The 130,041-nt window shown below is 41.2% G+C and overlaps 1 protein-coding gene across 1 annotated transcript; it reads left to right on the top strand.

The window, feature by feature from the left end:
* Window positions 1-11,264: 11,264 nt before the first annotated feature.
* On the top strand, window positions 11,265-90,888 carry GFRA2 (GDNF family receptor alpha 2; the record flags this gene model as incomplete). The annotated part of the gene is made up of 6 exons (XM_056813654.1): window positions 11,265-11,644; window positions 70,724-70,833; window positions 71,647-71,787; window positions 72,721-72,893; window positions 87,721-87,774; window positions 89,290-90,888. Coding segments are annotated over 6 exons (981 nt in total), but the record flags the coding sequence as incomplete, so codon positions are not given.
* Between the last annotated feature and the right edge of the window lie 39,153 nt (window positions 90,889-130,041).

The raw sequence follows: 130,041 nt of genomic DNA, 5'->3' as shown, positions 1-130,041 counted from the left end.
GTGTCTCTCCACAGCCCCACTTTCCCTGCTGCCAGGGATTCTTTGTAGAGGAGTTGAATCCATTCTTCAGATGTTCGGGGTCTAAATAAGTGAGGACCTGGAGAAATAGAGAAGGAGTAATAACTGTGAAGGAGAGAATGGGAGGGCGAGTCTGGCTAGATCAGGAAAGGGATGTGTTTTACTTTTCTCCCAGTGATCCCCATTTTGGCATATGAGAAAGCTTCTTGCACTTCATTTGGCCACCCAGGCTCTGAAACACCTTCCCCTTCAGTGTGTGTGTGTGTGTGTGTGTGTGTGTGTGTGTGTGTGTGTGTGTGTGAAAGAGGGGCAAAGATCTGGCCATCTAGCCAATGTATAGGAGTTCCCTTTGCCTTAGTGAGGCATTAAGGCCCTAGCAGGGAGAGCCAGTGAGAGCAGAAATGAGATACAGGACAAGGGGGAGATGATGGAGAGACCAAGGACGACCTATGGGATTCATCACCGCCAGAAGCTAGCTCTTCCCTCTCTTTTGGGATGCGGCTGGTAGAGGCTGCCCGTCTGCAGGCGCAGCTGGGGCTGGGGAGAAGCCACCTCAGGGCAGCTGTTTTGCTAGGATTCTCTTTGTTTTCAGCAACCTTGCTCAGCATAGTCACCTGACTGTGGGGGCCCCAGAGATGTTCAGATCATAGAATGTTGGAACTTAGACAGCCTCCCTTCCAGTGATCTAGTATGCCGCCCCCCCACCCCATTTTACCGGTGGCCAACAGATAGATTATTGTAGGGGATGGATTTTTAGAAATAATTTTTATTGATATGTCTTTGGGTTTTACAATGCCTCAGTTTCTTCCAATATCCCTTCTCTTTTCCCCCTTCCAGAGAGCCGTCCCATATAGCAAAGAATATTGGATGGCGTTCTTTGTAAGCTTGTGTGTCCGTACATACACGTATGTTTTTAATATGTGCATATTTGTATGCATGGAGGTCTCTGCAGGTTTCTACCAGGGACCAATGCCATTTCTGAGGGCGTGAACAGCTTGTTGTTTTGCCCAGAGAAGGAGGGCTGGCCTCTGGACTGGGGATTGTCTCAGTCTGCTTTTGCCTTGGATGGATGCTAAGGAGCTCGTGTTCTGTTATTTAGGGGCAATTAGTCAGGACGGGTCTAAGGAAGAGGCCAGCTGGATTCCTGTAACGTGAGGGCAGGGCTTTCTGCACACGCTCTCTTTACACACAGCTCTCTCACTGGTCTGAATTTTCATTATTAGAAATAGAGTCCTTTGGGTTTTGAAAGCTTTTTGGTTTTTTAAGAACACGCAGGTGAAACCACAAGATAGGATACTTTAAACCACTGCAGATTGACTGAAGGTGAGTATTCTTTTTTTAAACCTTTACTGTCTGTCTTGGTATTGGTTCCAAGGCAGAAGAGCAGGAAGGGCTAGGCAATTGGGGTTAAATGATCTGCCCAGGATCATACAGCTAGAAATTATCAGAGTCCAGATTTGAACCCAGGATCTCCTGACTCCAGGTCCAGTTCTCTATCCACTGAGCAAGGGTTAGTATTAATTTTTTAAAACCATTTCCTTCCGTCTTAGAATCAATACTAAATATTGGTTCCAAGGCAGAAGAGCAGAAAGGGCTAGACTATGGGGATTTAGTGACTTGTCCAGGGTCACACAGCTGGGAAGTGTCTATGGCCACATTTGAACCTAGGACGTCCCATCTCTAGGTCTACCTCTTAATCCCCTGAGCCACCCAGCTGCCCCCCGCAAGGGTATTCTTAAGGGAACAAGAGGAGGTTATAGGATGGGGACAATAGTTAAGGGGAGGAGGTGTCAAAGGCAAATTCTGCTCTAAGGATCATAGATTTAGCTAGAAAGATAAATAAAAGGGGTAGATGAGTACTAAACTTAGAGATGGGAATTCCTGGGTTCAAATCTGGCTTCATACACATCCTAGCTGAGTGACCTTAGGTAAGCCGCTTATCCCTCATTGCCTAGCTTTTACTACTCATCAGCCTTGGAACCAATATTTAGTATTGATTGTAAGATGGAAAATAAGGGTTTAAAAAACAAAAATAGATAGGTGGAGCATTGGATAGAGCCCTTGGCCTGGAGTTAAATCTGGCCTCAGACACATACTAGTTGCATCACCCTGGGCAAGTCACTTAACCACCATTGCTTAGCCCTAACTGCTCTTCTGTCTTGGAACCAATATTTAGTATTGATTGTAAGATGGAAGGTAGGGGCTTAGCAAAAATAAAAAATAAACCATTTATTAAGTACTTACAGTGTGTCAGACATTGTGTTGGAGATACTAATATAAGCAGGTGACAGTCCTTGTCCTCAAGGACTTATATTCTTTTTTTAAAATTTTATTTGGCCAATTTCAAACATTATTCCTTGGTTATGAGACTCATATTCTATTCCTTCCTCCGCCCGCCCCCCCCCCCCCCCCCGGCCCTTCCTGTAGCCGTCGAGCAATTCCACTGGGTATTACATGTAAGGATTTATATTCTAAGGGACGAAGACAGCTATAAAGGTGTGAGAGGTAGAGGGAGACTACCCACATCTGGGTGGTGGTAGTGTTAGAGCAAGCCCAAACTGGCACTGGTAGAGCTGGTTGTTAAATTTTTCATCATGAGCATTTATGCCTGGCAAATGCTGCAAGTCCAGGCTTATTTTGTTGATTGTATAGACTTAAGAAAAGTGATGGAAAAAAACAAATCAAAACAAAGTGATGGAGAAAATATTAATCCTGCATGGTAAGCCCCAAAGTGTTTATTTATGGGTACATTTCCCCCCATTGGACGTCAGATTGTTAAATATTACCAGCACCCCGCTGTCTGCTTCCCAGAAAGAGATGGGAAAATTCACCTTTTAGAGCTAGGGTGGGAGGGGGGATGTCCAAGTTTTGGATGGGGTGAGGATGGTCAGAGCAGATCCATGCCACGAAGCCAGAAGGGACTTTGGAGATTATCTAGTCCAACCCCCTAATTTTATAGAGGAAGAAATTGAGGCACAGCCCGGTTCGGTGACTTGTCCTTGGTCACGTGGGGAGTAAGTGACTAAACCAGGACTTTAATGTAGACTCTCTGATACCAAATCTGGGCCACACAAACATTGATAACAATGCAAGGAAGACAGGAAGTGCCCTTCAGGCAGATGAGTGCATTTGGAGCCTGGCCTGGTGCTCAGGGGACTGTCTGGGGAAACTGAGGAACGGAGGGGAAAGACCTATTTGGGAAGCTCGGGAAAGGGCAGGATTCAAGAGATCGTGGATCTCTTCTTTTTTGGCACATCTAACTGACTGAGGCGCTCACTGATGGAGGACTCCAGAGGAAATTGCTGGTCCCTAACTCCAACTCCTGAGAGTCCCAGCACCTTTTTTATTTTTTCCTTTCCGAAGCTTCTCCCAGGGACACCCAGGAGGTCAGAGAGTCCCTATTGTTGACCTTAGGGAAGAGTAGCCCATGGTAGGAACCTGTCGGGGTCTTGGACTCTGGTCTTTCTGTGCAAGTCTCATCCCCCCTCCCCCAAATCCATCCCCCAGTCCGTTATCAAGAGGATCTCTTTAAAGTGTAATTCTGACCACATCACTTCTCCTTCCCTTGGACACAACAGATGCCACTGGCTCCCTAGGACCTCCAGGTCCCCATAGAAAATCTTCTGGCATTTAAAGCCCTTCACAGTCCAGCCCCTTCCTACCTCTCCAATCTCCTTACCTTTTTACTGCCCATGGATTCTGCCCCCCAACTCCCCTGACCTACTTTCTATCTCCAGACTCTGGGTCTTTTCACTAGCCGTCTCCCACATCTCTCCTTTTTTATTCTGGTTTCCTGGCTTCCTTCAAGACTCAGCTCAAATCCTGCCTTCTCCAGGCAGCCACCCAGGTCCTCCTTGTTGCTAGTTCTTTCCCTCTAAGATCGTGACCCCTTTATACTGGAAATATTTTGTCTGTAAGTAGTTATTTGCATGTTGTGCGTCCCATATTAGAATGAGAGGGTTTTTTATCTTTCTTTTTAAAAAAATATTTATTTATTTATTTTTAAAGATTTTTCCAGGTTTCCATGATTCATTTTTTCCCTCCCCACCAGAATGGAAGTTTTTTTTTTCATTTTTTCCTTTTTTTTCATCATTTGAATAGGGAGTTTCTTGAAGGAAGGAATCAGGCTTTTGCCTTTCTTTTTATAGCCAGTACTTAGCTCAGTGCCTGGTAGGTACATATGTGTTTAATAAATGCCTGTGGACTGAGAAAAGGGCAGCTGCTGGGAGTGTGACGGGGTTGGGCAGTTTGCTTGGGGTGGAATGGGAATGAATATCCTGTGCGTCTAATAAAGGCCTCGTGGACCCCCAGAAAAGATGAAAGCATTATTTCCAGTAAGCAGACCAGGAGAGAAGAAAGGAGGAGTGTGTTTGCAAGGAGGAAGAGGGAAGGTTAGAAGCATTGAGATAAGATTTGTCTCGGAGGCCTCTCTCCAGGCCTTCTCACTTCTCCACACCTGCCTTTCATCAGTGGAGCAGGGCAAGAGAGGGTGATGAATCAGTCCTGTATCCCCAGAGGCGAGGAGGATTAATTTGTTAATGTTTTGGGAAGTGCCAAATGTTGTTAAAGCGAGTCTTTCATCTAGGCTTGCCTTGGGAGGCTGAGGCTCCCCTTTCCCTCCCTCCTCATCAGCCTTTAGTGCAGGCCTGGGAGGCTTTGCCTGAGAAGGACCAAGGATGGGAGGCTGCCTTTCTGGTTTCTGTTGACTTGGGGCAATGGATTCGAGAGTTCTCCCTTCGGTCTTGTTCTGGGTGGCCCTCCAGGAATTTCCTTTCTCAGCACCCTTCTTCTCTTCCATCATCATCTGCCTCGAGGGAGACTTCCACTTTCTTAAGTCTAGATAATCAGCAACACAAGAAATTAAGCCTTAATTTGTGGCTTTTCCTGATTTCCAAGGTGTGAATGCTCACATTGAAAATTTAAGTTGGCTTTCCCCAGCCTGTGTGAGTTGGCTTTAGTAAGGAGATTGGCAACTGATAATAGGCATGGTTTAGGGACAGAGCCAGGACAAAGTTGGGGATTTATCTCCGATACCGTCCTGCCTTTCTTACTGAGCACCTCGTTTCCTTCCTCCAGTCTCTGTACCCCCAGACCTCTATTCCTTTCTTGCTTTCGGATAATGGTTGCCTAATCTCTGTTTAGGGACCAACTAGCAAGTATAGTGTTAGTTTTATCATAGAGGGACTCCTCCCAGAAGTATTTCCTTTTTGAAAGAGAATCCTCCAGCCCAGACCCAAATAAGTGAAATTCTAATGAGGGGAGGGGAAATGAATAGGCATTTATCTAGCACTTTACAAATATTATCTCATTTGATCCTTCTAACAATGGTGGCAGGTAGGTGCTATTATTATTATAGTTGAGGAAACTGAGGCACATGAAGTGAATCTTAACTGGTAGAATGAAAGGTAGTGAGATGTTAGAAAGGAGAATGTGCAGCCCTAAAAAGATATTGGCTCACATTTTTTATTTTGTTGAAAGGAATTTGAGGGGGGGCAGAGCCTGGGGAAGGATTCTTCTGCAGGTATGCTTCCTCGCCTCTTTCTTTGCTCAGCTGGGTCTTTCTCCTGGAGTGAGGTGAGTGAGGGCAGCTCGCTATTCTCCTTACTCTGTTTCTTGTTTTAGTGGGAAGAATTTCCCTTTGGAGCTTCTGGAGTCAAATCTTGACTCTTCCATTAACTGATTGTGTGATCTTGGGCCAATCCTTTCTTACAGGAGACAGTGAGGAGTGTGAGACTGTTACAGCCTTGTTGGAATTCCACTTGGAACAATTGCCAACTAAGTGACCTTGGGCAAATCCTCTTACTCCGTCAGCCTGGGTGCAGTTATCTCGAAGTTTCCTTCTAGCTCTACATTTATGACCCTTTGATTGTTTAGTCTGTTTCCTCGACTTGAAAAGGAGGGAGTTGGATTAGAACTCTAAGATCTGTTCCAATTTCCAATCAATAATCCTATGAATTTGGGTTTGACTGTTTGGCTGTTACAAGTCAATTCTTTGTATTTTTTTTTAACCCCATACCTTCTGTCTTACTATCAATTCTTTTTTTTTTAAACCCTTACCTTCCATCTTGGAATCAATACTGTGTATTGGTTCCAAGGCAGAAGAGTGGTAAGGACTAGGGAATGGGGGTCAAGTGACTTTCCCAGGGTCACTCAGCTGGGAAGTATCTGAGGCCACATTTGAACCCAGGACCTCCTGTCTCTAGGCCTGGCTCTCAATCCACTGAGCTACCCAGCTGCCCCCCTTACTATCAATTCTAAGATAGAAAAGCAGCAAGGGCTAGGCAATTGGGGTTAAGTGATTGCAGATCTAGAAAGTGTTTGAGGTCAGACTTGAACCCAGGTCCTCCCAATTCCAAGCATGACTCTATAGCCACAGTTTCTTTTCCTGGTTCTGTTTCCTCATGTATTAAAGGAGGCAGTACCACAAAGCTCCAAACTCTCTGATCCCTGGCTTTGAAATCCATGAATGGATGCCACTTTGGAGAGGCTACCCGCCCTTGTTTTAATAGCAAGGTTCTTGCTTAGAGAAGGGGCCTGGAGGAAAGGCAGTTCTGATAAGCTCTGAAGTGGGTCTCTTGTCTTACATCAATCAATCAATCCACATTTGTTAAATACCATCTCTGTGCCAGGCATGCATTTCCTGGCATAGGAGGGACCCCAGTCCCTTGCCCTCCTGCTCACCATCTTGCAAGAGGGAGGAGGCTGTTTTCCTGGGAACGAGGCAATTGCCTATTTCTGCTGCTTCATTTCCTGCCTTTTTATTTTTTCGTTGTTTGTTTGTTTCTAGGAAATTTACCAAGTTTTGGCCCAGGGGTTTACATTTTTTCCCCCCATAGCAAATGCTTTCTCTATTCAAGCTCCAAATGGAAGCAACTGAGGCTATAATTACACGGGCATTAGCACAGGAACATGCTGAGAGGAGAGGGAACAGAGCACCTGGGAAACCTAAAAGCAGCCACAGGCCTAAATTAGCTACCGTTCCCATTTGCAATTGTCTCTCCCCAAGCCCCACTTCTTCAGTCTGTCTTCTTCTCCTCAGCTCTGGGCCATTGCCTCCTCCTTGCCCAGAAGCCACCCTGATAGCCGTGTGGGGTTTGAGAGAGAAACCTGGCTGCTCTTTGACAGGTCCCCCTGCCATGGCGAGTTCCCTCTGAGTTGTCCCTGCCTTGGCCCATCTCCTCCCTCCCCTCCCCACTCTGGGCTGGTTATGGAGGCTTGGCAAGGCGTCGGGTACCTTGGGAGCTGGGGGAATGAATGCACTGCCTCTATTCCTATCATAGCGTCAATGGCATCTCTGATTTCCTTTCTGCAGCATCCTTTCCTAGAGCTAAAAAGAAAGGGATTCGAGCAGCTGCTCTCTTTCTACCTACTGGGGGTTGTTGTGGGGACAAGCAGACCCCCTGCCTCTCATTGCCCCCCTCCCCCTGGCTCTAAATGTTTAGGACATGCCACACTTTGGTGCTGGATTATAATCTACTCTGTATGGCTTCTGTGTGATAGGATAGAAGCACCTTGTCAGACAGGATAGCTCTATCCTTTGGATTTGAACCCTCAGAGCCTAGCACAGTCCTTGGCATGAATGGAGCTCAGGAAGACCTGAATTCAAATCTAGCCTCAGACACTTAATAACTGGATGACCCTGGGTAAATCACTTAGCCTCTGTTTGCCTCAGTTTCCTCAATTGTAGAATGAGGATAATAATAGTATTTACCTTTTAGGGTTACGAGGATGGAGTGAGAGAAATATTTGTAAAAAGCACTTAACATAGTTCCTGGTACATAGTAGGTATTTAATAAATGTTTTTTCTCTTCATCTTCCTTTTTCTGGTAGGCACTTAATAAATACTTGTCTATTGACTGGTCTTGTCTCCTCATATATACTGTAAGTCCTAAATCCTTATTAACAAAGCAAGTCTCCAGGATAACCACAAGGGATTCATGAAAAAAATACTATCCATAGCCAAAGAAGGAACCATTGGAGTCTGGGTGCAGATCAAAGCCTGCCATCTTTCATTTTATTTTCTTCATGAATTTTTTTCTCATATGTGTGATAGTGTCTTCTGCCATGGCATGAGGAATATGGAAATATGTATTGCATGAAAGCACGGGTGCAACCTATATCAGACTCTTCATCTCCTTGGGAAGGGGAAGGAGTGAGAAAAATCTGAATTTGAAAATGTCAAAAAACAATTGTCCAAAATGGTTTCAATATGTAACTGAAAAAATAAATTAAAGAATACAAATATTTATGTGCATATGTATACATACATAATAAGTTCTTAGAGAGATAGGAATTGGTCTTTTCATCCCCACAGACTAGCATTTTGGACTTACAATTTCATTTCTTTTATTTTGTTTTTGTCTGGGTACTTACCTGGGGAACTTCTCTTTTGGAATGAAGGTCTGTCAGTCTACAGGCAGTTACTAAGTGCTTACTTGCTAGGTGCTAGACATACAAAGAACACAAATAGTCCTTGCCCTCATGGAGCTTACATTTGATGAAGAGATATACAAACTGGATCCAAGATCTGCAACCTGTCTGTGACTTATAATTTTAAAGAACTGCTTTAGGGGTACTGAGTTCCAATCGATATTTGTCAGACACTGGAACTTCAACTGGGCATCTTCTTGACTCTTAAGAGGCCACGGTGACTGACTGAGGAGATAGAAGGCTGGGTACACAGGGCTCACTGATTCCATACGTGATCAACTGCTTGGTCAGATTCTTGGTTATTCATGCTAATTGGAAGAGGGGGGAGAGGGAGCACCCTGGAAAATCCCCCATTATTCTCCAAGGCTCAACTTGTCATTGGCTCCAAAGACTCAGAGAAAATCTCCATCAAAGGGTCATGTATTTAGCTCTGGAAGAGACTTGAGAGATCATAGGTCAGAGGGTCAGGGCTAGGAGGGATGTTAGGGGGAGCCTCGTCCAGCCACGGCATTTTGCAAATGAAGATATTAAGGACCCATAGCAGGGAAGTAACTTGTCCAGAGTCACACAGGTAGTTAATTAGTCAGTCAGTAAAAAAGCAGTAACTAGCAGAGCTATGGATTTTAGCCCTGTTCCTTTAAATCACATTCTACATACACTAAACAGATCTAAGTCATTATCTAGCAACTACTTGAACATAAGCTAATTGCCAGTGGAGAAGAAAGAGATGGCAGTCCAGAGGTACCATCTAGTTCAATACTTTTACTGAACAGATGAGGAAACTGAGGCCCAGAGAATTTATGTAACTTGCCTAAGATCACATAGGTGATATTCCTGAAGCACATTTTGGACTTGCTTTTCCTGCTCAGAAATCTTAATGTCTCCCTATTGCATCTGGGATCAAATAGAAATGCTAGGTTTTGAAGCTCCCAAGTACTCTTCCAGCCTTATTCTACATCACTCTTCTTAATGAACTCTTTGGTTCATTCAAATTGGTCCACCTACTGTCCCCTTCTCTTTGCACAGTCTGGTCTCCATGCTTGAAATGTGCTCCCTTTTTGCTAATTAGGGCTTCTTACCTATTAGAATCTCAGGTTTCCTTAAAAAAAATGGCTCAAATACCATCATTAATCTTTTTTGGATATCTTCCAGGTGCCAATATTTCCCCCAGGCCCCCAATAACTATTTATTTTGTAAATAGTCATTTGTTTACATGCTGTTCACCATGTTGGAGGGCAAATTCCTTAGTTGCTGGGAGTTTGATTTTTGTCTTTGTATTCGCAATCTTTGGTGTAATGCTGGTGTTTGTGATACATCCTCCATGGGCTCAGTTGGTGAACTACCAAACTAACAAAGGATGGTGCAGTAGTAACAATTTGTCCAATGACATTTCAGTTCCTTCTCTTGCTCTGGCTTTCAGCCCAGGTTTGGGTGATGCCCCTGCTCCAAGCTTGGCAGTGGGCTATAGTGGAAAGGATGTAGAATTTGAAGTCAGTGGGCTTGGGATTCAAATCTTGTTTCTGACACTCACTGTGTATATGTTACTCTTTCTAGACTTCAATTGTCTTATCTATAAAATAGGCTTTGGCTCAGTAATTTCTACAATTTTTCCATCTCTGCATTTATGAGCCTATCAATAATAACAATCATGTGCAGAGTGAAATGAGCAGAACTAAGAGAACATTATACACAGAAAGTGAAACACGGTGGAACAATCCAATGTAAAGGACTTTGCTGCTGCACGACAATCAGAGGGACTTAAGAGAAAGAATGTTATCCACATCGAGAGAAAGAACTGTGGGAGTAGAAACACAGAAGAAAAGCAAATGATTCATCATTTGCTTAAATGGATATATGATTTGAGGATTTGGTTTTAAAAGATTGCTCTATTGCAAAAATGAATAATATGGAAATAGAGATTTGTATAACCCAGTGGAAGTGCTTATTGGATCTGGATGTGGGGAGGGTAGAGGGGAAGGAAAGAAAATAAAATAGGTAAACACGGAAAAATATTTTAACAAATCACACATTCTCATGTGGTATCTAACACTGTATCTGGTACAAGTAGGTGCTTAATAAATGTTTGTTATTATAGAATTCCACCCCCCCCCCCATAATAACAATTGTGCTAGAACTGTCTAGTTTGTTGGGATAGCAGCTGAGGTGCTGGACCCAGAGCTCTAAGACCTCAGACTCCCATTTAGCCTCTGATGGTTATTAGTTGTGTGACCTTGGGCCTCAGTTCCCTCGTTTGTAAAAATGATAGAATTAAACTAAATGGCTTCTGAGATCCTTTCCAGCTGTGGGTCTGTGAGTCTTTGATCTTAGCTCACTTCTCTGGCCATCAGTTTCTTCATCTTCTTCATGGGGATAAAGGGGCACTTTTATTGTCTGTTTCATAGAACTGTTGTGAGGATCATATGATGATGCACGTGTAGATCTTTGTAAACTTTAAAATGCTATAATAATAATAATGATAATAATAATTATTATTAATAACAGTAATCAGTAGACCTGGGTTCTAGTCTAAATAATAAGGATTTGGAGATCATCTAGCTAAGGAAACTGAGGCTTGTAGAAGTTAAGTGATTTGTCTAAGATGACACGGGTAAGGAGTTCAAGGCTAGATTCAAACTCAAGCCTTTGACAGCAAATGACAGACTTTCTGGGCTTAGCTTCCTCATCTGTCAAAGGACACATGCATGCTCTCCCAATCACAGATGGTGGTGAGATGTGTGTTTTGAGAGGCACAAAGGGCTCTGCCTCTGTGAGGGCTCATTATTTCTATTTCTGCCTTTGTTCGATGCCCCCAATGACTCAGATCCCCTTCCTCGTCCTCAGGGACAGGGGCAGATCCGGCCATGAGCGTAAAGAGCAACCACTGCCTAGATGCCGCCAAGGCCTGCAACTTGAATGAGAACTGCAAGAGGCTGCGGTCGGCCTATATCTCCACCTGCAACCGGGAGGTCTCGAACTTTGAACGCTGCAACCGACGCAAGTGCCACAAGGCCCTGCGCCAGTTCTTCGACAGGGTGCCCAGCGAGTACACCTACCGCATGCTCTTCTGCTCCTGCCGCGACCAGGCCTGTGCCGAGCGCCGCCGGCAGACCATCCTCCCCATCTGCTCCTACGAGGACAAGGAGAAGCCCAACTGCTTGGAACTGCGGAACATGTGCCGGGCTGACCACCTGTGCCGGTGAGAACTCCCTGGTGTCTGCCACTGCCCAGGGAGGGTCAGGGTGGCTCAGTGGCCCTCATGTTGGGCATGGGGTGTGTGGGTGTGTGTGTGTGACAGAGAGAAAGATAGAGAGGAGAGAGAAGAAAGACAAGGACAGAGACACAGAAGAGAGAAAAGACAGCTACAGATAGAGAAGAAAAAGAAGAGAGACATAAAGAGAGGAGAGTAGAAAGAGTGAAAGAGACAGAGGAGAGAGAGAGAGAGAGAGAGAAGAAGAGAAAAGACAGCTACAGATAGAGAAGAAAAAGAAGAGAGACAGAAAAAGAGGAGAGTAGAAAGAGTGAAAGAGACAGAGGAGAGAGAGAAAGAGGAGAGAGAGAGAAGAAAGACAAGGACAGAGACACAGAAGAGAGAAAAGACAGCTACAGATAGAGAAGAAAAAGAAGAGAGACAGAAAGAGAGGAGAGTAGAAAGAGTGAAAGAGACAGAGGAGAGAGAGAAAGAGGAGAAGAGAAAAGACAGCTACAGAAAGAGAAGAAAAAGAAGAGAGACAGAAAAAGAGGAGAGTAGAAAGAGTGAAAGAGACAGAGGAGAGAGAGAAAGAGGAGAGAGAGAAGAAAGACAAGGACAGAGACACAGAAGAGAGAAAAGACAGCTACAGATAGAGAAGAAAGATAGAGATAGAGAAGAAAAAGAAGAGAGACAGAAAGAGAGGAGAGTAGAAAGAGGGAAAGAGACAGAGGAGAGAGAGAGAGAGAAGAAGAAGAAGAAGAGAAAAGACAGCTACAGATAGAGAAGAAAAAGAAGAGAGACAGAAAGAGAGGAGAGTAGAAAGAGGGAAAGAGAGAGGAGAGAGAAGAAACAGAAGAGAGAGACAGAGAAGGGAGAGAGAAAAGAGAGAATAAAGGGAAGAGAGAAAGTAAAGAAGAGATAGTGGGAGGGAAAGAGACAGAAATCGAGAGAGAACAACAGACATACAGAGAGACAGAGTTGGAGAGAAAGAGACAGAGAGGAGAGAGAAGAGACAAGGATAGAGACAGAGAAAATACAGAGATAGAGAGAAGAGACTGAAAGTGAGAAATAGGAGAAAGAGAGGGGAGAGAAGAAAGAGAGGAGATAAAGAAGGAAGGAGAGAGAGGGGGAGAGAGGAGAAGTGGGAGAGAGGGGAGAGAAACGGACAGACAGAGGAGGAGAGAGATGGATAAAAATAGAGACAAAGAGAGAGGGTCAGACAGAGAAGAGGAGGGGTGTGTGGCTTATAATTATAATGAAGTGGGTGGGCTTGGGGATGGGTTGGTAGAGGCCATTCCACGGAGTATACCCTGAGCTGCCCAGTCATGAGTGCCTGATCCACCCCCTGCTACAATAACACTTGAATCCAATCTGAACAGCCCCAAACGAGGTCCTGAAAGCCTTTTAAATACTTTACGTTATCATGCTCCATGTTCCTTTGTGATGAGATGTGATGATGAGACGTGCATGAGTAGCTCAGATGATAATCCACATTTGTCTAGTTCGTTAAGGTTTCCAAAATGTTTTCCTCATAGCAGCCCTTTGAGGTATGTCAGGGAAATATTCCCCACCCACCATTTTTTTTTCAGATAAACTAAGGCACCAAGAAAGGGTAAGTGACTTGTTTATGGTCACATGACTAATAACATATAGATTCTAAGATGGAAGGTAAGGGTTGAAAAAAAAAAGAATCAGTACAAGTATTGGTTGTATTGGTTCCAAGGCAGAAGAGTGGTAAGAGCTAGGCAATGGGGGTTAAGTGACTTATCCAGCGTCACTCAGCTGGGAAGTGTCTGAGGCCAGATTTGAAAGTGAATCCTCTTGGCTCCAGGCCTGGCTCTTAATCCACTGAGCCACCCAGCCCACTTATATTGATTCTAAGATAGAAAGTAAGAGTTTTTTCTTTTTTTAAAGGAACTGATAGTTTTTTCAGTGTGAGCATTTATACCTTGGAAATTGGCAGCTGTTACAAATGAAAACTTGATTTATTGTTTTGTTGATTGTCTAGACTTAAGAAAGTGATGGAGAAAGTCTTAATAGTGAAAAATTAAACTGAAATGTATGTCATGGGTCCTTTTTTACCCCTGAGAGATAGCTGCTGAATACTTACCAGAACAACACTGTGTAAAGGGGAATAAATAAAGAAATTTAAAACAAAAGCAAATTATGGTAGGTCTTGCATGTCAGATTGAGGAGGTTGGACCTTGTTCTGTAACCAGTCAATGAACATTTATTAAGAGCCTAATCTAGGGGCAGTTGGGGGGCTTGTTGAATAGAGAGACTGGAGGTCCTGGATTCAAATGTGGCCTCAGACACTTCTTAGTTGTGTGACCCTGGGCAAGTCACTTAATCCCCGTTGCTTAGTTATTGCTTTTCTACCTGCATTGATTCTATGACAAGTTAAGGGTTAAAAAAAAAAGAATGGACTCTAAATGAACACTATAATGCAAACTCCAACAACAGGGAAATGGGTTCGAGTCAAGAACACATGTGATAACCAGTGGAATCATGCGTCGGCTATGGGAGAGGGAAAGGCGGGGGGGGGGGGGGAGGAAGGGGAGGGGAGGAAAAGAAAACGATCTTTGTTTCCAGTGAATAATGTATGAAAACGACCAAATAAAATAATATTTTTTAAAAAAAAGAATGATAGTAGATAGTAAAGTGAGTGAAAAGGAAGAGAGATGTATGGTTGAGATGTTTTAGAGGGGTGTTGATAGAATTCCTCTAGATGGATTCTGAACTAGATGAATGGTTTGAACCCCTCACCCTCTACAAAGTAGTAATTAATGGAGGATATAATTATGGAGAGAAGTATCTAGTGGAGTGCTCCAGAACTCTATTTTTGGTTCTGTTCTGTTCAGCGTCCTTATCAATGCCTCATGAGAGCTTGCGGTATGTTCATTAAGTGTGAGGGTCATACAAAGTTGAAATTGATAGCCATTGGGTTGAAATAACAGAAAGGGAATCAAAAAAAGACTTGGATGGGGTAGACCAAAGTACTAAATTGAACACAAATTAATGTAATAAGGAATAAATGTAAAGTCCTATATCTGGGTCAAAAAATTCCCTGCATGAGTGTAGGCAGGGAGTTTTGGTTAGATGGTGTTTCATAGGAAAGAGATGATAAACTCGACATGAGTCAATACTATGAGATGGTAGCTTCAAAAGTATCCATCATCTTAGGTCCAGAGAAATGGGATATTGGGTCCAGAATGAGACGGATTCTTATCTGTTTTCCTTTGCTCTGGTCAGCACATCTGTCTGTTGTGGGTGCCACATTTGACAAGCCAGTGTGTGTGTCAAGATGGTAAAGTGATTTGAAACTATTAAAATGGAGAGTAGTTGAACAAACTGGGGATGTTTAACCTGGGAAAGAAAAGACTTCAGGAAAATATGATTTCTGTATTCAGGTCTTTGAAAGGTTGTCATGTAGAAAATAGATTAAATTTATTCTGTTTGACCCTAGAGGGCAGAGATAGGATTAATAGGGAAATGGGTTTCAGCTCAATGCAGGGAACAACTTTTAGATAATTACAGTGATTCCAAAATGGAATTGGATGACATGCATGATGATGGAGGTTGGGTGGCTCCTTTTAGGAGGCATTATAGATGAGATTAATGATTTCTATCAGGACTTGGTCTAGATAACTTTGGAGGATTCTTCCTAATTTTGTGATTCTGTGAAATGATTTTGTGATTGATTAGATATGGGTGTGTGTGTGTGAAAGAAAAGGCATTGCAATAACTGGAAAATGATGGTTCCATTAAAACAGGTATTTTAACTTTATTTTGGTGACATGGACTCTTTTGGAGGCCTGGCTAACAATAGACCCCTTTTCAGAATATTATTTTTTAATGCAAAAATAAAATACATGAGATTACCAAGGAAACCAGTTATATGGAAATGTGTTTCTCAAAAATATTAAAAAGAGACCTTTGCATGGGACAGCTAGGTAGCATGGTGGATGGAGTGCCAATGGAATAAGGAGGACTTGGGTTCAAATCTTTCCTCAGACACTTCCTAGCTGTGTGACACTGAGCAAGTTGTTTAACAAAATTGTCTAGCTCTTACTGCTTTTCTGCCTTATAGCTAATACATAATGTTGATCCTAATACAGAAGGTAAGGGTTATTAAAAAAACAAACCCCAAACAAAAAAACTCTTTGCATTAATAGAAAATGGTAGAAGAAAGGAGGCAACCATATGGCTCAATGGATAGAGCACTGGGACTAGAGTGGGGGGTTTAAATCCAGCCTCAAACACTTACTATGTGGCCCTGGGCAAGTCATTTATTTGCCTTAATCCACTGGAGAAATCTTTGCCAAGAAAACCCCATGGACACTATGGCCCATGGGGTCATGAAGAATCAGACGTGATTGGACAATATCATGACAAACCAAAGTAAGGAGAAGGAGCTATTTCACTTGTAAAGATGATGAGTTTGATTTTAGACATGCTAAATATAAAGCACAGCCAGAGAAATCCATTAGGTAATAGAAGATATGGGTCTGGAGTTCAGGAGAGATTGGACATAAATATGGAGAACTGGAGATTCATCCACTGGATGAAAAGCAAGATTTCACCCCTTTTCAAGAAAGAGGTAGCCTGGATTAATCAGTCAAACAACAAATGCTTATTTAGAGTTGACAATATGCCAGGCTAGGCACTGGGGATATAAAGAAAAAAAATCAGAAAATCCTCACCCTCAGAGATTTTACAGTGCATTGGAGGGATACAACATATTCACCATGAAAGGAGTCTGGAGAGGCACTAGTAACTAGAGGAATCAGGAAAGGACTCTGGAAGGACACCCTACTTGTACAAAGGTCCAGAGATAGAATGTTGTAAAGGGAATAGCAAGTAGTAGGGTTTGGCTGGAGTGTAGAGGGCTTGAGAGCAGTAATCGCTTTAGAAAGCTTGTTTGGAGCAAGGTTATGAAGGGCTAGAAATGTCTGAGAAGTTTACATTTTATACAAAAGACTTAAAGATGTGACACACCATACCTGTGCTTTAGGAATCATGTTGGCAGCTAACCATATGGTGGATTGGAGAGGGAGGGCCTCATCTAGGGCCATTGTGGGGCCAGTCGAGAGATGGAGACAAATGTGAGAAAGGTTTGGCCATCAGTTAGTATTTATTAAGCACCCACTATGTGCCAGACACTGTGCTAAGCTCTTCAGATAAAAAGAAAGGCAAAAGATAGTCCCATTTCTCAGGAAGCTCACAGTCTAGAGTAAATAACATTTGGCAAGTCATTGACTGTCGAGGGTGTAAAAATGGAGATTTTGAACCCTTGATATCAATTCCCAGAAGTCCTTGGTATTTCCCAGAATTCCCTATAATCTAACTTGAATCTCCACCTGGGCAAGATCACAATTGATATTTAACTGACAGTAACACCTCCTATGTGTGCTTCTCTGCTCTGCCATTGCAATGATGTAGTAAGCTAAGCGCAGGGATTTTGAATGGGCACATGGTTATTATTTTGTAGCCTTGATTTCTAATAATCCTTAATGAACCTCAAAAAATATAATATTTAATTACTAGATACTAATTTAAGTTTTACAAGGGTGAGTAAGAATGAACAGTCCTGGAAGACTCTATTTAAGAAATGGGTGGCTGAAAGAATTATGGTGCCCCTGAAAGAAATAGGGAGGTTACGAGGAGGAATAGATTTAGGGCAAAAGATAATGAGGGTTTTTTTTGGACATGTTGAGTTGGAAATTTCTATGGTCCCTGTAGGTGGAGATGCCAGACAGACAGTTGAGAATTAGGGGCTAGAGCTCAGGAGATGGGTGAGGGTTGGGTGTGTATGTAGATAAGGGAGTGACCATGTGGAGGCTCTCCATTGGAGCTGGTGAGATCAGAAAACACAAAGAAAGAAGAGTAGAGGGAATTATGGTTGTCCTGAGGGGTAGATGTAATAATGTATTCATGATACTGGGGTTCTAGTTGTGGTTTTATTGCTAAGTGATTGTGTGACCTTTGGCAGGTCACTTCCCTCAATTCTTTCATCTGGAAAATGAAGGGGTTCATTTTAATGATCTCTAAGCTCTAATGATCTTCCAGCTTTCATATTCTATGTGCCTATGATTCTATGTTTAGAGAAGGTGTTCAGCCCTGGAGAGGAATCGTTTAAAGAGTCAGAAAAGCTATTGACCAGGGAAAAATAGGAATAAAGCAGAAGGGAATGTTTCAAAAGGCTAAAGGGTGGGGGTACATTAAGGGTCAAGGAAAGCAGAGGACTAAGAGTTGACAGTCAAGTGAAGACACTAAGCCAGAGATATGACGTTTGTTCACAGTAACTTTTAGCTTTTGTGTTCTTTATGAGCTGTTGGATAATGGAGGAGGTGCCACCATTTTTATGGTTTAAACATTTTTCTAAAGTCTCAAGGGATTCTGTCCCATAGAAGAGGAATAGTCTTAAGACCAGGGCATACAGTGGCTATTTAATTTTCTTGCAACAGTGGCCAGATAAGTCCTAGCTCTTAGACAGGGCCATTTACTCCTACCAAGCTATTTGTTATTCATACATGACCACTGAAGTAGCTGGAGAAAGGCGGCGATGGAATTGCCTTCTGGAATCTTGGCTGTCTAGGGATTGGGAAAATCATAATGTTGTAGAGAAGGGTTCTTAATCTGATATTTCTCATATATCTCAAGTCAAGAAGTTTTCTTCTACCCCACAGGGGATATGTGGATAGATTTTAGGGCCTCAGAAAACTTGGATAGTAAAAATTACATCTTTATTTCAATATAATGGATTTTTATTAATTTCTGACTTCTTTTATTTTGTTCAGTTAAAACCCTTATTTTGAGAAGGACCCAAAGACTTATATGATGCAAAAGGAATTCAAGGATTTATTTTATAGTGTATTCATTTAAGATCTTTTTCCTTCTGGAATTTAATTTAGCTGTAGCAAAGTCTAGGATTGAGATGGGGGTAGCAGGTAGGAGATAAAAGACTAATGGCAAATAAAGGCACTATTATGTAATGGGGGGCAACTAGGTGGTGCAGCAGATGGAACATCAGGACTGGAATGAGGAAGATCTAAGTTCAAATCCAGCCTGACACTAGCTATGTGAGCCTGGGCAAGTCACTTATCCCTATTTGCTTTAGTTTCCTCACCTATAAAATGAGCTGGAGAAGGAAATGGCAAACCACTCTACTATTTTTGTTAAGAAAACTCCAAATGGAGTCATAGAAAATCAGACATGATTGAAACAACTGAATATGTAATGGTAATAGCACTGGACTGGGATTTAGGAGATCTGGGTCTCTTCCTGACTCTGTCACTAAATAGTAGTGTGACCATGGAAAAAATAGCTTCTTCTTTAGTGGTCTTGGGTTGCCTTTATTTAAAATGAGTGGGTTGGAATAGATCAACCAATCAGTAAGCATTTATGTATTCTAGATATTGTGTGTAGAGACAACTCTTTACAATAGCTGGTCTTTTTAGGTTTTTATCCCATCTGAAATTTTGTGATTTTATAGTGTTACCATTTAATTTAATCATCCATTCCTGATAAGCTCTCTGCTGTAATTCCTCTGACTTTATTTAAAACCCTTGCCTTCTTAGAATCAATACTGTGTATTGTTTCTAAGGCAGAAGAGTAGTAAGGGTTAGGCAGTGGGAATTAAATGACTTACCCAGGGTCACACAGCTAGGAAATGTTCAAAGTCATATTTGAACCCAGGACTTCTTACCTCCAGTTGTGGCTCTCTATCCACTGGGCCACCTAGCTGCCCCCATTCCTCTGACTTGTTAAGAATAAGATTCACCAAATTTGGCAAGGCAGGAGGTTATATTTGAAGGGCTCTCCCCATGCCCACTTCTTCCAGATGTCCTCACACTTAGGCAGTAGTGTACTGGTAAATGTCTGAAAAAGAACACACTTTGGGGTTAAATCTGCATTATTAACATTTTTGCTATCACTTTCTTAAGTCTAGACAATCATCAAAATAATAAGTCAAGCTCTGATTTATAGTGTTTACCAATTTCATGTGAAAATTTTACCCTAGACTCAGGTTCAAGCTGGCTCTCCCTTTCTCCTCAACTCCACCCTGGTTGGAACTCTCAGAACTGTAAGGAGTCCACTAGACTCCCTCCTTAGGAAGGTCCAGGGTGCACTGGGCAACTATAATCTGGAGCCCTATATATATCTCATTTATAGTTTAGGATGCATCATGAGTCCTAACTGTGAATCTAGAGAACACGATACCTGAGTTTGATTCCCAGGTGGTTCTGCGGAGGTGTGGGCACCCTCCCTTCCCTTTCCAGCTTTGCTCATCACTTAGCCTGATTCCTCCGATTCTCCTATGGAAAACCTTCTTGATTCACAGGATAGAAGTGGAGAACTGTGGTGGTGGGTGGACCTAGAATGAACCTTTCCCCTCCACAGCTGAGGAGCTAAAGCCAGAACGGATGAGCAGCAAAGATGCCTCGTGAGTTCTGGACTCTTTGAAAGTGAAGTTTCCATCCTTGGATATCTTCCTGCCGCAGACCCTGGGCTTTGGCGTCCTGTTACTGACTTTCCTAGGACTACCATTTCCCACCTCCCCTTCGATGCAGGAAGCCCATCTGACCTGCCCATGCGTCATTGATAGCGAGTTCTGGGATGAGGCTCTGCCAGAGCTCACGGGGACTGGCCCCAACTTAGAGCCGGTTCATTGATTCGCTGTGAGGTACACCTTTGGCAGGTCTAATACATCACTGGGGTGATATTTAGCAGACTCTGCCATGCCATCTTATTAAATGTCACTAACGATAAAGTGTCTAAGCCTCTCCTAAGATCAGGGCATCCGAAGAAGCCTCTGATTAAACATTGACAGTTCTGTGTGGGAGCTTGGGGGTGGGAGGGGACGTCTAAGCCCGAAAGCACAGCTCGGGTCCAATCTTCTACATGAAGCCTTTTCTGATCCTCCCCATTTATCAGTATCCTTTCCCTCTGGAAGTTATTTTGTATGGCATTGGATGTACTTGTATTTACTTGTGTATCTACTTATTTGTGGATGCTTTGTATCTCCTTTCCTTCCCCACAACTGCAGTGTTTAGCATAGTACCTTGCGCATAGTGGGTTTTTAATGAATGGTTTTTGAATTAAATGGAATGAATCACCCATCTCTCTACTGAGTTTAAAAAAAAATATTTTATTTTCCCAAGTACTATTTTCAACATACAACAAGGTTCTGAAGTGATAAAATCTCAATTGTCTCCCTCACTCTCTTCCCTTTCCTCCCACCTCCTGAGATGGTAAGCAATTTGTTTTGGATCATACATGTATTATTGTCTTCGTTGAGTTTTCATGCTTACTCACTACAAATGGAGGTTGAGAAGAAAGGATAAGAATATGAGGTGGTTGGTTACCTTTAGTCCTATTAAAAAAAAATCCTTACCTTCTGTCTTAGAATTAGTATTGAATATTGGTTCCAAGACAGAAGAGTGGTAAGGGATAGGCAATGTGGGGGGTGGGGTAAGTGACTTGCTCAGGGTCACATAGCTAGGAAGTATCTGAGGCCAGATTTGAACTCAGGAGCTCCTGTGTCTGGGCCTGGCTTTCAATCTACTGAGCCACCCAGCGGCTCCCAAGCCCTAGCTTGTTTTAAAGTTTGGTTATTCTAATCAAATCTTAGCTGCTCATGTGTCCACATGACCTCAGGGTTCTAGAATCATATTGAGTCAGTGATGAATCCTAGGAAATTCCAAAAGATGCCCTTTTGGGGGAAGGGTTTTCAATTTGGAGCCTTGGAAATCCAGGGAACCCTTTGGATTGAATACCTGGATTGTGACTAGAAATTCCACAGTGGCCTCCTTCAGCCCCTCCAGCTCTGCCAATTTCTAGCTCTATCAGTGTGAGGCCACACTGACTGGGTTACCCTTTTCATTTCATTCAGTGAACAATTATTAAATACTTGCTGTATGTAAGGCACTGTGTTGGGTACTGGGAATACACATTGAAAAATAGTCTTTTCTCTCAAGGAGCTTCTATCGATGTATAATAGTGGGCACTGAGGGACAGTACATTTCCCATTAACAGTACCTCTTTAAGATCCCGTTTAAGCTAGGCTTTTTGAAATAAATGAGTTGTTTTTCTTGTGTGTGGTGGGGTCAATGGCACGAGACTTATGAACAACTCAGTCCTGGTCCAAACATCATTTCCTAGCATGTTATCTTAAAAAAATGCTAGTCACCACAAATAAATATAAATAGGACTCCAGCACGAGTATAGCTTTAGTTCCCTTCCATGGGATGAGGAGGAGGTGGGTAAAGGGATTAGTGTTCCCAGAGATGGAGCCAGGGCTGCTAGGAAACTGGGAGATGCTCTTGGGAATCCTTTGTTTGACTCTCACACTCCTCTGGGCAGTTCCTTGAGGCTGTTTCTTGTCTTCTTATAAAATAGCTTGGCTGTTGTAGATCAGCTTCTAGAAATAAGAAGTCTTGTTGGATACTTTGATGATTAAGTGCTAAATTATATGGTACAGACTCTAAGTGTGTTGGAAAGAAGTTCAGAGAAGAGGGAGATCATTGAGCTGCAGAGTGGTTAAGAGAGGCTTCAGCTGAAGGGGTGAGACTTGAGACAGGCTCTGATGGGTGGATGATTTGGGAACTGAGAGAGAGAGGAAGGCATTTCAAACACATGGACTAACACACATGGAGACGTTGGGGAAAGACTAAGCTTAGATTATTCATGGGGCACTTCCCTGCCTGGAAGAGAAGTATGTACTATCAATGAGATATGAAGTTACATTTATGAATCAGCATGGTATAGAGGAAAGGTCATTGGTCTTGACAGGTCAAGAAGATCTGGGTTCAAATCCCACCTCAGATGCTAATATGCTGTGTGACCCTGGAGAACAAGTTACTTGGATTCCCCATGCCTCTGATTTTTCCTCTGTAAAATGAGGGGGTTGGACTCAGTGGTCTTTAAGATCTTTTCTAGTTCTAACTAAAATTGTGATTCTTGAGACAGAATCTTGGGGCAGAGCCTGGGAGAGAGAAAACCCATGTAGATTTCCCCTCGTCCCTCACTTCCTATTTTTGGAACAGTGGGCTCCCTGAGATGTTCTCATTCTGTCCTCACTTCCCTTCCCCTCACATCCTGCTTTGGACCATCAAAAGCCCCATAGAAAGACCCTGAATATTAGTATTTATATAGTCTTTAGTGGCTGTAAAACACTTTATACATGCAACTCATTTGATCACTGTGACAATCCTATGGGGCAGGTAGTAGAAATGTTCTTATTCCCATTTCACAGATGATGAAATCAAGGCTCAGAGAAGTTGAAGTGATTTGCTCACAGTCACATAGCTAGTGACCAAGCATGGAATAAAATTCCAGATCTTCTTATTCTAAGACTACAACTCTTCCTATTCTCTTTGTTTCTAACTGGAAGTCTCCTGTATCACAGTGTGCCTTGGACTAATTGAAACCATTTGTCCAGGCCTTGGAGCACAACTCACATTCCAGGGTGACAGAGGACAAAGGATATTGAAGCTACATGATCTTTTCAGAGAAGATTCTTATGCCATTGATTCAGGAAACACTAAGAGAGAAGGAAAGGAAATTAGCAAGATGGGGGTGGAGTGGGGAGAAGGCAGAATTTTTGTTGTGGATGGCATGGAAAAGTTAAGGTTTTTTTTTTTTTTTGCCAGGAGGTTGGCTAAACAGCAACAATAAACATCACCAGGCATCTATTCTGTCTTTATATCCTCCTTGAACACACTCGTGCTCCCAAAGTGTGTCTTTCTCCTCATAACCTCTATTTGTGTCCCCAAATCCTGCCAACATTGGGTATATTTGAAGGAAACCACATCCCAGGTTTCCGAGAAGATGTTTTGTTGCTTGTTTTCTTGCAATGCCATTTCAGAAAAATGTCTCCATTGGGCTAATTGTGTCCTCTGTCTGTCTGGTGACTGAAAGGTAAATGCATCTATGGGGGCCTTTGAGGTATAGTTTTAGGAGTGCAGACTCATAGAGTGCCTTGAACTTGGGTTAGTGATTTTCCTTGGGGTCACAGTCTATGAATTCAAGGTGTGGGGTGGGGAGGTTAGCCTAAAAAGGGCCCTGCCTGGGAAGTGGGGATATGAAGACTTAAACAAAGTAGGATTTGCCCTAAAGAAGTTTATATTTTGTTGGAGGAGGAAAAGAACATGTCCCAAGATAAGTAAATAAAAATGTTAGTGCCATTAACAACTGAGGATGGGGCAAGTGAGAAGGGTCAGTTTCTTTGCATATAGCAGGAGCCATTTGAACAGAGCCTTGAAAGGATCTGGGGTTACTAGAGCTAGATGCAAGGAGAGACTGTCTTCTAAGCAGAGGGGGCAGCTTATATAAATATAGGAAGCTATACAGGGAATAGGAATAACACAGCAGCCCATTTGGCCGAACTGGCCAGAGTAAGAATGAAATCAGCCTGGAAAGACAGGCTGGAATCAGATTGTAAAGGACTTTCAAGGCCACAAAGGAGTTTGTGTTGTATCCTAGAGAAATACAGAGACATTGGGGATTCTCAAATAGGTGAATGTTATGGTCTGACTCGGGATTTCCAATGATCAATTTGGCAACTGGCTGGTAGATAGATTAGAGAAGAGAGAGATTTGAAGCGTAGAGTCCAATTGTGAGGCTGTTGCAGTGATTCAGGTGAGAGGTGATAAGGGCCTGAATGAGGATGATTGTGGTATGAATGGAGAGGTTGCCGAGGTAAAATTGACGAGACTTGGCAACTGGTTAGATTTGGAAAGGTGAGGGAGAGATAAGAGTTGAGGATGACTGAAGATAGAAGAAGGGTAGGTTTCAGGGGTGTGAGCAGGGGAAGATAATGAATTCCATTTTGGACATGTTGAGTTTGAGATGCTTGTAGAGAGGATGAAATATTAGATTTGGAACAGAAAGATCTAGGTTTAAATGCTGGCTCACTTATTAGCCATATGATTTGGGGCAACTCTCTTAATCATTCTGTGCCACAGTCTCTTTCTCTCTATAATGGGAATAATAACTTCACAGGGTTGCTGGGAAGAGTAAATAAGACTATATAGCTAAGGCATTTTAAAAATTGTAAAGTCTGCATAAATGTCCTCTTTTTGTTATTGTGTTTACATGAATGTGACATCTATTTGTTGATTAGGGTGGTTCTCTTAAGAGAGAAGAGAAAGAAAGCATTAAAGCATTGATCTTTAGGGGAGAATGTGGCCTTGGAGCTTCCTGTGGAAGGTTAGGGGTAATGATAGAGTCACTAAACGTGTGGAGTCCTCTTTAGCAATTTTCCAAGACCCCAAGGAAAATAAAACCCAAAACACATGAGAGGGATAAGTATTAGGCAATGGTTAAAAATGAATTTAGGAGTCTGATATTATCAGTGAAAGGATTCCAAAGAAGGACCATCAGGTCTGACAGAGAAGACCAGATAGGATATGTGTTCTCCCTTTCTATCCATGGCCATGTGCTAAGGTACAGTCTCTGAAAACCAAGTGGATTTAGGGTATTTAGTTCTCATCCTGTTCATATTTCTGGGTCCCTTTACTCCATTTCCCAAATGTTTTGCTTCTCTTGAGGAGCTGAACTTGAAGATAAAGTCAAGGAATCAAGAGGTAGAGATGAGGAGGGAGAATTCCAGGAGATGGAACATCATGTGGAAGGAATAGCAACAAGGTCAGCATCACTGAATCTCTGAGTATGTGGGCTGAATACAGAGTAGGAAGACTGGAAATGTAGGAAGGGACCAGGTTATAATGGGTCTTGAAAGCCAGAGAAGTTTTTATCTTTGATCCTGAAGACATTAGGGAGCCACTGCAATTTATTGTGACGAGTGTTTAGACAATTTCTTTAGGAAGACTACTTTGACAGGGGAGTAGAGGATAGACTGGAGAGGGGAAAGACTTGAATTAGAAAGACCAACCTATTGCAACATCTCAGGCATAAAGGGCCTGTGTAATGTCAACATTAGAAGAGAGATGTTAGGAAATCAGAAATAACAGAATTTGAAGAATGATTGAAAATAGGGAATGGGAGTACACTGAAGAGTTGAGGATGATACCTAGGGTATCAGCCCAAGTGACCTGGAAGATAGAAGTAGCATTGACAGTAATAGGGAATTTCAGAGGAGAGGAAGGTTTAAGGGAAAGATAATGACTTCAGTGTTGGATATGTTAAGTTTAAGATCTATATGGGTCAGGGGGCAGCTGGGTAGCTCAGTGGATTGAGAGCCAGGCCTAGAGACGGGAGGTCCTGGGTTCAAATTTGGCCTCATACACTTCCCAGCTCTGTGACCCTAGGACCTCCCGTCTATAGGCCTGGCTCTCAATCCACTGAGCTACCAAGCTGCCCCCAAGGTAAGGGTTTTAATAATAATTATAAAAAAGATCTATATGGGTCATCTAGCTCAAGTTGGCCAACAGGCAGTGGAAATGTGAGACAGGAGTGAGATTAGGACTGGGTGAATATATCTGGTAAATATCTGAATAGAGATGATAATTGAATTCATGGGAGCTGATGGGATCCCCAAAAGAAAGAGTATAGAGGGAGAAAAGATGATATCTCTAGGATAGAGCCTTTGGGGATACTCATGGTGGGCATGACTTGGATCAAGTTCCCAAAAGTGAGAAGGAACAGTCAGTCAGGTAGGAGGAGAACCAGGAGAGAGAAGTGTAGAGAGAAGAGTGTTATGGAGAAGAGGGTAATTGGCAGTGTCAGAATTTCCAGAGGTCAAGAAGGATAAGGACTGAGAAAAGGTGATTAGATTTGGCAATCAAGGGGCCACCAGTAATTTTATTAAGAACAACTTCAGTAGAATGAGTGGGTTGGCAGCCAGATTGCAGAGAATTAAGAAGAGAATCAGAGAAAGGAAGTGGAGGCATTTATTTGTAGATTTTTGGCTTTCTCAAGGACATTAGCTTCAAAAGGGAGACAAGATATAGAATCATGTTGGTGAACCTATAGCATGCATGCCAGAGGGGTTTGCTCCCCTCCCCCTCTCCATGCACACCTGAGGACATTTTTCACATGACCTGCCCCTCTGCCCAGCAGTTCAATGGGAGTGCTTCTTCCCTCCCCTGTCTAGGGTAAGGAGGGGGGAAGGGGGCCCACAGGCATCATGAGTGTTGCAGTTTGGGCATTCAGTCTCTGAAAGGTTCTCCATCACTGATACAGGATGATAACTGGTGGGGATGGTTTGATCAAGTGGTGATTATTTTGAGAATGGGGAGACATGAGCATGTTTGTAAGTTGTAGGGAAGCAGCCAGTAGTTTTACAGGGAGAGAATGAAGATTAGTGACAAACTAGAGATGCTAGAGGAGGCAGTTTTCTGGAGAACACAGAAAGGCAAGGGGTCACTTTTTCATTTAGAATGGTTTGCTTTTGTGAGAAGGGCTACCTCTTCACATGAGGCAGGGGTGAAGGAAGAGATTATAGTGGAAGGCTATGAGTGATGAGAGATAAGGAGGAGGGGAGGAGAGAGAGCTCTCAGAAAATGGCCTCAGGTTTTTTTTCAGTGAAATATGAGGCAAGGCTCTCAGCTGAGAGGGTCAGGGTTGTGGGGAAAAGCTAAGGGAGGTTTGAGAAGAGATGAAAAGATTTAGAACAGTTACTATGGTGAGTGGGATTGTGAGTCAATTAGAGAGATGTAAAAAGATTGTCTTGCTACAGTGAGGACCCAGGTGAGATTATGTAACACAAATCTGTAATAGACCCCATTAGCTTAGTTTTGTAATTTTGTTGTAAATTTGTAACAGGAAAGACTTTTTGACATTTGAGCTGAACCTGGAAGGAAGAGAAGGATTCTGACAGATGGCGGTTAACAGGGTGGGCTTTCCATGCATGGGAAACGTGGAACCATGTTACCAAATGACTTGTGTGAATGAAGAGAGGTGGGAGATGGGGAAACAGCTAATGGTCCAGTTTGTCTGAAATGGAAAGTTCATGAAGGGAAGCAGTATGAAATACAGTTGGGAAATCATTAGCTACTTTATGGAGATCCTCAAACACTAGCCCAAGTAGTTTGTATTTTATCCTCTAGAAAATGGGGAGATACTGACGGCTTTTAAGCAGAAGTGATATGGTCTTATTTGTGTTTTAGGGAGATTATTTTGGTGGCTAATGGAGGTTGGCATTGAAGATGAGGAGAGACTGGAAGAGAGAAGGGAGGTTAACCAGCAAGATATAGTTGCCAAACTGACTAGTGATGCTGGTCTGTACTAGGGTGGTGTTTGTATGATTGGAGAAAAGGAGACTTATGTAAGAGATATTATGGAGATAGGATTTAACTTAATTCAACGCGCGCGCGCGCACACACACACACACACACACACACACACACACACACACAGCACCTATCACTGGAAAGACCCTTTGCCAAGTTCTAGGGAAACAAATACAAGAATATTCTTTTTCTTCATGAAACTTTATGACTTGCTCTAATATACACAGAGATAAGAGTACAGAGTAATTTCAGGGAGGTGAATTGGCTGGGTGGATCAGAAAGACTTTCCTTAGGAGTTGAACTGAAGCTTGAAGAAGCAAAGGTGAAGATGATAGTGATGAGTGGGGGCATTCCAGGCAAGGGGGAGAATTTGTTTATACAATGGCATGGGGATATTAGACATCATGTCAACTTCATCATGTCAACTTCAAGTCCAGTTTGGTAGGAATGGAGGATTGCCAAAACTTGACAACCAAATGGATGGGGTGGGGGGGAATGAAGGATGATTTTGAGGCTACAAATTAGAGTGAATGGGATGATAGGGGTTCTCTTAACAGAAATTAGGAAATTTGGAAGAGGGTAGATTTAAGAAGGGATTCTATTTTGAATGTCTTGAATTTGAAATACATAAAGCACATCTCATGTGGAGATTCATTCAGCAGGTAAATGATGCTATACAACTAGAATTTGGGAGAGATTTGGGGCTAGATATATAGATTTATGAGGCATCTACCTATAGATGACAGTTGAACTTATGAGAGTTGATGAGATCTCCAAGAAATTATGTATAAAGAGAGAAGAAAAGAGAGCCCAGGATGGAGCCCTGGAGAACATTAAGGTTAAGGGCAAAAGAGCTGGATGGTGATACAGCAAAAGTGATAGACACATAGGAAGAGACCAGAGGTACAGAAATCAAAGAAAGAGAGGATCAACAGTATTAAAGGGTTTTGAGAAGATAAAAAGTATAAGGACTAAAAAATAGTCATTGGATTTAGCAAAAAAGAAGTCATTAATAACTTTGGAGAGAGCATTTTGGGTCAAATAAGAATCTGAAAAGATTCTTAGAGCAAGGGAGCCCATTTAAAAAGTAGTGGCTCAAGTCAGCTAGGTAACTCATTGGATAGAGAGCCAGACCTAGAGACAGGAAGTCCTGAGTTCAAATTTGGCCTCAGGCACTTCCTAGCTGTGTGACCCTGGGCAAACAACTTAATCCCAGTTGCCTAGCCCTTACTCCTGTGTTCCTGCCTTGGAACTGAGATTTAGTGTAGATTGTATGACAGAAGGTAAGGGTTTTAGAAAAAAGTGGTGGCTCTTGAAGAAATCTTCAGTGTTATAGTATTTAAGGTCTCTTTGCCCTCTACTCCTTGGGAATGGTACTTGACTGCTCTTAACTAATGGAGCTGGTTTGGTGAGCACAGACTTTTCTCACATTCTCAGATGTGGTCCTTATTCCTGATTAGGTTCCTTGCTATCTTTTTGGTGTACTCATCATTCTTTATGGTTTCCCCTGCTCCTTTGTATAACTGACCTGTAGGAGGTTGACAGAAGGGTAGGGGAGAGAATGCCTGCCTAAAATCCTGCCTCTACCCTATCCAGTCTCTTGCTTGATAAATATCTTCTTTAGGAAGAGAACAACCCCCCACTCGCTTTTGGGGCCAATTGTGAATACAAGTTGTAAAGGAAGACGGTAAGGAACTCAAAGGAAGGTGTTCTTTCTATTACTTTGTACTGACACCATAGGAAAAGGATTCCCTGGACCTATGGCTATGCCTTCAGATACCAGCTTGTCATAGAAGTTTGCAGAGAATTCTCAAAGGGCTTCTGAAAAAATCTAGGATTTTGGCTTGGGCCATCAGTTTATAGTGGTCTTGGACCACAAGAAAAAAGATATAAAGGACTCAGGGCAAGACTTTGATGACTTGTAGAATCCTTAACCACAGAGTCTTTTGACTCAACCATTGTTCAAGTGGTCCAAAGGCTATTAGGATATTGTGACCCTTGGAACAGTATAGCTCAGCATATAGGACTCAGTTTCTCTTTTTACCACCTCTCTTCTAGCAAGCTCTCTGAGTTCTTTGGATTATTCTGAGGTTTCTCCCATGGCTAGTAGAGTCTAGCAGTACCTTACAATCAAGAAATGTTGGCACCTGGGGGAACTTGGTCCCCTTGAACCCTAGAAGTCTAGGATCCTGGAGGTGAGCTGGGCTAGGGAGGGGAAGAGGTATGTATCCACTTGGGCTGTTGGTTACAGCTCCTTTTGCCTCTTCTCTATCCACGAGGTATTAGGCAGGCATTCTCTCCCCTACCCTTCCATCGACCTCCTAAAGGTCAGTGGCAGAAAGGAGGGAAAAACAGAAATGATGATGACTGACTTTTTTTTTTCTGTCCAAGCCTGGGGAGGGAGGTTGTTTTGCTTCCTGGATGTCAGCGGAGAATTCTCTGCCAGACAATCATCTCGGTGCTTTCATTGCTTTCTGCTGCTCCTCTAACTGCGCAGGGTCGGCTATTAAATGGTCATCAAACCCCAGCTTCCATCCCATCAATAGTCATAAACTTGGGGAGATAAAAGCCATCAGTTTTCCATTATAGCTGAAAGCAATACTGTAGATAGCTATTTTCTGAATGCTGCAGATAGATGTATTTTAACTAGCGCAGGGCTTCCAGCAGTCCCCAGCTCAGCCAGGGCTTGGCTTTGCCTGGGATAAACCGCCAGGTGGTTAAGAGGGGAGGGACCCATCAAAATGAGCCATCACTTGCTCTCCCCCTTTCCTTCTCCCCAGGGTCTACCAGGATGACATCATAGAATCCTAGAGCTTGAGGGGACCTAAGAGATTATCTAATTTGGTGGTTCCCAATCTATATACTGTGAGCTTCTGGGAGGGGAGAGGGAGGAGGGAGGGAAGTCCCAGAAAGGCTCTTTATCAAATTATATAGTTCTGTAATCAGTGGATACTTATAATAGCTAAACACATATTGCTTTAAGATTTGCCAAGCATTTTACAAATATTTTATTTTATCCTCACAACAGCCTTGGAAGTTAGGTGCTATTATTACTTCCATTTTACAGATAAGACAAAACAGAGACAAAGAGAGATCAAGTGATTTATCCAGAGTGACAAAACTAGTATGTACAGGGGCAAGATTTGAACTTAGGTTCCACATTTAGTGTTCTGTTTACTGTGCTGCCTAGTTTCCTTCAGTAGTACAATTACTGTAATAGGAATTTATGACATTAAGACATTTTATTTTAAAGGAGAAAGAATGGCAAGTAATGATCGAGTTCAACTCTTTCTTTCCATTCTATAAATGAGCAACTGAGACCCAAGGAATAGAAGTGATGTGCCTAAGGTTAGCAGAAGGAGGATGTGTGTGTGTGTGTGTGTGTGTGTGTGTGTGTGTGTGTGTGTGTGTGTGTGTCTACTTTGTAGCCTTGTAATCCAGCATCGCTGGCTTTATGGTAGATAAAGAGAGAGGAAAAGAAATCCTTCTCTTTCCCCTTCCTCTCTCCTTGTCTTTGTCCCACTCCCCTCCCTTTCTCCTCTCTCCCCCTCTCTCCTCCTTTTCTTCTCTTTCTCTATGTCTCTGTCTTTGTCTCTTTATGCATATACACACATATGTATACATATGTTCTTATATAAAGAGTGTAAACTATAAAGCAGTGTATTGAATATACAACTATTCTCCTTTCCAATATTTCTTCATTGCCATCAACTTGGAGGACTTTCCCCCTGGTCTTTGGGGCCTTTTGGAGCCAAACAACCACATCAGTCAATGAATCGATGAACTGAACGAATCGATATACATATGTTTATTGAATACCCAACGCATGGTATCAATGTGTTGGAGACTCAGGGGATACAAGGAAGATCAAGACATTCCCTGCCCTCAGCAACAGAGTCTGGTTAGGGAGACAAGGCAGCCAAACATGAAAAGCTAACAAAATACAAGGAAAGGATAAGCCTCAGGCCTGCTACAGATGGTGAGAGCTGTACTTTAGGTGAGGAAGAGATCCCTGTGAGTTAGGAAACTCAAAGAAGGCTTCTTGGAGGAGGCAAAGTTTGACATGAGCCTTGAAGGATGGCAAATGGTCAGTAATAATGCCGGATGTTTCTATAGTGCTTTAACATTTGCAAAGTACTTGTACCTATCTATCATGTATGTCTCTGTCTTTGTACCTACATATCTGTCTATGTATCTGTCTATGTATCTATGTATCTGTCTATGTATCTATGTATCTATCTATGTATCTATGTATGTATCCATGTATCTATTTATCTATCTACCTACCTACCTACTTACCTGTCTGTCTATCTATCCATCTATCCAACTATCTATCCATCCATCTATCTATCTATCTATCTATCTATCTATCTATCTATCTATCTATCTATCCATCCATCCATCCATCTACTTGTCTATCTATCTATCTATCTATCTATCTATCTATCTATCTATCTATCTATCTATCTGTCTGTCTGTCTGTCTGTCTGTCTGTCTGTCTGTCCATCCATCCATCCATCTATCCAACTATCTATCCAACTATCTATCTATCTATCTATCTATCTATCTATCTATCTATCTATCTATCTATCTATCTATCTTTTTATCTATCTATCCATCTACTTGTCTATCTATCTATCTATCTATCTATCTATCTATCTATCTATCTATCTATCTATCTATCCATCCATCTACTTGTCTGTCTATCCATCCATCCATCTACTTGTCTGTCTATCTATCTATCTATCTATCTATCTATCTATCTATCTATCTATCTATCTATCTATCTATCCATCCATCCATCTACTTGTCTGTCTGTCTATCTATCTATCTATCTATCTATCTATCTATCTATCTATCTATCTATCTGTCTGTCTGTCTGTCTGTCTGTCTGTCTGTCTGTCTGTCTGTCTGTCTATCTATCTATCTATCTATCTTTTTATCTATCTATCTATCTATCTATCTATCTATCTATCTATCTATCTATCCATCTACTTGTCTGTCTGTCTATCTGTCTATCTGTCTATCTATCTATCTATCTATCTATCTATCTATCTATCTATCTATCTATCTATCTATCTGTCCGTCCATCCGACTGTCCGTCCATCCATCTGTCCGTCTGTCCGTCCATCCGTCTATCTATCTATCTATCTATCTATCTATCTATCTATCTATCTATCTATCTATCTATCTATCTGTCCGTCTGTCTGTCTGTCCGTCTGTCTGTCCGTCCGTCCGTCTGTCTGTCCGTCTGTCTGTCTGTCTGTCTGTCTGTCTCTCTGTGGGTAGATATAAAAGCTTTAAAAAAACCCTCTGTCCTAGTGACAACTCTAAGACAGAAGGGTAAGGGCAAGGCAATAGGGTTAAATGACTTGCCCAGGGTCACACATCTGGGAAGTGTCTCAGGTCAAGATTTGAACACAGGTCCTTCAGATTCTAGGCCTGGCACTCTAATGACTGTGCCACCTAGCTGCCTCATATTAGCTAAGGGAGAGTAAGGCAGGTTATCACTGTTCTCATTTTACAGAAAAAGAAACTGAAACCTGAGGAGGTTTTATAACTTTACCATGATCACACAATGAGTCTGTGTGAGAGGTAGATTTTAGATCCTCTGGACTCCTAGACCACCTCTCTTCTGACTATACCACAATTCTCCTCAGGGAGAAAAGGTGCAAAAGACTAGCAAAGACATTCATGGATGTGCTGGAGCATTTTTTTAACTGGTTCTTGAGATCTGATTGTTAAATATTTCAGAACTCCTTGGAGATGGGCAAAGGCTATACATTTGGGCTTGATTTATTGTTCTGTTGATTATTGACTTAAGAAAAGGGATCAAGAAAAAGTTAATAATGCTGATTAAACATAAAACTGTGCCCTGTATATCCCTTCTCCCAGAGCTGATTGGCACCACCTAGGGCATTCCAGATGTGACCTGTGGTGTAGTGAGAGGCAATGGAGAAAGGGTTGAAAAATTTGATAAGTAGGAACTGGTGTGGGAGATTTGCTTCTGCCAGTTGTTGAATCTTGCCTATCCCTTGAATTCTGGCATAGAGGTGATTAGGAAAAGAGCTTTGTCCCTTTCTCTCTTACTGGAGTGTAGATTGCTTAGTAGTTTTAATCAATCTTTAAACGTTTATTAAGTTCCTATGCTGTGAAAATCCCTGGGGATACCAAAAAAAAAAAAGAGGTAAAAGACAGTCCCTGCCCTCAGGGAGCTTATAATTGAATAAATTCTCATTGGGTCCCCAGGAAAATAGTATTCTCCTCTCAACTCTATCCAAGGTCCTGCCTGAAGGGTCAAAGCATCTTGCAGTCCACAGAGCTGGACTTTTCAGCAGCCCAGTCTATTTGTGACTTATTTGAACATGACAAGGCCTCATTTATTATCCCTTATTTAGAGGTGGCTAGTTGGTAGAGGGTTTGAATTGGAGTCTGGAAGACCCGAGTTTGAATCCTGCCTCTCATACTTCCTGGATGGGTAAGTCACCTAACTCCTCTCTGGCTCAGTCTCCTCATCCAAAATTGGGATAATAATAGTGAAGTCAGGATTAAATAAGTTAACCTATATAAAGTGCTTTCCCAACCAAGAAGCACTATATAAATGCCATCATCATTATTGTTGTTAATTCAGTATCATTGGGGAATGAGCTTTTCACTGAAGTAAGTTTTCCAGAAAACTGAAGCTTACCATTTTATGTACTCACGTCAAAAAGCCCCCAACCCAACTGTTTTCAATGAAAATTTTTATAAAACATATTACACACTTCCCTGGCTTCTTAAACAGACAATGCTGAACATAATTTAAGCTTGTCTTGATGACTCAGGTTCATTGTTACACATACCAGGCATTGTACTCATGTTGTAATACAGCCACGTCCTCAAGGGCTATTGAAGTGTGTAGAATTGTTTGTCCTTGTGCTAAATGGCCCTAGACTGCCTTAAAAAAAGTTCTGGTGTCTGCTTTGAATAATATTTTTGTCTCCTCCTTGTTGTCAATTTTTTAAAAATAGTACCATCCCTCCATTTGCAGCTTCTCATCTTTGAGCTGGGAAACCAGATAGTAGACTTGTTAAAACAGTTTATAAAATAAGAGTTAAGAAGCTGTGAATAAGGACCTCAAAGGGATTCTGTTCTCTTGTGAGTAGCACATGAGAGATTTAGTGCCTGGATTTTTTTGACATCTAATTTGGTTGCTTAGATGTCTTTGTTGTTTGCTTTAAAAAAAAAGATAGCACCATATAGGGAGTGTTGTTCAGTTGTTTTTTTTTTTTTTAAATATGCCCAACTCTTTATGACTCCATTTGGGGTTTTCTTGGCAGAGACACTGGTGTGGTTTGCCATTTCCTTTTCCAGCTCTTTTTATAGATGAGGCAAATGAGGCAAACAAGGTTAAATGATTTTCCCAGGGTCACACAGGTGGTGTCAGAGGCCAGATAAGAACTCAGGTCTTCATGATTCTAGAGAGCTGTCAGTCAGTCAGTCAAAATTTATTAAGTGTCTACTATGTGCTGGGCATTGTGCTAAACTCTGGAGGACAAAAAGAGGCAAAGGACAGTCTTTGTCCTCAAGGAGTCGTATATATTGAAGCAAAAGACCAAGGTTCCAGACATATTTCTCCACTTATGTGACCTTGTGGAGGATGCTCCTCTCTTTCCTAGTCTTTGCAAAATGATGGCGATTAGATTAGATGAGGAAAGGTAGTGGAGTGGAGTCAGTCAGTGAGTCAGCCAAAGAGTGCTATTAAGCACTTGCTATATGCTTGTTTATTATTAAATCACTCATTAAGAATAAATTAAATTAATTAACAATAACTTATTATTTTAAGCTCTGGTTATATACAAAAAGAAGGTCCCTGCCCTCGAGGAGCTCACATTCTAATGGGGGAGACAACATACAAATAGTTTTTTAAACACAAGATATAGACAGTAAATGGGAGTTTGGTTGTTGTCCAAATATAATCAGAAGTGCTTGGGAGGCACTGAGAGGTTAAACAATTTGGCCAGGGGCACAGTGGTAGATCTTGAATTCCCTCCACTTGGCCATCTCTCAACTTGTTGATTAAATAATTATAAAATGGACTTTAGATTTGAAGAATGGTTTCCAGTTCTTAAAAAATACTAGAGTAAGGAAAACTAGTGGGGGCATGAAAGGGAAACTACAATTATTGCAAGAAATCTAACTTATTTATCAGTGTAGTCCAGGAGGTATTTTTAAAGTGCAGGAGTTCGAATAAACTCCAGTGGCTCCCTATTACCTCTGGGATCAAATATCATCTCTTGTTTGACATTTAGAACTCTTTACATATTGGTCCCTTCCTATCTTTCCAGTTTTCTTCTTTAAAAAAAAAACCCACCCTTATCTTCTTTCCTAGAATCAATGCTAAATATCAGTTCCAAGGCAGAAGAGAACTGAGGTGATAGGGGTTAAGTGACTTGCCCAGGATCACATAGCTAGGAAGTGTCTGAGGTCAGATTTGAACCCAGGACCTGCTATCTCCACGCTTGGATCTGCTGAGCCACCTAGCTGCCCCTCAGGAGCAGATTCTAATGGGAAAAGACAGTAAACAAAAGGGAAATGGAAAGTGGGGGAAGAAAGGAGGTGGTATTGGAAGAGTGAGGATGAAGAAACTGGAAGGAGTATGGTTTGAAGCGTGTGTGCCTGGGAACATTCTATGTAGAGGAGGGAAGAGTGATAGAAGAGTGAAGCCTCAAAAGAGGGAGTGATTTTCCATGTAATTCTGGCAGATGTAATTAGTTCCTTCTGGGGAGGTTTGTGGTTGGATATTCAATGTGTATGTTTTGATTCACATATGTATATTGAGAATGTGTGAGAGAAGAGAAACAGCAGAGTATAATGGAAATCAGAGCTGGAACTAGGATTTTTGGCATCTGGGGCAGGGTGCAGAAAAAGTGCTTCAGGGCTTAATATTTTTTGGTGGGGAGCAAAGGTTGAGAGCATCCAATCAATCAATCGATAAATATTTATTAAGTGCCTATTATGTGTCAGGCACTGGACTAAGCACCAGGGATAAAAAAATAACAGGCAAAAGACAACCCTTTCCCTCAAGTAGTTCATAATCCAGTGAGGGAAGACAACAAGCAAGCAAATACATACAAAGCAAGCTATATTCAGGATAAATAGGAAATAATCGAGCGAGGGAAGGGACTCACATTTAGAGGGATTAGGAAAGATTTCCAGTAAAAGATGGGATTTTAGTTGGAACTCAAAGGAAGCCAGTGACATTGGTAATTGGAGCGGAGGAGGGAAAATGTTTTAGGTCTGAGGGGCAACCAGAGAAAATGCCCAGAGATGGACGGTCTTGTTCATGGAATAGTCAGGCGGCCCGTGTTACTGGATGCAAGAGTATGTGTTGGGGAGTAAAGTATAAAAAAGCCTGGAAAGGTAGGAGAGCTTGCAATGACAAACAGTATTTTGTCTTGGATCCTGGAAACCATAGGGAGCCACTAGAGTTTATTGATTGGGGTGGGTGTGACATAATCAGACCTGCAATTTAGGAAAATTACTTTAGTGGCTGAACGGAAGATGGATTGAAATGGGGAGAGACTTGAGGCGGGCTGGGACAAAGGGAACTTGGATTTCACCTCGGTGGCTCATTTGGTAGATTTCTATCCAAACCAATGCAACCAGATGGGCAAAGTGCTTTCTCTGGGTAAAGCATTGTTATTCCTTTTTTTTTTTTAAACCTTACCTTCTGTCTTAGAATTGATATTAATTATCATTTCCAAGGCAGAGGAGTGATAAGAACTAGGCAATTGGGGTTAAGTGACTTTCCCAGGGTCACATGGCTAGGAAGTAGACACAAATAGCCAGAATCTTTACTAAGGGACAGCATCTGGAAATAGTAAGTGTTTAATAAATGTTTATTGATTGATTGGAAGGAAGCTGCTGTGAATTTTCTGACCTGAGTCTTCTATCCACCAGGGTGTCTGGGCAGGATTATCAGTAGCTGGAGCCCGTGGATTGGGGCTGGGGTGTCACCATGTTTTCTCCCCCCTCCCCATCCAGCTTGTCTCCAGGGGGAGGGAGGTTTGGCCAGGAAATATCCTGTTGACCTTTGCTCAGATGGCCAAAGGGGAGGTGGAAACCTGAAGTGTTGTTGCCTTTGGACCACTATTTCCCCAACATCTCCAGCCCCATGTTGCTGTTCTCTAAATCCAAACAGCTAGGACCTCCAGGCCTGGAGTCAGGAAGACCTGAGTTCAAATCCAGTCTCAGCTTTATGACTGTGCAAGTCACTTAATCCTGTTTGCCTCAATCTCCTCATTTGTAAAATGAACTGGAGAAGGAAATGGCAAACTGCTTCAATATCTTTGCCAAGAAAATCCCTAAAAGGGATCACAAAGAATTAGATATTACTAAATAATAACACTAACAACAAAAACTCAACTATGCCTGGGGCAAAGCCTTCTTGTTCACTCCAGTTAAATATTTGGTAGAAATGTCAAAGCAACGGGAGTCAGGAGACTTGGGTTCCAATGCTGATGCTACCACTATGTGCCAGGCACTAGGGTTAAAGAAAGACTTCCAGTAAAAGAAGGGATTTTAGTTGGGACTCAAAAGAAGCCAGGGGTGTTGATATTTGAAGTGGAGGAGGGAGAAAGTTCCAGGCATGAGGGACAGCTGAAGAAAATGCCCAGACATAGTGCCTCATTCACAGAACAGTCAGGAGGGCAGTGCCACTGGATGGAAGAGTGTGTTGGGGAGAATGAATTGGGGGAAGCCAGCTCCTCTCTCTGGACCTTGGTTTCCTCATCTTTAAAATGAAGGGGCTGACTTAAATGATCTGTAAGATCTGTTCCTACTCTGGGAGTTCAAGCTTTGATCATTCTAAGTGTAGGAAGGAAACCAACATTTATTAAGCATCTGGTATAATGTATTAATGTGAGTCTTCCAGAATCCAGGCCAATAGCTCTATGCACTTACTGACTAACTGCTTTTACTTGCCCCTGTGTAGGGTTAGGTTCTGTCTTAGAATGCACAAAAGTCACAGGCCGGACAAAGCACATAGAAAGAAAGAAACTAAGTAATGATAACCTAAATGTCTACAGTACTCTAAAGTTTATCAAACATTCCCCTCAGAACAACCTCATGAAGGCTAGTAACTGGGCAAGTAGCTTCTCCTGGGAATCAGTGTGATATGGAGGATCAGAGACCTGGACTTGGAATCAGAAAGACCAGATTTCAAATCCTGTCTAAGCTACTTATTGCTGTGTGATCTTGGACAAATCACTTAACCTCAATTGCCTGAGTACCCTCATCTGTAAAATGCAGTGATCTCTAAGGTTCATTTTAGCTCTAAATCTATGATCCTATTCTAAAATCCCTTCCAGCTATACTCTCTCTCTCTCTCTCTGTCTCTGTCTCTGTCTCTGACTTTCTCTCTCCCCTTCTTCTCCCTCTCTTGTTTTCCTCTTTCTTCTTCTTCTTCTTCCTTCTTCTTCTTCCTTCTTCTTCTTCTTCTTCTTCTTCTTCTTCTTCTTCTTCTTCTTCTTCTTCTTCTTCTTCTTCTTCTTCTTCTTCTTCTTCTTCTTCTTCTTCTTCTTCTTCTTCTTCTTCTTCTTCTTCTTCTTCTTCTTCTTCTTCTTCTTCTTCTTCTTCTTCTTCTTCTTCTTCTTCTTCTTCTTCTTCTTCTTCTTCTTCTTCTTCTTCTTCTTCTTCTTCTTCTTCTTCTTCTTCTTCTTCTTCTTCTTCTTCTTCTTCTTCTTCTTCTTCTTCTTCTTCTTCTTCTTCTTCTTCTTCTTCTTCTTCTTCTTCTTCTTCCATTGAAGACTCAAGCAAGATAGAATCTTAATATTCTAGTGGCCAATGGAAGCTATACTTGTAGCTCTGAACTTGGAATAAGGAAGGTTTAGATGTAAATCCTTCCCCAGACATTCACTTGGCATCCAGCCAAGTCTAGGAACCTCTATTTCCAGGCACATAGCTAAGGGATGAGAATATTAAAAAACAAGGTCCCTGCCTTCAAGGAGCTTGAATTTTAATGAGGAAAACAACATGCAAAAAATAACCATGTACATACTAGCAAACTGGGTGGGTGGGAGAGTAGGACCAGGTGATGTTTCTTACAGAAGATGGGATTTGAACCAGGGAAGTCAGGAGGTGGGAATGAGGAAAGAGAGCATTCTAGGCATGGGGCAAATGCAAATTCCTGTCAGGAGATGGAGTGTCATGTATGAGGAACAGCAAGCAGACAGATAATGATGAATCTATAGAATATGGGGGTAGAAGTGAGTGAGGAGAATATTGTACAAGAAAACTGAAAAGGTAGGAAGGGACTTAGATCTTCTGTGTAGAATTTGGGGGAAATGAGACATGGATTTGAGCTTAAAGCTGAGTGGTGGGGTCAGCTAGGTGGCTCAGTGGATAGAGAACCAGGCTTGGAGGTGAGAGATCCTGGGTTCAAATCTGACCTCAGTCACTTTTACCTACACGACCCTGGGCAGATCACTTAAATCGCCTAGCCTTTACAGCTCTTCTGTCTTGGAATTGATACTTAGTATTTACAAAAAAAAAAATCTGAGTGACTCAGTGGATAGATTACTGGGTCTAGTGTTAGGAAGACCTGAGTTCAAATCCAGCCTCAGATACTTTCTCTCTGGGTAACATTGGGTAAGGCTTGTAACTTCTGATCGGCTGACAGGAGCATCCATTGGAGAAGGAAATGACAAATCACTCTAGTATTTTTGCCAAGAAGACCTCTTAGATAGCCTAGGTTCATGGGGTCATGAAGAGTTGGATACCACCAAATGACTGAACCACAACAAAAACTAGGTGGTCCTATGTGATGACTGGCTGACTGGCTGACTGCACTATGGGCATGCATACAGGAATGAGACATAAGGATCTGTGGGAGTTTCCTACAGATGTGTATGTGTGTGTGTGATAGGGACATCAAGAAGATTCTCTGGTCACAGGCATTTTAGCAGGGAGGAGTATAGGGACTGGCTTGATTAGAGAGGCTACCAGCAATGGGGAAGAGCCTATGTGGAGATTGTACACTTGACAGGTTATAACTTCCTATATATGTGTATGTGTATTTATGTATGCCTACATTTTGTATATATTATATACACATATAATATAAAGTTATATATATATATTACACGTACATATAATATATAACATACACATACATATTATATGCAGATATGCAGGTATGGATTATGTATCTCCTTTTGCAAAATACTAAGCACAGCTAAGGGGCAAGAAAGAAGAAAAAGAAGAAAAGCTGACTTCAGCAGCTGCAGTTTGCTGTATTTTTCATCTTGCATCAGCAAGTTGGGACCACAAATAATCTGGTCTTATATGCTTCACTGATGCTGCCGCTTAAGAATTTCCTATCCTCCAAAAGCAGTATATTCACAGGAGCCAGGGACGAGGGGAAACTTAATTTTTCATCGTCTCCCTGCTCCCCAGCCTAGCTGCCTGGGCTGGAGGAGAAGCCCATTTGACAGGGCCCAGAGTCGGGGTGGAAGAGAGGGGAGAAGGAACAGCATTGGACCAGGAAGGGGTGGGTAATTAATTTCTGAACGGTTTCTGGAATCAGCTAAACATTTCCTTTTAACCAGTTTCCCCAGCCTCACATCCTTTGTTAGTTCAGGAAAAATGTCATTCATAATGGATGCTGCCCTGATAAATTGCTGCTGAGGAGTACAGTGTTCTCATTAGTCTATATAATGAGAGTGGCTCTGAGTGGTGGCAAAGCTGCCTAGATATTTGCCTGGTAGTAAAAAAATGTGCCTATACAGTGTGCTAATAATAGCGAGCTTGTGAGCAGCAGTAACTGGACTCTCTGAGCTCCGGGGCTATGGCTTGGGGACCACTGGGGCTCTGAGCTGCTTCCTTTGGAATCTGTTGAAGGTCCAAAACCCCGAAAAGACCTCCTGGGTTCCCCCTTGTAGGCGGTTGGCAAGCTATTATCTATTCCCTCCTCCTTAGCCTCTGTTTTCTTGCTCCATTCCAGGGGACGATCTTGGCGTCTCTTCTTTGAGAGCTTATCTACTGAGTTAGTCAAACAGGGAGACTTGTGTAAAGAAAAGCTTCCCAGCAGTCAGGTCCAGGATTCTTAACATTTCTTGTGTCATGACCGCCTTTGGCTGTCTGGTGAAGGCCATGGACCCCTTCTAAGAATAATGTTTTTAAATGCATAAAATAAGACACAGAAGATTGCAAAGGAAACAGAGCTTATTCAAATATAGTTTTCAAAATATGTGTATTTTTTTAAACCAAGTTTATGAACCTCAGGATAAGAATTTCTGAATTAAAGACTTCCAGAAGTACAGTTTTATGTCTTAGGTCATGGGTTCTTCTGTTCTTTTCAGTGAAGTTTGGATGACCAATGTCTCAGGGACTTATGGAGGGGATCCCAGGCTGGATACCTCTACTGGAGCGGTTGAGCTCAGAGATTCCTTCTACTGAGATTCTGTGAATAGATACTTGCCCTTTGCCCATCTGACCCATTAGATTCCCTCCCCCCCACCCCCCTAAGAATTTAGTGATATTTAAGGAGTTCTAGTAATTCCTTCTAGCCAAAGAGTTGGACATAACTGACAAACAACAAATTTATTACAAAGGAGAGTTTCATTTGGGTATGGCAAGGAGAAGCACTGGCATTTGATCACACACTGGAGTCCTACCTGTGTCTGGGCACTGCTGGAGCTATGCCACATCAGTGGACTTTGGTCACCGGACAGTGACCTAGGCACTTGACCCAGAAATGATTGGGAAATTGATCTGGGTGTAAACGATGAAAATGAAGTGTGTGTGTGTGTGTGTGTGTGTGTGTGTGTGTGTGTGTGTGTGTGTGTGTAATCTAGGAAGTGGGGACTCTCTATTCTCTCCCATGTGCAGTCAAAGGAAGGTTGCTAAGGGGTCTATTGTGAAACTGACCACATGGCAGGATAAAATTAGACCTTTTCTCTCTATCTCTCTGTCTTCTCCTGTTCAGGTAAATATTAATAAACTCTATGGAAATTAAGAACCAGAGTTTATTTTATTTATTACAATGGGAGTGTGTGTGTGTGTGTGTGTGTGTGTGTGTGTGTGTTAAAGGATATTGAAGGAGGGGGCAGCTAGGTGACTCAGTGAATTGAGCACCAGACCTGGAGAAGGGAGATCCTGGGTTCAAATGTGACCTAGGACCCTTCCTAGCTGTGTGACCCTGGGCAAGTCACTTAACCCCCATTGCCTAGCTCTTACTGCTCTTCTGTCTTGGAACCAATATGCAGTATTGATTATAAGACAGAAGGTAAGGGCTTAAAAAAAAGCAAAAGAACATTGACAAAACATTTTAAAGAAAGAACCTGAGGGGGGAATTCTTTTAGAAGAAAAATCAGTGTTGGTAGATATCTATGGAGAGTGGGAGTGAGGTTAGAAGAACAAAGAGTGAGCCCTGAATGCAGTGGGACTTGTTGAAAGAGGTGACTATCTTTCTCTCAGGCTTTTCCTATATTGGCATTTTAAAATGAAATGATTTAACCTGAGAGTGTAGTCATAGAATCTCACAGTTAAAAGGAGTGTTAGATGTTTTCTATTCTAACCTGTTCTTAGGTGGGAATTTTCTCTGGAAGATTTCCAGCAAATCAGTCTCCACCAAATTTCTAGTGACAGGGAACTCACTACCTCTCAAAGCAGCCTGTACAAGTCTGAGATCACTCTAATCGTTAGAAGTTTTTTTTCCTACATTGGTGTCCTTCCCCTAGTACTTATGCTTGGACTGGCTAGTATCCTTCTGAAAACATGAACCAGGAGCTGAGCACAGCACTCAACCTATGGCTGAACCAATCCTCCTTTACCTAGGACACTATATTTCCATTAATTCAGTTTGAGAGAGCATTGGCTTCTGTGGCCACTTGATCACACTGCTGATTCCTGTTGAGAATACGGGCCATGAAATCCCCCCTTTTTTTGTCACATGAACTATTGCAAAGCTTTGTGTCCTCCAACCTCTGTTTAAGCAGTAGATTAAAAAAATCTAAACATATATGTGACTTGGTGTTTATCTGTGTTGTATTTCATCTTATTAGATTTGGCCCATAGTTCTACACTGGCAAGATCTTTTCTGTTTAAATGTGATCTTTCCCAATTTCATGTCATTCACAAATTTGATTTGGGCCATTTCTGCCTTCATCTAAATCATTGGGGAAAAAATGTTGAACCAAATGAGTTTAAGGTCAGAGCCATTTGGCACTCTACTGGAAACCTCCCTCTACACTGAAATTAACCAATTAGTCAGCACTCTTTGAGACTGGCTATTTAATTAGTTCCCAGTCTGCTTAGTTTATATCTCTATATCTTGTCCATGAAGATATTAATTTTGAAGGACTTCACTGAAGTCTAGTTATACAAAGTCTATGGTACTTCTCTGATCTAGAAGTCTAGTATCACTGGACAAAAGGGAAAGACTTTGATATTACATATTCTTGATGGAAGGAAGGAAACAAGCATTTATTTATTTAAATTCTTACCTTCTGTCTTAGAACCATCTTAAGGCAGAAGAGTGGTAAGGCTAGGCATCTGGGGTTGTGACCTGCCCAGGGTTACACAGCTAAGAAGTGCCTGAGATTAGATTTGAAGCCAGGTCTTCCAGGCTTGTGCTCTCTAGATGCTCCTAAAACAAGCACTTTTTAAGTACTTACAGCTAAGCACTTTAATAAATATTAGTTCATTTGACTCTTACAACAACCCTAGGAAGTAGGTGCTGTTATTACTCCCATTTGACAGTTGAGGAAAGCTGAGGTAAATGGATATTAAGTGACACATCTAGTAAATACTTGAGGGTAGATTTGAATTCTGGTTCTATGATGAACCTAAGAACCCATCCTAGTGATTATTGCTTTGCTTCCTAAGTGCTCACAAAAATCTCTTGAATAGTATATTCTAGAATTTTGCCAGTCAAGAATATCATCCTATGCTTTGAATTCACCTTCCAGTTTTTATAAATCAGGACTGTATCTGAATGCTTTTTGTCCTATAGAATTTCTCCCATTCTCCATATTTTTTTCTACCCATGGATCACTAAAACAGCTCAGTAATCATATCTGAAATTCTATAAGACATCGTTGGTTCTTGGACTCATTGGCGATAACTAGATATCTTTCCATCTTACCATTTATTTTGGTTGTCAATGACTTGGGAGCCATTTTTTGTTTAGACTTTCTGGTCTGATGATTATTCTCCTTGGTAGAGAAAAAAATGAAATCTAAGAAGTTCTGAAGCCTTTTCTCTGTTGTCTCAGGTGCCTATCAGCATCATCCAGTCCACCCCAAACAGTGGTGCTGTTCCTTCTTTGATCTTGTCCTTGCTCCTAGCATAGTTTAAGGAATGAAAATGCTCTTTTTGTTATCCTCAGCATTCATTGTAAACTTCAGTTCATGCTGGTTTTTTAGCTCATACTGATATTATTCTTATAGAAACTAATCAGTCCTTTATTTATTTTGTGCTCTTAGCAGAGAGTTTTAGCATATATCAAAATGGTCAAAGTCCCCTGTCGTCTCATCTCAGTTTGGGATCTGTTTTTCTGAATTTAGCTATTTCCCTCTCCTGATTGGGTGGGTAGTGGCATACACCTCCTATTTCTTTTTGCATTGACCAGCACCACCCATCTGGTTTCTTTGGTACCCTTTGGAAAGTCCATCAACATCCATGATTTTTTCTCCTTTTGGTACTCAATGCAGTAAATACCTACTGTGTGGTTTCTCATCATCATTCTCTGGACTGTAATAAGAGCTAACATTTACAGAATGCCTATGTGCTAGATATATGCCAAGCACTTTACAATTATCTTGTTTGATCTTCACAACATTGAGAGGTAGGTGCTATTGTTATTTCCAGAATAATTATACTATATAGCCCTTAATATGTACTAAACATTCTGCTAAGCACTTTAAATTCTTTATGGCAATCCTGTGAGAGAGATGATATTATTATATCCAGCTTACAGATAAGGAAACAGAGGCAGACAGAAAATAAAAGACTTGCATAGGAGGCAGCTGAGTAGCCCGGAGTCAGGAGGACTTGGATTCAAATATGGCCTTAGAAACTTCCTAGCTGTATGACCCTGGGCAAGTCACTTAACCCTGTTCTATCCCTTGATGCTCTTCTGTCTTAGAATTAATACTAAGGGAACAAATTCTGTGACATTTTTCTAATTTTCCATGTATTTCAAATAGTTTACAAATATCCAGGAGAAATCTAATTAATTGGAAATCATACAGAATATGAAAAATTATCACAAGTATCAAGGCAGATGTAAATTTTATTCACAGATTATTTTATTTACAAAGCATAATTAGGATTGATCATTTTATGCTTTTAAATTGGAAAGATCAAAGAATATATGATTTTGATCTAGGTCTTCAAAATTCTTTGGAAAATTAGGTACCTCAACAGTATTCCTGCTCATGCCACCAAAATCTCTTTATACATATATATTTTTTCAGTTGGAAGCAGCTATTGTATTTAAAAATTTTATTTATTTTTCTACCAATTACATGTAATAACACATTTCCACATAAGTTTTCTAAAGTTATATGTTCTAAATTGTGTCCATCCCTCTAATCTCTCCCCTTTCCTAGAGCGGGCAAACACTTTGATCTGGGTTATAAATGTATTATCATGCAAAACCTATTTCCATATTGTACATTTTTGTAAGGGAATAATCTATAAAATCAAAACTCACAAACCAAAACCCAAATAAACAAGTGAAAAATCATTTATGTGTATGAGTTTAAAAAAAAACTTTAAAAACTTTAAAAAAACTTATAAAAAAAGTTATACAGTTGTAAAAGTTATAACAAAACATTCATAAAGCATATTTATCCATTAGGAAGATAATTTACTGTTAAAAATGATTAACTTTGTAAACATAGTCACAAGAAAGCTATATTTAATACAATGACTTAATAAAGAAAAATATGCAAATGTATAACATTTATTCTAATTTATTAGTGGAAGTATGACAAAATATGATACTCATTTAGGGGAAAATGGTATACTGAACTATTACATTTCAATGTAATGGAGGATGTCTTAAAATGATTTGAAAATGCCTTTTGAATTCAAATGTAAATGGATGGGGAAATATTTTGAAGTATAAAAATAAACTGATTTACAGCTTAAAAAATAATTAATACTAAGACAAATGATAAGAGTTTTTTTAAAAAAAGACTTGCACAGGGTCACGCAGCTGCTAAGTGTCTGAGAGCAAATTAGAACTGGCCATCTTCTTGACTCTAGGACTCTAGGCCCAGATTGATACCTACTGCACCACCCAGCAGTTTCATTAAGCAGTGTAAGAAGCCTCTTCTGTCTTTGAAGGTCTAGCCTCTTGACCCAGGTTGGGATTCTCCTTTGCTTCTTTGGATTCTCTTTCCTTTCTTGTTTTCCCTTTTCAGCATTCCTCCCATTCTTTAAGGGAATGCTTTATCCTCCTTGATCCTTAGGAATTTAGAGAAGCATTTCCTTTAGCTCCCTTCCCTGTTCTTGTTCTAGGGAGCCCAGCCTGGATTTTGCGCACATATAGTTATTGCCTGGCACTGGCAGAAACCCAAATGGTGCAATTTTCCACAGGTTACTGGAATAGTCTCCTTGTCTTCCCTAATTGCTTCTACTGAGATCCTTAATTGTCTGACACTCTTTTTGCTAACTGCTATGATGAGATGTTTATTTTGTTGTTGTTGCTGTTGTGCCTGTTGGCAGCTCTTTTCTGGAGGGGTTGCTGGGCTAGGCTTGCCTGCCTTCCTTCTGGCTACTATTTGCTTCTAGTCCAGGGGCATTTAACAGATTTTCTGCCAAAGTCCTAATGCAAGCAACGACTGACCCCAGCTGCTACCTGAAAGGTCATTGGATTAAACCCAGCTTTTACTACTAGAGGGACCAGGCCAACATTTTGTTACAGTTTTCCTTTGAAATAATAATTTTCATCCTATCTCTATTTTTTATGCCTTATGGATAAAACAAATGCACCAAATAACCAATTGACTTGGCTTTGTTCTTTCAGATATTCTTAAATCTGAATTCTGGCCCTTCTGAGTGTTAGCCATATTTTGCTGTTCTTCTTTCTTTCTTTCTTTCTTTCTTTCTTTCTTTCTTTCTTTCTTTCTTTCTTTCTTTCTTTCTTTCTTTCTTTCTTTCTTTCTTTCTTTCTTTCTTTCTTTCTTTCTTTCTTTCTTTCCTTCCTTCCTTCCTTCCTTCCTTCCTTCCTTCCTTCCTTCCTTCCTTCCTTCCTTCCTTCCTTCTTTCTTTCTTTCTTTCTTTCTTTCTTTCTTTCTTTCTTTCTTTCTTTCTTTCTTTCTTTCTTTCTTTCTTTCTTTCTTTCTTTCTTTCTTTCTTTCTTTCTTTCTTTCTTTCTTTCTTTCTTTCTTTCTTTCTTTCTTTTCCTTCCTTCCTTCCTTCCTTCCTTCCTTCCTTCCTTCCTTCCTTCCTTCCTTCCTTCCTTCCTTCCTTCCTTCCTTCTCAGGAATTGAGCAGACATCAGAACCTTTCCATTCGACCCTTGCCTCCCCTCTAACACACTCCCCTCCCGACATTCATGTCCTGATCAGCCACATTATGTGGCTTTTGACTAGACGAGGAAGACAAAGAAACTTTTAATGGGACAGGAAGGGAATGTAGATTGGAAAAGCTCCCTTTGACACTGAGTCAGAAACCATGAACAAAATAAAGCCTGAAAACCACAAGGCCCAGGAAAAAAATCCCAGGAAATGAACCTTCGCACACAGCCCACCGATGATAGTGGGGTACATGACAGGGGAGGCTGGAGAATTTCAAGAACCTTCAGATGCTGGTGGAATCTGACCTGATTAGTTTCTCTCTCCCTGTCCACCTGCTCTTGCTGCCTCCACAAGTACCTGCCACCCCCACCCAAGGGTATCAGACCTGAAAAACATTTCTCTGAGACAGAGAAGAAAAGCAAAGCAACCTCGAACCACTGGCAGAGACCATATCAGCATTCAGAGAAAGTTGAAAGAAATCTTTCAGCTGGCTGGCTACCTCGCTCAAGGCTAACCACACTCTTAACACAATAATAAGTCAATCCTCACTGAATAATTAAATAGAGAGCCTTCATAAGTATTGACTTAATGTGACAGCAAGTCTATAGTGACTCGGGGTTTGCTTATGTAAACACAATCTCTTGTTCAGCTTACTTAGCAGTTCAATGAAATAGAACAGTCCTTCAATTAAAATCAAATGATGCATACGTTTAATTCTTTTCTCCTCTTACTGGGTAATAATAGGTTTGGAACATAGGTGAGGGAATGGTGGGAGCAATGGAGGCGATTGCACAGATGCAGGTCCCCCTGTTTTGGGAGAGCCAAATGGCATCATGTTCAAAGGCAGTGCCCTAAGTCAGGAAACAGCCATTCCTCTCTGTAGAGCTGATAGTTGGATTGTGGAGACACGCATGCACATGTGTGCTCATGGTGGGAGGGGAGGAGGAGAAGACAGGGCTGTTAGAGCCAAGGAACTTCAGATGAGCTTGCATCCCACCTAGCTTTATTGCTGCTGTGTGTCCTAGTGCAGTTGCACCTTGTGGGTCTGCTCATGCTCGGACCCATGCCCTAACAATTGCTTCTGGTCATCCGGGATCATCGTCTTTTGCCATGGCTTCCTCCTCCTGGATTCCTACTTGTGATACTCCCTAAAAGTGGGAAGGAGGGCCAGTAGAAGCATAGGAGGAAATGGAAAGGTAGGTGAGTAATGGAGGAAAAGGATTGGGAAAGGATAGGAATTAAAGACTTGTAACCAAGAGATGTTATGTATCTCTTGGCCTTCCTTAGTAGAGAGGCGATTCCCTTGGGCCCAAACTGGTTGAAATCATCTACCACAATCCAGCTTGGTGATGTAACAACAGTAAAGACAAGTGGGTAGGAAAGAATGGGGACTTTGCCTCCTTCTCTTGGTAGATTAGCATGGCTGGTGCATGGTCTGACTTTGGGAAGAGCTCATGTAGGACAAACACAGAGTCTCATCTGGTAGGGGGGCTAGAGAATCTCCTCTTGCCCTTGTATCCTTAGGTCATTGAAGGCCAGTCTGGCCCCCACAGAATTTGCAATAATCTCTGAATGTAGCTTTTATTCCTGAGTATTCTTATAACTGAACTATGAAATGAAGGTGATGTAGGAATGGATATGCCAAGTTGATTTGATTTGATGTTTGCTCTTTTCACTTCTGTGAATTTGGACAGAAAATTGCACTCATGAAGGAGAATCCACAGAAAGAAGAACAGACTCAATAGTACTTCCCTTCTAGGGAAAACAGTGTTAGAGGCAAAGGTATACCTAGGGCAAGGCAATTAGGGATTTGACCTAGGGTGATGAATTTCGGGGGCATTGCATTTAAAAGGTGCTAATTGTACTTGTAGGCCTTCAGTAGTATGAGAAAGAAAACTGAAAACTTAGCATTTAATTAGCAAGAATAACTAGTTAAAATGGGAAACTACCAGGTCGTATGCTGAAGTGGCATTCCCATCCTGCTCTGCTTCCTCTTCAGGGAAGCCTCTTTCTGGGGTCTGCTTGTGTCTTAGATGTGTGTTTCTGTCTCACAGTGCTATGTACCTCCCTTTTCCATCTTGTGTACAATTTCTGGTACTTGCCCTGGGCATAGAGAGCCCATTTACAACTCTGGTCAAAAGGTAAATATTCCCCCTTCTTATGGTGTTAGTATCTGGACCCATGAAGCAGGAGGCAATAGGCAGTCTGAACAGGTGAGTCTAAGGGCTTAGAGGTGAATGGAAGGCCAGGGAAGGTGAGGCAGAGCAGCCCCATCAGTGAACTCCACTTTGCCCATTCCTGGTGCCATGGAACATTGATTCCATTCAGGCATCCTTTGTGCTCCTGGAACCATTCCAAGGAACTTCTATTAGAGAAATTCCCCCCTCATCTCCTACCTTTCCTGGACTTTTATAAATCATCTGTGAAACCTATATGGAATAATCTGGGCTTTCTTGAGAGATCTTTTTTCTAGGCACAAAATATTTGCACACCTTGCTTGTTTGTACTAGGCAGCAGTTTGGGCTGCCCATAGGACTTATAGAGTTTACTGCTCTGACTCCTTATTGACTAAGGAGGCTGTGAACCACATGGCAGTTTTTTGGCTAGCTGAAGCTGCTTTTGGGGGTGCTGGGGTTGGGGGCAGTTCCTCTCTCAGCTATCCTGCATTTTGTTCTTCAATAGTGCTAGACTAAAGAGCACGAATGACTATAGATCTAGGTTAGATAGTCTACAGAAAGAAAAAGGGGGGGAAATGGAACTCCTGGCTGAAATACAGCCTTGGATGACCCTCTCCTCCACAGAAGACCTCAGAGATGGCTGCTCTCTACTCCCAACTGGGAGCCCACTAGACTTATGTCCTAGGCCGGAGTAGGAGGTGTGGGCAAGGGAGGATTTGGTCCTACATCCCAGACACCTAGAACACAGCTGCCTGCAATAATTGTGGCCCAGTTCTTCAAGGGGATGCTGGTGTGTGAGAAGCACGGCTAGCTGGCACCTGAGAATTCCGAAGGACGGTGGGCCTTGTGGTCAGAGTGATTGAAACGGAGTGGAAGCAGGGGCTAGTGAGTGAGTTTGGTGTGTAGGGCAAGCATACGCTTGAGATCTCAGAGCCCCAGGCATGCCTTTGTGTATGGGAAGGAGCAGGAATACGAAGACAAGTGGAAAAGCTGGTTTTGCTTGCGCTGAACCCAGATGCAGGAGGCTTCTGCCCAGGGCCCCCAAATGGGGATATCTCGATTGAAGATCGTGATGAGAAACTCAGTTTGATTCTGTATATCTGGCTCACTAAATTCTGAGTCTCTTCTAGGGAAAAGAAGGCTCCCGTTGGGGTAAGGGCTCCACCTGCTCCCAGAGCTCTGAGCATGAATGTGAATGAGTGCATTTGGGTCAGATCATGTCTGGATTCTGAGTCAGGGGCCTAAAGGAGAATTTCTCTTGTTTTGTCTCTCTCTCTCTGGGAGGAGTAGATGGAAATCTGGGGAATAACTGAGGATTTCTGAATTTCCAGGTGCCCAAGGCCTTTAAGCCACAAAGGTGCTCGGAGAACATTTCTAACTTGGGCTAATTGTGGAACTTCTTAGGGTTCTTTTGGGAGAAATCTCACTTTAAGATTTTTCTGCATTTTGCTAGACTGGGATCCTTTAAAAAGTATCTTGAAGAGGGGAGATGCTTATAAATGAGAGCTTGATGAGAGGGTGGGCATCTTATTTATTGCCATTGGGCTCCCTTTTCTCTGTCCAGGTTTTGGGGACTAAAAGTAACATGGGAAGTTCCTTGTCAATTTGGGTTGAGTGGTTAAAAGTCTGCTAGTTTCATGGTGTTATGATTCCCACTCTTCATCCAGGAGCAATGGGCAGAAATTTTAGAGGAAGACTTCTATTTGGAATAAAGAGAAGTTTCCCAGTGATTAGACACATCTGTGAGTGGAATGGAATGCTCCAGGAGGTGAAAATTTCTCCTTCCAGTAGAGGCTGGATGACTTCCTAGATGCCTCTTCAGATACAGGTTGGACTAGATGGCCCCAGTGGTCTCTTCTAGGTCTGAGATTTTGTGGTTTTTGTCACTGTTTTAAATCTCTGGCTTCTTAAGAACAGGGCTAAATACCGTTCCCGAAATGGTGTGTGTGTGTGTGTGTGTGTGTGTGTGTGTGTGTGTGTGTGTGTTTCTAGGCTGTCATCTTGGCCTTTATGCCTGATGCTGGTTTATGAGATAGAGAGGCAGACAGACAGATACACAGACACAGTCACAGACTCAGAAAGAGACAAAGACAGAGAGCTCTAAAAGGTGACTATAGCAGAGTTTTGAAACCTATCCTATGCCTGCTTGAGTTGCTTACTGTAGGAGGGAAAACACACAATGTGTGTGAATTCTGGAGAGGGAGGAGATAGAATGGGGGAAAAAAGGAGACAGGTGGGGCCAAAGGATTAGTTTTCTGAAAATCCAACTGTTACATCCCTTCCCCTTCATTCCCCGATGCATATTTCCTGTTTGGAGTTATGTTGAGGTCCAGTTTCCTTTTTCATCTCTTCTGTCAATGCCCTTTCTTTCTTGCAGAATTGGCCACTGCTACTTAGGAAGCAAACCCAAAGAGAAGGCTAGTTTTTTGGACATATGTATGCACCTGCTGCCTTGAGCTGGGAGCAGCTAGTCTATGCTGAGATAGACTTTCTCTCTCTCTGTCTCTGTCTCTGTCTCTGTCTCTGTCTCTGTCTCTGTCTCTGTCTCTGTCTCTGTCTCTGTCTCTGTCTCTCTCTCTCTCTCTCTCTCTCTCTCTCTCTCTGTGTGTGTGTTGCTTGAATCACACACTAGTTCTCTTTCTCTCTTTTGTGGAGGCATTAAAAGGCAGAAATCTGAGAAACCATGGGGCCGTTCCAGGAAAGGTCTATTCTTGGCAGCTAGAACTACATCCAAGAAACCGACTAACTCATGGTGCCATTGTGGTGAAGAGTGACATCTGGCTCAGAGATTGTGCAGAGATTACCAGCTGGCATGTCATGTATTATGAAAAGAATAACATTTGCCTTGGAGAATGCTGTCTAACAGAACTGAGGCCATGAGTGTTTGCACAGCAGCCTTGCATCCTACTTGGGCCTGGAACTTGTCACGTACCTCTAAGGAAACAGACACTACTCAGTCTCTGATACTGACAGAAGGCATCCAATATGGTAGACTTTATCATGTCTAAGGGTGGGTGGAGAGACATCCTAACAACCCAGTGACCCATGGTGACACAGAGCTGGTGTTTCTCTAAGCGCCATCATTTATCTTTCCAGCTTGCCTTGGAGCCACGGATAGTGAGAATGAATGAACAGAAGGCTTCAGCTTCTCTTTTCACCCTGCCTATCCATTCTGTTCTCTTTTCAGGTCTTGTTTTTTCATCAGTCTTCACTGAGTAGAATGTTCCTTCCTGAGGTTCTAGTACTGATAAGATATTTCTGTCATGGAAGAGAACAGTGATGTGAGGAAGAAGGGAGTTGCTTAGTTGGGGACTCCCTGCCGGCTCATAGCATATTGCCTGTGGAAATCTTCTCTTCTTTCCTCCTCCTGAGAAGAATCAAATGAGAAATGCATTTGATGGTGGGCACTGGATCTTCTTGGTTCATGGAATTGTGCCCCCAGACTCTTTGGTCCTGGCTAGGTGGTGAGGAAGCAGGAGATGTTTCCTCTATAGGGATGACAGACCTCCTATCTTCAAGGCAGGCCAAGGTTCCCTTCATACCTAAAACTGACCCCAAGAGAAGCTATTCTTCTACTTTTACTTAGTACTGATAGGCAGCAGCCCCCTACTTAAATGTCATCCTTGAGCAGAGTTATAATATAATATTGTTTCACATTTGCATAGTCCTCTTTATTTTTTAGAAAACACTTTCATTTCTATGATTTCATTTGATTCTAATGGTAACCCTGTGAGGGAGCTAAGGGCAGATATTCTATTCAGTGTTTATGAAGCACTTACTATATTCAAGGCTCTGTGCTAAGTGCTAGGAATATAAAGATAAAACTTCCCTAAAGGAGCTTATAAGTGAGCAACGTTATAGTGTTGTTTGACAGAGGAGGAACCCCAGAGAGACCGACAGAGCAGGAGCTAGAACTCACAGAAGAACAACAGAATGTCAGAAGTGAAAGGAACTGGAGCAGTTATCTAGTCAGTCTGTCAGCCAGTCAGCCAGTCAATCAAAAGCCATTTATTAAGCACCTACTATATATGCTAGAGAATATGCTAAGTGCTGGGGATACAAAGAGAGGCAAGTGACAATCCTTGCTCTCAAGGAACGTCTAATGGAGAAGAAGTAGCTATGCACAAACAAAATCTCTCTCTCTCTCTCTCTCTCTCTCTCTCTCTCTCTCTCTTTCTTATCTTTCCATCCATCTACTCATCCACTCATCCATCCATTCACCCACTCATCCTTCCATCCATCGATCCATTGATCCATGTATCTATATTTGACAATATATAACCTCTATATGGTAAATATATATGAAATATATATATATAAATGAATGCTATGTATAAATGTAAGTATATGTATACACATATAAACATATATGTATGCATGTGTATGAATATATACATAATATACACACATACATATATGGTAAATTGGGGATTACCAACAGAGAGAAGCCCTAAAGTTAAAGGAGACTCAGATAGGTTTCTGATAGAAGGTGAGATTTTAGCTGGAACTTGAAGGAAGCCAAGAAAACCAGAAGATAGAGTTAAGAAGGGCGACCATTCCAGGCATAGGGATAGCCAGGAAAAAATACTTGGAATCAGGAGATGGAGTATCCTGTGCAAGAGACAGCAAGGAGGCCAGTGTGACTAGATTGAAGAATACATGGATAAAGTAAGGTATCAGAAGACTAGGAAGCTAGCAAGGTGTTAATCATATTATGAAAGACTTTGAATGCCAAACAGAGGGTTTTTATATTTAATCCTGGAGGTATTAGGGGACCACAGGAGTTTATTGAAGGAGTAGGAAGAAACATGGATAAGTCTGCCCTTTAGGAAGGTTAATTTGATGGTTGCGTTGAGGGTGGATTGGAGTGGGGAGGAGACACTTGAAGCAAGAGGACTCACCAGCAGGTTATTGCAATAATCCAGGCATGAAGTGATGAGGGCCTGCACCAGGATGGTGGCAGTGTCATAGAAGAGATGCCCCACTGTTACATGCCCATCATTTGGCCATCCAGTCTTTGCTCGAAGACTTTGAATTAGAGGGAACTGATTCCACTTTTTTGTTGTTCAGTCTTTTGTTGTGTTTGACTCTTTGGGGCAGAGATACTGGAGTGGTTTGCCATTTTCTTCTTACAGAAGAAGACCTGAGACAGAATTTAAGTGCCTTGCCTAGAGTCACACAGTTAATAAAAGTGAGGTCAGATTTGAACTCATGAAGATGGGTCTTCCTGATCCCAGGCCTAGCACTCTATACACTTCAACATCTTGCTGCCCAAATTCCACTTTTAGATAACTTTAATTGTTAGACATTCTTTCCTTTCATCAAGCCTGAATTTTTCCTTTCTCCCATAGTTTCTAGATTGCAAAAGAAGTACCCTTCATCAATTGAATTAATTCAATTCACCTAACTTCAATTCAATTCAAGAAACATTTGTATTTTGGGGTTTCTTTTAGGAGGTAACTAGTAGATTCTTCTAATTTTTCTTCTACCCTCAGATTCTAAGATAGCTTTTATAATTTCCTGAAATATGATGTTTAAACCCTTTTTTTGTTTGTGACTTTCAGGGATTCTGATTTTTAAATTCTCTCAAAAAATTGTAAAGCACCTTACTGTGTGATAGGCACCATTCTACATGACAGGTTTTTTCAAGTATATTAAAGTAACTTTTTTTCTGCTCCCTGCCCTGAGTTTTGTCTTCTCCAGGCTAAACACTCCCAGTTCCTAAAAAAAATCTTCATACATGACAGACTTGAGTCCCTCGGCCATTCTGGTAACTCTCCAGCTTAGCAACTTCCCTCCTCAACTGGTGCCTAGCTGAGCATAGGATTCCAGATGTTTCTACAGCAGGATTCTCAATCATCGCATTGTTCCCCTGGAAGCTCTGCCTGGCTTTATGGAGTACAAGATGGCCATATTATGCCACTGACTTATGCAGAACTTGTAGTCCCCTGAAAACTCCATATTTTCCCCCCAGACAAACTGCTCTGTTTATTTTGGGGACTTAGTTTTGACCTGGAGTCCTAGGCAGTGATATTTTCTATTAAAGGGTGTATTGGTACATGTTTAACAACAAGGTGTGAGTGTGTGTGTGTGTGTGTTTGAACCTAGGAATATGAATCTTCCTGACTCCAGGCTTGGCAAATTAAACTTTTGAGTTTAATCAGCTAACATTTTCCATTTTCTCCATTATTTCTTTAAGCTTAGACAATCAACAAAATGATAATTCAAGCATTTATTTATAGCCTTTGCTGATTGTGGAAAAAAATTTAAACTCTTATCTTCTGCCTTTGAATTGATACTAAATATTGGTTCCAAAGTAGAAGATTAGGCAACTGGGGTTAAGTGACTTGCCCAGGGTCACACAGCTGGGAAGTCTCTGAGGTCAAATTTGAACCCAGGACCTCCTTTCTTTAGCTAAGCCTGACTCTCTATCCACTGTACCACCTAGCCCCCCCCCTTCCCCCAATTTCAACCATCATCAGCAAGCCAGTTAGAGGGGACTTGAGCACCACTCTGTAACATACTGCCTTCTTCCCAGCTACTGGCCTTTTATTTAACTTTTCTCCTACAGATGGCTTATCCTCTTTCTTTGAGAGTTCTTAGGAAAACATTTTCCATTCCTTAGATGTTTCATTCATAAGTAAAGTTTCTTCTCCTCAACTTCTACACTTACCCCTCGAATCCTCCTAACCAATAACTGGGACTAATGATACTCAAGGGAGAGAGAGCATGGACAAGATTTAGGAAGAGTTGGGATTAAAGCTGTGGACTAGTGAGGCAATACAGTTAAATGGAGAGTTGACTACATTGAAGGAAAGAGAGATCTCCAGTATGTCATGCTAAAATTTAGGAGGTTTCTAGCTTTTGTGGAGCCTGAGCATAGAAGCCAAAAGTGATGGACAATATGCTTATACCAGGGAAGCTAAAGCAAAATGTGCTTTATCACCCCTGACTGGCACAGATTAGCTGGTGTTGAGGAAACCTTTGGGGATGCATATTTCATTCCTATCAATCAATCAGCCCACCAGTAAGTAAAAAATGTTTGTCCTGGACTGGGCTTCCAGAAGGATTTTGAGGGGTGCAAAAGAAGGAAGAAAGAAGCAGTTTTCTCCTTTTTGAAGGAGTTTACCTATAAGGCATGGAGAGAAGGCATATATAGGTGAAACAATCAGAGAAGAATGCAAATCATGTTAGATTTTATTGTTGCTGTGGAAATTGATAGAATTGTGATATTATATAAAATATTTTTCCTTTAGCCACCCCCTCCCCTATTTGGGTTGGAATTTGGTTCAAACGGCCAGACTTCCAGTTTCCCCCCCAGGTTATGAAAATTGGGAGAGATCTTTTGTTTTTATTGAGGAGAAAAGGATTAAGGGCAGCCATGGTGAACCCTCATTAAGGGAAATCAGTAAGTTCTAGCCACCATGATGGACTTCACCTGATTGAATATGTTGGCATCTTCTGGGTTAAGCAAAGACACTTCCCTTTCGTGATGAAGTAATAAGGGAAGAGTTGAGGTCTCCAAGTCCACCTCCTCAGTGGCTATTTACCAGAGATGACTTGGGATATCCAGGGGAAGGATTGAGTGATGAGCTCACAAGTGGTATCTTAACCTGTGGCAGAGGAGGGAAAGTCTTTTTTCCCACATCCTGTTAGATTTTGTAGAGAATCAACTGACCAAGATAGGATATCTTGACCTAGCAATTAATAAATAATTTTAAAATGAAGAAATACTGACTGAGAATTTCAATCATTACTATGTTGTATCATTTGATTACAAAGTATTGTGGCATCTCAAAGGAGAGAATAATCTCTATGTATTTATGAAGCACCTTCTACGTATCAAGATCTATGCTGGGCGTTTCAGGGATACTAATATAAAAAAGGGAATGATCCCTGCCCTCAGTGGACCAATGGCATCTGGAAAATCGAGATGGTAGAACTTGAGCTGTGCCTTGGATGATGGTAGTATGTTCAGATAGAAAAAAGGGGTGAAGAGTTCTGAGTGTTGTGTGGGTCACTGAGGTAAATTTATATTATTCAACTAAATATTTCATATTTTCTTCTATTTTTGTTTCTTGATGTCTCATCAAGTCATTAGCTTCTATTTGCCTAACTCTAATTTTTATTACTTTCTAATTTCTAAAGAATTTCTTCCATGACCTTTTGATCCCCCCCTTTCCATTTGGTCCATTCTACTTTTCATGACACTCTTTTCTTCATTGGATTTTTTTTTGCCTCTTTTTTCAGTTGACCATTTTTGCTTTTTAAGCTGTTTTTTTTTCATTTTGTATTTAATTTCTTTTCCCCATATTTCTTCAACTTATCTTATTTGATTTTTGAATTTCTTTTTGAGTTCTTCCAGAGTATGAGACCAATTCCCCCTTAAAAAAAGTTTTCCTTATAGTTGCTTGGATCTTATGTGATAGAGGCAAGCCAGAAAGAGAGAACTTATGACTTGCAAACCAAGGCACAGATCAGGTTCCCAGCCTTGGTTTGCAAGCCTGAAGTTCTCTCTTTCTGGCTTGCCTCTATCACAATTATCATCCTCTGTTGTTTATGTTCTTTGCTCTTTTTTCAAGGGTTACATATTTTTTCTTCCCCCCCCCCCCCCTCATTTTCATAGCCTTTTATTTTGCTTGTGAACTGGGAATTCTGCAAGCTGCTTGCTGATTCTATCTCTGCTCTTCTGGTTTGAAGGATTAGGCAGGGTGAGCTAATTTACCCTGGGGCTAAGTCTTCAATGCAGCCTTGAAAGGGTCCAGCTCAGTGGACTTCTAGATTTCATTGTGGGCTGGTTCCAGGGCCTCGGACTTCAAGGGTAGGTCTGAGGTGCTCTTTTGCTAGTGTAGCTCCTGTCCCAGGATTCCAAAATTAGTCTATGCCCAACTGTAGAACCCACCATGGAAGGTGTTGGAGAAGTTGGCCAGCGATCCTCTATGTGCAGTTTTGCTTTTGGTTCCCCCTTATCCTGTGAAAATTAACTCTCTCTTTTCAAGCTGTGTTCAGTGGGAGAGCCCCATGGCTCCATCTTGTTGTTGGATTTGAATTCCTGTCTTTTTCAAGCATTTTTTAAAGATTGGTATGGAAGGATAGAGCAGTTTTGGATTTTGCTGCTATGAAGCCATCATCTTGACTCCTCCCAGAGGTATTGATTGTAAATTTGCATTATTGAAATAATACTCCCCTCCCTCCATTTTTTTCTGTGGAAAATGAAATTTGGCTAGATTTTTGGAGATCCTGTTCTTGGTAGCTCTGTTCTTGACCCTTCATTCCTATCCTGGCTTCCTCCTTGTTCCCCTGGTCTCCTTAGAACCCCAAATGAAATTCCTACACAGTGTCTTAGAGCTTTCTTAGGGCTGAAACCTTGTTCTGTTTCCTCTAGTAACTTATGGAGGAAACAATAGGTTGAAAGAATGAGGAGCAAAACATTGCTTATCTCTTCTGAGTCTCCAAATACCAAGTGCCTCTCATTGGCTACTATGATTACAAACCCCATTTAGATTTCTAAAGGTGCAGGATATATGTATAGCTTTTCTCCATTTTGGTCATATCAATAGTCTCAGATTGATTCCGATCTAGTCCATACTGTATCTCTGTCTTTCCACTTTTGTGGCAAAAGCCATCCTGGTCTAAGAAAGAAGGCTGGCAGGTTCTGCAGAGGGGAAGAAACAATCTCAAATGCTGCTTTTCTTCCATTCTGGGGTTTGATAATGGGATGTATAATTCAGACACAGGAGGAAGGGATGGAAACAAATGTATGTTTCCTTTTCCTGTAATGTGGGAGATGGGATTAATTTCATCTGTCTTTTTTTCCAGGCTTCCTGAAAAGAAATTAATAATGTAATGTGAGCCATTCATATGTAAAGAGCATGCTACTCACATGCCTTCACTCAGGCAAACATTGGGAGTTGTTTTTGCAGCAGTGAAGATAGGGTTGTTTTGAACCACCTACACACTTTTTTTCTAATCCTGCATCTCCTTGTATTATTACTATTATTGCTAGCTGACATTTATGAAGTACTTTAAGGTTTGCAAAGTGCTTTGTGTATATTGCCTCATTTAATCCTCACAGCAACACCTTCTGAAGTAGTTACTTTTGCTACTCCCAGTTTTATAGATGAGGAAATTGAGAGAGAGATTCAATAATACAGGGTCCCCTAGCTGCCGGCCCTCCCAGACTTTCCTGACTCCAAGTGGCAGGCTAGCCACTATATTATCTCTAGGTGATGACCAGCTTGGTTTAGGGATGAGATTTGTCTATACTTGGAAGGAGTATTCTACTTCCATTGTCTGTAGAAGTCTGAAATCAATAAACATTTATTAAGTGCTGACTATGTGCCAGGCACTGTGTTTCTAAGTACTGGGGATACATAAAGAGACAAAAGACAGTCCTTGCTTTCAGGGAACTAACAATTGAATTGGGGGAGAACATGGAAGCAAATATTTACAAACCAAGTTAGAGACAGGATAAATAGGAAATAATAACAGAGGGAAGGCACTAAGAGGGGGTGAAAAAGACTTCCTGTAAGAGATGGGATTTTATTTGGGACTTAAAGGAAGTCAGGGAAATCAGTAGGTGGAGTTAAGGAGAGGGAGCATTCTAGGTATGGGAGACAATCAGAGAAAATTTCTGCAGTCAAGAGATGGAGAATTTTATTTGTGATATAGGTAGGAGGCCGTTATCACTGGAGTACATGGCCAAGGTGGGGAATAACGTGTAAGAAAGCTAGAAAGAGGGGAAAGAGTTAGGTTGTGAAGGGCTTTGAAAATAAGAGGACTTAAGATGAATGAAGAAAATTAAATTACATAGTTTGGAATTAGTTTGGAATATTTTGGACTAGCAATTAAGTTAGAGGTTAAATTTGGGAAGGAGAATTTGGAAAAATTTGGAAAAAGTTGAGGAAATTTTGAAAAATGATTTCCAGGTCCAGATTTTGTTCTAGATACTACTTCTTGGCTGTAAGAGAAGCAGGGTCAAAAACAAGCATGGAGGATATAAAAGAAAAAAAGAGGATTAAGAGGAAGACTAGGGAAAGTAGAACTTGAAGAGATAAATTCTAAAAGGGTAAGAGGAAGATAGTTGGCAAGGCAAGTTACAAAAAGATAAGCACTGGGTTGAGCAAATTGAATGAGTAGGTAAGAGGGGTAAGTTGTTGAAATAGATTTGTGCAAGGCTGATGGGTAAGTGCCTGGGACTAAGATTGGAATTCAGAGTTGTCAAGTTATTAAGAAGTAATAATTGATTTCAGAAAATATTTAATTTAGAGTAAGTGTGTAAACATCCACAAGTAATTTCAAAAAACAAACCTGAAAATCTCAACTATTATGAACGGTAGGGGAAATTGGGCAATGACTGGTTTCCAGTGTGCAATGTTTCTATTTCTGCTTTAGCTGAGTGCTATCATCTGGGATTCAAGGGTAGATTGATCTGTTTTCTGGAGGAAAAGATTGAAGGAACTAAAGAATGCTTCTCCATATTCTAGGTTGTTAGGGGGAATGAAGGATTTTTTTTAAACCCTTACTTTCTGTCTTGGAGTCAATACTGTGTATTTGCTCCAAGGCAGAAGAGTGGTAAGGGATAGGCAATGGGGGTCAAGTGACTTGCCCAGGGTCACACAGCAGGGAAGTGTCTGAGGTCAAATTTGAACCTAGGACCTCCCATCTCTAGGCCTGGCTCTCAAACCACTGAGATACCCAGCTTCCCCGGGAATGAAGGATTTCTAAAGGAAACAGATGCAAGACTTCAATGGGAGAAGAACCAGAAAGGGAGGATGGGAGACTTGACTCTTGTCTGGATGATGGAGAATGGGAAAGTGTTATATATAGAGGAGAAATGGAAGGAGAAGGGCATTTGTACAATTAGAGTTTAGAAAGATGTTTTAAGTTCTTCCTGAAGAAGAAAGAAAAGAAATCCTGAGGAGGAAGAAATTGCTTGTTCTTCCGGGAATTATTTGATATTTGAAATTATTATTATTGAAATTATTTGATAGAACTACTCACTATCATTAGAGATAGGTAGGTGACTCAGGGGACTTGAGTAGGTAGAGCACTGGTCCTGGAGTCAGGTTTGAGTTCAAATCTAGCCTCAGGCATTTCCTAGCTGTGTGATCCTAGGTAAGTAACTTAATATTGGCCAGCTTCAGTTTCTTCATCTGTAAAATGGGGATAATAAAACCTATTTCCCACATCCGACCCCAGAGTTGTTGTGAGGATAAAAGGAGATGTTTGAAGAGCAGTTTATAAAGCACTCTATAAACTAGCTAAATGCTAGCTATCAGATTGTAAGTTATATACTAAAATATAGAGGAGGAAGAGTATAGTTGTACTAGTTGGTAATTTTGTGTGGCAGCTAGGTGTCATATTGGATAGAGCAGTGGGCCTGGAGTCAGGAATACCTGAGTTAAAATTTGGCCTCTGATACTTACTAGTTGTGTGACCCTGGGTAAGTCATTTAACCCTGTTGGCCTCAGTGTAAAATAAACTGAAGAAGGAAAGGACTAGCCACTCCCATATCCCAGCCAAGAAAACTCTGAATGGGACCACAAAGACATGGACACAACTGAAAAGACTGAATAACATTGTTACCACAAAGTTAGTAGCTCCTTGCTCAGTGTTACTGAAGTAGCTATTTGTTGACCAGAAACAATAATAGAGAGGTCTATTATTTTTCTGGACTGTGTATCCAAGACATAACAGAGAACCTTCTGAGACTTATCAAAACAGATGATAACGATGTGCTTTTGGTGATTCATGTGGGTACAAATAGAACCTAAAACAGATACCCATTAAAGGCAAAAATTGCAGAAGAGAAAAATTAATTCTGCAAGTGAACAGCTAATATAATAAGATGGTATCTGAGAGTGAGATTTGAATCTTTGCTCACAGTATAGGACTGACAAATTTCTGGTGAGAGATAGAGAATGCCTAACAAAGATGGTAAAAATGTATTTGCCAGATGCCTTGTAAAAATAATAGCAAAAAAGGCTTAAATTAAAGAGGTTAGGGATGTGAAAAGACTGCCTGCATATATCCACAAAATTAGATACTATATCAAGAATAGTAAAAAAAAAAGAATTTTATCTGAGACATCCATTGGAAAGAAAATCCAAGAAAGGAACTAGTAGGAAAACCCATGGGTAGGAGGGTCTTCATGCTTATGTTCAAAGCAGAAGCATCAAACAAGAAGAAATAAAGGTCCTAATGTAAGGGGGGCAGATTTAATCTCATAGATACCATTGAGACGATTAATTGGGAAGAAATTCACAACTGGTCTCTGGCTCAGGATGAGTGTCCCTTATTTAAAAAGAAAACAGAAATAACAAGTGGTGATGGAGAATAGGGTAGCATTGTTTATTAAGAGGCTACACTCGTGTGGAAACCCAGAAACAAGAAGAGGGATAAAGGATAGAAAATATTTCACTAAAGGGTGGAGTGAAAAGTTTTTTTGTCAAGGTAATGGGTCAACAAGCATTTTAAAGAACCTAATCTGTTCCAGGCATAGACCACCTGGACAGAAAGAGGCAATAGATGAGAAGTTTGGAAACAGATCATAAATTCAGCACAGAGACATAATATAGGGTGTTCCAAAAGTTATGAAAGCTTTTTAAAGATTAAAACAGTACTAAGACATTTGGGACTTCCTGTATAATGGTGAAGGACATGGGTACAATTATTCAGATGTGCTAGAGTTCTCTCTCTCTCTCTCTCTCTCTCTCTCTCTCTCTCTCTCTCTCTCTCTCTCTCTCTCTCTCTCTCTCTCTCTCTCTCTCTCTCTCTCTCTCTCTCTCTCTCTCTCTCTCTCTCTCTCTCTCTCTCTCTCTCTCTCTCTCTCTCTCTCTCTCTCTCTCTCTCTCTCTCTCTCTCTCTCTCTCTCTCCTTCCCTCCCTCTCTTCCTTCCTCCTTTCTTCTCTCCCTTCCTCTCTCCCTCCCTCCTTTCCTCCTCAAAGCAGAAACAAATTAGTAACTTCTCTACTCACAATAGTGATAATTTCATCATTTAAGAACTGGAAAAACCAACAAGGGTAAATTATATTTTGCACTTGATTCTCACTATCAGGAAGGAATTGGTTGTTTTCATGGAAAGGATAATAGCCTTGGGCTGGGGAAGGGAAGCGCCCAGTCCCTCTAGGAATTTATGATAGTGAAGGAGAGGAAATTTGAGCATTGTTAGAATGTTCCATAGAATTGAAGAAAGCAGATTTCAAAGGGTTATTATAGGGAAAAAAATAGGTAGCATTCCTCAGACTAAAATGCTTTAGGGAAGTTGGAAGGGATGGTTGTTGCTCAAGAATCAAATTCTGACTATGCAAAGTCCAGTAATTCTAAGAAGGAGGAAAAATGGAATTTGTGTGAAAAGATCAATGTGAATGCACAGGGACTTCACCAACCAACTTGGATTACGAGCAAAGAATAAATATACTGAAGATCAAGACCAGGTAGTAGGAGATGAATTTAAGAATATGATCTAATCCTATGAAAATAGCATTGGGAATGCCAAAGCTCAGAATAAACTGAGACTGCTGAGGGAATCTATGGGTGATAAAATGATTTTTAAAAAAAGTTGTATTGGGATAAAAAGGAGGATCAAATACATATAAAAATCTAGTGTTGGCTGCGGGGGTGGGGTGGAGGGAAGAACACGAATCATGTAACCATGGAAAAATATTCTAAATTAATTAATTAAATGACATTTTTTCAATGAAAAAAAAAGGAGGATCAAAGAAGGGATGGGACTTTTGCTTTGGTTGGATGGGACAATGATAACAGACAACAGAGAGAAGTAAGAGTTGCCCAATTCTTGTTTTGTTTCTGTTTTCTCTGCAAAAGGAAATAATATTTGTCCTGTAAACGACAGAACAAAAACAACTAATAGGAAGTGGATAGCTGAGGGAAATACCAAGAAATCATCTGTCCTTGATGAATTTAAGTTAAATGGCTCAGATGAATGACATTCTCATATCCTAAAAGAATTGGTAGAGATGATTCCTGAGCTATTGTCAGTGATATCTGACAGATCATGGGTGAAGTATCTCAAGATTGGAGAAGGACAAAATGTATCCATTGTTTTAAAAGGAGGGAGAAGAATCAAGTCTACAGTCTATAGACTAGTGGGCTGGACTTTGATTCTTGGGGAAATACTAGAAAGGATCATTAAAGAAATAGTTGATAAACATTTGGAAAGGGAAAGAGTGATTATAAAGTTCTAAGATAGCAATATCAAGAATAAGTTATTCCAGATTAAACTAATTTTCTTTTTTACAGAATTATAGATGAGGAAAACTGTAGCCATAATTTACCTAGATTTTAGCAAAGCTTTTGATGTGTCATAACATTTTTGTGGAAAATATGAAGAGATAATACAATCAGATAAAATTCAGAGTAATTTGTGTGGCCAGACTCGAAGAGTAGTGCTTCAGTGTCAATGTGGCAGTACATCTCAAGTGGAGTACCCCAAGGACTTATGCTGTTTAATACTATTATTGGTGACTTAAAGGGCTAGATGGCAGGCTAATTAGACTTGCAGATAGATGGAATTCAGTGGGGATAAATGTAAGATTTTGCTCTTAGGTGCAAAAAATAAATTTCTCAAATATAATCTGGGAGAGGTATGGACAGATAGCAATTGACCTGAAAAGAATCTTGGGATATTGGTGGACTATCTGAACGATATGTCAGAAGTGTGATGTGGCAGCCAGGAAAGCTAAAGGAGTAGTGAGCTATAGTAAAGGAGGTATGATTTCTGGGAATTGGGTGATGATCATTCTATTATACTCTCTTCTCATCAGACCCCCTCTGCTGTACTGGGTTCAGTTCTGGGCATCACTGCTTAAGAAATTACTTTACAAGCTGGAGAGTATCTTGAGGATGGCAGCTGGGATGCTGAAAGGCCTTAAGTTCTTGACTTAGGAGTATCAGTGGAAGGCATTGGGGATGTTTAGCCAACAGAAAAGAAGATTTGGGGATATGTGTGAGATTTAAAATGGTTGAGGTCTTAACTGTAGTGATTAAAATAGTGGAAGATATAAATTGTGATAGATATAAGAGAGGGTGAGTAAACTTGACCGCAGAAATATGTTTCACTACAGTGTCTTGGGTTTAAAATCAAATATAAGGTGGTCGCCAGGGAAATATTCCCAATTATTCAAATACCCAAGTCAATTGGGTTTTTATAGAGATTTTAATTAACAATACAATGAGTAATCAAAGAAAGAGAGAGTAAGAAAGGAATAAGTATGAAGAGCCTCAAGCCAATATGGCCTAGACCTGAGTCTTAAAAGAGAAATCAGTCAGTTTTTTATAACTCACCATAAGATCTGTCTAAGTAAGGAATTCTAATGACACCAGGCCAGTGTCCTTCCTCAAAGAGTCTTCCAGCCAGAGATTGTTTCAAAGGGTCTCTCTCAAGAGCTTCCAGAGCTCCTACCCCAGAGGGACAGAGCCCCTCAGAGGAGCTCCTCAAAAAACTCTCCTTCAGGATGAAAGTCAGAAATCGAGATCCCTGAATGAGTCTTCTCAAAATGAGCTCCCTCAGAATCAGCACCAGCTCTTCTCCGAGCTCTTATTTTTAAGGGCAAAATCTCCTATGTCGCCTCCCCTAAGTCCTTACATCTACCAATCACTGTAGATGTTTCTAAAGGACCGCCTATTTTGAATTCACAGCTGAGTAGTTTTAATCTCTTTAGTAAGAGAGAAAAAAAATGCTGCTGTGTTGACTAATTTCATTAAGAGAAAACCTCTGAGTAAGTTTTCACCTTTTAGGTCTAAGTAGTTTACAAGTTGCCCCACCTTTATAGGTACTTAGTATCCCATTGTATCAATTCTAAAATAGTCATGACTCAAAGAACTTCCTGTCCCTTCCATAAGCATGGATCAAAGCACTTTCATTGTTCTCAAGGAGCTCTCTGTCCTAAAGCAGTCCTAAGTAGGGTGGAGTAGGGATATTCCCAAGGCAAGGAGCCGTTACATTCAAGTAGAATTCTCACTATCTGCTAGGGAATTTTTTAAGTAGAAGATTCCCCAATGGGGGAAATTTCCAACATTCATAAGTCTGAGAAATTTTGAGGTTTACATATGATAGTTATTTTCAAGAATCTGGATGGTTGTCATATAGGTACAAGCATTTATTAAGTGCTTAGTCTGTGTCAGGCACTGTGCCAAGCACTTTACAAATGTTATCTTGTTTGGTCATCACAATCTGGAGAGATAGGTGTTATCTTCATTTAACAGTTGAGGTAACTGAGGCAGGCAGAAGTTAAGTGATTTTTTCCCAAGGTCACATAACCAGTAGTGTTTGAAGCTAGTTTTGAACTCAAGTTTTTCTGATAATAGGCCTAGTGCTCTTTCCATTGCTCCCCACAATCCAGAACAATGGGTGGAAGTTTTCAAGGAGACAAATTTAGACTTACTGTCAGGAAAAATTACCCCATAATTTGTGCTGTCAAAAATGGAATGGGCTGCTTCAAGACATGGTAGCTTCCCTGTCTTTAGAGGTTTTCAAGCACAGCCTGGACAACCACTTATTGGGTATGTTATAGTGGGGATTCCTTTCCTGTATGTGTTAAACTAGGTGGCTGCTGAGGTCCTTTACAATTTTCAATTCTCTGATCCCATGATTCTGTGGCTATTGATTGGAGCAAATAAACCTGGCCCCATAAGCTCCATGCTTGAACCAATGGAACTGCCTAGGCTGAACAGACAAAGAAGGATTGATTCTGAATGTGCATAGGGACTGAAGGGCCATGAGGACAAGCAAAGCTGTTGTCAGGGCTAGAAAAGGAAACAGTAAGTAAGAAGAGATTCTGATATTGGGAAGAGTTTCTCCTTCAATCAGAGCTTTTCTCAGAGCTATCCCCCTGAGACAATGAGAACATTCAGCACTGAAAAACCAGATAGGTTTTTCCCTGTGAATTTTTACAGACTCTGAAGCCTGAGATTTTTCACACAATTTTTAGACTGACTGGTGCATGAGCTAGGTGGTAGTGAGGGTGGGAAATGGGGAGGATGGGTGATTAGGTCAGTTGAAATTCCAAACACCTCCTTTCTAGCCAGCCTGAATGATATTTTCTTCATAATGTAAAAAGGGAAAGGAAGCCACTACCTCTATCCAAAGACGAAGATCTTGCCCCCGATTCTCACTTGGAATTCCATTGACATCTCCCCAGAGTGAGTCATTGGATTTGGACTTCTTCCCTTACCCCTGCACTTCCAAATTTTCACTGGTAAATGATGGGGAGCTGATTTTTCTCTAGAGTCATGAAGGTAGAAGGGATGTTAGGAGTCATCTTGTTCAACCTCTTCATTTTAGAAATGAGAAAATTGAGGTTGACTGACTCCACATCTGAGACAACAAGTGCTTGAACTCAGTTCTCTTACTTCCAAGGCTAGTGTTCTTTCAACTATTCCATGGGTCACTCATACCTGACTATATAGTTTCAGAAGCTAGAGTGAGTAGATTCAGGTCTGGGAAACTACAATAGAAGAAATATCTACTTAGGTGAGACTTCATTGCTACTCAGACTTGAAGCAGAGAGACCAACAAATCATAAGAATGTTTGACGTGTGTCTCTCCCTAAAGGATGATCTTATTTAACCCACACACAGCTTTTTGAGGTATGTAAATTTGGAGGTATTACCACCATTATATAGATGGGGAAACTAATGTTCAAAATGACCTGCCCAAGTTTATTCAGGTGACTAGAGAAGAGACTAGAAACTTGGCCACTTGCTTCAGGTCTAAGTCCTTTCTAGCTATTCCTGAAGCTAGGTGGTTCAGTGGATGGAACCATGGGTCCAGAGTCAGGAAGATTGGAATTCAAATCCATTTTCATGAATTTGCTATCTCTGTGACCCTAGGCAAATCATTTTACCCATCTGCTTCATTTTTTTCAACTGTAAATATGAATAATAATAGCACCTATCCCTCAGGGTTGTGGTGAGGATGAAATGAGATATTTGTAAAGTTCTTAGCATAGTATCTGGTGCATAGTAGATACTTAAATGTTTCCTCCTCCCTTCCTTCTTCCTTCTTTCCCTCTTCCCCCAGGCTATTTATTGGGCAATTAGTTTGTTTTGGAGTGTAGGACTCACAGAAAATAAATACTTTCTAGGCTCCTTCCCATTTCCCTTCTTCCTTCCCAGTGTCTCTTTCCCTTCTCCTATCCCCTTTCTCTTTCCCCTTCTCCTTTTCTATTTCTTTCCCTTCTCCATTTATTTTTCTCATTCCATTTTCTACCAGTGGCATGCTCCTGTGGCAAGGGCCTGGATTTGGAATTGGAGGACCTGGGCTTGAATCCAGGTTCTGCTACTTAGTACCTACATACCCTTGAGCGAGTGATTTTGTCTCACCAGAACTCAGTTTCCATCTTAGTAATAGGAGGAAATTAGATTGGAAGATCTCCCAAATCCCTTCTAGCTCTATGTCTACAATTCATAATGAACTGAATGCTACATATGAAATGTATGTTCCTTCCTCTGCACTGTTGCTGACCTTGTGGTAGGCATATAATGCTAAATATTATTACTACTTGTAGTTCATATTCTTTATGACTTTAGGGCTTTCTTCACAATTCTATGAGACTGCAAGCTCCTTCAGGGCAGGGACAACCCTTTGCCTCTTTTTTGTACCCTTATCACTTAGTATGCTGCCTGGCACATAGTAGACACTTAATGTTTATTCACTGACTCTATAAGGTAGGAAAGAAAATATGAAGGAATGGTTCCTTCTGTCTTTTTTAAAACCCTTACCTTCTCTTAGAATTGATGCTAAGTATCAGTTCCTAGAGAGAAGAGTGGTAAGGGCTAGGCACTTTGAGTTGGGTGACTTTCCCAGGGTCACACAGCTAGGAAGTGTCCGAGGTCACATTTGAATCCAAGACCTCCCATATTCAGGCTTGGCTCTCTATCCATTAAGTCACCAAGCTGCCCCATGATTCCCACTTTCAAGGAGTTTATAATCTATCAGGTACATAGGACTTATACCCCTATATAAAATAGCACTAAACAATAAAAGAATAAAATGATTCCCTCTGCTTTCTCCCTCTCACTGCCTCACTTTTTTCTCCTTCTCTCTCAACTCTATACTTCTTGGAAGTTATAGAGAAAAAAAATTTCTCCTTTGGGCCAGATGAAAAGAAAAAGGAGGGGAAAAATTACAGCTAAATAACACTCATTTTTTTTTCCTGTTTTTCATCTTATCAGATCCCGGCTGGCAGACTTCCATGCCAATTGTCGTGCCTCTTACCAGACAATGACCAGCTGCCCTTCAGACAACTACCAGGCATGTCTGGGCTCCTATGCAGGCATGATTGGTAAGCCTCTATACTGATGTTCACTTGAGTAATAGTCACATCTTTGCCTTTCCTAGTCTTTGCAGGGTTTAGAATTACTTATTGATGGATGTGTGTTGACTTTCCTGAACACTCATTCAATGGTGGCTAATAATGGGAATCAAAGGACATTCTTTTCTTACTGGGGCATCACTTAGAATATGATGGCACCACCTTTTTATGTGGTAGGGTAGACTGGTTGCCCTTGGGATATCTAGAGGTTTTGAAGAGGTACTAAAGTTGCAGGTCAACAGATAAGACTTAAAATGTGGAAAAGGATTGAAAAGAAAGATGGTTAATGAAAGGAGAGAAAGGAAAAGTAAGTATTTATTAAGTCCCTACTATATGCTTGGCATTGCCAAGCATTTAAAAAAATAAATATCATTTGATCCTCATTTGATCAAGGTCGAGGCAGAGTTGAGGTGACTTACCTGAGATTACACAGCCAGGAGGTGACTGAGACCATATTGGAACTCAGATCTTCTTGACTCCAAGCTCAATACTCTATGTCACTTAACTGCCCCAGTGAAAGAGAAAATAAACTTTCTGACATTCATGAAGCAAGACTCTTGAATTTTATTCTCTGCTTTAGTGAGTGAGGAGAAGGTGACTCTTTATGCCTCAATTTCCCCCGGTAGTAATGGAAACAATGACTTCTTAATATCATGAAGGTGAGAGAAAGTATATGTTTACCCTGGGGCATATGGTATCTTTGGGTCCCAGAAAGGAAGGAAGAGAAAAAACCTGCTCTATCTTCACCTTCTTCCTTTCTTCCTTCTTCCCCTGTTTTCTCAGGGTTTGATATGACACCAAACTATGTGGACTCCAATCCTACCAGCATTGTGGTGTCTCCTTGGTGCAGTTGCCGGGGGAGTGGGAACATGGAGGAAGAGTGTGAAAAGTTCCTGAAGGACTTCACAGAGAATCCATGTCTCCGTAAGTTCTTGTGGCCCTGTAAGGCCCTGGGCATCTCTTGGCTGCTTTAGCTTCACCTCTTGACAGTGTGGCTTGGGTCACCTCTATAGGAGTGTCTGACTTATACAAAAGAGACTGAGTCTGTAGATTCCTCACTGCTGGCAGGATCTGTTGTTTCCTGGTCTGAATTTTGGTATTTAATTATTTGGGCTTTATTTCCTGGAAGACTAAACCTGTGTTGTATGTTAGTGACAGTATAAAAGAAGGAGAAAAAAAATCACAGCCAAATCATACCTGGATGGCTACAGCCAAGACTTTCCTGTCAACTTAGCCACTGGGGGTGCTCTTCCCAGCAAGTCACTGTCCATGGTGGTTTTTCCTATTTAATGAGTATTATGTCATGGAATCAGATCTATGTCCTTTGAAAGTCATCCAGTGCTCCATCATAGATAGCAACAGAAGAGATACCTCCTGTTTGGTGGTGTCACAGCTGGTGAAATGACTGAACTCCAATGTCAAAGGCATATCATTTCCCTCCTGATTTTTTCTACCCCTGGTTTTTGCCATGTCTCTCCAGTTCTTTCTAGCAGCTTGCCACCACATTTCTTTTATTCTCCTTATAGATCTTTCTTTCCTCCCCCCATCATCCTTATTGCTTCCATTTTCTTCTCTTTCTCCTGTCTTTTATTTTTCCTTTTATCTCCCATATAATTTTCTTTCCATTCTCCTCCTTTCTTGTTTTTCTCCTTCCTTTCACTGCCTCCCCAGAAAACAAAATATCAGTAAAACTTTTTGTAGATAGGTCTTGAGATGTTGACATCAGAGGGATTTCCCACCTAATTTTGATGCTGTCCCAGGAGGATTAAGGGCAAGAGTGTTGGAGGGGCAGGTGGCTCGAGGTAGCCCCTAAAATCTTGGAATCTTTTTCTCTCCCTTTCTCTATATCTCTTTTAGGAAATGCCATCCAGGCTTTTGGCAATGGCACAGATGTGAACGTGTCTCCCAAGAATCCCCTGTTCCATGCCACTCAGCCTCCTAGGATGGAAAAGACCCCATCTTTGCCAGATGATCTCAACGACAGCACCAGCCTAGGGACTAGTGTCATTACCACTTGTACATCTATCCAGGTGAGAATGGTGTGGCCCAATTCATCTGTAAGCATTCCAAGATATGGAGATAAGTTCTCTGGAGAATCAAGAGAAACATTTTAGGGTCAAGGAATTAGAATGGAAGTGGGAGATTCTATAGGAGTTTAGGGAAGAAGTTGTTACCTCTCAATGGAGACACTGAAGAACTGACAGATAATTGGCTTTCTCATCACTCATTCATTCATTTGTTAATTCATTCACACATTCATTCATTTTATTTTTAAAACCTTTACCTTCTATCTTAGAATCAATACAGTGTATTGGTTCTAAGGCAGAAGAGTGGTAAAGGGCATGGAATAGGGATTGAGTGGCTTGCCTAGGGACATGCAGCTAGGAAGTGTCTGAAGCCAGAGTTGAACCCAGGACTGCCTGGCTCTCCATCCACTAAGCCACCTATCTACTCCCTCACTTATTTTATTCATGTACTAAAGAGGTATTTGAATACCCACTCCTCAACCAGAACTGTGTTAGGCATTAGGAAATAAGAGGGATAGAAAAGATATGAGATAAGGAATAGAAGAGAAATATAAGACCCAGTCTCTTCCTTTCCCCTTTCCCCTGGACTTTATTGTTGGGAATAACACACACACACACACACACACACACACACACACACACACACTCACAAATACAGGTAAATAGATATTCAAATCAGTTTCTGTGATTAGTCCTGACAACAAGTAGCAGAGGAGTCCCTAGAAAAGAAAGGGAAATTTGGGGCTGGAGTGTGCAGGCATAGCTTTATGAAGGACATAGATTTTGAGCTGGTCTTGAAGAGCCAGGTAGAGTGCTCAGGCTCCTCCTCTTCTCTTTTCTTTAGTGGGATTAATTTTGACTATGACATCACCCAAGCAGGACTCGACACCTTGTTCTGCTGCCTTTTGGTGGTGGTGGTGAGGGCATTCCTGGGGAAGCACAGCTGTTGTGAGACCTTCTGTTAAGGTTGGGTGAGAGACAGCTTCTAATTAGATCAGGTATGCCTGAGTAACTCCAGATCTTTGCTCCCATTTCCTCTTCAGCAAGCAGTTAGCAGGTCACTTGCTTGCTAGATATGTCTTCTCTTCAGTAGCCAAAAGGTGATGTACCCAAATTAATGCAATCATTGAACAAAATGCATTTACATGAGCCTCTCAAATTAAAAAATAATCAGGCCATAGTAAACCCCTTTGCTCACCTGAAGATTTTTTTCTGCAGCTCTGTTACTTTCTGAAGCAATGTTACTTCTGATCATGGTGATTGTCAATTGCCTCAACTAGTAGAGTTGCTACGAATTAATCATATTTTATGATTAGTATTAAGTATCTAAAATATAAAATAAAAACATTCTTACTTATCCTCAAAGATAGACTTTTCCACAGCTTGATTTTTTTTGAAGCTTAGTCTGATTTCTTTCTAGACTCTGGGATTTGGTGGGGCTTAGCTTTATTTGCCTTGTTAATTTAATTCTGTGGGTTGTAGGGACTAGGTCTGTGAAGCATCACCCACAGTGTTCACACAACACAAATTGTTGCCATTTTTGGACCCAACTTTGAGGCCTCCGGTGACCTTGCAATGGGCACTAGACAATTATGAACTCTCAGCCACTCTTAGAGGACAGAAGAAGAATGAGATTTGGAGCTGAGTGGCTCAATGCCCTTCAGCTCTACTCTTTGAGTTCATTTTTTTGGAGGAATAAAAGCCTTTGTAGAAGAGAGTTTCTGCTTTCAATGGACTCATTGTCTTCTAAATATGCCTTGCTCATGCCCACCTGTGCATCTTGGCTTGACCATTTTGGAAGTACAAAAGGCCCATGACAGTAGAAAGAGGTCCTGTGGCTCCTGTCCAAACTCTGAAACTGAAATTTCATCAAGCTGCTTATCTCAATCCCTCATCTCATCCCCTGCATCTCTGCTTCCTGTCAGATGCCTGATTCTTCCAGCTCTGAATGTCTCTGGCCAGATCTGTCTGTCTGGCACTTGGATTAGGGCTCAGAGCTGAGGCTGGTAGCTACAGGATCATACCAGAAAATGACTTAATTCTGGGGAAAGGCAGAGCAGAATCTCTTGCCCTTTTTCCTATTTGACAGCTGAGTCTAGATGCCCCACTCCTTGTCTGTCAGAAATGTAAAGCAGGAATACTTTCTCTGCTGTAGTTTGTGAAGTTTCATATAGATTCCTGGTGATTTCAGGCTTGTGCAAAAATGAGAATTCCCCCATTTCCTTGACTGTGACTTACTAATTTGTGTGAGGGGACATCTTCCCCATCTCCCTACAGCTCTCCACTCAATCTTTGACTGCTGAAAATTTTAGGATCTTGGAGATGGACTGGCGAATGGGGTAAACTTGTTTTGATCACAGGGAATATAGGGTTAGATGAACAAGGTTATGATACTTTGAAACAGGACTGAAGAGATCTAGTTATCTTTCTCAAGACTTTTGTGTTGGCACTGGTGGGGTTGGAGACCTGTTTAAACTTAGGCTGTTGACTTGTTTGGAGGCTTGATTACATTGTCAGTTTTTTCCTTCCTCTCCTCTTCCTTCCAGGTCAAGCTCCTATTTGGGGCTGGGGCTTCTTTGATTTCTGTGGTTCCTATGATGAAAAGGCAGGGTTAGAATCTTTCTTCTTAAACATCCTAGCTCTGTATCCATGCATGAATTAATCAGCTTCTCTAAAACCTTATTTGCCTCATCTGTAAAGTAGTAATAACAGTGCCTGAAATATCTGTTTCACAGGATTATTATAAGGTTCAAGTGAGATATTTTGCATTTTCTAATCCCTAAAGAGCTACATAAATGTCATATATTATAGTTATTATTGTTTCATTCCCTGGTTCTTTCTAGGTTTTCTGACCCTATTTATTGAGAATCCCCTGGTAACCTTTTTCTAAAACAATCCAATCCAATAAACATTTATTAAGCATCTACTATGTGCTTGGCACTGTGCTAAATATTAGGGATACAATTAATAAAAAGACAGTTCTTACCCTCAAGGAGTTTAAAATTTAAAAGGGGAAACAGAGGCAGCTAGGCAACTCAGTTTATAGCTAGGTTTGGAGACTGGAGGTCCTGGGTTCAAATCTAGCCTCAGACACTTCCTAGCTATATGACCCTGAACAGTCACTTAATCCCAGTTGTCTAGCCCATAAAGCTCTTCTGCCTTGGAACTGATACTTAGTATTGATTCTAAGGCAGAAGGTAAAGATAAAAAAAAAGAGGAAATAACTCACCAAAGGAGTCAGGAAAGCCAGAGACAGAGGGTGGGGAAATTGGGATACCAGAGAGTAACGAACATGGCTCCAAGGAGTAGAAATTAGACAGAGCAGCAGATGTAAAATAGAATTAAAGAGTCTAGTTTCTGTCTTTATAAAGGAATACCTAGGGAGGAGTTTTCATTCTGTTCTCCAGTCCTCAAAAAAAGAGGAAAGGAGGCTGAAGAAGGTGGTGCCAGTCGAGGCTGGAGTTAGCATCATGGCGGTAAATTTTGAAATGATGAGCTTATCTTGGAAGGGGCAGCCTTTGGCATAGAATTGAAACTAGGCAGAGTTGCAGGTTCAAAGTGGAGGGAAACAATTCACTATTGACCAGAAATAGGTGGGAGTCAAGTTCATCTTAAATCCTTATGAAAGGGTGGCTCATTACTGAAGCAATTGTATAGAGCACATAGGTTTTTAAGCCTGAGAAATGAAAGAAGTTTAATACCCTTATTTTTACAGATGAGGAAACCAAAGCCTAGGAAGCTATAGAGCTTTGTTCAAGATTGTACGGGTGACCTTGGCAGAGATGGGATTTGAATTTTGATCCTTTGGCTCCAAATTCTGTAGTCTTTCATGACATCTTAACCCTGACTCTCTTAGAAAGTGGACTCCCCTAGGACAACGAATATCCCTTGTGGGGCATCAGAGGACAGGGTTAAGAACACATTTTCAGTGGAGCTTTGTCCAGGGTTAGACTTCTTAATCAGTTTCTCAACTGTGCTATTATACACATTTGTATTTTATCTTCTGGGGAACTAACTAGTTGGTCGTGCAATACTGGGGCTGGTGGGGTCCCATGCCACTTCTTATTCTCACCTTCTCTACTTACTGTTTGGGTAGGGTTTTTATAGTATTCCTGAATCAGTCTTGATCAGCCTTACAACAATAATGAATCAGTCCAGCATTCTAGATGCAAGCTTCTGGGGGGCCCTGAAATTCTGAATCCAGTTAAAGCTTTTGCATTCTTGTCCCCCTTCCCAAACTTCCCCAGATCTGGGAGAATCCCTGCCCAGATGCTGCTTTTGTTTTTCTTGGATCCAAACCCCAATCAATTTCTGCTCTCACCCTTTGGGTTGCCAAATAAGTCCTTGGCAGTATTATAAATAGGTTAGATTGGACTGGAGGGCTGTAACTCTCCCTATCATCAGAGACTGCAGCCAGCCAGCTCTTCCTACACTGTTAATGTTCCCCAGTGCCTGTAATGAATCTGTTACCAGATACACACTTCTCCAGAAATCTCAACAAGAGGCATTAACCAGTTTGGCTGTGTAAGATGATTTAACTAGAAGATGCTGGACAAAGAAACCAAATAAGCAAGTATAATGAACATCAGGAAAATGAATATGGGTGGCCTCCAGCTTTGAATAGGGTGTGTTCCAAAAGTTTGTAAGTTTAGGAATTTATCATGCATTTTCCCATACACTGATATCTCCAGCATAGATTCCTAGGCTGTCCCACAAAGGCCCATTTAACTCTAGGTGATTAAACTTTGGTGCTAAAAGCACTGGGTCTGAGTTGTGGCTCCTGGAAGTAGGGGTCCCGGGGGTCTTAGACCTTACAAGTGTGTGCTTTTCTCAGTGCCTGATATAGAGTAGGTGCTTAATCAATGCTTATTGATGGATTGAGGTGTAAGGGACATTAGGGATCATCTTGTCCCACAGAGGAGGAATCTGAGGCCCAGAAAGAATCTCTCTCTCTCTTCCCACCAAGGGAATGGTTTCCATCCACTGAAGTCATTGAGTATAGAGCTTGAAGAAACACTAGTTGGGGGTATGGTAGAGGGAATTTTTGCTTAGGAAGGGGTTGGATTAGATGGCCTCAGATCTCTTCTAGCTCCAACCCTATCTATGACTACATTTCAGCCGTCTTCTGAGTTAAGGGCTAGACCTAATTCCATTTTAAAATAAACGAAGCTTTTCTTTGGCATCCTTCCACCACCTAATTTCTGAATTTCTTTGTGGTGCTTCTATCTCTCTCCAGGGATCCTGATACTCAGGGTCTTCATGCCTACGTGTTTGCCTCGACTATATCCTGCCCAAGTCTGTTCTATTCCCTGAAGCGATCCATGCTTCAGAATAGCTTCCTTTTCCTTCCCTTCCCTTTCCATCCTCTCCCCACCCAAACTCCTATTCCATTGATTCCCCTAGGGTCTCAGCCAAGCAGTTAATGTGAATGCCTTCAAGATGTTAATGACTGATGCTAGCCTCTGAGCCCTCCCAGGAGGTATTAATATTTTAAAAAGCAGAGGCTTATTAACCCAAATGCCACTTTAATTTTTGGAATTTCAGGCAGTGTGGAAAAGTGAAGTAAAGAAATTCAGGTTATTGGGGTGGGATTAGGGGAGGGATTTGAGGACAGGGGAGTCACCAAGTAGGCAGCCATGCCCACAGAGTCAACTTTCCCAAATTCTGTTTTTCATTGCTTCTTTGTGTAGCAGGGATGGTGGGAAACCCCTTATTTGCTGGACGAGGGCATTTCCCATGGATTTAGACATGCGCTCTAGATCTTTGCTGAAGGACACATACCCTAGTTTCTTTGTTAGGACAAGATAGTAAACTACTCTGATTCATCTTCAGTGACTGGGGAAGCTGGTTGTACTAAAGATGATTGGTGAATGAGAGTCAGAGAAGATGGACTTCTCTCCCTTAGAAGGAAGTTTATAAGGAGAGCCATGGACTTGTCTCTCTTTCTGCAAGCTTGCTCAGCTTTGGACTTAGAGGGAGGCAATTTCTCTTCCCCTTCCTGTGCTCCCTTCACAACCTCAAGAGCAGTGGCTGCTTATAGACAAGCACACAAGGGTTGGAAGAAAGATGATTTTCTTGGAGGACCTCAGATAAGACCTGGAATGCGTCCCCTGAGCACAGATTAGCTCCATGGGAGATGCCCTATCCAGCAAATCAAGGGGCCCTGTTCATTGCTGCTATATTTACTTCTTTCAATTCTGAATTTACAGATGATCTGAAGATTCCATTTCCTTATTCCCCTACCCACTTCATTGAGCTCCCATGTTACCATGGCAGCAAGATTGTGGGTGGGGAGGGGAGGCAGGTAAGGCAGGGTAAGGATGAAAGCCTATAAATCCAGGGTTAAGGCTTCCCTGTTGTGATCTTTATAGAGGATTTAGTTGTCTGGTGTGCCATTCTTTAGAAACCTAGAAAACTACAACTGGTTGGGAGCTTAGATTCTATTGAAATCCCAAACCCATATTTTACAGAGGAAAATGAGAGTCCCATAGAGCAAATGACTTGTTCAAGGTCACATAGATAGTAAATGGCAGAGATGGAATTCAGCGGTGCTATGAAGTTTCCTCTGATTCTTCTCAATTCAATGAAGTGATTCACCAACTTAAACTGGATGCTAACCCATTGTCTCATTTTTCTCCCAGACTAGCTCAAGAGGGGTGTATGTGAAAAAGGGAATATAATGAATGGGACTAGCATCTTCTCCCTTGATACCCTGTTTAGAATTTCACTAGCATTTTAAGGGTAGCTAGGTGGCACAATGGATAGAGTGTCAGACCTGGAATCAAGAAGACTTATCTTTGAGAGTTCAAATCTGGCCCCGGACACTTACTGGCTATGTGATCTTGTGCAACTCTGTTGTCTGAACCCTGTTTGCCTCAGTTTCCTCATCTGTAAAATGAGCTTCAGAATAAAATGGCAAACAACTCTAATATCTTTACCAAGAAAACCCCAAATAGGGTAATGAAGAGTTGGACACACTAAATAACAACAATATTTTAGGATCAAATAAGCTCTGTGAGTGTAGAGGACTGTGATCTTCCATATCACCAGGCAGTAATTTTTTTCTTGGCATTTCTTTTTCTTTTCTTCTTCCTATAGACACCCCCAAACTTTCTCCTGAAGCCTGATATGCAAGGGACTCATGAATTTGCTTCCCATCTCCATTCCCCATTCCCGTCCCTAACTGTCCTACTCATGGGATTAAATAAGATTGCCACGGGGGAGGGGAGTAGGAGAGAAGAGAGTAGGAACAGAACTTTGGGAATTGTTTCCATTAAGGGGCCAGGAGAGGAAAAAGAGACTGGGAATAGGGATGATCAAAGGGGACAAGAGGAGAATCAAGGTTGTGTAGTGTCATAGAAACAAAAGAAGATTTGGTGGTAGCAAAGTATCAGAAACAGAGGGGTTGTCCATCAATTGGGGAATAGCTGAACAAGTTGTGGTATATGATAGTTATGGAATACTATTATGCTAAAAGAAATGATAATCGGGATGATTTTAGGAAAAACTGGGAGGACTTGCATGAATTGGTACAAAGTGACGTGAGCAGATCCAGAAGAACATCATACACGACAGCAATATTTCTTGATGAACAACTGTGAGAATGACCTAGTTATTCTCAGCAATGCAGTGATCCAAGACAATCCCAGAGACTCATGATATAAAATTACCATCTGCCCTCTGAGAAAGAACTGTTGGAGTCTGAATGCAGATTGAAACATACTACATTTCATTTTTTCCTTCTTTTTTCATTGGAGATCTTTTCCACAAGACTAATATGGGGAAAAATTTTATATGAATACACATGTAAAATATATATCAGATTATTCATCATCTCAGGGAAGGGGGAGGGCAGGTAAGGAGTAAGGGAGGGAGGGTCAGAAGAAGGGAGGGAATTTGAAACTCAAGTTAAAAAAATATTTAAAATGTTTTACTTGTAATACAGGAAAAATAAGAGATTATTTAAGAATTCTTTAACAATATAAAAAAGAGAGATTTCCAGGGTGGGTGTTGTGAGATCAAATACTACAATGCACTTTTATTATGACATTATCTCTGTACCTTCAGAATCAAAGAATTTCAGAGTTGGAAAGGATGTGGACATCTAGTCCAATTCTTACCTAGAAAAAGGATTTGGTCAATAAATAAGTATTTATTAAGAACCTGATATTCTAAGTTCTGGGGTGACAAGGAAAGACAAAAGACAATTCCTGCCCCATGGAGCATACCATCTGATAAGGGAGATGACATGTAAACAACTAGGTATAAATAAGCTGTAGACAGGAAAAATCAAACAGTCTCAGAGGGAAGGCACTAGCATTAAGGAGGATTGAAAAAGGCTTTTTACAGAAAGTGGGATTTTAGCTGGGACTTGGAGGAAGCCAGGAGGCAGAGAATAAGAGGGAGAGCATTCTAGATATGAAGGACAGTCACTGAAAATTCATGGAATGAGCTAGGTATCTGGCTAGGTAGCACAATGAATAGAGGGCCAGGCTTGGAGTGGGGATGATCTGGGTTCAAATGTGGTCTCAGACACTTTCTAGTTGTGTGACCCTGGGCAATCCATTTAACTCTAATTGCTTAGCCCTTGTCCCTCTTCTGTCTTAGAATTAATATTTAGAATGGACAGAAAGTAAGGATTACTTAAAAAAAAGAAGAAAATACCCAGAGTTAGGAGATGGGGTATCTTGTTTGGGGAACAGCCAGGACCCCTGGGTCACTAGATTGAAGAAGATTTTCTACACCATACTCACCAGGTAGTCATCTAGCTTCTGAATGAAGAACTCAAGATGAAGGGGAACTCATGACCTTTTAAGTCAGTTCATTCCATTTTCAGTTAGCTTTTATTGCTAGAAAGTTTTTCCTAAATTAAGTCTAAATTTGCATCTTTATATGTTCCAACCATTGCTTTCAGTCTGTTTGGGACCAAATCATAAAGGTCTAATCCCTTTATATGATAATCTTTGCAATGCTCAGAAACAGTCATTAAGTTCCCTTAAGTCTTCCCTTGCCCAAGTTAAAGTTTCCCAGTCCCTTCAACCAATTCTATGTGGCATAAATTTGAGATGCTTCACTGTCCTGGCTACTCTCAGCACTCTCAAGTTATCAATGACCTTCCTAAAATGAGGGAGTCAGGTCTGAATACAGTACCTCAAATAGAATCTGACTAGGGCAGAATTGAGTGGGACTAGGTTCTGGTCATACCGCAGTATATGATCATGATGAAATACTATTGTGCTAAAAGAAATGATGGGAAGGATGAAAATAAATCAGAAAAACCTAAAAAGACTTAAATGAACTGATGCAGTGAAGTGAACAGAGCCAGGAGAACATTGTATGCAGTGGCAACAATGTCATAGGATGATCAACTGTAAATGACTGAGTTATTCTTATTAATATAATGATCCAAGACAATTCTGAGGGACTTATGAAGAAAAATGCCCCCCCCTCCCAATTTCAGAGAAAGAACGATGGAGTCTAGAAGATTCAAGCATCCTTTTTTCACTTTCTTTTTTTTCTTATTTTTCCCCCCCAACATGGAAATAAATATGCTTTGCATGATTTCACAGGTAAAATTGATATTAAAGCTCTTGCCTTGATCCTGGAAGGGGGAGTAGTGAGAGGGAGGAGAAGAGTTAAGAGCTCAAATTTTTAAAAATGAATGTTAAAAATAAATAAATAATAAATTTAAAATAGTAATTCACTAAATGCTATTCTAATAGCCTGAAATAATTACTATGCTTTCTTACTGCAGGTTCTTTTGTTACTACCAGAGAGTGACCAAAAAATATCCTCTAGCACTGTTAGTATAGCAGCCCAAGCTCTAGCTAACTTTCCTGGCTGCCATATTAAGGACTGTATGACCACTTATTCCAGATATTATAGATGGGATTCATATCTTATTTAAAGGAAGGATAAAAGGTACTTTTGTAGTCCTTTCCAACTCCTATGATTATTTTTAATTAGTAGAATGTATTTCTAGGTATCTCAGTCTCTCCCTCCCCTCTCCATACCAAAGAAGGCATTATCCAGCATACAGAGATATATATATATATATATATATACATATATATATAAATATATAAATTATGTCTTTCATGTTTCTAGTTATCATTTCATTTTCTGGAGGTGGATATTCACAAGTTGTTTTTCAAATGTTAATTCTATAGCTGTATATAATGTTCTTTTGGTTCTACTTGTTTCACTCTTCGTTATTTCATATAGTTTTTTCCAAGTATTTAAAAAATTAAGCTGCATATTATTTCTTATGATACAGTAGTATTCCATCACAATCATATATCACAATTTGTTTAGCATTCCCCAATTGTCCCCACAGACATCAGTTTGATTTCCAAATCTTATTATTTTGTGATTTAAGTGGAAAAAACCCTCATAAAAAGAACAAGAAACTATTGGTGGCCATATTTCAAGGATTTGAGGATCAAGGTGGTGAAGAAGTAGCGGAAGAATATATAGTGATAGAATGTGAGTTGAATTCAAGGACTGTTTCATTTTTTGCTTTTGTATCCCCGTTGCCTAACACAGTGGCATACGGAAGGTGCTTATTAAATGCCTTTTCAATGAGAGATGATTCTTGCTAGGATATTGGCAGCAAAAGGGAAGAGTTAATTATCTGGAGCAAAGCTGAAAAAAAAAACCCTCCTAGAAGTCCATCTTAAATGGTAAAGGGGCTGCAATAGGAAAACAAACTCCAGTGTTTAAGACCCTTCAGTTTAGAAATCTGAAGGCAGAATTTAGAAATATGAAGGTCGAGGGTGGTGGGAGGATTGACCATGGAGCATATGAGTAAGCTGGATATGTACTCCCTCAACCCAAGAATATCTCACCAATGAATTTTCTTATGAAGCTTGAATGAAATCATTTTAGGACAGATAAAGGAAGCAACACTTTTTACATATACATCTTGCTACTACTGGTTGGCCAGACAGAAGGTCATAATTATTGACTTTTGCATTGTGCGTTAGAGTTTGCAAATTGCTTTACACACATACATCAGTTTGAATCTCCCAATAGCCTCATGAGGCAGGTCCTTTATTATTATTCCCATTTTTCAGACGAGGAAACTTGGGTTCAGAGAGATGTATCATACAAATGGTCACATATTGCTAGGAAGTATCAGGGGCATAATTTGAACCTAGTTCTGTTTCCACTTCTAACACTACCCACCCCTTGCTTTCTTTTTGTCCCTTCTCTTGTGGTACAGTCTAGAGACAGGAAGAGCCTCCTCCAGGAAGATCTGCTACCAGGATGTCCTTCCTTCTTGCTTTCTGTTTATCCCTTCCCTAAACCGCAACACCATGGCAACACTGAATTAGGAAGATCAGGATGGCTATTCACACTCCTTGGATAAAATGCTCTGGTGATATCCACAATCACTAGGTCTATCATCTGACCTCCCATTGCATCCTAACATGCTCTGGTCTGTACCATCTGACCTACTTCTATTATCCAGATTCCTAGGCACTGCCATTTTGGCATCCTGTTACCATCTAAGGATTCATGGGCTTTGCCATTTACTCACTAGTAGAATTCATAGGACTCCTTGGGTTTTTCTATACACTCCAAAGTTGAATTCTCGTTTTTGGGTTGTTTCCCTTAATTAGAATGTGAGCTCCTTGAGATTAGGGACTATCTTTTTCTTTTTTGGATTCTTAGCATTTAACACAGTTCTTGGCATATGGCAAGCACTGAATAAATGTTTTCTTTTTAAAAATTTAATTAATTAGTTTGTTACACTAAAATACCCAGGTAACTTACTCCCTATCTCCCCTCTCTCCATTAGAGAAGGCATCATTTGACAAAAAGATAGTTGTATATATAAAACTATGTCTTGCTTATTTCTCTTTATTAATTCTTTCTCTGGAGGAGATGTGGAGACATGTCTTTCCATTTATTAATTCATTCCTAGAAACATCAATATGTTTAGGTAGGGTTCAGATGAGTTTTGAATATGTAGCAGGCGAGTAACAGGGAAGGAGTACATCCATAGCATTCCAAAATGAAGGTATGGACAATGACCATCTGCTTACCTGATCCCAGCTTACCTAGGTCCACAACCTGGCCCCCTGTTTCTCTTATTGAGAGGTAGAGTCCTAGGTTCACCTGAGCCAGTATTTATTATCAATGCTTTTATGACAGTAAGAGCCAAATGATTGGAGTTAAAAATTCCTCCTCTTTGCCTAGTCTTATTCCTTCTTTTCTCTTTTCCTTCCTTTAATCCTTCCCTATTCTTTTATGACCTTTTCCATCCCCCTTTTCCCAATTAATTTCCTTCCTTCTCCAGTATTCCCTTCTCTCAATTTTTTCTTTTTTCCTCCCTTCCTCCACCTCTTCTCTTTTGAAGAAGCCTAACAAGTCCTGCCAAAATAATTCAATCACATGCTTGTCTCCGTTCAGAACACATTAGAATTCAAACTCCATTTACATATACTTGGTTCATTTGCTGGCTGAGAGATTTCAGAGACTTTAGCCTGGATGACTTGGGCAATGGTATGGGTTCATCTTGAGTTGCAGTCTGATTTACCTGATATTAGATCTTCCAAAATAGGGTTCTCCTTAAGAGATAGAGGGCTCTTGTTGGAACAGATGCTAGTGATTACCTGGAGGGGAAAAGACTTGTTCAAGGCCACACAACAGGATAGGTCCTAGTTTAACTGATTCTGCCACTGTCTTCTGACTCCTAAATCAGTATTTTTTCCCCTATCCTAAATTGCCTCCTCAAACTGTGAGAAATAAAGTTGGATAGGTAAGCAAGGACCAGATGATCAGGTCTGACAATTCTTTGTATTGCTTTGGCTTCAATACATTACTGCCTTGAATAGACTCCCCTTTAATGTTCCTATGATATGAAGAGGAACCATCATTACCACTATCATCACTGATTGCTTTGGTAGCATAGGTGCCTTAGGGATAGTTGGAGACTTTATATAGCTGTCCAGATGCCCTCTGCTGTCACAGTATGCCTAAAATTTCCAAGAACTTGTCTAAGCTCCTGGCTAAATCAGTGGTCTGGATGTGGTTACTCAGACTTCCCTGATATTTCTGTTTAGAAAAAGAGTTTATAATAGACATACTTTCACTCTCCAGGTGTTTCACTATGTGTTTCACCATTATTAATAATAGAACATAGTTTTTGAAGAATCAGTATGGTATAATGTATAAAGTGTTGGACATGGACTCAAGAGATCTGAGTTCAAATATTATCTCTGAAAATTAACTCATAGTTTAATCCTAGGAAAATCACTAAACCTTTCTAATCCTTAGTTTTTTCATCTGTAAGATTGGGTTTTGTATAGTATATTTCTCAAAGGTTTGTGAGATTCAAATGAGACAATATTTGTAAAGGGCTTCAAAAACTTTTAAAAAAACACTATAAATTTCAGTTTTAATTCTTCACCCTAAAAGAATTCTTTCAATAGGATATATGCTTCAGGGTAGCTAAGTAGTACTGTGTATAAAGAGCCTGACCTGGAGTCCAGAGCATCTGGGTTCAGATCTGGCCTCAAATACTTCCTAGCTTTGTGATCCTGGGCAAGCCACTTAACCTGGATTGCCTAGTCCTTGCTGCTCTTTTTGTCTTAGAGCTGATACTAAAGACAGAAGGTAAATTTTTTTAAAGGATGTATGCTTTGATTTGTTATAATCAGTAATGAAGAGATCTTGTATTTATCAACTTGCATTCTCTCAGTATTTATCTCAATTTTTATCCTCCTCTGCTCCCCGGTCTATTTTTGGGACCAGAAGCATCTATATTTAAGACATTTTGCTGGGGGTAGTTTAGTCAGTCTGTGGACATAAAGTAGTTTGAAGGTAACTGACCTACTCAAGAATTAAGTCTTTGAACCCTGTCCTCAGAACTCCAGTACTTTGTTACACAGTATGAACAAAAGAAGGGAACACTAAGCACCAAGAAAAACATATGGCCTAATCAAAATATTGGATGAGATTAGCTCCCTACCCACAGACATGAGAATGAAAGAGACTCAGGTAGGGTGGGAGTGGAGGAGAAGATAATCAGAGGAATTTGTTTGCCATTTCAGGCATTGAAAAGGCTGGGTATTCTGTGAAGGACTCCTAGAAATGGTGAATGTAGATGATGGAAGCTGAAGAAGAGGTCTGTTTGCCATATACCAGTCAGGAAAGACCAAAGATGTATAGAGAAGAGAAGGAGGCATTTGGGAAGGAAGGGAGGGAGATGAGTTTCACTTCTAGAAGCAGAGGTATTGTTGTATAGTAGAAATAATAATAATAATAGTAACTCACATCTACATAGTATTCTAAGGTTTGTAACTCTGTGAAGTAGGCAGTTTAAGTGTTATTCTCATTTTGTAGATGAAAAAACATAAATCAATTCAATTAACATTTATTAAGCACTTAGTATATATCAGGCACTCACCTAAGTGCTTGGATTAATTAGTCTTACCAATGATTAATCCTTGAGAAGTTAAGTGACTTGCCAATAGTGATACTGCTAGTAAGTGTCTCAGGCATCCTAACACAAGGTCCAGCACTCTGTTAATTATGCACCTGCCAAAATCTGAGACTACCATTAGTAGACCTGTATTCAAATCCCAGGCATACATCACTTTGCTCATCTCTAAAATGGTAGTGATAGGAATTAGCCTGCTGACATGAAGTTCAAATGAGACACTGTCTGAGAATGTGCTTTGTGAACTGTCAAGGGCCATCCGAATCTTAGGAAAAGTTAGGGCAGCCCTGAAACCAAAAGGCAGAAGGTTGGGTCCAGTATTTTTTGCCTGAATCCTGGTCCCAGTGACTCAGTTCTCATAGGGTTCCTTTTATTTCACAGGAGCAGGGACTGAAACTCAACAAGTCCAAAGAGCTGAGCATGTGCTTCACAGAGGTAAGGAGACAGGAGGCCTGAAGTGGGGAAACCAGATGAAGGGGAGCCCCAAGTTATTGGCAAGAAGTAGATCAGAACATGGGCTTAGGTTGTTTCAGGGAGCTGGGAGTAACCTAGCCTAGTCCCTTCATCCCCTGTTAGGTCTGTGCTAAGGTTTCCATTGCTAGATTAGACAGAGACTTATGCTGTTCATCAGTGAAATTATGGTGGTCAGTGTTTGCTTCAGAAGACAGGGAGATCTCCACCTCTAGAAGTGAGGGGATTGTCATCATGGCATAACACAAACATCACAGAGTTTTGAAATCAGAGAAACTTGGTTCAAATTCTGCCTCTACTGATTACTCTCTTGACCAAGTTCTCCCATCTGTAAAACAAAGCTTTAATTCCTATGAACCTATACTAGGAGAGAGGCTGTAAAAGGCCTGAAGCTTTCCCTAAAGGGGAAGGACCATTGTGGTTGTAATCCTGTCTTAGACTTTTTCTTCTTAGCCTCACCTTCTACAGCCTTTCCTGATTCCTTCAGCTGTTAGTGCATTCTCCTCAAAATTATCTTGAATTTTTTTGCATGTATTTATATGTCTATGTTGCCTCTCCAGATAGATTGTGAGCTCTCTGAGGCCAGAAACTATCACTTTTGTTTTTATATCCCCAGAGGCAAGCACAGCATCTATCATATAATAGATACTGAATGAATGCTTGTTAATTTACTGTTAAGTTAATTAATGCCTATTGTGAGCAAAAGCATGAGACAGTTTCTGCATCCAAGAAGCTTACTGTCTAGTGGGTAGTGGAAATAAGATATACACGCCTGCTAAAGAACCAGGTAGCATATGCTAATTGCCAAATTAGAGGTGCAGACCAGAGGTGCTAGAGGAATTTGGAGGAAGGAAAGTTCACTGAGGGCTGGGGTAATCAGGAAAGGCTTTGTGGAAAATTTGAGCAAGCAGAGAAGCTTAAAAAGAGATTTCTGTACACCCCAAGGAGATAGAGCTTAAGGAGATAGGGTTATAATAGCATCACCCCTAGCAATTTCTAGAGAAGATGCTAATATAATCTTCCAGTTTCCACTGTCCTTACTCAAACCCAAGACTGGGCAGATGCATTTCCCTCTAATTTAGCCTAGCCCAAATATTGGGGGGAAAAACTTGTTTAGTCCTAAGGGACCATCTCAGCCCTCCTGCAGCCATCATACCATAGAAGTGAGGGGGAAATGTTCTTACCTGCCTGCCCTCCTTAAGAATAGAACTGAGCACGGTTAATACCTGGATTCTAAGCATCAAGGGTGGGGTGGCCTAGGCTAAAGGGTAAATCCTGGTTTGGACTTGGGAGTCTGGTCAGGCAGGATTCTGGAGGGGTTTCTATGCCCTTTCTTCCGTAGTCATTATTGCCTAAGCCCCATTTCTTCATCTCATCCTGTCCCCATGAGAATCACTAAAGAGAGCCATGTTGACTCTGCAGTGATGCTAACTTTGTTTCTTTTGTCTATTTTGGGCTCCATCTGTCTTATGCATACAGCTTACCACGAACATCATCCCAGGATCCAATTTTGTGGGATCTCCTGACTCAGTCGATGGCCGACCCAGACCTGTGATCACCCTGACTGCAGTCACCTTCCTGTTGCTGACCCTGGCTTTGTAGGTGATAGAGAGGACCATACCTGAAGATTTCTAAAAGCTACAAAACATAACATACATACATGTGCACACACACACACACACACACACACACACACACACACACACACAGGAACCTGCCTGACAAAGTGGAAACAGACAAGCATACAAACAGACACAAACCTACACACATTCCTTGCAAAAAGAAAAAAAAAATTCACCTTGTCTCTGAACTCGTCTCCTCTCAGCTTTCTGCTCTGGAGAATTTTTTTTTCTAATGCAAACAGATAAAGCAGGTGATTGGCCTGAGAGCTGGCACTGGATGCCCACTGACATGGGGAGCCCAGTGCTGGGAGAGGACAATCAGTTCTCAAAATGCCTCAGTGTTTTCTTGCTCCCTCTCTTTGTGGAAACAAGAGACAAAGGTGAAATACCATGAAGCACTTGACTCTGGAAGGACCCAAAGCTGTGACCAGAAGAGGCTGGAGGGAGATGTGCTCCTGGTACATTTCTACCTTTGGAACTTGCTCATGGGACCAAACTCAATGGGCTGGCATCAGTGTGCATGGCCACTGAGGCTAGGGGAGGACCTGGCAGAGTGGCCAGGGGAGCCAGCTCGGCAGCCTTTAGCATTTCCTCATGGAGCCTTCAAGAACCGTCTTCTTTCTCCCTCTTTTCTCTTCCTTCTTCCCCCCAACTCCCATGCCCTTAGCAGGGGCCGGGCATTACCTATTCCAATCAATCTGTGTGCTGGTGTTTTTGCTCCTAAAGGGTACCCGTGAAGGGTGTGAGTTTCTGTGTGTGTGGGGTGATGCTAGGGTCAGATCTTCTGAGATGGGTTCCTTCATTGTGATTCATCACAGAAGCATGTCTCTGCCTAGGCATAGGGGTTCAGCCTTCCTCCATGCTGGTGCAACAGGCACTAGAACAAGCTTTTGCCTCAAGGAAGGCTGGGGGAAGAGGGCCTGCCTTCCACCTTCATGGTGAGAGTTTTAAAAGGTAAAGCAAAACAAGTACTTATTCTATTTCTAGCTGATTCATTTGGTGGGTATCCCTTTAGGGAGAGAAGCAGAGAGCAGCAGGAGAGGCTACAGTTAGAAGTCTGTATGTGTTTAACTCTTCCTGTCTCTCTTTCTTCCTTTCCCAGTCCCTCCTGAGAAATACATAGACTGTATGTATATAGCGAGCGCTCCTTTATTGACATATATGTATATATACATCTCATATACATATACTGTGTGGTTTCCCCTTCTTTCCTTTTTTTAAGAAACAAAACAACAAAAACTTTCCCAAAAGATGAACGAAATGTATTATTGTAAAGTTTATTTTTTTTAATAATGTTGTCTATAATGGAAAAAAAAAACAAAGGAAATTAAACCCCCTTGTATTCCTGGTCCAGACTCACCAATAGGGCTGGAAAAGGGTGGGGGCAGCGACCAATATTCACGCTTAACCAATGGTTCCAATAAATGTACTCGGAAGCAATTTGCTTTCAACTTTACTTGAGGCGTCTGTCCGCTGCCTGCTACTGCTTTCTCTTCTGGGCTCAGCACCTTTGGGCTCTTTGCTTTCAATTCTTAGAAGACCCAGGCGAACCTAAGTTGCCTGTACATGTCTATTGTAGGGATGGGATGGGATGAGTTCTATCCTGGAGTTGCCTGGGGAGAGAGATTTTCTACCTGTCTCCAACCTATATGGCTTTGGCTATCCCTGATACCACTTTATGACCAGTTAAAATTACAAAAGAAGAATGGAACAATTGAAATTAGTCACTGTCTGATTCCTTTCTTTGGCCAATTCCCTTTGGGATAGTGTTCTTATTTTTCATTGAGTTAGGTGGCCCCCCATGGTCTCTGATTCAGTGACATATTTCTAGGAGGCAGGGATCTTTATACACCACTTGTTCCTGCTTCTTGGGTCCCAAGGAGAGAAGGAAATACAGTCATCTAGGATGATACAAGAAAGGGGAAAAAGAAAAAGAGAAAACACTTGCTTTTTCTTCTCTCCCCTTCCCCTAGTTGTCATCCCCACAGCACTGTCATATCTTCCTTGAAGGGGACTAAGAAGGCTGTTGTTAGAGGTGTGAAGTGCTGGATGGTGAATCAACCTTCCAACTGAGGAGGACCTAGGCCAGATGGTTTCAAATTGACCGTGAATGATTTCAGGGCCTCCAACATCTGCCCCTTCTTTCTTACCCAATTGTAGAATCATTAATCACCTGAAAGAGTGTTGGTCCAGATCTCAGCATTCTAAGATCACTACTACCACTAAACACAATTCAAAGATGAAAATAGCCAATGACTTTCCTCAACTTCCCTGTGCTGGAGTTTACTGGATCATCAGAAATGTTTGCCATTCTGCCTTTGGTCTTCCCTGGGCTAGTCTTATCTGTGGGGACATAAGCAGCTGCCAGCATGGTGTGATTTTGGGGTCACAGCCTATAAGTCTTTCATCATTTGCCTCCCTAGATATGATGATGACTCAATTTTATTTATTCATTTAAAATCCTCACCCACCATCTTAGAATCAATACCATATATTGGTTCCAAGGCAGAAGAGCCACAAGGGCTAGGCAAAGGGGGTTAAGTGACTTGCCCAGGGTCACACAGCTAGGAACTGTCTGAGGCCAGATCTGAACCTTGTGTCCCTAGGCTTGGCTCTCAATCCATTGAGCCACCCGGCTACCTCCTGATGACTATTTAATAAGAGGATCCAGGCCCTTGGTCAGGGGTGGACTGGGTCAACTTGATTGGGAGTCATTTATTAGATTTTCACTGTGAGTGCAATAGGCAAAGACTACAAATCAGAGCTTGATTGTTGATTGTCTAGGCTTTAAGAAAGTGTTAGCAATTCAGATTAAATTTAAAAGTGAAGGGGCAGCTAGGTAGCAAAGTGGATAGAGCACCAGGTCCTTTGGAGGATCTGGTTCAAATCTGACCTCAAAACACTTCCTAGCTGTGTAACTCTGGGCAGGGCAAGTCACTTAACCCCAACTGCCTAGCTTTTGCTTAGAATTGATAGCAAGACAGAAGGTAAGGGGGTTTTCCTTTTTCTTTTTTTTTAAAAGAGTGTGTTTGGAGGACACCTCCCCCCCCCCTTTCCCCTAGCTGGTAGCTAAATATATGCTAGCACACCCTGTCCTCATCCCAAAGGAATAAATCTCTGCTAGATGAACCAGCTGTGTCTTAAAGGAAGCCCCTTGTTAAGAATGAATTTATCAGCTTGGATTATACAAAAATTCAAGAACAGGGTGGGGATATTCAGGACCTGGAATGGCAAGCAATGATTTGCTAAAAGGAAGAAAATAAGTGCAGAAAGGGTAGATGGAGAGTCTGGTCATAAACTCTCACATTTATGGAATAGAAGAGTGCTTTCTTCACAACACTGTGGGGTAGGTTACTATAGCTATTATTATGCCCACTTGACAGATGGGGAAACTGGGGCTTAGAGAGAATGATTTATAATCACAAAGCCAAAAAGGCAGCAGATCAGGCTTTTACCAGATCATCTAATGCTAGCCTCAGTATTTTTTGCACTCATACTGACTTTGCTTGCTTCATAATTCTGTTTAGACCAAGGTCTGCCCTGATAATTTGTCTATACTCCATAGGCAGTAAAGTTCACACAATCAGTCTTTCTCTAGAAATATAAATAAAATACATAAACTATAAAAATAAAAATGTATATGTACATAACATGTGCATGTATAATATATGTATATCTATAATATATGCATATATAATATATGTGTATCTATAACATATATAACAGTGTTATATAAAGAGTGTTAACTGTCCACTAGGAGTTATTATTGGCCCAGGGCATGAAGCTATCTGCAAGGATGTTTCAGCCCTCATTCTCAGTGTCGCAATACCTTGTTGAATCTCAAGTGTAACTGAGAAATATCAGTCTCATTTGAAAGAAAGTATCAGCATAAGGATATAAGCATCCTTTCCACACCCCCCAGCATGGAACTAGCCTTCTCTCAGGCCAGGGATAAAATACAGCCTTGTTTCCTGCCAGAGTCTCCTGCTGCCTTATTTCCCTATTTATAACATTGATTTGATAATATCTATCTACTCGGGACCTCAGGGATGCTGGGGAGGATAAGGCAAACTCCCTCACTGCATTAAGGCAAGTTAATATATCCAGAGCCTTCAACACCTTCATATGTCTATGTTGAAAATTTTGATTTGAGCCTTTATTTGTGAGTTTCAGCAGAGTGGGAGACTCCTGGGTCTAAAAACTTCCCGACACTGTAACCAACTTGAGTCAATAGACACCGAGTGTGGACTAGTGACTTTGCCTGTGGTCTCATAGTCAACTATGCCATTAGCAGGAACTGAATTTGCATCTTCCCTCTTAAGACTGAACCTCTACCCACAATACCACACTACTTCTCAAATTCATGTATACACAATAGAAATTGTGTTTTTATAAAAATATGTACATTTGTAATATTCAAACGATTCAAGTGAACTACCGTATTATTGCCTCCCAGTTTAGGAGAATGTAAAAAACAGGAGGGAACTCACATTGGGGGATGGTGCACTGGGAAGAAGGGCAGCTAGGTAGCTCAGTGGATAGAGTGCGGTCTTGGAATTGGAAAGATTCAACTTCCTGAGTTCAAATCTGGCCTCAGACACTTGCTAGCTGTGTGACCCTGAGCAAGTTATTTGATCTGGTTTGTCTCAGTTTCCTCATTTGTAAAATAAGCCAGAGAAGGAAATGACAAACTACTCCTATATTTTTGCCAAGCAAATCCCAAATGGGGTCACAAAGAGTTGGACACAACTGAAAAATGGCTGAACAAGAACACTGGATTTGGAATGAAAAAACCTGAACTTCAATCCAATCTCTGCCCCTTGTGACCTTGGGCAAGTCACAACTTCTAAGGGCCTCGGTTTCCTTAATTGTGATATGAAGGAGCAGATATAGATGATTACTAAACTCTTTTCCAGCTCTAGTCAATGATCCCATCATTAATACATAACCTTCCTTCCCTCTTTTCTCCCAAATAAAAGAAATTCTAAGGGGTATTCTGGCCTTAGTGGGCAGACACTTCTCTCTTCTCTCTTAAACTTTAGTGTTTCCATTTACAGTCCCAGGTTAATAATGATAAAAACTTACACTGGTATAGGACTTCACAGTTTGCAAAATATTTTCCTTACCAACAATCCTTTGAGTTATAATCTCATTTTATAGAAGAAGACAAAGACTGCAAGTAACAAAGAAATTTGCCCAAAGCAATAGGTCTAGTTGGTGACAAGGCAGAAACTAAACCTTAACCTTCTTTCCCCCAGGCCAATGTTCTTATTGCATCTCTCCATAAAGGTGATAAGGACTCAGGATCCTGCCAGGTCTTGCATCATGAAAGAATTTTAGCTGTGAATGAATAGATGGACCAATGAATGAATGGAAATTCATTTATGAAGTGCTTCCTATATGTGCCAGGCAATTGCTAAGAACTGGGGATAGAAATATAAGAAATTAAGAGAGCCTGTGTCCTTAATGATCTTATGTTCTAATGGAGGAAGACAACATTAAGGGACTCTAGAAAAGGGGAAGGGCCTTATAAATGGTGGTTTTCAAGTAGGTATGAAGCACATTGTCAGTTGGGAAGGGGATTAGGACAATAGCCTTTTGGGAGGAGAGACAAAGACCTTATGATATTATTCTAGCTGCTAGGAAGACTAGCATAAAGGGCAGATGGAAGTTTCCCAAGTCTAGATGAGGAGAGACATGGTTGACAAGTTTATCAGATGTGTCTTTTAATGGACTTTAAGCTCTCTACAAGAAACAGGAAACTAGGGGAAATAAAGGTAGCCCCTGGGACAATGAGGTGTGTAAAAACGATGAGCCTAGGCCTGGTTCACTAATTATTCTTGCTAACTAGGTGCAAAATTCTATTGCTGCTAATGGCTAAAGAAATTCAAGAGTTGTCATTGTCCTCTGGCCAAAGCCCTGGCCACCTTTTCCTAGTCATAGCTCTAGTGGGGCTTGAATGACCTGGTTTCTGAGTGTGGGCAGGACATCTGTCTAGGGTGAGGGGCAGAGGAATGGTGAAGGAGTTGTAATGGCAGTTGGACTCTGAGAAGAATGGCTGTGGGAAGGGAGCTTTAACTCCAGTGATTGACAGGTGTAATGGAGCTGATGACAGGAGAGTAGAAGAGGTAAAGCCATTCCATGGCTGAGAGAAAAGTGACTTCACAAGAGAACTGGTGGGAGGAGAGGGAAATTGTATGTTGCATTTGAGAGCTGTTTGACTGTTGGGATAGGGAGAGGGAAGAAAAGTCATCTCTGACGGACCGACAGTGGTTGGTGGGGTAAAAACAAGATCATGTATTGACTATAAAAGCTGCTAGGGAGGGTGGGAGAAGGCACAGCCTGATGGAGGGACAACTAAACTGAGAATTGAGTCTGGGGTTCTAATTCTTTCTCTGGCACATTTTGTATGTTGGGGCAAGTCATTTCCCCTCACTAGAATATCATTTCTTCATCTATAAGATAAGGGGGTGGGACTAGAAGATCTTTAAGGCCCCTTCCAGCACTAACATTTATGAGCCTCTGTCAGCTATTTCTAAACTCATTCTGCTTGCCCAGCCCGAAACAGCCTAGAATGAGACAAAATCAATCTCCCTCTCAGCAAACATAGTTACTCCGCTTGGCTTGGTCCAATTTCTCACCCTGCCTTGTAAAGAAAAGCACTGGGCTGCCACAATAGTGCTCGCTTGGGGTAAGGCAGGGAGAGGGCACATGTACATATATCCTTGATGCACAGCTTCACTGCTTGCCCTTAAAAGATAACTGGAACTTTGAAAAACAAATCAGTTTCCCTGGAAGTCAAAATCCAAGGACCAGTATGGCCATCAGGCTGGTCTCCCTTTGACTAGTCTGAGAATATTGCTTGGCCAGGATAGATTGCTCTGCAGCTATAGATTCATAGAAGCATAGAGTCAGTCAACAAGCATTTATTAAGCCAAGCAATGTGCTAAGCCATGAGAATACAAAGAACGGTAAAAATAGTCTTTGTCCTCAAGGAATTCATTCTTATGGGGTGGACAACCTATAAACAATTATGTACATAATAGATAAATACAGTACAGAGGGAAGGTGATCTCAGAAGAAAGGCACTAGTAGTGGGGGTAATGGGCAGGGGAACCAGGAAAATCTTCATATAGAAAGGGGGGATTTGAAATGAGTTTTGAAGGAAGCCAGAGAGGACAGGAAGTAGGGGTGACACTTCAGGCATGGAGGATGGATGTCATCGAAAAGACACAAAGGATAGTCTTAGAATGTTATATGGAGAAAAGAGCAAGAAAGCAAGTGTTGTTGGGTCCGTGAATACATGGAGGGAAGTCAGGTATAAGATTAGAAAGGTAGGATGGGGCCAAGTTATGAAGGGTTTTACAAGCCAAATGGAAGGTTTTATATTTGATCCTGGAAGTGATAGGGAGCTATTGTGGTTTACTGAATGGGGATGGGAGGGTGACATAGTCAGATGAGCATTTTAGTGAGAATCTTTTTGGCAGCTGAAAGTAGGAGGGACCAGATATGGGCAGATCTTGAGAGAGGAAGATCAACCAATGGGTGACTGAAATAGTCTAAGAATGAGATGATGAGGACCTACACTAGAGTGGAGAGAAGGGGGCATATAGGAAAGATGTTGTGAAGGTAGAAATGGTAAGACAATTAACAGAGATTAAAAGAGGGGAGATGTTAAGGATGACACTTAGGTTGGGGTGCCTGGGAGGGTAGTGGTTCCCCAGACAGTAGTAAAGTAGTTTAGAACAAGGGAGGGTTAGGAGGTCAGATAATGAATTTAGCTTTGGACATGATTATTCTTGAGTCTGCTTTAACTTTATGGAAGAGGAGAGCTACCTTCTCCTAGAACTGCCTCCTTCCCAAAGTACTGGTCCTTGAACAGTTGTCAAAACTCATCAGACACCAAGAATAGCTCTGACTGACCAGCATAAAGTCCAGATTCTCTTCTCTGACTCTACCATGTGCTGGGATTTTATGATTGTAGAGAAGGTGCTGTGGTTTCCATTTCCCATGACACTTGGGCATGAATCCTCCTTCATGGAGGAAACTTCATTATCACATTTCTTAGAAGATTTTAAGTGAGCCTGAAGCCTAGTAATGCAAACTGTTGGTGAAGAGGCTCTGTAGGGTGGGAAGTTTAAAAGAAAGTACTTGTCAGCCTGGCATGTGTTGAAGTGAAGGCAGGATTAGAAGAAAGGACAGCAAAGTAGAGACAAAGCAAATGGCTTGAATCTGGCCCTAGTGTTCCAATTCCAATGTCCTGACTGGACCATAAAGCTCTCTAGGAGGGCCGGGACAAATGACTTCAGTGCTTATCTTGAAGAGTCAATCAATGATTCAATTATCAAGTACTTTTTTAAAACCCTTACCTTCTGTTTTAGAAGCGATACTATACATTGGTTCCAAAACAGAAGAGCAATTGCGGCTAGGTAATTGGGGCTAAGTGACTTGCCAAAGTTCATACAGCTAGGAAGTAACTGAGTTCAAATTTGAACCCTGGACTTCTGTCTTTAGATCTGGTTTTCAATCTACTGAGCCACCTAGCTGCAACCCCAACAACATGTTTTCTTCAGAATGAACTAGACTGAGTGGGAGGATATTGTGGGTATCAAAGTATCTGGCTTTACAATGAAAGCTTATTAGTTGATTTATAGTTGATAGAGTTTATGAAACAAAACGGGGACTCCACCTCTAATAAATGGCCCTCCCAGACTTTGGATAACTTTCCACCATCCAAGGACTTCATCAATCCTACATGATTTAGAGCAGATTATTTTTCACTTAGAGTCAGTATAGTATATGAGTTTATCAAAACACTTAAGTGCCTTCTATATGCCAGGCACTGCGATAAGCATTGTAGATTGGGTAGATTGAGAGTCAGCCTTGGAATCTGACAGTCCTGGATTCAAGTCTTCCCTTTGATATACACTTGATTGTGTGACCTTAGACAAATCGCTCAGTATCTGGCAACTCTCTAAGGTACCAATCTGAGTTTGTAGAGGAAATACGTCTTTTATTTGGACTAATTGCTTTAGTGGAACGAGAAAAAGTCGAATTCTGTGAACCTTTTAAAAGAAGCAGTGTTACTTAGTATACATGTTATACACCTCTTCTCCCCCAAATTCAAACTCCTGGAGGATAAGAGAGTGAGCCTCAATTTTTAATCTCGGTGTCCCCAATGACCAGTGCTTGGCACAAAATAGATATGCACCGAATGCTTGCTGAATGAATGTAAATATTTATAGTAACTTGAACTAAACAGAGTATCTTTAGCCTAATGGCCAAATAAAAGTGATTTGGAACTAGAATATCATAGCACTAACCTGTGTAGTGCTGGCCTTGGAAGAAATTCGGTACAAATAATGTAATTGCTTCCATGGCTTGGCCTGCCCAAGTTGAAGCTTTGATATTCTAAATCCAAGTCATTTTTATTTGGTCATTAGACTAGGCAAAAAGTGTTTTGGGAAAGATTATTTCATATCCACTATCACGTGTGATTCCCCACAACAAGCCTGTGAGGTTGGTAGGGCCAGTCTCATAGTATTTTCTCCATTGGACAGCTGAGGAAACAGGTCTATAGGGACTTGTTAGTTGGGACGAGAAGCCAGTTCTCATGTTTCCTAGCTTAGGGCTTGCCACTGAAAACAGTTTCTCTTAAGCAAGTTAAACACTGCCCTTGAAACTTGGTTTGCATTTAGGCATTTGCTTTACCACAGTGATTTCCCCCCTTAGAAATGCAAAGAGGAATTTTGGGGATGCCTCATCCATATTCGTGAGTTGAGTTGGGGGTGTAGGAATGTTGGGGGGAATATTGATCACTCTGTGGATGGAGATACTTGAGCTGACGAGACAGAGACAGACTTCTGTTGAGGGCAGCGCTGTTGGGCTCCTTTACGAGCAGCTCTGCCCACTGACTGAGGTTGCTGGCATTTGGATTTTTCCAAGCTATTCCTCCAAACCACTGACACCAATTACCTTCCCAATCTGGTCTCATCAAAATGAAGCTTCTAGCTTGGAAACGCTGGCATTCTGTACACATACACAACCTGAGAAAAGTGATAGATCCTATATTGTCTGGGCAGGATTGCCACTCTTGGTAAATCCAGGCAGCTGGTGCAGGAAACTCTCGCTGGGCCCCTTGGTTGGCCTTGGAAGGGTTAAGAAAAAGAGAGCCTGGATGATGGAAGGAGGGGGGATGGTTTTGTTTACTAAGGGGGAAAATAATGATAATCAAAAAGGAGAAAAAAATCAAGTCTTGCTGGTTCAGGTATGTGATTGAGAGGGGCCATCAGTGGAAGGGCGAGGAGCTTGTTAGAAATCACCAGGCCATTATAACAGAGATCAACAGCTGCCTCTCGAAATGGGAAGGAAATAGATACAATCTCAGGAGGATGATAAAATTGAAAGATTCCAATGTGCCTGGGCGAACAAACATAACTTCATAAAAAGCCTATTCTGTTGAACAGCTTCCTTGATGATAATTGTATCTTGTTTGCCATCCATGATGGAGAATGAGAACAATGGGGATCAGGGGATGGGCATTGGGAGGGGGACGTAGAAGAATCAAAGGGGAAAGGCAGAGGTGGGAGCTTGGACAGTGCAGCTGAACTCATTAGTCCCCCAGACAAAAGGTGGCATCATGGATTGAATATTGGACCCGAGTCAGCAAGACCTGAGTTCAAATTTGACCACATACTTACTAGCATTGTGAATCTAAACAAGTCACTTAACCTCTGCCAACCTCAACAAAATGGGGATAATAATGGCACCTACCTCACATGAGTGTTGTGGGGATTGAATGAGATAATATTTGTGAAGCATTTAATACAGTACTAGATACTTAGTAGATGCTTAATTAATATTTATTCCCTTTCTTTAAGGGTCAAGAGGGAAGTGTGGAAAGGGGGATGACACTTTGGGAGGTGCTCTAGGTCATAGAACATAGATCTAGAACTGAAGGGGACCTTACAAGTCATCCACTACAATTCTTTCATTTTAAAAATGAGGAAAGTGAGATGGTGGTGGAGGGAAGAAGGATTAATAAATGATTCATTTATGAGGTTATAAAGAGCCTAGAAGAAATTTGAGCCCAAATTCTGTAACTCCAAGTTGGGAGTTCTTTCTGCTGCTTCGTGCTTCCCTAAAAGGGAAGAAGTTTGGGAAGATCTGTATTATTTAGTGAAAAGAAGTGTTAGTAGAAAAGGTAACAATACATATATGGATCACACTAATGTAAAGGAAAACATGAAAAAAATCAGAACATTAATCAATAGAGTGACCCCAGAGGACTCACAGAGAAATATATTCCCCTCCTCTTGAGAGACAAGTGGTAGGTAGAGGTAGGAAATAAGGCAAGTTTTAACATGCATTGAATTGGGTAAATGAAGTGGTTCTGTAGATAGAGAGCCAGGCCTAGAAATTGGAGGGTCCTAGGTTCAAATCTAGCCTCAGATACTTACTTCCTAGCTATGTGACCCTGGGCAAGTCACTTAATGCACAGGCGATTCTAAGACAGAAGAGGAGGAGGAAGAGTGCATGTTGTTGCATTCTTTTTCTCACAAACAGCCTCATTGATTAGGAGAAATTTTCAGGACTAAATTTTCACTTTACCAGTGCTTGGATCAGTGATTTCCCCACCTCAGGTCTTTTCTCTCCAATTTGGTATCTAATACTTTCCTCTAAAACAATATCTCCAATACTTAGTATTGATTCTAAGACAAGAGGTAAGACATTGAGTTGCTGGATTTAAAAATATTGAGTGCCTGCTGTGTACATGGCACCATGATGGAGTGACAATAGGTATGAGAAAATGGAAAAGGAATAGCAAACATGGCCCCTGCTCTCCAAAAGCTGACAATCTTAGAACTCAATCCCAGTTGGACATGTTGTCAGAGACAGTTTTGCTTTCTGCATTCTAATTTCCCCACTTGTAAAATCCGATGACAGGAGCCTTCTCCATACAATGGATGCTATTTCCTCTAATTATTAAGATGTTGAGACTTGGATTGTGCACTGTTTCAGAACTTTTTGGCATATATTAACTTAGATATATAACTATGGCTATGGTGGAGTCTGTCAGTCAGTAAGCATTGTCAATCAATAAGCATTTATTAGGGACAGATTGGTGGCTTAGTGGATAGAGAACCAGGCTGGGAGATGGGAGATTCTGGTCCAAATCTAATCTCAGATACTTCCTAGCTGTGTGACCCTGGGCAAATCACTGAACCCTAATTGCCTAGCTCTTACCACCACTTTTCTGCCTTGGAGTTGATACTTAAAATCCATTTTAAGACAGAAGATAAGAGCTTACTAGAAAAAAAGAGCATTTATTAAGTGCCTACTATGTGCCAGGCACAGTGTTAAGCACTGAGGATAAAAAGACAGTCCCTGCCCTCAAGGAGTTCACAGTCTGATGGAGTAGAGAGGCAAACAGATATGTAGAAACAGTCTAGGTACAGGACAAATGGGAAATAATTAACGGAGGGAAGGTGCTAGAATTAAGATGGAGGGGAGAAAGACTTCCTGTTGAAATTGGGATTGTGGCTGGTGCTTGAAGGAAGTCAGGGAAGCCGTGTGGGAAAGATTAGGTGTTCTAGGAATGCGGGATAGCCAAAGACAATCCCCAGAGTCTGGAGATGTAGGGTATGGTTTGGGAAACATTAGTGAGGTCAGTGTCATGGGACTCAAGAGTACACGGGGTCAGGGGGATATAGGTAAGCAAGAGAAGGTCTTTGGTTATGAAGGGCTTTAAATGCCAAAAAGAGGATTTTGCATTTGATCCCAGAGGTGACGAAAGTCCTATTGATTAGGAGTGGCATGACTGGTATGGGATACAACAATTCATAGATGAAGAAGCATGGGAAATATACAAAATAAAAATAGCAATTTGGGGAGTGGGTTGCTTATATCTGAGGGAATAAGTAAAGAGAACTTTTGAAAGAAGTCTTTCTTAAAAAAAACAAATCTCTTACTTTCCATCTTAGAATCAATATTGTGTATTAATTCCAAGGCAGAAGAACAGCAAGGCCTAGGTAATGGGGGTTAAGTGATTTGCCCAGATACATGACTGGGAAGTAGCTGAGTCCAAATTTGAACCCAGGACCCCTTATCTCTATGCCTGGCTCTCAATTCATGGAATCACATAGGTGTCCCTAAGAAGTACTTCTTGAATTGAGACTTGAAGGAAACTAAGGGTTACAAGAAGTGATGGTTAATTTTAGAATATCATGATCATGGAGCATAGAAAGGCATAGAGGCAGGAGAGAAAATAATGGAAAGGGACCAGAAAACACAGCTGGCCAATTTGATTGCAGTATAAATTGGAGTGGAGAATATTTTGCTACTCTTCTGCTATCTTCCTTTAAATACTGGCCATCTTCATCTCTTTCCTTGTTTATCCTTCTCTCTCTCTCTCTCTCTCTCTCTCTCTCTCTCTCTCTCTCTCTCTCTCTCTCTCTCTCTCTCTGTTTGTCTGTCTGTCTCTATCTCTCTCTGACTTTCAAGCTCTTTTTCTCAAGGTCAGTGAAAAGAAAGGACTATGAGTCTAGCATTACTTTTCAATGATTCCAAGATAATATTCTTTAAGTGACCATATGGCCTTCATTATGACTTTCTTAGTGCCACTGACTACCACAGATGTGTGGCCAGGAAAAGCAAAGGAATTTGTGGTGGAGGGAATATCAACGCTATTATCAAGGAAAGGTAGCTGGGTCAGAAGTAGATTATTAGAAAATTCTGGTTGATTGAAATTTTTTTTTTTGCTGCCTTCTTTCCTTGCATGTTCAATTCTAGTAAAGTAACTCACATGAGTTCCTGGGGTTATTCATTGTCAGGTAGTTTTAGAAGTGAAACTGTCTTATAATAAGATTCTGATGTCATTTTATTGGATTAGTTATCTTGTTGGGATTGAGTAGGGACTCACTTTATACAGATTTTTTTGCTATGGAGCAGACAATGTTATAACCAGGTTCTTAGACCACACACTCATGGATTGTCAGGTAGGCAGGAAGGCAGACAACAAGCACTTGTTAAACATTTACTATGTGTCAGGCATTTTGCTAAGTGTCAGGGATACAAATACAGGCAAGATCCCTGCCTTAAAGGAGCTTACATTCCAATGGGATTGGGGAAACAAAGTTTTTAAAAGAGAGTTGAAGATGGTTTTAGGAATGTTCAGAGAAGATTCTAAGTGGGGGAATGGTAACAAATGGAGAGAATTAGAAGTATAAGTAAGGAGGGAGAAAGTATGTCTGGCTCAGGCCTATTCCCAAGATGGAGTCTCCAGAAAGAACATACCAATGGGGAAAAGGGGCCCACCATGGTGAAGGGATATTCCAGAGTGAGATCTCAGGTACTAGGGGAAGTTTCTAAGGTGAGAAGGCAACTGAGGCATGATGATAAAGTCTGGGAGAGTCAAAAATGCAGTCAAGATGGAAATGAAGTATATAACAAGCCTAGGCCTGTCCCCAAAAGGGAAGCTCTGGAAGGAGCTCACACATGGGAGGAGGGTGTCAGTGTTATTAAGGGACTTCTGATGCCATCTAATCTATACTATGTTTGTATCAGAATTCTATTTATAACATCTCCAGTAGGTGGCCATTTAGCTTTTGTCTGGAGGCTGCTGGAGGAAGACTCCACCATCTTCTGGGGTAGCCTATTCCACTTTCCAATAGCTCCATTACTAGGAAGCTATTCCTTACACTGATCCAATGATCTGAAATAGAAAGCTTGAAAGAGAAAATTAGACAAAAAACAAGCAGCTAACTGAATCTTGGAATCTCAGAGCTGAAAGGGACTTTCTAGTTCAGAGGTCATCCAGTGAATCCCTTCTCTCATTAAAAAATTCTCTCTTCATTGGCAACAAGTCATCATTCATCTTTATCTTGAACATGGGTTCAGACAGGATCTGTAGAGGTAAGTGCTATACTCTGCTCTCATCACAGCACCTGTGGAGTATAGAATTTAGTTGTGGAAGTCACATTTCAAGAAGGATACTAATAAGTTGGAGGACTCTCAGAGAAGGGCAAACAGTGTGGTGAAGGACCTCAAAAGCATATATATGAGAATGGGTTGAAGGAACTTGGGATGTTTGATCTGGAGAAGAAGCTTGGCTAGGAGTGTAGGAGAAGAAATGATAGCTGTCCTCAGGTAGTCAGATAATTGATTTACCACAAGGATAGAACCTGAAGCAATGGATGGAAGTTTAAAAGAAGTATAGTTAAACTTGAAGTCAGGGAAAAAACAAACAAATCATTCTAATAATTATAGCTGTTCAAAAGTGGAAGGGACTGCCTTGGAAGATAATGAGGGTTCTCCCTTACTAGAAGTCTTCAGGAAAAAAGCTCGATGATCATTTGTTGCTTGGGTGTATAAGGGATTTAGATTCCATGGCCATTGATATCCATTTCACATTGTGATATTTCATGAGTCTTAGACTCTGAGTACAGTTGGATTTTGTTCATAAACTTCAACTAAAACAAGATATCATAAATTAAACGTAGAAGCAGATATGAGTATCCATCCAACTCTCTTCTAGTAAGCTAGACATTAAAGAGGTTTGCAAAAACACATAATACAATACCATAGTTCTCACTTTTTTTGGAAAATAAAACATTTTCACAAAAATGATATGTTAATACTTAATGGGTTTATTATTGTTATTTTAAAATAAGACAAATATCTTTAAAACTGATCATTTAAAAATAACTATTACTTTCTGTCTTAGAATCAGGTTTTGACTCTAAGGCAGGAGGGTGGTAAGGTCTAGAGAAGTGTTAAATCACACAGCTAGGAAGTATCTGAGATCAAATTTAAAACTGGGTCCTCCTGACTCCAGGCCTGATGCTCTAGCCACTGGATTACTAGTTGCTCCTAAAACTGATCATTTTTAATTTCTAATGTGGTAAATATTAATAGACATAATCCACACAAAAAAGAGCTCTTTGGAGTCCTTAATAATGTTTAAGAGTGTAAAAAATCTTCATAATCTTTAAGAGTATAAAGGGGTCCAGAAACCAAAAAGTCTGAGAACCTCTGCTATAAAATTTTGGAGTCTGAGATTTGGAAGAGTAGTCAGGGTTAGATTATTATGGTAAATATCTACAGATGCAATCCTCATGTAAATAAAAGCTCTTTGGGGTCCTCAATAATATTTAAGAATGTAAAAAATCTCAACAATTTTAAGAGTATAAGGAGATTCTGAGACCAAAAAGTCTGAGAATTGCTGCTAAAACCACTTGGTGTTTGAAGTTTGGGAGGGTGGGCTAGAGGTATGCATTTGGGAATCATCTGTGTAGAGGTAGTAGCTGAAATCTGGAGAGAAAAAGAGATGGATAAGGGTAAAAGAAGGAAAGAAGACCGGGTACATATAGGAGGAAGAAAATAAGCATTTATATAATACCTACTATTTGCCAAGCATTGTGCTAAGTGCTTTTTTAAATAAAACAAATACTTTCTCATTTGATTCTCCCAACAATCCTTCAAGGCAGATACTATTATTGTCCTCATTTTATAGTTGGAGTAATTGAGGCAAACAGAGGTCAAATAACTTGCCCAAGGTTCCACATGGTAAGAAGTTATCTGAGACTAGATTTGAACTAGATTTTCCTGATTCCAGGCCCAGCCCTCTCCATTCAATGCATCACCTCATCTCTGGTACTTCTGATGTGAGGGCTTGCCAAGCCCTTTTCAGGGCTTCTCATTCACCTTTGGTATCCATCTTTCACCTAAAACTCAACTGAGGCTTCACAAAAAACTGTAAAGCAGTGGCCATACCCTGGTAAAACAATTTCAATAGAGGTAACGGACAGGCCTCAAACCTGCTGGTGAGTTAGGCAGATACCTACCCTAGGCATGTGAAGACTTCCCCTGGAAGAAGGGGAAGATGAGAACAATTTGTTCCAATGGCCATGAAGGTGGTGGAAGTAGGTACTATATGATGCTTAGAGATTAGTTAGACATCGAAGAAGCCAAGGTCATCCACAGCATCCTGAGCTATCACCAGCCATCCTGACTTTTATCTTGTCACTGGACCTTGATGACTCTGGAAGAGAGAGTGAGGCTGACATCTTTGTATAACTCTGGGCCACTTAAATCCAATTCACAAGTCAAGATGTCACCTAGTGATGCCATCGATCATCTTCCAAATGAAGGATGAACAATAAGTAGGAAGAGCCACATGAAGGGGTTGGAAAGAAAATAATGAAACAGAGAATAGAGGGTCATATATCTAAAGCTAAAAGGGCCATTTAGTCTAATTCTATCATTTTGTAGATAAGGAAACAGCCCTAGGAAGGTGTAATAAAGAGCTCAACATTATACACGTAAAGATCAGAGGGAGGATTTGAATGCATATCTGACTCTAAAGTCTTTGCTCTTTTCTGCTGTCCTATGCTGCCTCTGATTGGCCAGTTCCTCTTAGAATTTCCATTTTAAGGAAGTTTCCAGGTCAGCCATGTTCATTCCTTCATTCCTCTTCTGGCTCTACTCTTGACTCTCCTGGCTTCTTCCTCCCTCCACCCCCATATCCCAGCACTTTTCTCACGTAGAAGATACCTCTACCACCATACTCTGGAACATACCTCTGTAAGCCTCCAAGTGCAAGAGGGTCCTCAGGCCCTACCTCACCTAAAGTCTGTAAGAAGGGATGAAAACAATAGTTGAGATCCAGACTTCTCCATTGGCCATGCTGCTTTTGGAAGGGATCTTGGTAGAGCAAACGCTTTGTGGAAATTGCTTTATATTTGAACCCACTCTCCTAAGGGACTAAGGTTTGTGCCCTAGATGTTGGGGAGAAATATTTGTATTTCTATTCTTTTTATGTCTTCCTAGCAGATATCTCTTTTAAAAACACTAATTGATGTTAGTTGGTTAAATTATACTAGGGTGCTTGTCTCTTGTGATTGATACTGGGCAGAATGAAGGCTGAAACTACTGCATTTGAGAAAGTCTCTCAAGGCTACCCTTAGAACCCTGAAGGGAAGTTAAAGGGTTGTTGAGAGACCTGACTCATTTGTGTGAGTGTAAGTAGAGACAAGGACCCTTAAAGCTTCATAAGGGCCACACAGGAAAACTTCTTTTAATCAGCTCATTTAACATGCCACCCCATCTGTACTGCACCTAATCTGAACCATTGAAGACCACTCTCTCCAAGTAGCCATAGAGAGTCCGACACAAAACACACAGGTGCCTGACTCATGCTCCCTGGGCAGTGTAGTATAGTAGATAGGATCACTGATCTTCCAGCTAGGAAGGCATAAGTTCGAATCCTGCTTCAGATACTTAGCAGCTATGCCCCAGGCAAGCCACTTAGCCTCTGTTTGCTTCATTTTTCTCCTTAAAGGCCCCTTCATATTTAAATCTATGATTCTCCAATCCATTGGCCTCCTAAACCACATAGAAATAAAACATTGCTCCTGGGGTTTAGGCCCAAATGCATAGTTCCTTGCCCCCACCTCTCTCTTTCATCTGCCTTTCTTTTTCTCATTTATATTATGTACACACACATACATACACATGTATTTAGTTTAGGTAAGGAGTACGTGTATATGTACATACACAACAAGCACCACTTCAGAGGTGTGTGTGTGTATACATACTAAACACCACCCTCATGAGGGCCTCAAGTCATCCATTCATCTTTCAATCTATCCATCTATCTATTTATCTACTTATCTTCTTATCTACCTTTTCATCATTCATCCATCCATCCAACATACCTATCTGTCTATCTATCATCTATCTATCTATTTTTCTTTTTTTCTTTCTTTCATTCTATCTATTATCTATCATCTATCTATCTATCTATCCATCTATCTGTCTATCTATCTATCTATCTATCTATCTATCTATCTATCTATCCATCTATCTATCTATCCATCTATCTATCTATCCATCTATCTATGTCTATCTATCTATCTATCTATCTATCTATCTATCTATCTATCTATCTATCTATCTATCTATCTATCTGTCATCTACCTATCCATCCATCTATCTATCATCTATCTCTCCAATCTATCTATCTATCCATCTGTCTATCTGTCTATCCATCCATCCATCTCTCTCTCTCTCTCTCTCTCTCTCTCTCTCTCTCTCTCTCGCTCTGTCTGTCTGTCTGTCTCTCTCTAATGGTCTGTCTGTCTACCAATCCATCCATCCATCTATTAATCTATCACATGCATATATAATGCATACATGTATAGACACAGTATATATGTATATTATATAAATATATTTCACACAGCATATATGTATACACAATACAGCATGCATGTACATATTTATGAATTATATATGAAACAACAACAATAGAAGGAGTTGGAGATGGATGAGTCAGGGGAGGAAAGCTCTGAGAAGCTGTGGTTGGGGCTTGAGCATGAGCTTGGTGGGTCAGCCTCCAAACTTTGCAAAGCTTTGGGTAAAGGTAGGTGAAAGAATCACCGAAAGTAAAAGTTGCTGACTTGGCCCTTGCAAGGTTTCCCTTGGGCTCTAGAGCAAGAAGGAGCATCATTTGCCACACATGTGTGTTTGATTGGTTGTGACTTCCACTATGTTCTTAATAGCTCCCAGACCTCCCTCAGAGTTAGGACCCCAAGGGCCTATGAAATACAATAGGATGTGGGAGAAAAAGGTTTATTTGGTATCAGCAGACCTGACTCCAATTCTGGCTCTGTTGCTTTTATGATCTTGGGCAGGTCATTTCCACTCTTTCTGACTGATTTTCCTTGTCTGTAAAATGAGGGAGTTGGCCTAGATGACCTCCACATTTTTTATTTTTCTTTTTTAAACCCTTACCTTCTGGCTTGGAATCAAGGGGTTCCAAGGCAAAAGAGTAGTAAGGCCTAGGCAATGGGGGTTAAATGACTTAGTGCCCAAGGTCACACAACTGGGAAGTGTCTGAGGTTAGATTTGAACCCAGGATCTCCTATCTCTAGGCCTGGCTCTCAATCCACTGAGCTACTCAGCTGCCCCCTAGTCAATTTCTTTGCAAAACCTGGCCCATCTCATTCTTTAGACTCCAGGAGTAGAGCACTTCAGACTTCTAATAATAATACCTTGCTGACACCCTTTATTTTTTCAGTTCAGAGGCAAGCAAGGGTGATCTGTTCTGAGTGATTGCCCACAGGAGACCCATGGCAATAGGTGAGTTCAAATGTCACTGAGACCAAATGTCTCTGTTGTTTTTGGAGAAAGGAAACTGAGAGCCAAATCCCTAAAGCCAGTACAAATGGTAGCAAAACAGAAGACCGGACCTAGGTAGGCAGCAGGTGGTAATGAGCAAGAATGCAGAAAATATATTGTCCCAGAGACAGTCCAGCTCCCGTCTTGCTTCTTTCATACAAGCCTTCCCTGTTCACTTCAACCCACAACACTTTCCCTTTTCTGAATTTGTCTAGTACTTTCTCTATGAACCAATGAGTCTGGCTTTGATCACATCCTGTCTTGTATTATTGCTAAGGGTTACCTGAGTGTAAATGTCTCTTGGCAATAACGGGTAAGCGTCCCAAGGATGGGGACTGTCTGATATTTCTCTTATAACCCCAGTGGGAGCTAGTACAGTGCCAGGCACTGGAGGCTTTCATGTGGAGGCAGGATAATCACTGGTATTGCCAAGGGATTTCTTTCTCGGACCATGGGTTGGACTAGATGAGGAAATGATGACAGCTAGCATTAAGAGTAATCTAAGTTTGTTTCTTAAAACCCTTACCTTCTGTCTTGGAGTCAATACTGTGTATTGGTTCTAGGGCAGAAGAATGGTAAGGGTTAGGCAATGAGGTTAAGTGACTTGCTCAGGACCACACAGCTGAGAAGTGTCTGAGGTCAGATTTGAATTCAGGACCTCCTATCTCTAGGCCTGGCTCTCTATCTACTGAGCCACTAAGCTGCCACCCCCCCCCCCCAATCTGGGTTTTAAAAAGTTCTTTACCTATGCTATCTCATTTGATTCTTATAATAACTATGAGATAGAGACTATTATATCTCTCTCTTTACAGTGGAGTAAACTGAGGCTGAGAGTTAACTTAGCAGTGTCACACAGATAGAGCTGCTGTGTATACTGTAGCTTCTTGGAGTCACAGGTGAGTATTGGGAGGCAGGTGGACACAAAAGGTGAATGAGTAGCCTTGGTAAAACCAGGTTGAGGGGAAATGACAGCCTTCAGACCCATTGGTGAATGGCGGGTGGATGTCTTCCCCAAGTATCTTAAGTCTTCTCTAGCAGACTAGGAAGATGTGAATAATTTGTTCTAAGGTAGCAGAAGCAGTCACTGTGGAGCTCTTAGAGCTTGGTGGTTCACCGAAGACACCAAAGTCATCTACCACATCCTGAGCTTTTGCCAGTTGACCTGATTTTATCTTTCCACTAGACTTCTATGACTCAGGAAGAGAGAGTAAGACTGAATACTTCATGCAACTTTACCTCACTTCAATCCAACCTATACTGGAGTCAGAAGACATCACCCATGCCACTTTATATTGACTCTGGCATTATGATGTCATGTTGGTCCTTTTTGAGTATGAAGGACAACAATGATGAAGATAAAGTTACCCAACCAGGGAATATTTGAGGCAGGATTTGAACTTAGGCCTTCTTGACTCCAGCTCTAGCACTCTATCCACTGTGCCAGCTAGCTGGCTAGAATGAGATCCATTTTAACTGATTCTCTAAAAATGTTGAAAAGATGGATGAATGGATGAATGAGTATATGAATCATAGCATCTAATAGGGGAGAATCCCCAGATTGCAGAAAGATTTTCTTTTGAATGGGCCTCTACCAAGAAAATGCCCATTTGGGTCACAGAATCTTAACCAGTATACCCTTTTTCCTTTACATTTAAGGAAACCAAGAGCTAGAGGAGTGAAGTTACTTGCCCCAGCTCATGTAGTTAATAAGTGGTATATCTGAAATGCTATCCATCCAGTCACCCAGATATACAGTCTTGGAGTGATTCTTTTTTTTAAATCCTTACCTTCTGTCTTAGAATTAATACTGTGTATTGATTCCAAGGCAGATGAGTGGTAAGGGCTAGGCAATGGGGGTTAAGTGACTTGCCCAGTGGGGTCACATAACTAGAAAATGTCTGAGGCTAGATTTAAATGCAGAACCTTCACTCTCCAGGCTCAGGTCTCTTATCTACTGAGCCACCTTGCTGTCCCTTGAAGTGATGCTTGCCTTCTTACCTTCCTTCACCTTTTGTATTGAATCAGTTGCCAATTCTTGTTGATTCTCACTCCATACCATTTTTTTTTGTATCCATCTCCTTTTCAGGCTGACATCACTCTAGTTTAGGCTTTCATAATTTTTCAATTGGACTGCTGAGAGCTATTGCAAGAACTTCCTAATTGGTATCTTGCTTCAAGTCTCTCCTCTTCCTGAGCCATCTTCAACACAGATGCCAACATCATATTCTTTTTTTAAAAAAATCCTCATCTTGCATCTTAGAATTAATACAAAGAATTGGTTCTAAGGCAGACGAGTAATAAAGGCTAGGCAGTAGGGGTTAAGTGACTTGTCCAGATTTACACAGTTAGTAAGCATCTGAGGTCAGATTTGAACTTAGTCCTGGCTCTCTTATTCACTGAGCTACCACCTAGCTGCCCCTCAACATGATATTCTTAAAACCAAGATCTGACTGACTAATTCTCCTGCTCAAAAAGCTTTCGTAACTCCCTATGGCCTTTAGGATAAAATACAAATTCCTCATCTTGGAAATTAAATCCCTTTACAATCTGGCTCAATCTGGCTCCTTCCAGATGTATTACATGACTCCTTTTATATATTAGCCTTTATTGTCACTTCAGTCATGTCCAACTCTCCATGAAACCATTTGGGATTTTCCTGGCAAAGATGCTGGAGTCTCCTGCCATTTTCTTTTCTAGTTCATTTTACAGATGAGGAAATGGAGGCAAATAGAGTTATGTGACTCTTTCACAGTAGCCAATCAGAAAAGATTACACCCCTATCCCCACACAGTAGGAAAATATAGGCTGCAAGGTGCCTCCTTGTTAGGTAATCTTTTCATGCCAAGGGCAAGTTCTGTACATGTACCTCATCATTACAAAGCAACTTAGGGAGTATAGGTACCACCCCCTATGCCTCTCGTGTATTGTGGAATAAATTTGTGTATTTGTAATTATATCTTTTGGAGTAATTATTCCTTTGTAAAAGCTAATTTATTAGTGGTTAAATGGAACTGGGGTGCAGAAGAACTCTCCTTCACTTGAATGAAAATCATTATTAAGGCCTGGAGTCATTAGCAGAGAACCTAGACACCCCAAATCCCCTTAAGGACACCAAAAACTCTGGGGGGAGGGTTGAGATGTAACACATCTGGCCTTCAAGAAGTAAGAACCAGGGTATTTGGTATTTTATACACATTAACACATATAATTATATGTATGAAATATAATATATTATGTATTACTTTATAATTATTATGTTTGTTTATATTTAATTACTATAAATATAATGCATTAATAATAATCAACAATATTTATTATATATACTCCTATATGTAATACATAGTATGTGTTAACATGTATATATGTTGTTTCCCCGTGATTGAATGTAAGCTTGAGGGCAGAGACTCTTGTCTCCATCTTAGCATCCCCAGAGCACCTAGTACAGGGCAGTGTTTGTTGATTGGTTCTAAATAATATCAAATATTCTTTCCATTGCCTCTCTTCCGCCCAACCTTGACTATGAGCACTAGGTGGACAGCAGACCAGATGAATACTTAGTGTGAAAAGGAAGGCTTGTTATTCTTCAGGTATTGTCTTCCTTCTTAAGACAAGAAGAGACATCATGGCCTGGTAGGAAGTCTTTTTTGTTCCAAAACCTAAACCTGAGTCCTAATTCTCTTTCATATTGGCTGTATACCCATAGGCAAATCATGTACCCCTTTGTGCCTCAATTTCCTCAGCTGCAGAATAGGATACTCAAACTATCTACCTCACAGGACCATTATTAGTAAAGTCCTTTATAAACTAGAAAGCACCACATCGATGTGAATTATTATTGTTATTAGTGATATTCATGCGTCTAGAGAGCTTAATATTATTCTAGAGTATCAATGGATAACAATATTTATATTGCTAATCCAGTTTTAAGCTATAGAATACTACCTTGCATTTAAATAGTGCTTTATGCTTCCCAAAGTACTATTTCATAGCCATTATTTCATATCATTATTTCATAAAATGTTATTTCAGATCCATTGATTCTCACTGCAAGCCTACAAATTTGGCCAGGCAAGAATTTTAAATATTCGTTTTGCAGGTGAGGAAATTGCAGCCTGTGAGGCTCAGTTCTCCTAGGAACACAGGGCTCCTTTTAGCAGAGATGCAGTGAGGGCCCAGGTCTCTGCTCTGCCAGGCCTGTCCTTTTTCTGTTCTTGCACTTAGGCATTCTCCACTTGAGCCAGACAGGGTAGGATCTTTGAAATTTGTTTTAGAGGGACAATTCAAATTTGGCCAAGTTGACCAGATTGGAAATGTGCCTCGAAGGAGGCGAGTGTGCACAATCCTAGACTCATCCAGCCTGTAGAAGCTGGAGGGGCCTGCCCCTTAGTCTGCCTGCCTGCTTTCTGAATCCCTTTTCTGGCTAAGTGAGGGACTGACTAGGGCCATGCAGAAGGATGATGGGTGGCTGAGGTAGTGGGGAGTCCAAGAGTGAACTCGGAGGGCCTCGATTTGTCTCTGTAGCTGGTTTCTAAGCAAGTACAAGGTTCCACTGGGCAACGTTTTCAAAGGCAGTGCTAATAGGAAGATGGACCAAAAGGGCTCTGAAGATTGCTTGTGAAGTTGTGTTGGGTATCCAGACACACGTAGCAGCAGCCTGTGCTGGGCATGCAGACACACGCAAAGGCTGGCATTTAGCAACTTTCCAAATGTGAATTGCAGGATAAAATTAAATCCACATTTAGGGGCTTTGAAAGCACAGTTTATTTATTCTGTAATTTTTCCTACTGCCCTCATCCATTTATAATCTACACAGTAAATCAAAATGCTCCAAGTTTTGGAGGGAGTTTGGTTAACTCTTAGTTTACAATATTAAGGATTGGAAGGGATCTTAGAGACTGGGCTAATTGAACCCTCTTATACTACAGAGGAGAACATTGAAACTCAGAGATGTGAAATGATTCATTAAAGGTCACATAGGTAGCGAGGAACAGCGGTACACAGTAAGTGCTTGATAAGTGCTTTTGACTTGACTTGCTGAGATTCAAAACTACAATTTCTTTCTTTTAAAAAAACCTTTGTCTTCTATCCTAGCATCAGTTCTAAGTGGTATATAGTAAGTGCTTAATAAATGCTTTTGAATTGACTTGCTGAGATTTGAAACTAGATTTTCTTTCTTTTAAAAAATCTTAATCTTGTTTTAGTATCAGTTCTAAGATGGAAGAGCTGTAAGGGCTCGGCAATTGGAGTTAAGTGATTTGGCCGAGCTAGGAAGCTAGGAAGAGATCAGATTTGAACCCAAGTTTTCCAGACTTCAGGTCTGGTGCTCTATAGCTGCCTTGGAACTAGGTTTTGTGACTCAAGATCCAGTATTATTTCTACATCATCATCTAGGTCTAGTGTAGGGTTAGGGATTAGGCATCACAATATAACATGAGATTATTGATTTATAGCTGAAGGTGATCTAGTTATAAGCTCATAGATCTAGTCCTCGGTGCCCAGGAAAGTGAAGATATGCCCAAGACCATACAGGTTGAACCCAGATTCTCTGACTCCAGAGCCAATACTTTCTACCATATTAGAGTTTTATAGATGAAAAACATCAGGCCTAGTAACTTATTTAAGAGAGGAAACATGCATTTATTTAATTCCTACAAAATATCAGACACAATGTTGAGTGCCTTAAAATATCTTATTGTCTCCTTCGAAGACCCTTGGGAGGTAGGTGCTTTATTCTCATTTGATGGTTGAAGAAACTGAGGCAGACATATGTCAAGTGATTAGTTTAGTCCAGGGTCACCCAGACAGTAAGTCTATGAGGGCAGATTTGAACTTGTCTTCCTGACTCTAGGATTTAGTTCCTATAAATCCCTTCCTCTAACAGCTTCTATGAAGTCAAAGTATATCCTATTGTTCCTTTGAGAAATCTTTCCTTTCCCCCTCCCTACTTCCCACTCCAGCTTATTCCTCTCAAGATGCTTACTGATAAAAGTTTAAGGCAGCAGAGACAGGACTCAAATTTAGGTCTTCCTATCTCCAAATTCAGTATTATTTCCAATGGATGATAACCTATATGTCAAGGTGATTGGAAAGCTGCGATGGTACAGCAAGGTGGCTGGGTTTGTAGAGGGGGGCATCTCTGGGTATTTTTAGGGTTTCCTGGAAAACTTCCCCCCTTTCCTCTCCAATCTTCCTTTTCCCAGTTTGGGTCCTGGGAGACTGGAATGACTGAAGCTTGGGTTTCAGAGTGATTTCCTCCAGACAATCCCTTCTGCGGATGATGCATTGGCTGGGCAGGCTCTCTTGCTGATTTCCAAACCCTGCTCTGGTTTCCCTTTTTGGAGGGAATGAATAAAGACTCCAGTGTTCTTCTGAAATATTATAACCCTTTGGTTTAAAAATATGTACTCTTTTTTAAGGTCCTGGGGTTGTGGTTCTCAGAAAACTTTCAATCAGGTCTGATCAGGGGCTTAAAAAAGACTTCATCACTCCTTGGGCTTTTCTATGATCCCTCTAGTCTCCTTCTTGAGAGTAGCTCAAGCCTGAGGCAGTGTTTCTTCAACCTCGGTTGGAGAACATTTCTGCTAATGATGTGTTGTCTCAGTTACATAATCATTACTTTGTCAGCGTTTTTAAGATGGGACCTTTTTTGAGACCAAGGTTTTACTATTCATTAAGCATCCTTAAGGAGCTTGGAGGAACATCTGGCGTACCATCACTGTAACTTTGTCCTCTCCAGAATGGTCCAGCAACTCAGGATGTATTACTATTTATCTCAAAACCATGGGTCAGCAACCTTTGCAGAATGGTATGCCAAGACTTAATTTTTTATTTTCCTCCTGGAACGAGGGCAGGGTGGGCAGTGTGGCTTGACTTTCCCAGGGAATCCGCCTATTGGCTCCTCCCTGTGAGCCTATCTGCAGATTTTAGATTTAGACCTAGCAGGGACTTGAAAGGTCACTGAATCCAACCACTCCTTCCCATTTTACAATTTAAGGAAGAGAGGGACAATGGTTTCCTTGGTCTCTTCAGGACTGAGGAACAGATGACTTGGAAGGGGAAGGTGGCACTGTGGGAGCCACTGAATATACCCACTAGGATGGGCTATACAAGTACAAATATCCTTTCCACATTGCTACTTTTCCATTGATATATCACAGGTCGGCATAAGAAAAAAGAATTTTTGTAGAAGCTGCAGACTAAGTGTAAAGGCCAGCAGAAGAGACAAAAAAAGTTTAGAAACTGAGAAATGCATATTTAATCCAAAGTTTACAATAAAGTACTTTAACACCCCATAAAAGAAAAAGAAAAATTTTAGATTTCTTCTCTAGTTTGAAAGGAAGGCCAAGAAATTTTAGTCAGATTTTTCAGATCTCAGGGATGCTGTGCCACTAACCCTAGCAACGTGGAAGGGATAACTATACAGTGGCTTTGGGATATGGTAGAGATAACACTGGACTTGGCTTCAGATAAAACCCAGGTTCCCATCGGAACCTTGACATATCACCTGTGTCAAGTTGCTTCCCCTTTCTTGGCCTTAGTTTTCTGTTCTAAAAAATGGAGGTAATAATACTTATAGGACCTTCTTCACAAGGATGTTGCAATGAACTATTTCATAAAAGTTAAATTGCTACATAAATATGCACTATTATATCTTTGGAAATAGAAAAGGCCTCAGAGGTCATCTTAAGGGACAGGTAGATATCATAGTAGATAGAACATTGTACTTGGAGTTAAGGAGACCTGAGTTCCAATCTTGCCTCTGACATTTACTGTGTGACTGGGCAAGTTCCTTCACCTCTGACTGCCTTTGTTTCCTCATCTATAAAGTGGGGATAATAATACATCATAGGACTGTTGTGAGGATAAAATGATATAACAAAGGGTTTTACAAACCTTAAAGGACTATATAAATGATAATTAGTGTTATCTAGCTCAGATTTCTTGTTTTTTAATAAGGAAACTGAGGTTTAAAGAGTCTAATAGAGCTTGAAGCAAGGATCTCTGACTAAGTCAATAAATTAATCGATGAGCATATATTACTATGTACCAGGCACTGATGATACATGCGCAAAGAATGAAACAATCTCTCCTCTCCAGGAGCTTTTATTGTAACATTCTTGCTTTGGGGGACAGCGAGGTGGTACAGTAGACAGAATGTCAGATCTGAGTCAGGAAGACTCATCTTCTGGGACCAAATTTGTCCTCAGACACTTACTAGCTGTGTGATCCTGGGCAAGTCACTTAACACTATTTTCTTATCTGAAAAATGAATTGTAGAAGGAAATGGCAAACTACTCCATTATTTTTTCCAAGAAAACCTCAGATGGGGTCATGAAGAGTCAGACATGACTGAAAACAGATTGAAAAAGGAAATCCTTCTTGGATCACCTGTTGAACCATAGACAGAGCGCTTATAAGAAGCCTCAGAGATGACATCATCTAACTCAATGCTCACATTTTATACAGACATGGAGATTTAAGGGATTTGACTAAGGTCGCAGAGGTAGCAAGCATAAGAAGTGGGATTTGAACCTTCCAGTTCTAATCACTTTAGTCCTTTATTTCTATACTCTTTCCCACAATGCCATACAACTAGTTATAGTAGATGACAGAAAAAAAAAACCCTAGAAGGGGTCTTGCTTAAATCTTTATCATTGGGGGCAGCCAGATAGTTTAGTGGATAGAGAATCAGATATGGTCTCTGTAGGTCTCAGGTTCAAATCTAGGCTCAGACACTTCCCAGCTCTGTGACCCTGGGCAAGTCACTTAACTCCAGTTGTCTAGCTCTTCTGTCTTGGAACCAATACTTACTATCAATTGGAAGACAGAAGGTAAGGGCTTTAAAAAAGCCTTTATCAGTGGATACCTCAGAATGGATTATCTGGGGGATGGGGATGGAATGGGGTGGGGAAGGTTATTGGATATGTTGCTATGGATGCATGGCTAAAACCCTGGAAAAAAGATAGAGTATCTGAAAGGAAGAGTAGGAACTTGCCTATCACCCAATTTTGCAAGCTTATGTTTGCTTCTTTCCACCACCTCATTTGGGACATTCCAAATCCTCTTAACTGTACCACTCGGACCTGCAGCCCCTGAATGAGACCATTAGAAGCTGGTTCTCACTCAGACTTGACTAAAAGCATCTAGAGGTCCAGAACCTGACATTTTTTTTAGCCCCAGCCTTGCCTTGCACTCAGTAGGTTTTTCTCACAAGAGCTGATTGATCCACTGATGAATTCCTCAGGAGCTAGTTTACTTTGCATAATTACAGTGAGCGCTTATAGCCCTAAGGTGGGCGTGCAGGAAATTCTATGAAATTGATGAAACATTCAGTGTGGGCTGTCTGAGAAAAACCATACATCAAAACACAAATCCTGCCACAAACAACGGGAGTGAATTTTTTAAAAAAGCCTCAAACAATAGGAGTGAATTAGGAAGAACTGGGGGCAGGATTATTGGCATATACACTCCGGAGACTGGGCACTCCTGGTGGAACATTGTGAGGTAGTTAAAGCTTCTACACTCCTTTGACATCTTTCCTTCCTTCCTGTTAAGGCCCTTTTGACATCCACCATCAGCATTCTTCCTCCCTCCCTCCCTCCCTCCCTCCCTCCCTCCCTCCCTCCCTTCCTCCCTTCCTTCCTTCCTTCCTTCCTTCCTTCCTTCCTTCCTTCCTTCCTTCCTTCCTTCCTTCCTTCCTTCCTTCCTTCCTTCCTTCCTTCCTTCCTTCCTTCCTTCCTTCCTTCCTTCCTTCCTTCCTTCCTTCCTTCCTTCCTTCCTTCTTTCCTTCCTTCCTTCCTTCCTTCCTTCCTTCCTTCCTTCCTTCCTTCCTTCCTTCCTTCCTTCCTTCCTTCTTTCCTTCCTTCCTTCCTTCCTTCCTTCCTTCCTTCCTTCCTTCCTTCCTTCCTTCCTTCCTTCCTTCCTTCCTTCCTTCCTTCCTTCCTTCCTTCCTTCCTTCCTTCCTTCCTCCCTTCCTGCCTCCCTTCCTGCCTCCCTTCCTGCCTCCCTTTCTTCCTGCCTTCCCTGCCTCTCTTCTCAGAACTAGATACAGTGCTCTAGGTAGTTAGTTACTCACAGGGTCAGAGGACAACAGCAGAGTTTTAAAATAATGAAGACCTGATCAAATTTCCCCTCTAATATTAACCTTGTGACCCTGGACAGCTCATTTAAACCTCAGGCAATTCCTTGGGACTTAATCACTAACTCACAGGTGGACTGGTAGAAGTAGTTCCTATATCAGGTATTCTCTCAACTATTGCCATCACAAATCCTTGCATGTTTGCCCATGTGTAATGTACTGTGGGGAGTGAGGGGGAAAGGCGTCAGACAGATAAAACACATCTCTGTCCTCAAGGAATTTACAGTCTTGGAGTATCAGCACCTCCAGGGATCCCACTTAGAATCTCATCATCCCCTTTCTTCGTGCCTCTCCCTTAAAATTTACCCATTAGATAAAATTTATCTAATCCTTTTTTATGGATGAATATTAGCTCATGCCAGGGGTAGTTAGGGGCCTAGTGGATAGAGTGCCAAGAAAGCTTGAAATGGGGTCACCAAGAGTTGGACACAACCGAAATGACTGAACAACAATAGCCAACTGAGAAGTACTGATCTATTTATCTCATTGAGGAGAAAAGAGAAGACTAGAGAAAATCCCCAGACCTGACCCTTTTCTCACCTGCTCCCTTCTTTGCCCTCTGCAGTTTAATCCAAAGAAATCTTTCTGGTTCATTCCATCAAGGAGAGTGACACACTCAGGAGGGAGAGATTTCTGTCCATTTCAGCCTTACAGGGCCTCTTAAATCAGCCCTGCTATGTTCAATGAAAACAACTGGTCCAATGATGGCTACTGGGTAGGAAGGGGCTAGGGAGAGGAACTCCAGATTTTAATTCTGTCTACACCAGGTGGCCCAGGGAAGCTGTTCCCAGATGGAAGGGCTGGTGGAAAGCAGTGTGCACACAGAATCAGAAGTGCCCCAGTTGGGTTCATTGGCAAGTTGGGGTGACTGGGCAAGTCAGTTCAGAATCAAAATTCTAATGTTTTCATCTGGGGATAATCCTCTCACCAGCTGCTTTTGGGGGAAAGAACTTTGCAAATCCTAAAGTACTATAAAAATAGTTATTCTTATTGATGGAGAGCCTTCAGAACTGGATAGGAACAATGAATCCCTGGGCTTACCCTGCCTTCATGACAGTGAGATCTCATTGTGTGGGCTGCGGTCTCTGATCCCCCTTGGCCTTGGGCCCAAGGGTGGGAAATAGAATTGATTTCCTCTTTTCTTCTCAGTGATACCCTCGAGGACAAGGGAGACTGTCTTGGAAGAACTTAGCATTTCCCAGATGCTATTAATGATAGTTTTTGGAAATTGCAAGCAGGGGATGGGGAGCTTGCCAAATGGTTAACTAGCAGAAGGTATGGGGTGGGTAGCTCTGGGAAGAGCCCATGATTCCTCACTCTGAGAAGCTGTTCAGTCCTTTGGGTCAGCCAACCTCCTACATTGCTTGGATAGCACTTTTCCTTTTTATCTTAGAGAATAGGGTGAGTTTCTCCACTGGCACTCCTTTTTGTGGCTCTAAACCAAGACCTCTTATCTCATTTGGGTTTGGATTAGAGGCAAAGAATCATAGCAAGGGATTCCTAAAAAAGGAAAAGCTGAGAGAGAATGCTTTGGCCATCCTTCTGAGGATAACTGGGCCAATTTGGGTGATTCTGGGGAGCTAGGACCTCCTTCCCCAGCATCATCCTCAGCTGGGACTGACAGTGTGAAGGAGAGCAGTAATGCCTAGATTGCTAAGGCGAACCAGGGACAGTGCTAGGAGTCTGCTTTCTATCTTGTGTTCTTCATATTTTCCAAATTTGGCTGTACTGAAGCAGCCAAGACAAACACCCCTCCTTCCATTATTTTCTTTATTTCCTGTTAGGCTAACCATAAGGTGGGCAGATCCTTAGGTCCTGTTTCCTGCCCCTCTCCTTCACTTCTCCAAGCTGTCACTCATCTGGAGGCAGAGGCCAGGATTACTGAACCAAGGAATAAGTTAGAAGACTGTTCTACTCCCAGCTTCCAATTCTCCATCCTCTCCTCCTCCAGATTAATGAATATATCTTGTCCCAGCTTGCTAGGGGAGCATTCTTCTGAGCATGGGAGATGTTGAATCAAATCTAGCCCTTCTCAGTTGACTCACCTGCACTATGAAGCCATGGGAGGCTGCTCACATTTCCTCTTGCTTTAGATTGGCCTGGATGCTTTGATTGCTTCTGTTGGCACAGCTCCCAGCTCATGCTTAGGGACTGAATTCAGGAAATGGATGGGATTGGGAAGGCAGTTGAAGGGATGTATGCTCCAGTGAGGCCTGTATTGTTTAAAATCCTGAGATTTAAGAGGAGCTAGAGGCTTGAGGGAAAAGGAAAATGACTCTGCCAAAGATGAAAAGTTTGCCAATGAGGTCCATCTTCCATTATCCTCCTCTCTTCAAGCAGGCTGATGTCTGCCTGCAGTTAGGCCTTGCTTAAGGCCATTGTACCAGTTTAAGATGCAACATGATATGGGGAAAAGAGTACTGGACCTGATGAGTGTAAAAATTAAAATTAATGTGCAATAATGAAAATAATATATTTTAAGGGATTTATTAAATATCATTAGAAATCAAGGAATAAAGAGGATACGAAATAAAAAACATGTGCCCATGGCTGATTAGCCATTTTCAAAATTCCCCACCTAACCACCATCATCACTGATGCTACATCATTGCAAAGAGGGCATGGGAGGAATTACCACCAGTTAAATACCAATAACGTGATCTCACCAATGTGGAGATGCAGGAGAGATTATAGAGAATTTTGGGAAATACTAAGGACTTCTGGGGAATGACATCAAAGGTTCAAAATCTCCATTTATACATGAGGCAGAGGGGAATCCTGATCTGTGTCAGGAGAAATGTTATATGCTAGAAAAAAGGAAGTCAACAAGTTGATGAGCATTTATTAAATATCTTCTATGTGCCAGAACTGTGCTAACCACTGGAAGAAAGACCACTGAATACCTGTACCTGAAAAGAGGAAAATGGATCCACTGAGGAGGAAGTAGCTGCCTGTCTTCTAAGGAGTCAGTGATATGTGTCACAAATTCTATTAATTGGGGCTCACTTTCCTATTTTGTAAAATGAGGGAGGGGTGGCCAAACTTGAGAAACTCTGATATTCCCTCAGGTTCTAAAATTCTATGACTACTATTCAATAAGAGTCAGAGGGTTTTAGAGAGCTTTATCTAACCCATCCCTCTGACCTCCTCTTCCTATTCAGGAAACATTTTTTTCATGTCTTAAAGATCAAGTCTCTTAGTAGTGGTGCTGGCAGAAGGGAAGCAGGGATACTGGAGATCTGAACCTGGATTGTGGAGAAATGATTCCCCCACAGTAGTCTGCATGCCTTGGAGACAGGACTCCAAAGCAGCTGTGCATTCTTGCTCAAAGCTAAGGGCCCCCTCCATCCCTGCTGAAATTGTTAGTGCTGAATTCTGCACACACCTTGGCGGAAGGGGAATTCTTTGCCAGATATATGACATCTGAGAGAAGGGCCTCTTAAGAGTCAGTGTTCAAGTATGCTACCAGGTCAATAAACTGAGAGGTTCGCTGTAAATTAAAGGAAAGAAGCAAGGTGCCTGGAACAGCCCTTGTTCATCCACAGCTTTCTATTAGTAACACTTTCCCCTTAAGTAGTGCACAATTCCCTGGAAACCCCTCTGCCCCCAGCTCCAAATGGGGATGTAATTATATGGAAGTTGCCTGGTAGTTAGAGCTAGGTAGTTAGGTCAAGAGCTAGACCCCATAGGGCTTAGTTGGGCTTTGAGAAGGTGGCCAGGCTACTGTACCTTCTAGCTGGTTGTTTCAGCTAAGTCTCTTGGGGTGAGAGATGGTGCGGAAAGGAGAAGATAGGGGTCCATGGCCCAGAAGACAAAGTTCTGACTTTTTGTTCAATTAGATCTTAGTGTAGGAAGGGGTTTCAAAGGTAATCTAGCTCCCTCTGTACTCAAATCGCGAATCTTATCTACCCTGTCCCTAACAAATAGCTATGTAGCCTCTTTCTGAAGACCACCAAGGTCAGGGAACTCATTACCTCTGAAGACAGACCATTTAATTTGTAGATGGCTCTAATTATTATTAAATTCTTTTTATGCATAAGATATCTTATATTTCAATATAAGAAATCAGCTTTGCAGGAATACTTACTTTCCAGGGTCTTAATCTTATCCCCCAGGGCCAAGCAGAATAAGTCTTATCTGGATATTCTCAGGCAAATCACCTACATTCACCAGGTTTTAGTTTCCTTGTCTATAGAATATAGGAACTGGACTAGATAATTTCTAAGTTCCATATCTATGATCCTATGATATTTTTCACCAACCATTTTCCAAGACAGCTGCCATATTCTCCCATCACTCCTTTTTTTTTCAGGCTAAACTTCTCTAGTTTCTTCAATTAATACTTAGATGACATAGAAAAGACCTTCAACATGGTCTTCTAGTTTAATCCCCCCATTCTTCAAGCGAGGCCCAGAAAGATAAAATCATTCTATCGAGGTCACATAGCATGTTAGTGCAAGAGAAAAGGGTGTCTTCTCTTGTGGAGATATTTTTATTTATCTATAAACCGAGGGCAAAAGTTCCCTTTCTGCAATGTTTTCTGGGAAAGAAAGGGAATGTAATTATAAGAAGGACACCTGAGATTGTCATTAAAAGGTCATCTAGGAAGTGAGGACAACTGGTAACTCTGACCTAGGATCAGCATTGAGCTCAGGATATGTCTGTGAAATGCTTGTTCTTAACCTTGGATATATAAGGCAAAGGAAAGGGGGAGTCATTGGGTTAGTCCCCCACAGTATCTTCAGCCACCGCCTCTTCCCTGATCCCAGTATGGACACTTGAATACAAGTCCTTATCGTCATCTTCTGGGCTCTTGCAACTACTTCCTAATATGTCTTTTTTGCCTTTATTGTCCCTTTTTGCTCCACCATTCAGACACTATTAGTTTTATCTTCCTAATAAATAGCTCAGATTATGCCATTCCTCTGCTTAGAAACCTTTAGAGGTATCTCCTTGACTTTCAAAAAAATGTCAATCTAGATTTTTAAAGTTCTATACAGTCCAGTTCCTGATATTTTCATCACCCAAAGTCTTCATTATATGAGGAGTTTTGTCTGTTTATTCATGACTTTAGCTTAAGTTCTTGAATTGGGACTGGGTACCAGGACCAGGCTCTGTCCCTTTCCCCTCTCTGGGAGGAGTGGCTAGGCTTCGGTCCTGCAGACATCTCTGTGCAAGAGGATGCTCTACTGGGGCTGAGTCCTTCCTTGCTTCAGGCCAGATGTCACTGCTCAGCCATCTTTCTGGATGAGATGCCTGTGCCCCAGTCTTGTCTCAGTCTGGGAAGCAGCCTGAGACCAGGCTCAGTCTCTTTTTATAACCTTTGTGCTTTTGTTCCTACTGTTTCTTCTCCCCCAACTCTGCTTGTTGAAATATAAATCATCTTTTTCAAATGCTTCCTCACAGAATCTCAAGGTCTTAGAACTGTGAGTGATTCACAGAACATTTAATTCAACTTTTCTGTGAATAAGAATTTCCTCTCTAAAGGAGTCTAAGTTGAAGAGTCACAAACAGGTAGATGTCAGTGCTGTCTGTAAATAGGGATATGGGAATGTAGATAGGAACCCCGTCCCCACCCAACATTATTATTTTTACTAACCTCTAGCTGAAATTAAGTATTTTCTTTTAGATAACTAGGGATGCAGTGAATAGAGTGATAGGCCAGGAGTCAGGAGGACCTGAGTTCAAATTTGACCTCAGATGCTTACTAGGCAAGCCATTTAATCTCTGCCTTCCCCAACTGGAAAATGGGGATAATTTGTCTGGTAAAGTTAGCCACTTAATAAATGCTTCCCTTTCTGGTTGTGAATTTTAAAACCATTATTCTGAGAAAAGGTTCATAGACTTCACCAGGAAGGGTTCATAATACACAAAAAGATTAAGAATCCCTGGTCTACAACTTCAAGTTCTGTATGAAGACCTCTAAGAAGAGTGAACCCCTAACCTCCAGAGGCATCCCATTCTGCTTTGTGAGTAGTGTCATTGTTAGGAAGTTTTTTTTTCCTTACATTTAGCTTCAGTTTGCATCTCTGCAACATCTACCCCATTACTCTCAATTTACTTCTCTGGGGCCAGCCAGGGGGAAAAAAGGGTCTAAGACCTCTTCTGAATGATGACCTTTTAAGCACTTGAAGACAACCATCATATTGTCCTTAAATCTTTTTCTTCTCTAGGCTAAATGTCTCCTCTTCCTTCAAATAAATCCACTGAGAGCAAGTACTTGAGACCTTTCACCATTCTAATTGTCCTCTTTTGCATATTCTCTTATTCTTAAGCTCCTCCTAAAATGTGGTTCCTAGAACCAAACACAGAATTCCAGAAGGTGTCTGACCAGAGTAGAGTTCAGGAGTGAAGGAGACAATCACCATCATAGTCTTGATTCTGCCTTCATCACAAGATCACATTGGTTTTGTGAGTTGCGTTATCACATAGTCAGATTGTATTGAGCTTTGTTCATTCATTTCCACCATGTTTGGCTCTTTGTGACACCATTTGGAGTTTTCTTGGAAAAGATACTGGACTGGTTTGCCATTTCCCTCTCCAGCTCATTTTACAGATGAGGAAACGGAAGCAAAAAAGGGTTAAATAACTTGTCCAGGGTCATACAACTAGTGTCTGAGATTATATTTGAACTGGGGAAGATGACTCTATCCACTGCACCATCTAGCTGCCCATGTATCGAGATAACACAACACCAAAATCATCCTTAGAACTCTTTCAGATAAACTGCTGCCTTCCTTCAGAAAGCTTTCTTCATTCTTCCCTGCTTTTTCTCCAGCTGGAAGTTGTCCCTTTCCTATTTAGGCTTTTGATATTTTGAACCCTCCTCACATTATAGTCACTTGTGTCCATACCTTCCTTGCAAATAGATAATATTGCCTGTAAATTTCTTCCCTAGCACTGAGTGCAAGGTTCTGTCTTTAAAGGTCAAGTCCAGTGCTACCGAGGACCAAGAGCACTGGGGGATCAGAAAAGGCTGAGACTAATCAAAAAACTTCTTGACAGGATTCTTGGTCCTAGAGAAAGCCTCCCATCAGTCTAGCATCCAGGGAAAACTTCCACATAGTGTCCTAGTTGGCATGGGGAAGAGACCTTCAGAAGAACAGGTTCATGAGTTTATCAAATATGGACCCCCTCTGAGGTCCAGATCAGGTTTTTGGTTCTGGGACCCATACCACTAGGGATGGGCAGGAGGAGTCAGTTCATATGTGTGAAAGCTGATTGTCAAGTTTTCAATGTGAGCATTTACATCTTTAGAATTAGTAAAGCTCCACAAGTCAGGGTTTGAGTAATGGTTTTGTTGATTAGCTAGACTTAAGAAAGGGATAGAGAAAAATGTTAATGATACAGATTAAACTTAAAAGTGTGTTGTGATTACATCTCCCTTCTCCACTGAGAACTGGTGGATGAACATTTACCAGAAGACCTTGGATATAGGTTATTTGAAATTAGCGACTGAAAAATAGAACCCAGTGGCCCTAGCCTTGGCTTAACTTCTGTCTGATGATGCTCCAAGGTATAGTCTTTGATTTTTGGATAGTGAACCAATATTAGGCTACTTCCATAAGGCCTTGAAAATTCTCTGAATGACTAGGAGCTCTTTCCCCACCCCCAAACTGAACAGTCATCCCTGTTCAGCAGACTTGAATTTGGAGTAGTATTCTGCACATAGGAAGGGCAGGGCAGATTAAGGGACTGCTTAGGCTCTTATCACCACTTTGGAGGCATCTGCTCCAGTGATAAATGCCATCTGGAGCCAAGACTGGTGAATAAAATGTATAACTTGGCTGGGAATTACCATTTTGGGTCAAAAACAAGGTGAGACTATAAAGTAAAGAAACCACTTTTCTTGTGAAGCACAATAAACTGGCCCTGAAGGCAATTTCAAAGCAGATGGGCATTTTAGGAAGGCTCTTGAGAATAAGTTTTGAAGCAAAAAGATTGTTCTACCTAAACACCAGGTAACCAAAATATTGATCAAGTCACCCCATTTCCTGGGTAGTGAAGATTTGACCACACTAAGCTATACTCGTTCAAGAGTACCCCGAGCTTCCTTACAACTGTGATATTCTGTGAATAGTACTTTGAAAGGGACTAGTTTTAAATGGCTCAAACCATATCTTATAGCATTGTAAGAATGAAGCACAATTAGAATGATGATGGGCCTTGGAGTTAGGCCATATGAGATTTGAAGTGAACTGGACACATTTAGACTGTGAAAGAGAAGATTTGGAGGTGGGGTGGGAGGGGGAGAGAATATAATTGTATTAAAGAATTTAAGGGGTATCATGTAGAAGAAGGATTAGATTTGTTTTGCTTGACCTTAGATAGCAACATTGCATGCAAAAGGTGGAATTTATAATGGGAGAGACTTAAGCTTGTAAGGAAAAATTTTCTAACCATTAGGGCTATTCTCAAGTGAGATAGACTGCTGTTGGACGCAGTAATTTCTCCCTTACTTTGTTGGTCAGTCATTTTTTTTTTATTTAGTCTGCTTCTTCATATCTCCATTTGGAGTTTTCTTGGTAAAGACCCTGGAGTAGCTTCCTATTTTTTCTCCAACTCATTTTACAGATGAGGAAACTCAGGCAAACAGGATTAAGTGACTTGTCCAGAGTCATACAACTAGTAAGTGTCTGAGGCTGGATTTGAACTTACGGAGATGAGTCTTTCTGACTCCAGGTCTGGTACTCTGAACTATTTCATCTAGCTGCTTTTTCTCTCACTGATGGTCTTCTTCAAGCACGGTCTAGCTTTATTAGGCACTCACTTATGTATCATGCCCTATCATAAAACACTGGGGAAACAAACAAAGACAAACACAGTCCTGGTCTCAAGGAGCCAACATTTTAACGACTGCTTGTTGAGTCTGTTGTAGAAGGGATTCATTTTCAGTTCTGGTTGGGCTAGATGGTCATGGAGGTCCATTTCAACTGAGATTCTGTGATTCTAAATCTCCCAACAGTGAGTTGATTCACACTTCTTGAGTATAAAACATTTAAGCAAAGAAAGAGACCTCTCTTGTTTTTGTTGCTATTGTCTAGCTGTTTTTCAATGTCTGACTCTTCATGACCCCATTTGGGGTTTTCTTGACAAAGATACTGGAATGGTTTGCCATTTCCTTCCCCAGAGATTTTCAAAGCGAGTTACCTTGGTCCAAAAGTGATTTACAAGTCTAGAGAAAGACTCAGGAAGATCCTTGAAATACATTCAAACTTAGGACAGCTAGGTGACTCAGTGGATAGAAACCAGACCTAGAGATGAGAGGTCCTGGGTTCAAATTTGACCTCAAACACTTCCTAACTGTGTGACTCTGGGAAAGTCAATTAACCCCAACTGCCTAGCCCTTACTGCTCAGTTGCCTTGGAACCAATATATGGTATTTATTCTAGACAGAAGATTCTAATCAAGACAAGGACAGTCTCACCATAGTTCCAGTCACATGAAGAGGAGCCAGGAGTAATAACAATAAATAAACAGTAATAACAAGAGTAGTAAGGGTCTAAAAATACCTTCAGTCTCTAGGGTTTTGTAACTGCTCATTCATGGTGTGTGTGTGTGGCCACTCTTGGTGGAGGAGCCTGTGGAGTTACTAAGAAGTAGAAGGTCCTATCCTCAAGAACAGAGGCTTCAGGGATCCCATCTAATTGGAAGAAGACCTGGAAGCTGCCTTCCTGACCAAGAGATGCCTTTGTTTGAATTGTCATACCTGTTGAGGAGCTGGTCTATGTTTTTCTTGGGAGGAAGCCTGCCCTGGGGGACCCTTTTGGGTGGGAGCACCCTAAGAATATTGCCTCTAGCTGGCAGGACCCTCAGTCTGTGGAGACAGCTGCTTAATCTGGCAAGTTCTACAAGATCTGTTGCCATAACAAATATTTGGCTTCAGGTTTTGCTGAAGTCTGTTTAAAAGGCTTTCTTTGCTGTTTATGCCTGTTGTATCTGTTGTTATATCTGTTGTATGTGTGCATGTGTGTGCATATGTGTGTATGTGTCAGTAAGATATTCTAGTTTTCTGGTCTATTAAAGGTTATGAGGAAAACTGGGGCTAATGGACCTTGACCTCATGAGTTCAAAATCATAGAATCAAAGATCTAGTCTTTGTAAAGTCTTACAAAGGACTTCAGAGGTCCTTTAATTCATTCTCCCCATTTTACAGATGTGAAAATTGCAGGGGTTAAACCAACTGTGTAAGTGTAGTAAGTATCAAAAGTAGGATTTGAATCAAGGTCTTCTGACTCTAGAACCTTCTTTTATATAGTATCATGCTTCTCACAACCATGGGAGTCATAA

The sequence above is a fragment of the Monodelphis domestica genome, chromosome 1 (genome assembly GCF_027887165.1).
Source record: "Monodelphis domestica isolate mMonDom1 chromosome 1, mMonDom1.pri, whole genome shotgun sequence".
Lineage (NCBI taxonomy): Eukaryota > Metazoa > Chordata > Mammalia > Didelphimorphia > Didelphidae > Monodelphis > Monodelphis domestica.
The sequence above is the reverse complement of the archived record's forward strand: the minus strand, read 5'-3'. Positions and strand labels throughout refer to the sequence as shown.